This window comes from Rhinatrema bivittatum, chromosome 9, assembly GCF_901001135.1.
Source record: "Rhinatrema bivittatum chromosome 9, aRhiBiv1.1, whole genome shotgun sequence".
Lineage (NCBI taxonomy): Eukaryota > Metazoa > Chordata > Amphibia > Gymnophiona > Rhinatrematidae > Rhinatrema > Rhinatrema bivittatum.
The window spans coordinates 16,778,537-16,922,715 of NC_042623.1; the positions used below are offsets into that span (position 1 = coordinate 16,778,537).

The window sequence follows — 144,179 nt, forward strand, 5'->3', positions numbered from 1 at the left end:
AAAAAAGGCCTAGGCCCTATGAGTGTGTATGGATGACTGCTTGTGTGTGTGTGTGCGAGTGGGTGACTGCTTGTGTGTGTGTGTGTGTTGGAGGGGGATGAGAGCCTGTGTGGGAGACTTTGTGTGTGTGTCTGGGGAGGTGAGAGCCTGTGTGTGGGTGTGTATGTGGTAACTGCTTGGGGGTGGGTGGGTGAATGAATGGGTGCTTGCCTGGGGGTGTGAGAATGAATTGATGCCTGCCTGGGGTCTGTGTGTGTGTGTGAGAATTAATGTGTGCATGCCTAGGGGGTGGGGGGGGGGGGGGGGGGAGCGGTATGAGAATGAATGGGAGCTTGCCTGGGTGTGTGTGTGTGAGGGAGCCAGTGATAGTGAGAGCGTGTGTGTGTATGAGAGAATCCGGGGGAGTAAGACCTTGTGTGTGGGGGGGAGGGAGAGAGAGAGAGGGTCTTAGAGCCTGAGAGAGTGTCAGTATCTGAGAGAGGTTGTGGCTGTGTATAAGAGTATGTATGTGTGTGTGTATGTGGCAGTCTATGTGTGAGAGAGAATGGACATGCAAGTATGTGTGAGAGAGAGGATAAAGTTTGTGCACCCCTCCCCCAATCCACAACAATTTTAGGGTGACGAAATCAAAAGATATCAGCTATGGAGAGTGGGGAATTTTTTTTAATTCTTATTAGATTTAACTGATGAATGTTATTTGATGTGTCTTGTTTTAAAATATTTTGTTTTATTTTTGAGAACATTTTTAAAAAATTGATGTCCTATTCATCAGCCATTTTGAAACATTTATTCTATTAGTATAGTTTTACTGTTATGATTAATGTTATATTTCTTGATTTTATAATGGTTATATCAGGAATGATGGTGTTTCTATTTTTCCATTGTTGCACTGCATACAGATCTGGCTTCTTGCCGTTTCCAGTTCAAGTTTTATTTGCACATTTCTGTTATATTTTACAAGCCGTTAAGCCCGTTAAAACGGGCTACATCCCTCTGTCTCTCACCTCCCCCTCTTTCTCTCTCCCCTCACTCTTCACCACCCCCTCCCTCACCCACTCCACCTCCCTCACCCACTCCACTCACCCACTCCTCCCCACCCCTCACTCTCCTATCACTCAGTCCCTCCCTCCCACTCAGTCTCACTCACTCCCTCCCCCCTCTCTCCCTCCCTCTCACTCACTCAGTCCCACTCACTCTCACTCAGTCCCCACTCCCTCCGTCCTCTCCCTCAGTCCCACTCCCTCCCTCAGTCCCTCCCCCTCACTCAATCCCTCCCCCCTCCCTCTCACTCACTCAGTCCCACTCACTCTCCCTCAGTCCCACTCCCTCCCTCTCTCTCCCAGTCCCACTCCCTCCCTCAGTCCCCCCTCTCCCTCTCACTCAGTCCCACTCCCTCCCCCCTCACTCAATCCCTCCCCCTCACTCAATCCCTCCCTCTCACTCAGTCACTCCCTCCCACTCTCTCTCTCCGTCCCTCCCTCCCACTCAGTCCATCCCTCCCTCTCTCTCTCTTCTCCCTCCCTCGCTACCGCCCGCTACCGCCGTCGCCACCGCCGCCGCTCGCTACCGCCGTCGCCGCCCGCTGCCGGTACCGCCGCTGCTGCCACTGGACGCCGCCATTTTTTTTTCTTTCTGAAGCTGCCTCAGAGCGACGTGCTCGCCCGCACATGCGCGGTAGAGCTGGTCTCTACTGCGCATTTGCGGGCCGTCGGTCACAGGCCATTTATAAGGTAGATTCTATATTTGGTGTTGATCCATCTGTGTTCTACATGTGTGATCGAAGGGACGTATTCTGCTGGCACGCAGTTTCTGTGTAGGGATACAGCAGCCTGGCTTATTTTGTTTTCCTAACAGGGGGTGTATTGGTGTTTTAGAACCTGGTGTCATTTATTTATTTATTTTATTTAAAAACTTTTATATACCGGTATTAGTATGCATACATCATACCGGTTTACAATGTAACTTTAAAGGCAGAAATTACAATGAACAGGGAGGGCGAACAAGGAGGAGTATACAAAGAGCAGGAGGTGGAGGAATTAAAGCAATAAATAAAACTGCAACGGACTATTTACAGGAATATACAAGGCGTAGGCAAGATACTTGCGGAAGTCAGAGTACTTAATCAGGGTAGGCTTGTCGGAAGAGCCATGTTTTAAGTTTTTTTCTGAACTTGGCGTAACATGGCTCTAGCCTGAGAGTGGTAGGGAGGGCGTTCATATTTGTAGTTTTGTCTTTTCAGAGGTACGGTTGTTGCTGCTTGAGTGCTGGCATTTAGTGCTGTTTTGGTATGGGAGGACTATTTATTTAAAATATTTCTAGGCCGCTTATAACAAACATATTGTACTAAGCAGATTACAATGTAAACATAAAATACATCATAGCAGGTTTATTTTATTATCATTGCTGTTCAGTTTATTCAAGGCTTTCTGAGGGCCAAGCCCACATCAAATGTATTTTACAATTGGCCTAATACCAAATGTCTTATTTGCAGAGTTTTCTGGTTGGCACCAATGCAGTGCATGTAAAAATAAGATACCTCTTCCTGTGAAGACTATGAATATCTTTTTTCATGTCCAATCTGTTATTATAATTGTGTGTGGTGAGGATTAGTGTGTAAAGTTCACCTAATGTGCCTGATATCCTTGCACCGACCCCCGACCCCCCCCCCCCCCACACACACACTATTCACCCATTCCCACTTCTCCAGGGGGCAAATGCTGCGGAAATGTGGGAGGCAGGTTGTAGGGTTCCTGGGAGGGTAGCAGGTTTGCCGGCTAACAAGAAATATCATCAGGGATGCACTGTCTGCCATTTCTGACCCTTCCCTTCCCCCTTCCGTAGCATTTCCAATCACCGGAAGGGAAAGACTCCAAGGGGACTCTCCATGATTTGACCTGTGCTTTGCCTTTTGGGGCAGGGGCGGGCAGAGGGAGCGCCGTCTCATCCCTCACCTCAGGCAGCAGATTGCCTTGAGCCGCCCCATGCTTTCCAGCATCAAAGTTAACAATGGGATTATACAAGCATTACCAAGGCACATTCTTCTTTTGGCAGACTCTGTCATCCCCTACGGGATGAGAGAGAGGAGAGACTACTCACTAAGATAAAGTGTACACAGTCCACAGTGCTGTACGGAGAACATTCCTGGATGCTATACTGGCCGAAAGCTCAGGCAACTCAAACAGTTCCATCAAGGGTCCCGGAGACACATCTGTAAGACAAGAATCTCCTTGAAAGGTGCCAAATTTCTATCGCAGAAGGAATGGTGCTAAAAGCTCAACTTTGGCGGGCAGACCACGTCATAAGGATGGAGGGCAGCAGAATGCTCTATGGCCAGCTGAAAAGTGAACACAGATCACAGGGAAGGCCACAACTCAAAGTACAACCTGAAAATCCATAAGGTAGACCTCGCCAGTTGGGAGGACACGGCCTTGGACAGGGTCAGCTCAGTCACTTGGCCGTAAATAACTTGGAAACCAAGTGAACACAGGCACAAAAGAAGAGGAACGAGAGGAAAAAGGCCAGCTCCACAACTTCATCGGCTGCGGGTTTTACGCGAGTCACCCATGTGGTCTCATTTGCAGATGAAGGATTGGACTTGCATCGCATCACCGGACACATGAGTAAATGTAGTCAAAAGGAGGTACCAAAAACTTGCGTATCATCATTGACGGGAGACTCTTCTCACTTTTATTCTCAGCTGTGGGAGTTTTGCTCACCGTACAGAGTAAACACCAGCACCTTATCTGATCACGTACCGGTTGGTTTACAGCATCAACTGCACGGATGGAAGAGATTTTCTGATAGCCTGGGTGATGGTTTCCTAGTTGCCTTCTAATTTCAGCACTCCTAAGTTTGGGGTGGGGGGAAAGAACCATTTGAATATGCCATAGGACTGAAAATTTAGTATGTAAATGTTCCTGACTAATAGTCATTAGGGGTAAAATGTTTAGGGTTTGCTGCTTTGAACGGAAAGAGGGGGCATCTTGACACAGGCCAGTCGGAATCTGACTTGGTGCCCTATTTTACTGAACTTTTTCTTGTGTGTTAAAAGGATATTGGAGCTGGGGTAGACAAAAACAAAAACAACCCATATCCAACAATTCAGCATTTTATTTTTGCCGGGCTGCTAAATGGGCTTCTGTAGTTTCTGGTTATCTCACCGCACAGCAGTTCCTGTCGGGTATCTGAGGGACTTGTCTCCAGGACTCTGGCGCTTTTCTACTCTAAGAAACTGCAGTGATCAGGAATACTGTGCATTTTGTAATATACAAATAGGAGCCCGATGTACTAAGGGTTTTTCCCACATTGTATCTATAGGAAAAATGCATAATTAGTACATCTGGCCCATACAGTTGTCTGTTTTAGCTGAATGTCCTGGGGGGTTTTTTGTTTTTTTTTTTAAAGTCAGGCAAAATTTCAGTTTCTGTGTAAGCATTAACCTAGGTCCTGCAGTGCTCTGGTTTATTATTCTATATTTTTTTTTTCTGGAGCATAAACAGCCGCATGCAATATGTAAATCTGTAAAAGGACTGGATACATGGTTTGCAGATCATCTGGGGGCAGTTCATCATGTGAGACAGCAGGACTGAAAGGGGACGCGTCAAGTGAGATGTGAGCATGAGACCAGTTACAGGAACCGTGGGATGGTACTGGCGACCACAGAGAGGCAGGGGAGTGGAACAGACTAGATAATGTTTGGAAGTCCAGTTATTGCTGGGTGCTTTAAACGGGCCTAGAATCCCCTTCCAGCTCTGGAAGATTCACGGAGCGGGCTGCAGGTTGGTACTCCGAGGCACAGTGTTCAGAAGAGAGATGTTAATCTGGTTACTTTTTTTTTTTTTTCCCCCCTTTGCCTGCTCTCTTCTGACTTCTGCCGCTGTGACGTTTGATTTTATCTGAACAGGTGCTGTGTCAGTGATCTCGCTGCAGCCTTGCTTCCTGCAGGCACCCCTCACACACACACACACACCATCTCCCCTCTGCCGCTCGGTGACCTGCTATAATCGGGTGAGGCAGCCAGCGGAGAAGTCGCCGCCGGGAACCTCTTGGTGACGAACACCCGGGTGGTCTCGCGCCACGCTTCTGAGGGAGAAGCGAAAGCCCTGCTCTTCAGGCGCAGAACGCGCGGCTCTTCGCCGCCGGCTGCCGGCGATCGCAGGGCAGGGCTGCGCGAGCGGGAGTCATTTCGGACGGAGTTCGCTTTTGCTTCTCAGGAGCTTCCAGGCTTTCACCTTGTTTCTGTTCGGCAGAAGGAGGCACCGCCGCCATGTCACCCTTTCTCCGGATCAGCTTCTCAAACTTCGACGTGGGACCCTACCGGCAGTCCCAGGGAGAGACCATGCTGCACCCTTATTGTGCTGTAATGGTGAAGGAAACCGTTGAAACAGGTAAGGGCTTTAACCGCTCGTGTATCACGTTCCCTGTGTCTGTGTGTGTGTGCGCGCGTGTGTGCACGCACAGGTCGTGAAACAAGTGCACACAGGAAAAGCACAGCACACACAAGAAAAAGGAAAAACAGACTTGTCTTTCAAGCACTGCGCATTAAATTTGTACAGTACGCTGCACAAGAAAACTTTTTTGCACATGCAGCCCAAAAAATATTAGAGAGGACACTGGATGGAAGCGTACCTGCTCTGCTGTTGAGTGTTCACATTGCCTAAAATTTACATACAAATAAACAGTTGCAGTGTACAAATCTCATTGTGATAACAATATTCCTGGAATCAAAACAGATTGGTAAAGCACTAAAAAAATCTTTTCATGTATTATTTTGCATTACAAAAAAAAGAGAGCGCGGGCACAAAAAGTTTGGTAAGGCAATTTAAAAACTATCAAGTAGAGCACATTAGGTCCCAAGCAAGCTGGCTTTTTCTATTTTACGTCTGCTGTGCTTCACTCTGCTTTTCGTTCTTGGGCTGCATCTGTAGTCGGAAACCAGGAAACCACAATGCCCACGGAACATGGCAAAGGGTAGAGCACATTAATCACCGGCCCGGTATTTTAGTTTTCTGTCGTCCTTCCGGGGACTTGGCGCGAGAAGGATAAGCACCAGAAGTGACTCTGGCCTAACCGGGGACCCTGGCTGTGTCAGGGTAGCCGGCCAGTGCTTTCCTGGAGCCCATTACAGTGGGCCTTTTTTTTTTTTTCTTCTTTGGAAGAAGCTTAAGCCGAGAGAGGGAGACGGCCACCTGCCTGGAAATCCTTTGTGAGACGTAGGCTCATGCCTTTGGCGTCTATTCCTTCACGGCTGAGCGCATTTTCCCACGCCAGGCATAGTCTGTTATCAGACAGAATCGTGGAAACGTCAGCGCCGGCCCCTGAGCACTGTCGTCGCGGGCAATTACCTCACGATGTCGCCCACTGCGAGGGGCGCAATCATTGAAGCACGAAAGTCCGATACTGCTGGGGCCGCCACTGGTATCTTGTCATGTACTCAGTGCCAAGATCACTTAACAGGGTTAGACTGCCCCTTCCCCCATAAAAAGCGCACAGTCCAACTTTTGAGAGAGGTTAAGTAACTCGATGATGGTCATGGCAAATGGACAAGGAAGTCAAACTGCGTCTTCAGGGCTTGTGGTTCGAGTACTAAACTGCATCGCAGTATCATTGGCCCAATGATACTCCCTCTGGCTTGATAAATCAGATTGTGCATTACTTTCTGGGCTAACCAGCCGTCCTATTACTTAATCTTCTGAGCCTTTACCAAGGGTCATTCATTGTATTCAAGAACTCAGATACAGTAAAAACGCGTTCGCCCGCTCTCCCAATGCGCGCACAGGCCACTCTCCCTGTGCACGCGATTCAGTATTTTAATTTATTTTAATTAGGGCTGGCAGTAAAAAGAGGCGCTAGGAACACTAGTGCGTTCCTAGCGCCTCTTTTTTGACAGGAGCGGCGGCTGTCAGCGGGTTTGACAGCCGACGCTCAATTTTGCCGGCGTCGGTTCTCGAGCCCGCTGACAGCCACGGGCTCGGAAACCGGACGCTGGCAAAATTGAGCGTCCGGTTTTCGACCCGCGAGCCTATTTCAAATTGTATTTTTCTATTTTTTTTACTTTTTTTTAACTTTCGGAACCTACGACTTAATATCGCCATGATATTAAGTCGGAGGTGCACAGAAAAGCAGTTTTTACTGCTTTTCTGTGCACTTTCCTGGTGCCCGGAGAAATTAGCGCCTACCTTTGGGTAGGCGCTAATTTCTGAAAGTAAAATGTGCGTCTTGGTTGCACATTTTACTTTCTGTATCACGCGGGAATACTTAATAGGGCCATCAACATGCATCTGCATGTTGATGGCACTTTTAGGTTCGGGGGGGGGGGGGGGGGGGTTTGACTCGCGTTTTGGACGCGCTATTACCCCTTACTGAATAAGGGGTAAAGCTAGCGCGTTCAAAACGTGCGTCCAATCGCAGGGTAACAGTGCGCTCCACCGGAGTGCACTGTACTGTATCGGCCTGTGAATAAGGGGTAAAGCTAGCGTGTGCAAAACGCGCGTCCAATCGCGGGGTCTGTACTGTATCGGCCCGCAAATAGTGCAGCACTTAAAAGGAACGATTCCCCATCACCCCCTAGCCACTAACCACTCCCTCCCTCTGCAATGAAGATATTTCATTTCCTTTTGCCCAGCACAGATGTTGACTACATTTTAAATGCTAAAGGGTTGTGGTTGCCATGTTAGGCTGGGTGAATTGGTAGAAATAAAATTCAACAAATAGCCCGATGAAAAGACCTCACCCAGGGCCTACCTGCAACACCTTTGTGCCGAGCTTTGCCGGGCTCTGCTCCCTTCATCAGGTCAGCGCTGAATGAGCTGGGGGGATGTCTGAATACGGAAGTAAATGACAGGTTAGCAGGGTGCTGTTTGTTTTCCGGTCTGGAAAGGGTAGTAAAAGAAAGGTGCTGGGCGGGGAGCGATGAGTTTGCAGGAACAGCAGAATTTACAGCTACAGGAGGACTATGAAAGATAACGGGCGAGACCAGCAGTGTCCCTGTGTGCATCAACCCCCACCCCCCTCCCTCTTTTAACTGCACCATCCTTGTAAATGTAACCTGTGATCTACTCGTACATTCAGGCAACGATCCCAACGTACCCTGTGCGCCGACCCGATGAAGCGAGCAGAGCTGGGGAAAACTCGTCATTAATGTGTTAAGTGAGTCCAAGGAAAAGGCCTCTCTTACTGCTTGTTCGCTGACCTCTATACGGAGAGGCGGATTTACACTACAGGCACCCACCGGCAATGGGGAGGCTGGAAATCATTAAAGGGTACGGGTTGAGGGGGGGGGGAGGGGAGTAGCTCCCAGAAATCATCGGCGAGGGGGGCAGGGCCCTCCCCTCTGCAAACCTTTCCAGCTGTCGGCACTGCAACGCGTTCTTCCCGCGGAGAAAAAGCGGGGCCTGCGCTCACGCGCCCGCAGCTCCCAACCGCCCTCCGCAGGTGCACGCAGGCTTCCGGTTACCAGGGCAACCTGGCCTCGGGGCCCGCTGGGCGTGCGCGAGCCGGCGCGGAGGCCCCGCGTTTCCCCACGGGAAGACGCCGCTGCAGAAAGGGGGTGTAAGCCGGGGATGGCGGCAGCAGCGCCGGGGGCACTCGCCTAAATCCGGGCCTGCGGACTTCCATGTTTAAATGCTAAGGAAACTTACCGGCAGCCTTCTCTGACAGGTTCCACCTCACCGGGGAGGGCTGCACTTCTTTGCTCCTTTGTGTCCATGGCTTTGTCATTCCAATTTCTCTAAAGAATGAGACCCGAGGGCCATAGATTCACCGGGGGGGGGGAGATGAGGACTGACTTGTCCTGTCCTCGGTGTCATGGAGTCACCTGGTGGTCCAGCTCTTGCAGTGCTCCGTGATGGGGCCCATCATAGGTGAGGCACCCCGTACCCTTCAACCTGTGCTGTGTAGTGTGTCGTCCCCCCCCCCCGGGCTCACTGTTGTCCCTCGTCCTCTTACCAAAGTGATTAGACAGCATAACATCAGGTTTCACATCTGTACCAATGATAATGCAGTTATATCTGCATTTTCTGGGGGTTACTAGAAGTCTTGCAATTGTCAATATTAATGTCTGCCTCACTGAGATTTGGAACTGGTTAGTGAAAAATAAGCTTTGGCTGAATCCACTGAAAGTGGTGATCCACCCTATCTAATTTGGGGGAAATTACATTTTTGGTGGCAGGTGCTCTTCTCCCAGAATGGCTGGAGCTTAGAATCTAACTCTTGGATTATGGTTTGACTTTGGAGACCCTAAAACATCAGGAAATGCATTTTACTACTTAAGAAATATTTTTTAAAAATTAAATAATGATTTGATTCTCCAGCATTATCGTGTTTGCAGCAGGCATTAATGATTTCATGTCTGGACTAGGGAACTGCCCCCTGGGTTAGCATTTGTGGCGTTTACAAATGGCTCAGACTACAGTGGCCTGCCTTCTCACTGATCATAAACTTAGAGATCATTAACTGCAGCACTGAAAAAGCCGCATTGGCTTCAATTGATGTGGAAGGCAACATTTATGCTGCACTTAGTATTTTAGAGTTTGAATGGGCTCATGTTCCAAGAAAGGTGTTTCATTCGTAGGAGGAAGGTTTGGTAACTATCCCATCAGTTAAGGATGTTCACCTGGCGGGTACATGCAAATATATTTTTTTGTTTTATTATGAATTGTTTATTTGAATTGCTTTGTTGGCATTTGTATTATTTAGTTTGCATTTCTAATAATGTTAGATTTTTGAATTGTTCCTTGCTTCAAGTTCTTTTTGATTTTAGGTAAGAAATCTTTTAAAATAAATAAGTAACCTGCACCCTGTTTCCAACACCAGGGCATCCCAAACCCATTCTGGTGACCGCACAGCCAGTTGGTTTTTCTGGATATCTGCAAGGAATATGCATGAAAATAAATATGCATACATTGGAGACCCATTATATACTGTATATCTTCAGTATGTAAGTTATGTGTGATGTGGTAGTCTCTGATGAATTGGCCAAGGGGGGGGGGGGGGCGGCATGTAGATGTTTAATAGTGTGGGTGAGGATGAAACCTTGAGGTACGCCACAGGAAAGAGCTGGTCGTTCCCAGAATCCTGTTTCTATGGCCTACTGATTGGGTGCCGTCTGATAGAAAAGAAATGAATAGAGCCAGGCATGTCAATCCCTGGTTCCTTGGTCTGGAGATGAAGATGCTGTGGTCAATAGTATCTAAGGCTGCAGAGAGATCAAAGAGAATTAGCAGTGCTGATTTACCAGGGTCTAGGTAGAGATGAAGCCCATCAGCCAGGCTCATTAGCATAGTTTCAGTGCTATGGTGTGAATGGAAGCTAGATCAGTAGGGATCTAGGGTATTGATGGTGTGTAGATAATCAGAGAGTTGCCTGTTTTATGATCTAGACAGAAGCTAGAGATTTGTTGGTGATGATGATCTGGATGGGATGAAGTAATTTGGTTTTGGCTTGAAAGATTAACCAAGATGGGCAGGGGTCTTCAGAGCTGGTGGTAGGTTTGAGAGTGGCAACAGGGAATTCACCTTCTTTTTCTCATAGTGGATGGAAATGTGCCAGTGAGTGTTGTGGAGAAGGCCATTGTGTTTCTGGAAGGCTTCCTGTTGGATGCATACTGTCTTGTCCATGAAGAAAGCAGCTAGTTTGTCACAGTGTGCTTCTATTGAGAGGGAGGGAGAATGGGAGGAATGGATCCTATTAATGGTCCAGAATCGCTCTCTGGGTGAGTGCTCAGCTTGATTGTTTTCATGTAGTAGGCTCTCTTTGCTTTGTTGATAGCCTTGCCATGGACCACCTGGTATTTTCTGCATTTGGTCTTGGCTAGATCCGAATATGATTTGCACCATTTTTGTTCCAATTTTGTGCCCAGTCTTTTTAGAACTTTTAATTCTGCTGTGAACCAGAGAGTTGTTTTTTTTTTTAATGCCAATGATATTGCAGGGGTAATCTTATATATGGCCAGTTTAATGTCAGAGTTCCGGTTGTGTATTTAGGTGGATGTGGAGGGGGAAGAAGAGTGCGCTGCAAAGGATATTTATTTATTTAACATTTTGTATGAGGATAGGAGGATAGAAAGAAGAGTTGGACCAGCCTTGGGATAGTATCCAGCTTTCTAGGGAGGATACTGCCTAGAAATCTGGATACTATCACACTTTCTGTATTTCAGAGTGCACAAGGTGGTGTCCAGGAGAGTTTGGTTGTCTGTAAATTCTTGATTAGTTGTGCCTAATCCTGTATAAATTGGCATTAAGTATGTGTCCTGCAGTGTGGGTTGGCCTATTCACTCTCTGGCTAGGCCAAAGGTTTCTTTTTTTTCAATTTATTCTTTATTATTTTTTCAATGATACAATCATGGAAAGGATTATACATATTGTATATCACATATATCCAATATTATCAAACAATATTAAAATAAACATATCTTATTATGTGATACCAAACATAGTTGGGGGAGAACATCTTCCAAAAATATTTTCAAAGGAAATCTGAAGTCTAATTATCCCTCAACTCTAAGAGGGTATTTAAGACTACAGCCAACAATAATTGAGAAGGAGATTTTCTTCTTAATTTAAGGACCTTTTACCTCTAACACTCCCAGATTGGATTCCAATTTATCTAATAAGAAAGTCTCCAAATGAGATGGATCTGTAAACCCAAATTTTTTTCCTTTATAGTTCACATAACATATACAGGGAAATTTCAAAAAGAATGTTCCACCCATAGCCACAACATGATGTTTTAATGACAAAAAAGCCCTTCTTCTAGCTTGGGTGGATCTAGCTACATCAGGAAAAATCTGAATTTTTTGTCCACAAAAGGAGAGATCCTTATTAGAAAAAAATTTCTAAACACCTTATCTTTGTCTTGCTCAGATAAAAAGGAAATGAAGACAGTGGCTCTGCTCCCAATAGTATCAAGAGAATCCTCCAAGAAGGTAGAGATGCCTAAACTTGGAGGACTCTCCTGACCCTGACTCGGCACCGTTCCCTCCCTCTTCTTATTAAGATAATATATTTTAGATAGATTAGGAATTTCTTCATCTTTATACATCAAAAACTCTTTAAGAAATTTCTTAAACAAGGCCAAAGGTTTCTATTGGGGTTAAAGATTCTTGAGGGAGGGCCAGCTGCCCCAAATCTACATGAACATTGAAATCTCCTAGGATTAGCATCCTTGGGTGTTCCAGGATGATCTCAGTAATGAATTGTAGTAGATCATGTAGAGTCTCGGTGGGGATTGTTGGTGACTGGTGTATTAGGAGGATCCCCCATTTGGGATGTGTGTCAGCCTGGAGGAAGATTGTTTCTATGTGATAGAACATGTCAGCCCTAAGTCACTTCCGAACATGATGACTACCCCACTTCCTCTTTTGTTCCTGAAAGGCTGAGGGTGTAGGTATAATTAAGAACATAAGACATAAGAAATTGCCATGCTGGGTCAGACCAAGGGTCCATCAAGCCCAGCATCCTGTTTCCAACAGAGGCCAAACCAGGCCACAAGAACCTGGCAATTATCCAAACACTAAGAAGATCCCATGCTACTGATGCAATTTATAGCAGTGGCTATTTCCTAAGTAAACTTGATTAATAGCCGTTAATGGACTTCTCCTCCAAGAACTTATCCAAACCTTTTTTGAACCCAGCTACACTAACTGCACTAACCACATCCTCTGGCAACAAATTCCAGAGCTTTATTGTGCGTTGAGTGAAAAAGAATTTTCTCCAGTTAGTCTTAAATGTGCTACTTGCTAACTTCATGGAGTGCCCCCTAGTCCTTCTATTATTCAAAAGTGTAAATAACTGAGTCACATCTACTCATTCAAGACCTCTCATGATCTTAAAGACCTCTATCATATCCCCCCTCAGCCGTCTCTTCTCCAAGCTGAACAGCCCTAACCTCTTCAGCCTTTCCTCATAGGGGAGCTGTTCCATCCCCTTTATCATTTTGGTTGCCCTTCTCTGTACCTTCTCCATCGAAACTATATCTTTTTTGAGATGCAGCGACCAGAATTGTACACAGTATTCAAGGTGTGGTCTCACCATGGAGCGATATAGAGGCATTATGACATTTTCCGTTTTATTAACCATTCTCTTCCTAATAACTCCTAACATTCTGTTTGCTTTTTTGAGTGCTGCAGCACACTGAGCCAACGATTTTAAAGTATTATCCACTATGATGCCTAGATCTATTTCCTGGGTGGTAGCTCCTAATATGGAACCAAACATTGTGTAACTACAGCAAGGGTTATTTTTCCCTATATACTTATATATTTTTCCCTATATACTGTTCTATGTAAAGCCCCTTATCTCTGTTGGGCAGTTTATTGTTATATGTAAACCGGAGTGATTTGTAGTCTCTATAAGAACCTCGGTATATAAAAATAAATAAATATATGGAAGACCTTGCACTTGTCCACATTAAATTTCATCTGCCATTTTTATATTCCCTGAGGCACTCCACTGTTTACCCTTTTCCACTGAGAAAATTGACCATTTAATCCTACTCTCTGTTTCCTGTCTTTTAACCAGTCACCTTTATCAACCCTGAGAGAGAGAGAGAGAGAGAGAGAGAGAGAGAGAGAGAGAGAGAGAGAGAGAGAGAGAGAGAGAGAGAGAGAGAGAGAGAGAGAGAGAGAGAGAGAGAGACTGGCCATAATAGCATGTCCCATGCATAAGTATTTATATCCCTAGGATAGGCCCACCTAGTAACTCGAGGTGGGGATTAGATAAGAGTGTAGGGGGTTAGGGGCCACTTTCACATTCTACATGAGACATACGAACAGAACAGTGGTCTCTTGTGAACATTTGATGGCCTTCGGAGTGAGGAAACTCCCTCCAAGATGAGAATTGGGCAAGGGTCTCTCAGCCTAGCTTGATGTTACCCAGGTAGAGAGTCCATCAAGGTAGGTTGAGAGATCCTTGCCCAAATCTCATCTTGGAGGGAGTTTCCTCACTCCGAAGGCCAGCTAATCTTCACAATAGACCACTGTTCTGTTCGTATGTCTCATGTAGAATGTGAAAGTGGCCCCTAACCCCCTACACTCTTATCTAATCCCCACCTCGAGTTACTAGGTGTGAAAGTGGTCCCCAGTGGTTTCAGGTTGGTTTGGCACTTATCGCAGAATATGAAGTGGTATCGCAATGTGCAGTAACTTAGCTGTTCTCACAGGTAAGTTTCGCAAAATGCGATAAACACTACATTAGCATAAACCACGCCCCTTTTGCTAATGCATGCGGTATTTACCGCATTTTGATAAATGAACCCCATAGTGACCCTAGGTACATGCCTAGTCAAGTTTGTGTAGAAGTCTATGCAGGTTGCATAATAAATAATAATAATAAAAAAAAATAGCCCAGAATGTACCCAATAATTAAATATGGATGAAGGTGAGCATGTGACTGCCTGTACTTCTCCTGCACGCTGCTGCTGTAGATTATACTTTGTTATTTGGAGATCTGTGTGTAACTTGTACCTGTAGACTTTCGCCAGCATGGATGTGAAGTTGGTAGGAAGGTGGCAGGCTGCTGTGGATAACTAGAAAGCTTTCACATGTTCTGAGTAACTTTGAAGTGGAAGAAAGCTGCCCTTTGCAGTGTCTGGCTTGAACGGGCCTCCTGGGTCTGTCTCGCTTTGACTCCTGCTAGGATGACATTTGCGTCTGCAGAGATTTTGGTCTCTGGAAAGGTCAGAGTGAGGCTGAAGATCTGGGTGTCCTAGCCCTGTGGAACGATCCTGTGCTTTTTTGCTCACGATTGCCTGGAGTAAACGGGTGCAAGGAAAACCTTGAACTTTCAATTTTGCTTTGGTTTTGTGTCTTTTGTTTTCTTTTTTTTTTTAAGTCTGCACTAAATCTTTTCAGTACAAGCTACAATTATTTGGTGCATGCTAAAACAAAGAAGCAAAATAAAATGTCATTGAGATCCATGTTCAGACGTATTTAGCCAGATAACTCAGAATAAATTCGAGCTGCATAACTCATTATCCGACTAAAGTTAGAGGGAAACCGAAACAAAAAGGTTTGACCCCTGCACATCCCTACTAAGTGGTTTACCTTAGACTAAAAAAAATACATGAGGCAAACTGCGATATACAAATATACAAAACAGAATAAATATAGAGCTGAAAAGCAATTTGAGTACTAAACAATAAAATAATAATCCAGCAGCTTCCCACACAGTTGGGACCGGAACAGGAAAATACATCTTCTCAGTCTTGAATCCCTCCACTCTGTGCCAATGGACGGCAGCTATTAGCAAGAGGCGGTGTCATCTTGCCGTGCCGGTACAGCTCACAACCGAACACAAACAGAAGCCTGGAGCTTGAGGGCAGATGAGTACCACGAGGCCCGTCAAGGTCCAGCTTGTGCGCCCAAGTCAATTCCTATTGCTTTGCTTTAAACCCGTCTTTCCCTTCACTCCTTTATAATCAAGGATCCCCTGCTCTTATCCCAGGCTTTCCTTGACTTCTGTTACTGCTTTTGCCGCCACTGGTTGGCCGTTCCATGCACCCATCACCCTTTTCGTGAAGAAATATTTTCTAGTGTTTCTCTTGGGTCCTGCTAACCTTCTTGCTGTCTCTACAGTAAATTTCATTGGAAATAGAGAATCTATACAACATTTGTAGCCAAGGAACAGGACCTGCCCACGTTCGAAAGATGGCCGTCCCTTGCCCTTCTAATCCTCCTGCTTCTGCAGAGAGATCTGGGACCGGTCGTCCTGAATCTGAGATGACAGTATGAGGTATCACCACTGAAGGGCTGTGAGATTTTTGTATCCTCTGGGGAAAGATAAACAGTGCTTTCCCCCAGAGGGTGTAATTTTTATGCTGATGATGGTGTTATTGAATCAGCAAATCCATCTGGCAGTGACGCCAGGTTCCGCAGGGCTATAGAGAATGCCACCCCTCACCGACAGCAATGCCCAGCAAATGAGCCGACTGTTTCCTCTTCTCCGCTGAAGACCTCAACAGGAATGCCCTGACGCCACCGACCTGCGCGAGCATTTGCATAATTCCAGCTCCGCTTACTGCTGCAGTGGCTATGCTACCCCCGTTCCTTTGCCTGATGAGCAACTGCTAACTCTCTGCCAATCATTTGAAAGGGGCTCTGCCAGTACCAGAGCCTCTTTTAATGTGCATGGTGGAGGAGCCACAATAAGCCAGGGCCTAGTGATAGCTTTAGACCTTCTGTGCAGCTGCAGCAATGAGGTTGTCACAGGGTCCTGTGAGTGCCAAGTCTTCTGACACCAGATGTTGTCTCAAGTATTTTGCCAGGACTGGCACGACGGCCGAGCGGCAAGTGCCATGTGCTGCCATGCAGAAGTCCTCAGTTTGGTTCCTGGCTCGGAGATTTTGTGCACATCTCCTGTTTTACACACATTTAACTTTGCTATACCCTCATTTCTGGACCAAAAAACCCCCCCAACAAAACAGCAAGATTGTATAGCAAATGCTTGCTGTTACCTGTAAATCCTGTAGCCATTCTGAGGATAATTAAAACAGCAAAAGCTGAAGAAACAACATGACCTACCCTACCACAGTGTCTTCCAAAGCGGGAATTTGTGTTGGTCTGGAAATCCACCTTGAAAAAGCTGGAGAAGAGGTCTCAGGCAGCTAGCGGCCATGGTCAGTTGCACCTCAACCCAAGCCAACGTAGGTAGAGGAGCACTTCACCTCACACTCTTTTCACTAGGAACAGATTGTAACTGTTTAGGGGTTCATTTCTGATGGTTTTAGGGCTCCTGTGAGAGTGGTTTAGTGCTACGTGCATGACAGCACTCACTCAAGGGTACTGCTTTGAGTTGGTCAAGAGCTGAAATGACGTCGCACAACTCCAACAGTTGTGGTTCCATCTGCTCTCATTTTATTTACAGGCAAAGAGGTCCATATTCAAAAGCATTTTGCGACTAACTGAGAAGTTAGCTGGCTAAATGAATATTCAGGAGCGGAACTGGGAGGAGGTGAATTAGCTAGCTAAGTTAACTGCCTAACTCTGATATTCAGACTTAGCTAGATGATTTAGCCAGCTAAGTCTGGTTGGGCCAAATAGCTGCCCTAAAGTTAGCCGGCTATAGTTAGCCAGTTAACTTAATCGTGAGGATGCACGATCGAATATAAGAACATAAGAACATGCCATGCTGGGTCAGACCAAGGATCCATCAAGCCCAGCATCCTGTTTCCAACAGAGGCCAAACCATGCCACAAGAACCTGGCAATTACCAAAACACTAAGAAGATCCCATGCTACTGATGCTAGTAATAGCAGAGGCCATTCCCTAAGTCAACTTGATTAATAGCAGATAATTAACTTCTCCAAGAATTTATCCAAACCTTTTTTAAACCCAGCTACACTAATTGCACTAACCACATCCTCTGGCAACAAATTCCAGAGCTTTATTGTGCATTGAGAGAAAAAGAATTGTCTGTGATTAGTTTTAAATGTGCTACTTGATAACTTCATAGAGTGCCCCCTAATCCTTCTATTATCCAAAAGAGCAAATAATCAATTCACATTTACCCGTTCTAGACCTCTCATGATTTTAAACACCTCTATCCTATCCCCCCTCAGCCGTCTCTTCTCCAAGCTGAACAGCCCTAACCTCTTCAGCCTTTCCTCATAGGGGAGCTGTTCCATCCCCTTTATCATTTTGGTCGCCCTTCTCTGTACCTTCTCCATCGCAACTCTATCTTTTTTGAGATGCGGCGACCAGAATTGTACACAGTATTCAAGGTGCAGTCTCACTATGGGGCGATATAGAGGCATTATGACATTTTCCGTTTTATTCACCATTCCCTTCCTAATAATTCCTAACATTCTGTTTGCTTTTTTGTCTGCTGCAGCACACTAAGCCGATGATTTCAATGTATTATCTACCATGGCACCTAGACCTTTTTCTTAGGTGGTAGCTCCTAATATGAAACCTAACATCGTGTAACTACAGCATGTAACCTACAGTTAGTAGGTATTGTTTTTCTTGCTAACATTGCTATCCGGTCCGTGTCCGAATATGGACCTCAACGTATTTACAAGCTGATCCATAAGCATACGTTGAGTGCACACAAGTCTTAATTATCTGTGCTGAGCATGTTGGGTTCCATATCAGTATTCCAATTTGTAATTGACAGATTTTAACAAATCCCTCACCATTAAACCTTTTCTTCTAGTATGTGATTAATTTAAGAGCATTGGGATTACAGATCTCAATTCAATAGACAAATCATTGATACATCATACTCACTAACATTAATGTAGTAATGATGGCAGAAAAAGACCAAATGGTACATCTAGACTGCCCAGCAAGTTCCTTATGGTAGTAACTGCCACTCCATGCTGGCTCCCCTCATATCTCCACTGAGGGCAGAATCTACCGCTCTGCGCAGGTTACCCCAAAAGCCTTATGTTAAAGGTAGCAATATTTATATTCCAAAGCAAGCAACTTTCAAACCCATTACAAAATTATTGCTAGCAGTGTTGTACAGGGTGCGCAGCCTTCATGATAATTCAGACAATGCTGTTTGAATTTGCTTTGCTTTTGGACTTGGCTGTAGAAGCAGTCCTGTGCCTTGTCCCTAATGTATGCTTATCAGTACCCCGCATCATAAAAGTCGGGGCTCAGCATTGACTATTGTCTGAATCCAATTCCCCTTTTCCCCCTTGCTGTCGAAGCAGAGAGCGATGTTGCAGTTGCATAGAAACATAGAAATGATGGCAGAAGAAGACCAAACGGCTCATCCAGTCTGCCCAGCAAGCTTTCACACTTATTTTTTTCATACTTATCTGTTACTCTTGGCCCTTATAAGTAACATTTTGGTTCTATTTCCCTTCCATCTCCGCCATCGATATAGATAGCAGTGCTGGTGCTGCATCTAAGTGAAGTTTCTAGCTAATTGTTTAGGGGTAGTAACCACCGTAATAAGCAAGCTACTCCCACGCTTGTTTACCCAGCCTGTACAATTCAGTCGTTGTTGGTTGAATATAAATCCTCTTTTCTTCATTCCCCCTGCTGTTGAAGCAGTGAGCTGCGCTGGATATGTATTCCAAGTGAAGTGTCAGGCTTAATTGAGTCTGGGTAGTAACCGCCGTAACAAGCAATCTACACCCATGCTTATTTGTTTATCCAGACTATGTAATTCAGTCCTTGTTGGTTGTTGTCTGAATATAAATAATCTTTTCTTCATTCCCCCTGCCATTGAAGCAGAGAGCTATACTGGATATGCATTGAAAGTGAAGTATCAGGCTTATTTGGTTTGGGTAGTAACCACCGTAACAAGCAAATCCTTTTTTCCACATTTCCTTTTGCCATTGAAGCATAGAGCAATGTTGGTATTGCATTAACCATGTGTATGTTTATTGAATAAGGATATTAATCTCCAGGTAGTAGCCATCATTCCCACAAGCCACCCCCATGCCTCTTCTCTTCATTCACATTCTCTAGATTTTATGGATCCACAGTGTTTATCCCACGCCCCTTTGAAATCCTTCACAGTTTTGGTCTTCACCACTTCCTCCGGTAGGGCGTTCCAGGCATCCACCATCCTCTCCGTGAAGAAATACTTCCTGACATTGGTTCTGAGTCTTCCTCCCTGGAGCTTCAAATCGTGACCCCTGGTTCTGCTGATTATTTTCCAACGGAAAAGGTTTGTCTTTGTCTTTGGATCATTAAAACCTTTCAAGTATCTGAAAGTCTGCATCATATCACCTCTGCTCCTCCTTTCCTCCAGGGTGTACATATTTAGATTCTTCAATCTCTCCTCATAAGTCATTCGATGAAGACCATCCACCTTTTTGGTCGCCCTTCTCTGGACCGCCTCCATCTTGTCTCTGTCTCGGTCTCCAGAACTGAACACAATACTCCAGGTGAGGCCTCACCAAGGACCTGTACAAGGGGATAATCACTTCCCTTTTCTTACTCGATATTCCTCTCTCTATGCAGCCCAGCATTCTTCTGGCTTTAGCTATCGCCTTGTCACATTGTTTCGCCAACTTCAGATCATTAGACACTATCACCCCAAGGTCTCTCTCCTGCTCCATGCACATCAGCCCTTCTTCCCCCATCGAATACAGTTCATTCGGATTTCCACTCCCCATATGCATGACTCTGCACTTCTTGGCATTGAATCTCAGCTGCCATATCTTTGACCACTCTTCCAGCTTCCTTAAATCCCGTCTCATTCTCTCCACTCCTTCCGGCGTGCCACTCTGTTGCAGATCTTAGTGTCATCCGCAAAAAGACAAACCTTACCTTCTATCCCGTCCGCAGTGTCGCTCACAAAGATATTGATATGAAGATATGATATTGCATCATGGGCATTAAGGCTAATTGAGTGATGATTCAGATGAACTGACCCAAATCACAGTGAATCTGGAAGATGTGGTAGGCCAGATTAACAAACTGAAGAGTAGCAAATCATCTGGACCAGATGGTGTTGAAAAATGACATTTTAGACCTTTTACAATTAATTTCTAAGTTATCATTACAATCATTCATTGCACCTGAAGACTGGAAGGTGGCCAATGTAACCCTGATATTTAAAAAGGGCTCCAGGGTGATCTGGGAAACTATAGACCGGTGAGCCTGACTTCACTGCCAGGAAAAATCATGGAAACTGTTATAAAGATTACACGTACTGCAATAAGATTACACATACCGCAACGTGATTTGAGATCGTCAAATAAAGGATTACTCTCAATCCCGAGCATTAGATCGGCCCACTTATGCGAAGTAAGAGAGCGAGCTATATCAATTGCGGGTCTCAAACACTGGAACAAAATGCCACTGGATCTGAGATTACAGCAAGATAAGAAACAATTTCGGAAAGGTCTAAAAACATGGCTGTTCCGGCAAGCATATGCAGACGAGTAAAGTGCATATCCCTAGGCATCCCTAGGCATTTTTAGCATGTTTTAACCTTTTACTTATATTGCTTTTACTTTTTAGCCTGTGGTAATTTTATAGTTTTAAAAATGTAGTTTTTATTGATATTTATAATATAGTAATTGATTTTTTCTATTTTCCCCTTTTTACTGTGATAAATTGTGAACCGTCAAGATGGACCTTGTCCGCACAACGGTATATAAAACTGTTCAAATAAACAAATAAAAATAAAGAATAAAATCACAGAACATATAGATAGACATGGTTTGATGGGACACAGTCAGCATTGATTTACACAAGAGAAGTCTTACTCATAAATCTGCTACATTTTTTGAAGGGGTGAATAAACACGTGGATAAAGGTAAACCTTTAGATGTGGTGTATTTGGATTTTCAGAAGGCATTTGACAAAGTCCTGCATGAGAGGCTTCTAAGAAATATAAAATGTCATGGGATAGGAGGAGATGTTCTGTGGATTGCAAATTGGTTGTATATTTATAAACGATCTGGAAAGGAGTATAAACGGAGAGTGTGGTGGATGCCTGGAATGGCCTTCCGGAGGAGGTGGTGAAGACAAAAACGGTGAAAGATTTCAAAAGGGCATGGGATAAACACTGTGGATTCCTAAAAGCTAGAGGATGGAAATGAAGAAAAGAATGCATGGGGGTAACTTGCTGGTGTGGTGGTTAAAACTCTTAACCAATAAGTCTTTATACTGTTGATGCAACTCCATTATTCCTCTCTGCTTTTATGGCAGGAGGGAAAGAAGAAAAGGGGAATTAGATGCAGACTGCAAGCAACAAGAACATTGGATTTTACGGTCTGGGAAAACAAATAAGCATGGGGGTAAGTTGCTGGTGTGGTGATTACTACCCTTAACCAACATGCTTGATACTTTGGATGCAACTCCAACATTGCTCTCTGCTTCAACAGCAAGAGGTAACAGGGAATTGGACTCGGACAGCAACCAACAATGGCCCTGACTTTGACGATTTGGGAAACTAAGTATGGGGCTGAATCGTATGGTGCAGCAGATGCTACCATAAGCTTGCTGGGTAGGCTGGATGGATGGTTTGGTCCTTTTCTGCCATCATTTTCTATCTTTCTATGAATGAGGTGGTCAAATTTGCAAATGCTACAAAATTTATACAGAGTAGCTAAGTCACAAGCAGATTGTGATAAATTGCAGGAGGACCTTGCAAGACTGGAAGATTGGGTGTCAATAGGGCAGATGAAATATAATGTGGACAAGTACAAGATGATGGATATAGGGAAAAATAACCCTTGCTATAGTTACGCAATGTTAGGTTCCATATTAGGAGCTATCTCCTAGGAAAACGATCTAGGAGTCATAGTTATATTACATTGAAATCGTCGGCTCAGTGTGCTGCGGCAGTCAAAAAAGCAAACAGAATGTTAGGAATTATTAGGAAGGGAATGGTGAATAAAACGGAAAATGTCATAATGCCTCTGTATCGCTCCATGGTGAGACCGCACCTTGAATACTGTGTACAATTCTGGTCTCCGCATCTCAAAAAAGATATAATTGCGATGGAGAAGGTACAGAGAAGGGCAACCAAAATGATAAAGGGGATGGAACAGCTCCCTTATGAGGAAAGGCTGAAGAGGTTAGGGCTGTTCAGCTTGGAGAAGAGATGGCTGAGGGATTTTTTCCATTCTTAGATACCACCATCTGGTCCTAAAGCCAATCAAAGTGGTGTACATTTGATAGAGGTCTACAAAATCATGAAAGGGCTTGAATGGGTAAATGTGAAACGGTTATTTATTCCTTCGGATAATACAAGAACTAGGAGGCACTCCATTAAGTTAGCAAGTAACACTTAAAACAAATCGGAGAACATTATTTTTCATTCAACATACAATTAAACTCTGGAATTCATTGCCAGAGGATGTGCTTAAGGCAGTTAGTGTTGCCATTTTAAAAAAGATTTGGATAAGTTCCTGGGAGGAGCAGTTCATAAACTACTATTAATTAATAGAGAATAGCCATTGCCTATTGCCGGCATTAGTATCATGGGATCTATTTAATGTTTGGGTATTTGCCAGGTACTTGTGACTTAGATTGGCCACTTCTGGAGACAGGACACTGGGCTTGAGATCTGACTGAGTATGGCATATCTTATGTTCTTATGGTTACGGGTAATAATCCCTGTGCCTTCTGTTAAGGATAGTAACTGCTGCTCTCTGCAGGTTACCCCCATGCACCCTTTTCTTCATTTCCATGCTCTAGTGTTTAGGGATCCATAGTGTTTTTCCCATGCCCTTTCATTTGAATTCATTTACTGTTTTCGCCTTCACCACCTCTTCTGGAAGGGCATCCCAGGCATCTATCACCCTCTCCCTGAAAAATATTTCCTGATGTTCGTTCTGAGTCATCCCTCCTGGAGTTACATTTCATGACCCCCTAGTTCTACAGTTTGGTTTTTTTTTCAATGGAAAAGGTTCTATGGTCATGCATCCTTAACTTATCAGGTATCTGAAGATTGCACCATATCTCCCTTCTGCCTCCTCTCTTCCAGGGTATGCATGTTTAGATCCTTGGGTCTCTCCTCATAAGTCTTCCAAAACAGACCCCACACCATTTTGGTTGCCCTTCTCTGGCTGCCTCAGTCTTGTCCTTATCCTTTTTAAGATACTAACTCCAGAGCCAAACACAGTATTTTAGGGGAAGCCTCACCAAGGACCTGGTTATTCCTCTCTCAATGCAGCCCAGAAGAATGCTGGGCTGCATAGAGAGGAATAAGAAAAAGGAGGTGATAATCCCCTTGTTACAGATCCTTGGTGAGGGCTCACCTGGAGTGCTGAGACCGAATCTCAAACGGGACACAGACAGGATGGAAGTGGTCCAGAGAAGGGCAACCAAAAAGGTGGGGGGGTCTCCATCAAATGGAGCGGCAGTAGCCACAGAGGCATTCACGGAGTGGGACCAGTGGCCAGTGGTTGGTGTTCCACCTTCACGGAGCGGAAGGATGGAGGGCTGCCATCTCCAAAAAAACCCCAAAAAACAAAAACAAAACAGGGGTGGGTAAGAGTATGGGGCAGGGGTGTGGCCTGCTTGTTGCAGCAGTTGCTACCCCTAATTGAGCTGGATGTTCACTTGGACGCAGATCCGGCGCTGCTCTCTACATTGGTGGTGGGGTGGAGGGGAATTAGGGCTGGAGGGTACTGGAAGCCAATAGTAACAGGTGGGAGAGAGAAAAAGGAAAAAAAAAGAAAGGATAAAGTGCGTAGCTTGCTGGGCAGACTGGATGGGTCGTTTGGTCTTCTTCTGCCGTCATTTCTATGTTTCTATGTAAGGTTTTAATGATGCACAATTAACGATAAACCTTTTCTGTTGGAAAGAAATCAGTAGAACTAGGGGTCACGAAATGAATCTCCATAAAGGACAACTCAGAACCAACGTCGGGAAGTATTTCTTCATGGAGAGGGTGGTGAGTGCCTGGAATGCCCTTCCGGAGAAGGTGGTAAGGGCAAAAACAATTCAAAGGGGCATGAGATAAACACTGTGGATCCCTAAAGGCTAGAGGATGGGAATGAAGAAAAGGGTACATGGGGGTAACTTGCTGGTGTGGTGGTTACTACTCTTAACCAATAAACCTTTTTGCTGTTAATGCTGCTCCATCATTGCTCTCTGCTTCAATGGCAGGAGGAAAAGGGGAATTAGATTCAGACAGCAACCAAGGACTTTGAATTCTACAGTTTGGGAAAACAAGCATGGGGATACCTTTCTGATGCGGTGGTTACTATCCTTAACCAATAAGCCTGATGTTTTTGATGCAACTCCAACATTGCTCTCTGCTTCAGTGGCAAGAGGTAACAGGGAATTGGACTTAAACAGCAACCAACAAGGGCCCTGATTTTGATGGTCTAGGAAACTGATAATTATAAATGTGACTTGTATGGTGCAGTGCTTGCTACCATAAACTTACTGGGCAGACTGGTAAATGTTTCTTTACAAAAGCATTATCACCTCCTTTTTCCTGCTAGCTATTCCTCTCTCTGTGCAGCCCAGCATTCTTTTGGCCTTAGCTATTGCTTTGTCACATTGCCTTTCCGCATTCAGATTGCTAGAAATAATTACCTCAGGTCTCTCTCTCAGTCCGTGCACATTATCTGTGCACCTCCCATCACATACAGCTCTTTTGGATTGCCAGATGGATGACTCCCAGCTGTCAAGTCTTTGACCACTCTTCAGACTTTCTTTAATCGCTTTTCAGTCTCTCTATTCCTTCAGGAGTGTCCGCCTGTTGCAGATCTTATTAATATCCACAAAAAGACAAATTTAACTTCCATCCCTTCCACAATGTCGCTCACAAAGATATTGAACAGAACCAGTCTGTCTAATTTTTTCTGGACTTAAAGCTTAGGGCACAAGAACACTGCGATTCAGCAAAAGGTTTTAAAATTTAGTTTATTTGGCTTTTTAAAGAAGAGGCAAAGACAAGTGTTCTTGTGAGATGCAATATGCCCTCTATCTGTAATAAGTAGCATCTCATCCAACACAGGAAGAGAGCCTTCTTTTATAATTAAAACATACAGTATTGCCGAAACTTCCAGAAAGGTGTAACCGCCCACAAACACATGATACTGTTGTCATGACAATCTATCCTGTATAGGAAATGCTTGTGAGGACCTCCCTCATTCAATTGTAAAAATCATTCCATACTAGTCTTTCCTGAACCCTCCTCCCATGATAAAAGTTCCTGTATCATTCTGGCTTTGATGCAATGTATTCTTCTTTTCTTCTTTTGTTCTTCCTTGTTTGTGTAAACAATTCGCAGTCTGGGTCTTGAATAGAGCTAGGCTTGGATTCCATTTCTTGGCACCAGGGTTTAATTAAAAACTGTCACCTCACAGGATCTCCTTTTCAAATTGGTTTCTGTTCATTGAAATCATACATCTGCAAGATAAAAGCTTGCATCCTGGTTTTCCTGCAAAACAAGTATCCCTGCATTGTGAAGTAAATGTGGCCATTAAATAGGCCTCTCTCCTGTTGTTGCCAGCAAATCTGTCTCAGAGATTTTCTGCAAGTCATGCTTCAGAAAAGCACTCAAAGTTCATTCACCTTACAGCAGAGGTGTCTGGGTATTCTTGGTTATCTGCTCAGCCTATTCTTCAAGTCCCAAAACCAATCTCTGTGGCACTCCACTTAACACCATTTTCTCTCCAGAATAGGTTCCATTTACCATTACACGCTGCCTTCTATCCGTCAACCAGTTTGTAATCTACTCCACCACCTTGGCATCCATTTCCATGCTTCTCATTTCATTCACGAGCCTCCTATGCAGGACAGTATCAAAAACATTGCTGAAATCCAAGTCAATCACATACAGCACTCTTCCTTGATCCAATTCTCTAGTCACCTGATCAAAAAAATCAGTCAGCTTTGTCTGACAGGAACTTCCCGTCGTGAATCCATGCTGCCTCGGATCCAGCAACCTACCGGATTGTAGATAATTCACTATCCTTTCCTTGAGCAGAGTCTCCATTACTTTTCTCACCACCGAGGTGAAGTTAACCAGCCTGTAGTTTTCAGCCTCCTCTCTGCAACCACTCTTGTGAAGCAGGACCACCACCGCTGTTTTCCAGTCTCGTGGCACCACTCCACACCCATTTCATTGATTTGTCTCGTTTCAATGCTTGTTTAGCTAATTGGTTGACAGATCACAAATTGCAAATTAATCCTTTAAAATCTGAAGCAGTCTGGTTTAGTCTAAATTCATCTTCTCCTAATGAAACACCATTGATGTTAGGTACTCCAGTTACTTTAAAGTCTACTGCAGGGATTTTGGGGGAACAGAATCCTCTCTTTCCATGGTCAAATTTATCTCTTCTATGGTTCAGAAATCTTTTTTCTCTTTGAGATACATTAGGAAACTTCGTCCTTTTCTAGAGACAAAAGATGTGAAGTTATTAGTTCATGCTTTCGTGATCTCTAAGACCAATTATTGCAATTCTTTATTGCTGGGGATTCCTAACACTCAACTGAAGCGTTTGCAACTGGTGCAAAATACGGCTGCTAGGCTGCGCAAATTTGATCACATTTCTCCAGCTCTACAACTACTACATTGGCTGCCGGTTATTTATGTAGTTTAAAGTGCTTTGTATTGTCTCTCTTACGCTTTCATCTGGTTTTCCTTCTTATTTTTCAAAATTGTTAATTCCATGCACTCCTTCAAGGGTATTACGTTCTTCTCAAGCTGGGTTGCTTCATATTCCTTCCCCATCTGTTATTCGTTTAGAATCCACCAGGGAATCTTCCTTTAGCGTCCAAGCTCCATCACTATGGAATGCTCTACAGTTTGACATTTGTTGCATTGTAGATTATCTGAAATTCAGAGAGGCTGTGAAGTCCGGGTTATTTAATAAGGCTTTTGATAACATCTAAGCTGCCATCAGTAAAGAGACGCATATATTGAGTTCCTATTGAGGATGGATTTGTAAATTTGGTATATTTTTTATGTTATGTGAATTTGTTTTATTCTGTTATTGTGTTTTCTATTTGATAATTGATTGTATTTTTATGATTGTTTTTTATTTGTACTACTGCTTGGATAACATGTTTAATCAAGTGGGAAATTACGTTTCAATAAAATGAAAATGTATTGAACAGGTCTTTCAACAGACCTGCCAGCACATCTGTGTGCTCCCTCAGTCGGTTCAGTGTGCTGCGGCAGTCAAAAAAGCAAACAGAATGTTGGGAATTATTAGAAAGGGAATGGTGAATAAAACGGAAAATATCATAATGCCTCTGTATCGCTCCATGGTGAGACCGCACCTTGAATATTGTGTACAGTTCTGGTCGCTGCATCTCAAAAAAGATATAATTGCAATGGATAAGGTACAGAGAAGGGCTACCAAAATGATAAGGGGAATGGAACAGCTCCCCTATGAGGAAAGACTAAAGAGGTTAGGACTTTTCAGCTTGGAGAAGAGACGGCTGAGGGGGGATATGATAGAGGTGTTTAAAATCATGAGAGGTCTAGAACGGGTAGATGTGAATCGGTTATTTACTCTTTCAGATAATAGAAAGACTAGGGGGCACTCCATGAAGTTAGCGTGTGGCACATTTAAAACTAATCGGAGAAAGTTCTTTTTCACTCAGCGCACAATTAAACTCTGGAATTTGTTGCCAGGGGATGTGGTTAGTGCAGTTAACCACAGTGCAGTGCAGGGGATGTGGTTAGTGCAGTTAACCACAGTTAGTGCAGTGTTTAAAAAAGGATTGGATAAGTTCTTGGAGGAGAAGTCCATTACCTGCTATTAATTGAGTTGACTTAAAAATTAGCCACTGCTATTACTAGCAATGGTAACATGGAATAGACTTAGATTTTGGGTACTTGTCAGGTTCTTATGGCCTGGATTGGCCACTGTTGGAAACAGGATGCTGGACTTGATGGACCCTTGGTCTGACCCAGTATGGCATGCTGTTATGTTCTTATATACCTCATGGCCTTATCCACTTTCAGTTTTCCTAGCTCTTCCCATACATTCTCCATGGTTTTGTCAACCAGCAACAGTCCATCTCCAGGATGGACTTCTTTTTTTAGTGAACACTGAACTGAAGTATGTGTTTAATATTTCTGTTTAATATGCTAGTCAGAGTAAAGCTCCAGGATTTTTAAGTGTGTGGCTTCTCCCCAGATTATCCAAGAAAAGGATCTTCTCATTTAAATGAACACCATTTCCCTCTTAGTTAAGTACTATCCAACGAATCTATTCTAGCAGCACCATAGCAAAGAGCAGGGATAGGCAACGTCTGTCCTGAAAGTGCCACAACCGGGTCTCTTGACCATGAATATGCGTGAGGTATATTTGCACGTACTGCCTCCATTGTATGCAAATTTATCTCATGCATATTCAGTGTGGATATCCTGAAAACCAGATTTGGTTGTGGCCCTCCAGGACTGGAACTGCCTACCCCTGGGATAGAAGATAGCATTATCCTTAGATTGCGTGTGTTAGGAGGATCCCCTCTTTCTCACTGTTTATGTTGTTCTCACTGACCAGAAGCATCTCTCAAGTAGGATTCTTTGCGCCTCCCAGGAGCTAACCTGCTGCCATAGCTCCAGTAGATTCTCTGTCTTTCTACTTCACACAGAAGAATCCAACTTCCATTCCACTTTCTGAACTGAACATTCTCCCTCTAGAGCATGCTCATAACATCTCTTGGGAGATTACCACAAGGGCTCAAGACACAGGGTTTGCATGCCACATGATGCTAGTGACTCAGTATAGCCCTCAAACATGAGTAACAACATGGCAAGCAGAAGGAAAAGTTTTGTCACATTCTTGCAGGGATTTGTCTTTTTCATGGACTCTCCAGTACCTTAAGTCAGGACTTGAGGATCTCTACTGTGTTAAAATCAGAACATCATGTCTGGCCAATAATGCTGGACCTCAGATTTAAGGTGGTTGTGGGTTCCTCATCCTCCTTCCCTCTCATTTCAGGCCTAGTTTGTTCACTCTATCTCTTCAGAAATTGGGGTGTCCAGATACTCTGACACTTCTGCCTACTACCGGTAGTACTGTTGCTACTTCTCCTCTGTCCCTGACTGCTTCAACAACAAAGAATTCTAGAAATGTGCATTTTTATTTTTTTTTATAAACAAATGGGTAAAATGAAACAAATTAGACCATTTTTGTTTCATTTGTGAACTCCCAAAATGAATGGAGGGTGCCCATGGATGAAATGAAAATTTAGTTCCATTTCTTTGTTTCCCGTTCAAGTCTATGGACCATTGAAAAATGCTGCAGCGAGACTAGTAAGTATAGCAACCAAGAAATTCTTGAGCGAAGTAGTAGCAGGACAGAGCCGAGGTGGGAGGAGAACAAGTGGAGAGAAAGGAGGATAATCAAGGTGAAGCTGCCCTGCTCCTGACAATATACCCTGGGGGACTTGCTACCACTTAGGCTTGCTGCCATATCCCAGACTCTACACATAAAGGGTCTTCATGACAATCTGTCTTGCTGCTATACCACTTATGCTACACTTGGGCATCTTGCTGCCATATCCCAGACTCTACAGCTTGGAGTTTTCTTGCTACTGTGGGTGGCTGCTTTGCTCATCTCATAGTTGATATGTGTGCTTGAGTTTGAAACCAATATGGAGAATGTGGCTCACCCAGAATCCTTTGCTACCTTGGCCTGCTTGCAGTTCTGGCCATGGGAACCTTAAATGCCCTGTTTACCCTGATTTGGAGAAATTACAGGAGACATCTGGACTGCAGCAGGAGATGTCAAAAACTTATGATGGAAGGTCATGGGTCACAGAAAAGCAGAAGGAAAAGGTTAGAATCTCACAGGCTAATGTTTCCGCTAACTGGTACCAGCGAAACCAGAGTCTTGGATATCTTCCTGAGGGTGAAAACCTGACAGGATAAAGGACTAACAGAAGATTGACGTGAACATTAGGCAAGTGGGCCTCAATTTGGGAGGGGGATCAGGGTAACTTAGGTGTAATTCATCTTGTTTTAACATAAGAAACCTCATACATGATACTCAGATAAGAGTCAAAAGACTGTCTATGTTATCTATAAAAAGAAGACTTTACTAATGTACGGAGAGAAACAAAGGGTAGAGCTTCTCTTGAGTATATGGCTGGAGAGGTCCTGTCCCTCTGTTCCTCCCTAAGCTGCCTGCATTGCTTATTGATGTACAATAATCAAATTAAATTTGTTTCTACTAAATTTGGTATGGTACCTTTGTGTTTGTTAATAAAAGCCTTTAAGCTGATTTAGTGCTTAACATAGTGCTGTGGGCTCTTCATGCTACTCTTTGTGCTGCTTTGTCCCTCAGTCAGTGCTTGGGGTTTGTTCTGCACTTTTGCTGCTTTGTTCCCCGTTCATGGTGCCTTAGGATATTCATGCCATTCTTGGTGCCACTTTGCCCCTCTCGTGCTGCCTTTGGAGGTTCATGCCACTGTGATCGATGTCCTCTTTTGAAGCCCTGGGGTATTCTTGACACGCTTGCTGCTGCTTTGCTCCTCTGACGGTGCCTGGGAGAGCTCCTGCCACTGATGGTACCCCTATTCCTGCCACTTTCACATGGTCTTGGTGCCTTGGAATTCTCTTTCCCCTTCTGATGATGTCTACCCACAAGTTTCATTAGAGCTGATTAGAAAATCTCAATTTTTTAAAAAAAATGTTTATATATGCATTTTCAAAAATACAACAATTTTTGTTGTTGAATACAGATAACATAATTTCCATTAAAGAATTACAGTTAAATATAACATTCTATATTATCTGATTATATCAAGTAATAGTGGGAGAGTAGGTGCAATAAGCGGATATAGGAAAAAACACAAGGTTCTTTTTAAAAAGTTGTAATTAAAGAGATATTAACATCTGGTATACATTATCCATTCTCCGAGCCCATTGCTGTAGCCTCTTGGGTATGTGAGTCCAGGAATGCGCGAAGCTGTGAAACTTCAAAGAAAACATATTTATGATTTAGATACTGTAATTCACAATTACATGGAAATTTTAGGAGAAACTTGCCCCCAATGGCTACCACCTCAGATCTCATTCCAAGAAATGTTCTCCTCCTTTCTTGGGTAGTTCTACACAAAGCAGGGTACATCCATATCTTTTCACCATGAAAAAAGGCTAGACAATATTGCATAAACAAACGCAATACAGCATCTCAATCTGATGAGAATGCAAAGGAGACATGAAGTGTTGATCTTGTGGAAATTACAGTTTCCAATGTAGCCTCTATTATATGTGTCAGGTTTAGAGATGCCTCTGCTGGCTTATTTCCTGTAGTAATGTTATTTTTAGCTGGAAGGTAATAAACCTTTGAAATAGCAGGAAGTGCTTGCAGAGGCTTTTTCAAAATCTGAATAAGGTATTCTTTAAACATATCATATGCTGTTATCATCTTCACTTGTGGAAAGTTGAGAACCCTAAGATTTAAATATTTCAAAAAGAGTTTTCAATATTTTCAGTCTTTTTCTCGTTCACAATATCCGACCGAGCAGATTTTTGGCTGCCATGCCTCTAGAATCCCCATCCGTGATTCCATCATCTACAACTTAGTATTAGTTATAGACATAGAGTTTTCAATATTTGAAAAATGTTGATTAGAATCCAGGGTAATTTTAGTCAAATTTACTATTGCAGACCATAAGGAGTCTAGTGTAATCTCTGCAGGTTTCACCAAGGAGGATCTAGAACTCAAAGCAGACCTGGACTCCTCTTCACCCGCCACAGCTGTGGTTCCACCTCTCATCCCCTCTGAAATACAAATTAGCAGAGTCCTTGGATGTTAAAGGGAGAGTAGGCCTCACCTGAGAGAAAGTCTCAACTTTGTCCAATGCTTCCACGATAAAGGCTTCAGGCATTCCTTCTTCCTCTCTGGCATTTAAAGAAGTCAAATATTGAGGCAGAGAGGAAGTGCTTGGAGCGCCGGAACTCAAAGATATTACTTCGGTCAGTAGGGCAGACGCCCGCTCTGTGTCGGGGTCTGCAGCGGCCCTCTCTACCGGTGTCATCCCCAATGCTGGCATGAAGAAGGTCTGGATCTGTGGCTGTGATGTCTCTGGTAAGGGAGATGAAGTTGAAATCTCTCTTACCTTTGCCTTTTGTTTGGTATGCGGCATTGTTCCGCGGCACTATGGTAAGAAGAAATAAGTATCCGAAATCAAAGCGGAGAGAGCCTCCTTCACATCTATCTCAGATGGCGGCCATCTTGCTCTCCCTAAGAAAATCCCAATTTTGAAGCTCAGCTGACTTTAACTGGAAATTAATTAAATGAATACAAAAATATTTTTGTTTGAAATTAATGAAATGTGTGGAGGTGACTCATTAAACAAATGAATGAAATGAAATGAAAATTTTGCCTTTGCACATCCCTAATGAATATGCAAAGATCCATTATACAAAAAAAAATCATGCTTCTCTCTTAGTTGTGTTCCCTTTCCTGTGTCCTGGCCCTGCTGCTCGCTCTTCCCTGTGTTCCTCGCTCAGTCACGCTCCCCCCTCCCTATGAGGAGCTTCTCGTGATCTGCGATCACATAAATCCCACCTCCATTTATTTTTTGGGGAACGTGTCTAGCCAGAAAAATCACACAGTGTTCCAGAATAGCGGGGATTTACAAGTGAAGGAAACGTCCAAGTGGATATGACCCCCACCCTTCTCCTCAAACTCTATTGAGTTCAAGGTGCAGAAAATGTTGTGGTGACCCACAGTAAACAACAATCAAAAGCTGTCTAAAACAGGTTCACGTTGGGGCACTAGATTGTGAATTTTGATGGAGACAAGTTGCAAACACATTTGCAGGATCAATAGCTTTCTTAAAATCAATGAAGCAATTGTGGAAAGAACGATGAGATCTGGTCGTTGGCCTCTGGGGAACGTGTGCTTGCTTCATTGACTGACCTGCTTCTGTTGGGCTTTTTCATTTTCCTGTTTTAATGGAATCTTACGGCTAAAGGTTTCTGCCCTGCTGGTTCTTCAGGGCTTTTGGGGTTGCAAAGCATTCTGGGTCTTGTAGTCCTGTGTCTGTTCTATTGAGGAAGCCTGAGCAACAAGCCTTTAAAGGGGTCAAGTTTCAATAGTGTGAATAAGTCAGCAAATACACGCAGAGTGGGTGAGAGGTCTCTATGCCTTATTTTATAAACCGTGTGATGGGAGCCACATCTTCTATATAAATAAAAATGTTAAATAGTTTGGACAAAATCGCTAATCTCAGAAACTACTGAGCCGATTGCTTTCAAATTTGGACACAACCTTCATTTCGCATACAGGAAGGTTCTTCCTGTATGCGACAGGTAAAATAGGTTTAAAAATTTTTTCGAGAAAACAGTGACATCTGCTGGACGTAAGCGCCATCTGTTACACCTTACACTAACACACGCTACACTAATCATTTCGCCAGTCCAGGTCCATGTTTCACTTCCATTTTAACACATTCGTGCACTTTTTTCGCCGGAAGATAACTATTTCCTTTACAGATAAAATACACCCACCACCCACCACCCTCCTCACACCCCCCACACACATGCCAAATTGATTTACTTCCCACAGCCTCCCAACACACACAAAACCACCCTCCTCACACCCCCCACACACATGCCAAATGTATTTACTTCCCAGGCCCTCACAACACACACAAAACCTGACAGAAGTCCAGGAGGCTCCAGCGGGGGGCCAGGACTGGTCCGGGACACATCTCCTGCACTATGGCCGTCGGCTGCCAGCAATCAACATGGCGCCGACGGCCCTTTCCATTACTATGCCACTTGGGGACACCAATGGCGGCAGTAGCCCATGTGACATAGTAAGGGCGAGGGCCCCTCGGCGCCATTTTCAGGACTGTTAGCCGGCGGACCTGTGCCCTTACTATCTCAGAGGACCTACCGCTGCCATTGCTCCACCCCACTGACATAGTAAGGGCAAAGGGCCGTCGGAACCCGTTTCAGTGCTCGCAGCTGACGGACCAACGCCAATACATCGCTCCCGGCCCGCTCCTGAACGCCCGCTCCACCGACTGACATTTTTATCAGGTCTCGGGGGGTCTGGAGGGTGGGGGGTGGTAATGAATTTATTGCGAACATCTTGGGGAAGGGTCACGAGGGGGGGGCAGGTTTCATTCATTTAGCAACTCTGGGGGGGGCAGGGGGGTGGGCTACTGTTTTTCGCCGGGCTGGGGGGGGGGGGGCAGGAGAGTGTGGAGTGGTTAGTTTAAGAGAACGTTTCTCATAGGGTTGTTTTTTGGGGGAAGGGGGAGGTTCATACACAAATACATACACTAAACTTGCACGATCTCGGGAATGCACCAAAATAGCCCTCCCCAGACCACAAAACAAATTTGGAAGTGCAAATTTGGTTAGGAACTCCCCTATTTGGCTACATAATGCACACAGATGCCCAGGGACGGACCACATGTAGCACCAACAATTTTAATTTCCCAGGTCTTGGGAGGGGGCAGGAGGGTGGGGGGTTATTATTTGATTTAAAGGGTTGGGATTGGGGGGGTTGGGGGTGGGGGGTTCCCACAGAAATAGAAAGACAAAGGTTTTCTGATCTGAAGGGTAGGCAGTAGGCGGGGGGGGAGGTGACAGTGAGGGGAGGGAGAATGAGGGGGGAGGTGAGTGTCAGGGGAGGGAGAATGAGGGGAGAGAGTTGGAGAGGAGACAGGGGAGGGAAGGGGGGGTGAGTGACCAAGGGGAAGGAGGATGAGTGACACAGGTAAATGAGCAAGGGGAAGGGGGAGGGAGGGTAAAGAACCTGACTCTGCCACTGCAACGCGTGGCCGGGTACCGCTAGTAGTTTATAAAATACCGCGTATCTCTGCTCGAAAAGTACACGCCTGTGTTTCAGGACACCCACATTTTTGGAGTTCAGGGAGCCACATACTTCCTACAGCTATTTTAGAAAAGTGCATGTATGTATTTTTCATGCAAAACAATTGCAGCACGTGTGTGAGTTTACTGCAGTTTATACAAAAGAGGTTTAAGTGTTTTATAAAAGTAGGCACATGCGCCACTTAGGAAAATGCTTGCACTCATACTTGTGATTTCCAGTTTGCCAACACCTCCACCAGTTCACCCGGACCCTGCCACTCATGGACTCAGAGGAAAGAGAAATGCCATTTCAGTTCCGCGGCTCAAGCAGCCGGCGTAAAAGCGTGCGTACGGGTTCCGTGCTGGACGCGCGTACGCTGCTTGCAAAATACGAACGTGTGCATGAACCTCTGTACCCCGCCACAAGCCGCTTCTTTTCTCCCTTTCACATTCATGCACAACACTGCGCGTACTTCAATCTTTTGCAAAATGCTACTTGCACATGAGCATGCTGCTTACCCGCGTAACTTTCAATTTTACACGCTGAAAACGTTTGAAAATTTACCTCTAAAATGCTTGGCAATAAAACTTTCAACTACACTGGCAAATCAATAATATATCACAAAAATCCAAACGCAAAAAACATATAGGGGCAGATTTTAAATACTTGCGCGAGCGCGTACTTATGTTCGCGCAGCAGGCGCGAACAAAAGTACGCTGGATTTATAAGATACGCGCGTAGCCGCGCATATCTTATAAAATCCGGGGTCGGCGCGCGCAAGGGGGTGCACATTTGTGCAACCTGTGCGCGCCGAGCCCAGCGCGCGCTGCCTGTTCCCTCCGAGGCCGCTCCGATATCGGAGCGGCCTCGGAGGGAACTTTCCTTCGCCCTCCCCCCACCTTCCCCTCCTTTCCCCTATCTAAACCCCCCTTACCTTTGCACGTGTCGGCCGGCTGCCCCGCTCCGTGGTCCGGTCCTGGGGGGCTGTTCCGGAGGCCGCAGCCACGCCTCCGGAACGCCCCCGGGCCGAAACCACGCCCATGTCGCCGCCCCCAAAATGCCGCGCCATCCCGCCATGCCCCCCGCCACGCCCCCGACAGGAAGCCCCGGGGCTCTGTGCGTGTCGGCGGCCTATGCAAAATAGGCGCGCGAAAATCCGCGCAGGGGTTTTAAAATCCGCCCCCTAGTGACCTGTGCATTCAATTGTTTCTTGGACACACAGGTAAAATTTGTAAATGTCATTTAAGGAAGGATGTTTGTTTTTGGAAAAGGTTTGAGGTATTTTTTTCACTTAAAATTGTTAATTATTGTAGATGAAACCTGTATGGGAATACTATTAAAACGAATACGTTGGAGATTTATGATCAGCAGGAAAAACTTTTTATGCTCTCCTGAAGAAGCCTGTGAAAAGGCGAAACATGTTGAGAGGATGAAGAGGATGTAGAAGGATCGGGAGGAGGAAGAGATTATAAGAACAGTATAACTGTTGATATCAAGAGAAGAATGTGATTGTTTGGCAGTTATGAAAATTCGTTGGAATGAGATTCTTTTTCTGCTTTTTTAAAAATTCGTTTTGGAATGAGAAAAGATATTTGAAAAATTTTAATATAAGAAAAGATGTTGGGAAAACAAGGTTTTTAGAGTATGTGTGTGAAAGGAAGTATGAATGGAGTGTGAGTATAGGTTGGGATTTTTAGGAGGGTATTCCTTGGGTTTGTGTCTTGAAATTTTAAAAGAAAGGTCTGTTTTGGAAATACTTTCTTTGTGAAACAAATAAAGATTATGATATATTGTATATGTCACTATATGGTTTTTGCGTTTGGCAATAACACTTGACAAGGTAGGGTTAGAAACATGTCCCCGAGGAGCCAGGAGGTTGGAAACCTTTAGATGGTAAGAGACATCCTTCTGCAGTTGATTGTGAGTTACCCGTTGGCACATGAGGCCTGTCCAGCATCAATAAGAGACACCTTGGTGTGGTGTCAAGCTATTGTGCTGGTCAGCATTTCAGACTATGGAGCTGTTGTGCATTTTGGGAAAAGATTTCTTGTGGATGATGCACAAGGATCTCAATTGTTAGTAGGCTATGGGTATCTAGTATGCCCATCCCTTGAAAGAGTTCCAGGCTTCTGCAGTCATCCAAGGAAAATGCCATCGCAGTGCACGGTGCTGAATGCAGCTTTCCACAGGAGAATGGCACTTTGTAGCATTTTGTGCTGCAATAGAAGAGATTTTGTAACCCAATCTGTGTTTCTCGCAGCACATGCTGATGCAACAAATGGTTTTCTGATCACTGGGAAATTCTGATAACTGCATATCATTTCTAGGAAAAGGGGGATGTCATGTCATGCCAAGGGCTGGTTGTTTTCATGCTGACTGTTAAATAGATGAGACTTTAATCTGATATATTTTTACAAGATTGCAAATAATTTATAATTTAAAAATATAGGAAAGCGCCAGACAGCATCTTAAGATCAACGTGTAAGGTGGAGTGTGGTGCGTGTTGCACACGGCTGAGACGGAAGAATGTGTGACTTGAGTGTCTTTTTTATCGACAGAGAACGGGCAGTTGTATGTCCAGAAGAGGCCCACCATGTACCCGCCTTGGAACAGCTCTTTCGATGCCCACATCAACAAGGGCAGAGTCATGTACATTGTCGTGAAGGGCAAAAGCAGCGACTTGCTCTCCGAGACCAGCATTCAGCTGAACTTGCTGGCAGAGAGGTGCAGGAAGAACAATGGGAAAACAGAAACTTGGGTAAGGACTCGGGTCGTTTATGATCGTTTGCATGAAACATTAGCCATGCTGGGTTGTAATGTGTATAACACTATACTATAGTGCTACAAAATCTTAGTTAAAAGGAAAGTGAGTCTAATTGTCGCCAGTATGCATGTACAGTCACGCATTTATCTAACTCAGGAAAAGAACGACTGCAGGTTAATAAGGTTTTCTGACCTTCGAGAGCCCATTGGTTTGACTTAAGATGTACGTGGAGTTTGCTTTGGGTTTGTTTTGGACCGGGACTTGCACCACTGAATCATTTCAGATATCTGGAACGTGGAAGCACGACTCTGTACATCTCATGTGTATTAAAGCAGTGCCATTAAGGGCAGCTTGCGTTTGCGACTTTGGGAATGCAGCGGAGGATTTTGGGCCAGACCAAAGGATCAGGGAATACTAAGGTAAAGAATGAATGGGAAAAGCCCTGCCTGGTTCTGAAATCCTGCCTCTTCTGCCAAAGGCTTTGAGCTTCCTGAAGTCAGGCAAAGGGGAAAAAAAACGCACAGGGAAAATCATGCAAGCTAAATTTTCCCTCTCCCCGTCCTTAAATGTAGCAAATTTTAGGGGGAAAACATACCAGGGTGCTTTTTTTTTTTTTTCCTACAAGTTTTTCTTTGCCCTTTTTTTTTTTTTTTTGGTGCAAACCCCTCTCACCGCCCACGAATGTTGCAGAAAACAAAATCCTCGCACAAAAGAAGGACCTTTAAAATCCTGCAGCCCAAACCGACTTGCAAGCTTTTTTTAACATTTTTTTTATATATGCATTTTTTTGAAAGAATCCACTTGAAAATGAAATCAGAACAGACATGAGTAACACACATAGGAAACATTTAAATAAAGAAAACGTAGCATGCCATAATCCCAATCCAAGTCGTGAATTCAGAGAATCCAGACACTCTTCCAGGCAATTTTGAGTTCCAAAGTCTCAAAATAAGAAAAAAAAAAAAAAAGCCTTGAGTGGCCCTTATCTGTTATAATACAGAACGTACGGCGGCACAAACCGGGTTGTGGTAGTATCGCTTGTGGCTGCTTCAGAATATTATCTGAAAATATGCCGCCAAAACGGAAAGGGAAGATACGAGTTTACCCCTCTGACTCTGCCTTTCTCTCTGGGCAGCGCCTTATCACCACATACACCGGGAAAGCAACAGAACAGGGGGAGAACACCCCCCCTCCCCCCGCTGTGGTGGTCGATGAAGGAGCATCATCATTGCCCTGAGTCCCCCGGCTGCTCTTGCTCCAATGCTTGTGGTTTCCCCGGAATTCCCTCTGTCTCCTGTGAATCGAGACGCCGACGCGGCCTCAGCGACTCCGGAGGGAAGGGGGTGGGGGCAGAGAGGAGGAATGCGCTGGACCCTCTCGCTTTTCGCGGGATCATCGGAAACCCCAGGTGGTGAGGAACCGAAGGCATTGCCTGCTACATCGACCCCAGAGCGGGAGTTATGCGAGAGAGATACAGCTGCAACGGGGGAAACTTTGCTGGTGGAAAATGGATGAGTCTACCCAGCTTCAACTACCCCCTAAACCAGCAATAGTAACTTTGGATGCAATTTGGACCTGGTAGCAGCTTTGGGCAGTTCGTTGCAGGATCACAGTACAAAGCTGGACAAATCTCAATATTAAATTCAATTCTTGTGAAGCTCAATTAAAAGAGAGTAAACCTCCGATTGACTCTATGGAAATAGCAATGCAGAAAACTCAGGACTGTAACATTAAACTGATTCAGGATTTAACCAGTGTCTCGCATAGATTTGAGAATTTGGAGAATTACTCAAGGCATTTAAACTTACGTTTTTTGAATTCTCCTAAAATAATGGGCGAGATTCCCTATATAACTTTAAAAAAATATTTCCTTGAAATTCTCAAATTTCGAAGAAGCAAAGACTCCCTGCGTCAGCAAGATGTGTTTTCTACCTGTTTCCTCTAAAGAAAAGGTTTCTACGGCTAATCGCCCTGAGATACCGGAAAATCTAACTCAGTTTTTGGAGGATTCGACAGCTGAGTTTTATGAGCGTGCAACTCACCTGGTATCGTTTGTGTCAGAGAGAGAACTAAGCGAAGTCATGAGAAAATATTTTAAAGTTATAGCTGTTCCATTTTATGGATCTCAAGTATGAATATATCCAGACTTCGCTCGTGCAACACAAGGTAGAAAGAGAGATTTTCTTGCTTTAAGGGCGCAGATAGTTTCCTTAGGTTTCTCCTTTATATTGAGATACCCATGTAAATGCATTATTAGATCCCAAAATGAATGGTTTATATTCTTCTTGCCCAAACAGCTTACATCATTTATTAATTCAAGGAGTATTATAACCATCTCTCCTGGTATTAACAGGTCTGAGGAACCATAATATAAGAGGTTGCTTAAATACGTTAAGCCTGTTATGTTTCTTTACTTTATTTAGTAAAATCTCCTGGATGTCCGCCTTCCTTCGTATAACAATGTTTCTTGATAGAAAAATGTATATTTCCTGTAAACTAATTTATTTACCTGATTAGGTTTATTTGTGATGACTGCAGTTTTGTTTTCTAATAGTAAGAATTTATCTTGCTTGTATTTTGATGAAAATGATAAAATAAAATAGAGAACACAACTCTTGCCAAGCTATGAGGTCCAATGACAATCAGTGTCGAAGACATTTCATGAACAGGGGGTCTCATCACTAAGGAACCGAGTAAGCTGGGATGGATGAAAGAACATGTACAAAATTTCGCTATACGTTATATAGCATGGGCAAGGGTATTTCAAGAGGAATAAGGCCTCAATATACGAACCTGCTTCCTCCTCTTCCGGGTTTGCCTCACCACATCTGGAAATGAAGAAAGGTTTCGGACCGATGCCTAAAGAACAGTTTTAGGTATCCCGGCTCTATCCGGTTCCAGGACGAATGAAACAACCATAGTGGCTCAGCTGGCCAGCGCACACTGTCTGAAGTCTCTAAGGCTGCGGAAATATTCAAGTTAATGGCTTGCATAGGTAACAAAGGTTGTTTTCATTTTGACCATCATCGCTCTTAGCAGAAATAAGGGGATTTTGGGGAGAGCTGGTAAATTGTAAGTTTCTACTTCTGACAAGGCTCTCCAGATTTTCCACTCTTATTAGAGAGCATTTGGTTCTCTTTCATTAGGGTTTCTTGCAGGGGTTTAATACTATCCACACCGTGCTTAAGTGTATTCATTTGTAACCTCCAATTTTCGTTAGCCATTTCTAAAACTCGCAGTCGAGGATCCAAGTCATGAAATTTGAGAACCAGAGGGTTCAACTGTGCAGTAACGCTGGAATTTAAACTTTCAGTTGCTTCCCAAATAGCTTCTAAGGTAAAAGAAGGCCTTAGCACTGGAGAACCTTTGAGAACATGAGAAACTCCAGATCCTGGCACCTTCAGCGTCATCACAGCACGCCGCCGGTACCAGTCACAGGTCTGATCTAGAGTCTCTGCTGGATCAGTAGGGGGGGGCTGTTCTTACAGTTGGGGACAACGATGTTAGTGAAGTCAGGAGAGAGCATGAGCGCTGTACTTCCAGCAATATCTTTGAAGTCCCACGAAGCACAAGTGCGTCCATTGGGCCGACATGGGAACATTCCGGGAGGTCAGCAGTGACGACCCTCTCCTTGGCTCTCCTTTTGCGACCAGTATGAGGCATAATTTAGGTAATTGTAAGCACAAAGCAAGATAGGACTGCACTGTGCAGGAATGCTAGGTCTCCCTCTTGGATTGACATGCAAGCTTTTCACACTAATTGTTTAATGCCTTGCTTTAGTCCAAAACACCCAGTGCCAGCAGAACCCAGTGTGCAAGCTGTGCACTTGCACAGAGTGGTGGCTCAGAGGGGGCAGCAGCTTAAGGCCGCCATGGGCCACGGACAGAACTCAACCCGCCAGTCAAGTGCAATCCTTTGCTGGGGTGTTGGTGGGTCCCCTAGGGCCATAAAAGTTTTTAATTGTCAGGGCTGCTCTTGCCATCTTTCCCCTTCTTCCCGAACTTCCCAGGAAGTGAGCTCTTTCTGTGGGGGGAGAGGAAAGCCTCTGAGGCCCAGGTGATGGAGAGTCTCTTCTATGGTGTGTGAGGCTTTCTGGTGAACTATTCTCCTCAAGGACAGACAGACTGGACCCAGACTGGGTGTTCAAATCACATTTACTGATCATTTCCTAAAGGTCAATTACTGGCCCACAAACATATAACAATTGAAACACGGTATCTCTGCTGGGGTGCTGGTGTCCATCTCTCCGGCTCCTGGGAGGGAGCTTGTCACTGCCTACTCATCCTTGCAACACCCCAGTAGAGGGGGAAGCCTATGGGGAAGCCCCACGCCATGGAAGAGATCCTGAGTCCAAAGTTCAGTCTGAAGCCCAAAACCTGTGTCCCGATCCCTTTGGGGTGAAGATCTGATTGGGAGTCTCCTAAGGCTTGATGGTACAACCCTGAAGGACTTCTCAGGGAGAGAGGCCACATGTTCCGGTTCAGCTCACAGTGCTCTGTCTCCTTCACCAGATTGTGCAGAGGGGTGGGACAAAAACCTCCACACGAGCAAAAAGGGGAGAAATCCAAAAGTCTCTATCTAGAAGGTCTTAAACTGGGCAGTGCCATATCTGGTCTTGCTTCCTCTATGGAGTAGAGGGAGTTGCTCACAGGTCTCCAGCCTCTGCTCTCAGGATTAGAGGGGGTTGCTCCTTTCCCAAGGCACAGGGTATTCCCCAGAATGAGGAAAACTTATCAAAACTGGACCAAACTCTACAAAAACCTTAACTCTCTACAACAAGGGAGGCAGACCCTCTCAGACATGGAGTGTATTGAGAGAGGATCTCCCCTAAATGCAAGAAAACTATCAAGTTGGATTAGTAGGCCCAGCTCAGCAGGGAGAAAAGAAAATCAGCTCCTTACTCCTCAACCTCTAACTCAAAATGGCCACACTATATATACTTCTCGAACTCTGCCTTATGGGCCTGGGATAGCCAATCCAGTCAGCTCAGTGGAGAGACTGAAAGAAAATGGAAAATCCCATGATGTTACTAGTGTAGATGGTAAGGGAACTAGAGCCATCTAGTGACAAACCAAAGGGTTGGTCACACAAGGAAGAGGAAAGGCTTCAGGGCCGCCAGCAGAGCCAATCCCACTAGTAGCTAAAGAAGAAGAGAGGCTGTGGAGCTGCCAGCGAAGCTAATCCCACTGGTGGCCAAAGAAGAAGAAAGGCCACAGGCCATCGGCTGAGCCACAGACCACTGGCTGAGCAGCCAAAGAACAATGGAGGCCATGGAGCCATTGGCAGAGCTCAACCTGCAGAGGCTGAAGAGAGGTCATGATGCTGCTGGCAGAGCCCATCCCACTGGCAGCCAAAGAACAACAGAGTCTGTGGGGCTAGCAGCAGAGTCCATCCTGCCAGCAGATGAAGTGGAGAAGAGGCTGTGGCCTCCAAGCAGACTCCGATCCCACAGCAGTGAAGTGGTGGCCATCTCGTGGATCCCGATTCAGTGGAGGCTAAAGTTAAAAAGCGGGCCCAAGGCTGCCAAGGGAGCCAGTGGAAGAAGAGAGGGTGAGGCCTGTGTGTGTGTGTGTCTGAGAGCATGTGTAACAGAGGGAGTGTGCACATGTGGGTGTCTGTTTGAGAGCATTTGTGCGTGAGATAGAAGGACAATGTGAGAGAGAGGGCATATGTATGTGAGATGGGAGTATGTGAGAGTTGGAGCATGTGTGTGTCTGTGTAAGCATGTGTTTACGAATGTGAGAGAGGGAGCATGTGTATGTGGGAGAGTGAGAATGTGTGAGCATAAGTATAAATGAGAGAATGAAAGTGTGTGTATATCAGCGAGAGAGAGGAGAAAGTTTCTGTGCCCTCCCACACCGACACATCCACAACAATCTCTGGTTGACTGGAAATCAACGGTTCCCAAGTATGGAGAGTGGAGATTTTTTTTAACTTTAGTTTTAATTATTTTGTGTTATTTGAATTGTCTGCTCTTTTGAAATATTTTACTGGTGTTTGGGAAATTTAGAAAACAGTTTTTAAGAGTTTTTAATTCTTAGATGCTTTATTCATCAGCTATTTTGAAATATTTATTCTGTCAATTAGTATGATTTTACTATTATGATCAATGTTTTATATTTCTAGATTGTATTATTGTTTTATGAAGAATGATGGTGTTTTTGTTTTTCCATTGTTGCACTGCATACAGAGTCTGCACATTTACATTTATACTTTTATTGTCTCTTTATTCTGAATTTGGTGAGGGTCTGTCTGTGTTCTGCATATATAACAGGTGATGTGTTCTGCTAGCATGTAGTTTCTGTGTAGGGGTCTATAGCAGCCTGGCTTGGTCTGTTTTCTTAATAGGAGGTGTATTGGTGTTTTAGGGCCTGGTGTAACGTTTGCAGAGCTGTCTTTTTATAGGTAGGGTTGTTACTGTTTGAGTGCTGGCAGTTAATGCTGTTTTGGTGTGGGAGGTTTGCTATCTTGTAATTCAGTTTATTCCTGGCTTTCTAAGGGTCAAGCCCACACCCAGCACATGTTACAATAGGCCTAATACCATATGGGTATTTTTGCATGGCTTTCTGGCTGCCAGTGGCACCACAGCAGTGCATATAAACACAATAGAAATGTTGTAAAGGTGGGGCGGATCCAATATGGCAGCGTGGAGAGAAGCTTGATCCGGCTGTGCGGCACTTTTGTTTGAAATTGTTTCCTGGAATTTCAACTCTGCCACATAAGAGGAAAGGACAGGTAAGATTATACCCACCCGAACCCAGCCTTCCCTTACAATAGCGCCTAATTCTGGAATATGCGGTTCCCGCTTTGAATTTGGGGACGGCAACCCCCGCTGGTGGAACGGAGAGAGGAGCTCCGTTCTCACTGGGGGGAAATAACTGATTCCCCCCTGGATCCCCAGCAATTGCTCTTGGCTTCCTCCTTGAGACCTACTGTGGACGCTGGAGGTGCAGGAGGGATCCCTGCAAGTTACCTTCAGGCGGACGGAGCCTGTGGTGTGGAGCCTGAGAGAGCCAGAACCTCCACCCCAGACCAGAGTTTGAGCAGCCCCCGGAGAAGCAGGTGGTGTTGGCGGGAGAAGTCCTGCCGGAAGCGGTAGGTGGAGGTGATCGTGAACCTGGAGCTGGAGGGGTGAGCCGGACCCCCGCGGGGATTATAAAACCAGCAATTGTAACTCTAGAATCCCTTTGGGATTTAGTGGCAGGTCTTTCTGCTACCATCCAGGAACAATCTCAACGTTTACAAGGTGTTTCCTTAAAATTGGATACAGTGGCCCAGGACCACCAACGTATTTTGACGGAACAATTTTCGGCTATTCATTCATTGGAGGAAGAGGTAAAACATTTTAAAAAGCAAAACCGCGGTGATGACACGAGAGCGATTGGCCTCAGTTTGGAGAATGGCATTCTCGGACAACTCTATTCGTCACCTCGACCTAAGGATGTTAAATTTTCCTTAAAGTTAAAGATGAACATACTGTGGTTACTTTAAAAAATAATATCTGGGGGAAATTTTGAAAATCCCCCTGGGAAAAGATTCCAGTAGTCAAGAAGGTATTACATCTGTCTCGGAAGCAAAGTTCACCCAGAGTTAATCAGCCGGAAAATGTCTTAAATGTAACCCAATACCTGGATGAATCCCAGGTGGAAGTCACGGGCAGAGGAACACTGCTTGCGACTTTCTGCTCAGAGCAGGACTTGAATATTGTGAGGCCTTTCCATTGTAAAAGCATGAGTACATTATTTCTTGGGGGACCGGTTAGAACCTTTCCTGACCTAGCCAGGTCAACCCAGTTACGCCGGAGGACTTTTCTTGAGTTAAAACCCGAAGTAGTTTCTTTGGGGGCACATTTCCTGTTAACGTACCTATGCAAATGTGTTGTGAAGTTGCTGGGTAACATGTATATATCTTTTGATGTGGTACAGCTAAGAGATTTCTTGGCAGCTAGAATGCAAGGCCCCTGTCATTAATGTAATCAAATTGAGATATAAAGGCAGGAAACCTGTGATCCCCCCCTCCAGTATTACCTCTACAAGGTTGGAAAGTGTGGAATAACCATGTAAAAAGTTTCTAAAACTAGATTGTTTTATCTGTACTGCTTCTTTATTATTGTGGAATATTTTCTTGTGGGACACCCTTAATGTTTCTTATACAAGGTGTGATTACTTTGTTATTGTATTAAAAATGTAATAAAGAGAAAATTAAAAAAAAAAGAAATGTTGGAAAAGATATTTTTATCTCAGACGTCTGTACTCCAAATGTTTTTTTTTTTTTATCACGTAATCTATCATAAATGCATAATTTGTAATTGTGTGTGTAGAGGGCATGGGGAGAGAGAGGGAGGGTTGCAGAGCTTTAAAAATTCACCCAGGGCAGCTAATACCCTTGCATTGGCCGTGAGTTCTAGGGGAGTGTCAGATGTTAAAGTTTACATCACGGGAGGGAGCTGGACTTTTATTTTGGGGGGCCTGGGACAGAGACTGAATGAACGGGAGGAGGGTAATTGTTGGCAGAGAGCATGGGGACCCCCCCTGTGTTGCTGTGGGAAAACGCTGGGTGCATGGGGCCCACTGCAGCTCTCTCTGCCCTCCGATTTCGTTTGTGCAGGGCGCTCTGATCTCACTGCTCTGCTTTCCTTCTCTTACGCAGGTAGAGCTGAAACCGCACGGCAGAATGCTGATGAACGCGTGCTACTTCCTGGAACAGAGTGGCAAGTCCCGATTTTCTATTTTATTCTTCTGTCTGTCTGTGTGCGTGTGGGGGGGGGGGGGGGGGGGGGGGCACTTAGATTTACATACATGTCTTCCTTTCCCGGTCCTAGGGCTCAAAATAACCTTGTACATGTCCTTTTCTGGCGCCCTTTGGAAAATTGCTTCCTTCAGAATTGGAAAGAGAATGTAAATGAATTCATTAAACAGAAGTAGTTCATGCTTATGTAAGCAGGTGTGCTAAATCTGCTTAAACAGGACCTGCTACCAGTAAGTGGAGGCCAGACTTTCCACCCCAGGGAGGGGCTGCCTGTGTATTTTGACGTATTAAATTGCTCAGAGCAGTGGAAAGAGGCTTGAGAAGGGGAGTTCATAATGCAAAGTACTTTCCCCGCTGCTGTGACTCCTGCCAGTCATTGACTCTTAACTTGGCAGCGTGCAAAAGAGAGTACGGAAGACCAGCAGTGCTTGCTCTGACCCCCAACATTGCAAGTCAGGCGCTGGTTTCCACCTCCCAGCCCTGCTTTACGGTTTCCAGCAGGGGGCGAGCACTCCCAGGCATGACCCTCCTGCAGCGCCCCGGACTGAGAGTGGCAGGACCGTTACCTGCAGACCAGTTTCTGACTCTGTGTGGATGTGTGTTTGGTTTTGGTTTTTTTTTTCATGAAATGCATCTGACGAAGTAGTCTCTGCCCTCGCCAGCTCATGCCTCCATAAATTGGTCACCCCATAAGGTGCCACCCGACTCCTGTCATTTTTTGCTAACACGGCCATCCTCTGAAGATTCCCACCACACCTCAGAGAAATCTCTCTCCCCTCTTCCCTGTTCTAGACTTCCTCCGTGTCTTCGTGAGCCAGCCCTGGTCTTGTGCTATGGGTCCAGGGAAGCACTCTTGCAAGCTGCCACCAAAACCCCACGCTGGATTGCATTTGCCAGCGGGAAAGGTGCATGGGCAGGGCAGAATGTTTGAATATTTGTGCATTTGCGTCCCGATGGGCTGAGGGAGGTGTGTAACATCTCACGGACTTGATAACCAGCGAGCTCTAAGGAGAGGTTGCATGGATGAGTCCTTGTAGCTCACACTGCTCACAGACTGTGGAGGAGTCTGTTATCTCCTTTTGCATTGCCTTGCCATCTTTATTTTTAAACGGCATCAGGACTTTCCTAAAACAAGGATGTTCACGTCCACAATACGTGAGCCAGGCTCGCGCCTCGACTTTATTCGGGCTATTGCACACGTTCCACGCTCCGGTTCGCTTTTAGGTCACGGAATCATGAAAGGCAGGACACAACCTGCAGATTCAGTCCCCGTTCCCCCCACCCGAGGAAGGCCTGCTGGGACGTGCTGTGGCAGCACTCTTCCTGCCAGCAGCTGTACTTCCAAACTCCATGGCACGGCGGCACCAGAATCGTGGCATTACGTCTGCCACTAAAAAAAAAAAAAGTGTCCCTCACAATGGGCCTTGTGAAGAAGATGCAGCAGAGTTTGTCAGGATGGCTGAACCCAGGGGACCCATCTTTCACATTAGGATACACCGGAAACTGAGTGAACCTTCTATTAATAGACCTACCCACAAAATATTATTGAAGAGACTTTTCCCCGTATTAGTAATACTGGCAATAAATACATGCAGAATTGTAGAAACCTCGGTGCCAACAGGAAGTCATCATCAGTAGCGTGGGATCGTCTTAGTGTTTGGGTAATTGCCAGGTTCTTGTGGCCTGGTTTTGGCCTCTGTTGGAAACAGGATGCTGGGCTCGATGGACCCTTGCTCTGACCCAGCATGGCAATTTCTTATGTTCTTAAGTCAGTGTAATAAGAGAGAAAATGACCGGTTTACTGGCCTGGGCTTGCATAACAGAATAGACCTTCCTTGGAAGAAGCAGTGTATAAGCCTCACCTTTGCTCTGAACAGCACAGAACTGCGTAAGCAGAGAATCTTGAGTTTTAACGCACGAGATTTTTTTGTGCGGCCGTTCCCATGAAGGACGGTCCAGATCCGTGTTTTCCGAAACAGGCCTTCTCAGTTTTTCGTGAAAACTCAGCCTGGGCTTAAGACATATTCTGTGAAATACATCGCTGTCGGTTTCTTTCAGGCTGCTCCTTGCAGACAGAGTGCTTTGAAAGCCCCTCAACCCCCCTCTCCCGCCATGAATAAAGTGAGTGTAATCAAGGGGGAGAGAGAGACCACGGCCCGCCATCTCACCCCTAGGGCTGGCTTTGTCCCATCGCAAGTATGGGAAATGTAATCCGACTTTCCTTAGAGAAACCAGAGCTAGGTGCAGTGGGGCATCCTCAGGCCTGGGTGAGCTGCTTCTGGTTCACCTGAAAAGAGCGGTGTGGATATTGCAGAAAATGTGTCCAGAGTTCAGGGGACAGGTTGCAGAGGAAATATAACAGAAATAACTAGAGGCCTCATCTTACATCAGCAGCAACCTCGCAGCCTGCAGTGAACGAGTGCAAGATGCACCTTTCAGGGTATTTTTTTTTTTAGGGATCTTTGTTGCAGTCAGGACACTTCATGTGCGATGAACACTAATGGAAAGCAGTAAGTGGCAGTGCACTTCACTTCCAAACCGGTTAGCGTCCCATCTCTGACAACAGTACCACCCCCCACCCATCCACCACAGGTGAAAGAGAAATCGGTCAGCATATGGGGGGGAGGGGGGGGGCCTGGAAAATGCAGCAGCCCAGTGCAGCTAGCATAAGCACTGCTTCGGCCAGAAAAAAGCACGATAATTACTCTGAATCAATTAGTACTTCCGGGCCTGCAGTGTCAGATTGCTCACCAGACAGGTACCCACACAGGGGAAAGTATTTTCTGACCGTGGATCAGGGTGCAAGTCGTTCGTGACAGCTTGACTCGTGTGCCCTCGCTAACAAATGCGACTGAGCAGCACGTGAGTCCCAAATCTGTGGGGTTACCAAGCTAACGGCAGTTACGGTGCATTTAGAATTTAACAGCAAGAACCACATTTGCTATTGTAATGATCCATAAACAATTACATATCTCCGAGGGCACAAGCCGAAGTCAGTCTGTTTGCTAAGGCAGATTCCGCATTAACTGGGAAGGGTCCGAGACGGTGGGTGATGTACAGGTGCTGAAAAGCAGGCGCTTGTGAAATCCACGCGATGACGACTTTCCGTATTTGATATCATGTAAGATGAGAAGCCATTAATAATTGTAGTTTTGTGTTTTTATTGTTTGTTTAAATGTATTTGTATATCAACTGGAGCCATTGGTTAGGTGATTCATTTAATCTGAAGAAATAAATGTGCACAGAAAGCTTACAATGTTAAGGTTTGATTTCTGGGAGATTACCTGGCTGGGCGAAGGTAAACAAAAAGGGGTTGGAGGTGGAATTAGAACCTGGATTCTCACTGCCAGCCCTGTGAATTGTAGGTGTTCTTTTCTGCTCCTTGTGAGTGATTGTAATGCTCCTGGATGGCCTGACAGGTTATCAGAGCCTGATTCAAAATAAGAAGGGGGAATACTTCTTGTTTCTGTGTCCATGTGAGCACGGGTGATATCCAAGATGCCACATCCCCCTGGTTAACGCCCACTGCGCCTCAGTGTCCACTGAGTGGAGTGCAGGGAGGCCCTCGGGAATCACAGGTAATGCAGTGTCGTTTTTATACGCGTACAAGTGCACGCCTACTTTGATAGCCAAGCGTCATGCTGCAGGAGGCCTGTGCTAGAGCAAATCGATGAACTGGTCCCCCATATGTGCATTAGATTTAATTATGCTGGTTGCACATCTCTCACCCTCTTGGGATCCGTTATAGCCTGGCATGTTGTCATTTGCAGGGTGAAAAAAAAATCCCAAAATGTTTGCACCATTTTACTGCATAGGAGTGGGAGTGATTAATTGCAGCGATGCACGCCGTGGGTACCGAGGCCATCCTATTTCCAGCCTGCAGTGGGACGTTTCTCGTAGATGGAGGGCTCAATGCCCTGCCAGCCTGTCTCGTGGAAATGTAAAGGCGGAGTTAACAAACGTGGCCTCCAGATTAAGAGAGAACTCGGGCACTGTGATGAAATGGGATTGTAAAGTGGCTTTCTGCTAACACAACAAAATGACAAATTGGGATGTTCCTTTGTATGGACCATAATATCCATCCCCCCACCTACACACACATCCATCCGCTATAAAAGCTATTCAGAAGAATGTCTGACTAAAACATTGTTTTTTCAAAAGGCAATCATTCTAATCCTGGCTTTTACATTTATTAAGAAGAGGACTTTGTGCCAGTATTTTAGAAGAGGAATCAAAAGAGCAAAGGTCCGGCAGAGGAGGTTATCGACGGCTTCCGGTAATTCCTAACATTCTATTTTGCTTTTTTGACTGCAGCCGCAGACTGAACTAAGGACTTCAATCTATCGTACCTGAGCAGTTTAACTACTAATCTGGAGCGCAGCGTTGCGTACATATAAAGGCTGGTGTAGTAAGACCCACGCTGAAATCCGTGCTGATTTTTCTGCACAGATTTTTTTTTTTTTTTTGGCACACACGGCAAAAACCAGCGGCGCGGGATGTAATAACGACCGCATGTGCTAATTAGATACGTGCATGAAATCTGCGCACGCCAAAACAAATGCGCCATAGTGTGCACAGAAATGCACGATCATGGCTCTATGTAGTGAATTGCGCAGACATCCATGCGGAAAACCACGCAGTCACCTATCTGCATGTGAACACCCGTGATTGATTCTAAGGGCAAAGGCCTTTCTTTTTCAAAAAAATGAATAAATTAGTGGTCCGGAAATTGATGTGAAGGTGGGTAGAACAATATCGAGCCCCTTCATGATCGGACTCCGACTGCTGGTAAGAGCGTGAAATGCAGATCAGGGATTCTGCCTCGTTGAGAAGCTGCCTTCTCTCAACCCATTCTGTTCACCACTTGGCTGACCTGCAAAAGCATCAAAAAACCAATCTTCACACCCGCACTTTCACTTACCTCCTGCCCTGACCCAGGCGCTAAAAACCCGCACCAACCCGATCTCCCTGCGTTGCCTGTGAATAGATAATCGCCTCTTTTTTGCGCAGGAAAAAATGGAGGTCAGTAGGCTAGTTTGTATGCGCTTTTTTTTTCCCATGCACAAAACCTTTATTACATACTCGTATAGGGCTTTGCGCGAGAAAACGCAGGTACAAACCCGTGGCAGCTTCAGCGCACTTTATTACATCGGACCCATTGTTCCGAATAATTCCCTCCTTCCCCCCCACCATGCATCATTCTCCTCCAGAAAAGCCAATTGCCAAAAACAGATCAGCAGATTTCATACCTCGAAAAGTCCAAGGTCTTTGGTATCACTCACATCAACATCTTATTAATAGCAACCAAAAACCTGAAGGAAGACTCATGGATTGCAGGACTTTAAGGAATTCGTTTCTTGGTTATATTTTTGCAAATATCCCTAATATCTGTAAATCAGATTAGCCAATATGCACGTAGCTCAGCCCAGAAAATCCCTCCGCCGCTCTCTGGAAGCAGGGTAGCCTTGAAGTGACGCAAGACCGCAGCCCTCCGGGATGTCAGCTTATGAAGGCCGTTTGCCCGGGTGAATTTCCTGTCCGTAATTTATCCAGTCCAAGGACTTTGTATCAATGTGCCCAATTGTAAAAATGTCTCGCCACCTGATTGCTGCGGCAGAGGAGGACACAGCCCGCCCCGGAATTCCCCGAGAGGTTTTAGGATCGTGAATCGTTGCAGTATTATATGGACTTGGAGAGAGGGTTCCCCTTTTTTATCACGTGAGGCATCTATGCTAAGTATTGGTGGCTCCTCTGATAGTCTAATTACTGCCACAATCTTTACTCCAAGTCCCCCTTATCCACCTCCTTTTAGGTGATTCTGACTTGGTTAGCATATGTGAGTTCCAAAATTCGGTCCTCAAGATCCCAGACAGAGTTGCATTATGGGATATCCAGAGAAGTGAATATTAAAGTAGGCACAACTAAAGAAATGTCCATAGCAAGCTGGGCTTGGTAATTGATGGGTTAATTTTATGATAGGCAGGAGGGATGGCGACTAACTTGGGGGTTGTTGGGACTTCTGGTGTACTGGGTTTTTAAATATTTTTTTTTTGGTTATGCAGTAGACATTAGCTCCTTTACCGAGCTGGAGTGGTGTTATAGGGGGTGTCAGTGGACCGTGGTATGCTGTATGATTTTTGTTATCATTTGTATATTTTGTTGTTGTGGTTTTATTGGTATTTGATGTTTTTGGTTTGCCACTTGTGTGGTTGTGTACTGCTTTGGACGATTTATTATTAACCAACAAAGCAGTTTATAAGTATGTTTTAATTATCGTGAGGTGTATTTGCATGCATTTGATCTAAGGACCAGATTAATATGCTCATTTTGGGTATATCCTGACAAGCAGACCTGTTTGGGAGAGGGGGGCTTAAGGACCAGATTTGAGTACCTGTGGCCCAAAAGGGAAGTTTTAAACTAGTAACATGAGTTTACAAAGCTCTTGTGGAGGGATGGTCCCCGTTGCTTAAATGATCTTTTGAGATCATATTGTCCTACACATTCAACCAAGAAGAAGCTTATTGTACTCCTTCCATCCAAGAGGTTCCACTGTGTACTGTCCAGCAATGTTCATTTTCTCTGATCAGACCCTTACTCTGGAATTCAGATCCTTTTTAGAAATGCATGATATTTGAGAACACAGCTCAAATCATTTTACTTTGCTCTGTGCTTAAAGTTTAATGGCACACTGCTTTCATTTTATATGTAGTTATTATAGGAATCTAGCCATTATATCTTCAGGAATCCAGTTCACCCTTTCAAACTTGCATAGATTCCTGCAGATATAATAGCAGTGCTGGGTTTTAAATCTTGTTTTGTTTGTCATTAGTTTGACCCCTAATGAGCTGTGTTTTAAATTGTAATCTGCATGAAGCCATTTGTTTTGGATATGGCGGAATATAAAACAAAAAAAAAATAACTCCAGTGTTTGGCAAGAGTGCTTTTCTAACATGCTGTAACATTTCCATTCCTTAGACACCAAAGAGCAAAGTGAGCCCGAGACAGAAGGCTTCTTTACCCTGCACCAGCGCAGAGGTGCCATCAAACAAGCCAAAGTCCATGATGTCAAGTGCCACGAATTCATCGCCACCTTTTTCCCTCAGCCCACGTTTTGCTCTGTCTGTCATGAGTTTGTCTGGTACAGTAACTTGGCATTTTATCCAGCCTCTCCCTTGGCATTATTTCATTTCTGCTCATTTGGGAGGGGGAGGGGAACGGTACAGTGCATAACATTAAAAAAAATGGTAATAATCAAGACAGCTGTTCTCAACTGCTGGGTGCACTAGTAAACACTGACTACCAACAGACAGTAATAGAAAAATCTTTAGTCTTTTATTGTAAGATATCTTATGATAGGAGCAGTGCTTAGCAAACAATGCGGAGTAATTCTTCAGCTCAGCTCTTCTAACCCGTTACACTCAAATATGTCACCACCTCTAACTTACATACCAATGGGTTAGTTTGTTTGCATAACATTTTCCTAATTGGTTGGAATTATAATTTTATCCCATATATGATAATAAGACTGGACTCCTGTAAGCCATATGATTTATTGTAAATTGAGCCCAGAAGGCAGAAACAAAACTCATTGTTGACCTTTAATGTACTTTATAACCTTTTACATACTTTTTAACATTTCAGCAGCCTTGGCTATTCCTACATGTTTGATCAGTGCAATCTCATTTTGCTGTATTTACCACCCCCAAACTAGTCTGGCTTCATAGAAAATCTTCTCAATGCACCCTTATACAACTAGCCTTAATTATTCATTGACTCTGACATTTGAATATTCCTGGCCATGCAGAGAGAAGAGCATGGCTTACAGTGATACTCATCTGTCAGAACCCGGCGCGAACAAATCTACGCCCGATTTTATAACATGCGCACGCAGCCGCATGCATGTTATAAAATCCAGGGTCAGCGCGTGCAAGGGGTGCACAATTGTGCAACTTGCGCGCGCAGAGCCTTGCAGCTTGCCTCCATTTTCTCCGAGGCCGCTCCGAAATTGGAGCGGCCTCGGAGGGAACTTTCTTTCCGCCCCCCCCGCACCTTCCCTTCCCTTCCCCTACATAACCCACCCCCCAGCCCTACCTAAAACCCCACCCTTACCTTTGTTGAAGAAGTTACGCCTGCCGGCCAACAGCCAACCCGCAATCCCAGGCACAGCGGCAAATGGCCACTGTGCCTGGAGGCTCAGGCCATGTCCCGCCCCGCCCCTTTTTGCAAGTCCCGGGACATATGCGCATCCTGGGGCTTGCGCTTGCCGCTGAGCCTATGCAAAATAGGCCTGGCGCGCGTAGGGGTTTGTTTTGTTTTTTTTAAAGGGTTACGCGCATAACCCTTTTAAAATCCGCCCCTTAGTGTAGCTGCGTTTAAAAAGGTTTTGATAGATTCTTGGAGGAGAAGTCCATTACTTGCTATTAATCAAGTTGACTTAGAGAATAGCCACTGCTATTACTGGCATCAGTAGCATGGGATAGACTTAGTTTTTGGGTACTTGCCGCCTGGATTGGCCACTGTTGGAACCAGGATGCTGGGCTTGATAGACCCTTGGTCTGACCCAGTATGGCATATTCTTATGTTCCAATCTTGGGATTTCTGAAACTACAAAAAGAGGTTGATTTCAGGATTAGGTGAGACATAGTTCTTTCATAAGGATTTCCTAGCTCTAATTCTTATTGAACAGTAAGACGTGTGTAGGACTACAGAGCTACATAGTCTGGGTAAACAAATAAGCGTGGGTGTAGCTTGCTTATTGCGGCAGTTACTACCCCAAACCAATCAAGCCTGATACTTCACTTTGAGTACATATATAGCGCAGCTCACTTCTTCAATGGCAGGGGGGAATGAAGATAGAGAATTTACATTCAGGCAACAACCAACAAGGACTGAATTACATAGTCTGGGTAAACAAATAAGGGTGGGTGTAGCTTGCTTATTGCGGCAGTTACTACCCCAAACCAGTCAAGCCTGATAGTTCACTTTGAGTACATATATAGCGCAGCTCACTTCTTCAACGGCAGGGGGGATTGAAGATAGAGAATTTACATTCAGGCAACTACCAACAAGGACTGAATTGCATAGTCTGGGTAAACAAATAAGCGTGGGTGTATCTTGTTTGTTGTGGCAGTTACTACTCCAAACCAATCAAGCCTGATAGTTCACTTTGAGTACATATATAGCGCAGCTCACTTCTTCAACGGCAGGGAGGAATGAAGATAGAGAATTTGCATTCAGACAACCAACAATGACTAAATTGCACAGGCTGGGTAGACAAATAAGTGTGGGAGTAGCTTGCTTATTGCGGTGGTTACTACCCCTAACCAATTAAGCTTGATAATCCACTTTTATGCAGCTCCAGCACTGCTCTCCACATCAATGGCAGGGGTGGAAGGAAATTAGAACCAAAAAAGTTACCAATAAGGGCTCTGACCTCATCGGTCAGAGTAACAGATAAGTGTGAGAAAAAAAAGTGTGAAAGCTTGCTGGGCAGACTGTATGGGCCTTTTGGTCGTCTTCTGCCGTCATTTCTATGTTTCTATGTTTCACAGCAATAATTCTTCAGTTCAAAGCCCGGGAAAGAGAGCGTATGGTCACCCATCCCCAAAACTCTCTTTGTCCAGTTTTAGGAAGCCTAGCCTGTGGCAGGATGTCTCGTCATGCTGCTATAAAACAAAAGAATTGGCAGAAGGTGATGTGTTTGAAACGTTTCTCTTGAACAATGTCCTAGCAGGATGGTCTGGTCCTCCGGAGCAGGCGCTGGTCTGTCGGCGGTTCCCTGGCTCTCTGTGACCAGCGGCTCCAAACAGCCGCAGCCTTCCTGATGCTGGCAGTATAATTATTTGTGGGAAGGACAGAGCAGAACAGGAAGAATAGTTATGGAGGTAAAATTGAGTGGACCTTAGGCTCAGAAACTGAAATCGAATGCCAAGCCCTGGAGCAAAAGCAGACCTGCAACAAATAAGGCTCTCTGTAAAATGTCGGAAGTGTTTCTGATTTTCAGTGAACGTGCAGCACTAATATGAATGCATTCACTCAAATAGAAAGCACCCTAGTTTGTTCCCCCCATCCCCCCTCTCTCCCATAGCCTTTTGCCTGTTTCCCTCTTTGCAAGGCTTTTGTAATCAGTAGATGCTTCTTGCAGAAGACCTTTAAGCAGACTTGGGGTGCCCCATTGAGACTGTTCCCTCGAGGGTCCAAGCTCAGGACGGGAGCTTGAAATGACTGCTCGCACCATTCTCCCTCGTTAGCTGTACAACTCTCTTGTTGGGGTCCAGTATGTTTGCATGCTTTGCCGCCATGCTGGATGCTCTTAACTCTTTGCTAGCTGTGGTGTTCTTTTATTAGACGAACATAAGAACTGCCCACAGATGACGACCTATCTGCGAGCATTTGAATCCTTCTGATGAAGGGGACCTGTGTGGTTCTGAAGCTCGTTAGTCATCTTTAAAATGTGAGGTCCGGCCTGGAAAATTGCCCCTCCTCCCCCACCCCCACAGGAGTGTTATCCTGATCTTATCTGTGATGCATTATCTTCTGCATGCAAAGGTTCATTCTTGGTTTTATGTTTGACCTCATGTCGTCGACGAGGCATCCTTTTTTTACGTTTTGAGGGTAATTTTCAAATGTCTTCTCTGGGTAAGGGAGTACTCCTCCTGCAGAGAGGACCCTATAGAAAAGTGTGCAAGCCGGCACGTGCGTAAAATTATGTGCAGACGCGCTTTATGCCTGAACGTTTACGCACAGAGGACCGAGGCGTTCCAAGGGCTGGAGTTGGAGCTTGCACGCATTTTTTTTTTGGTTTTCAAAAAGTACGCGCGTAAGTTAATGCACATAAATTGTGCCCTCGATAGTGCAGACTGCAACTTTGCGCGGGTGAATTTGTGCATGTGCCAGGGCACTAACGTGCAAAAGTTCACTTTGAAAATGGAAGGTAAAGTCCGGGTGTAATAGTTACAGACTTTACCCCTAGCTGCCCAGTTCTAAAATTGTACTCTCTGCTTTGGCTCATGTATTCTATATCAGTCGTTCCCAAACCTGTCCTGGGGGATGGGGGGATTTCAGGATATCCACAATGAATATTCATGAGATAAATTTGCATATTATTTGCGGATATCCTGAAAACCTGACTGATTTGCAGTCCCCCAGGACAGGTTTGGGAACCTCTGTTCTATGTTAATAGAAAAGCATGACTACGATCCCTTTGGGGGGACGATGTTCAAAGGAATTCTGGAAGGATAAACTGGGGTCCGCAAGTGGGGAGAGCCCGTTTTGAAATTCTGCCCCAGTGTGAGGTAAAGGGGGGCGGAGTTAGGGGGCCGGGTCAGCAAGGCGCATGCAGGAAACGTGAGGAGTTTTGCACCTGCGTGCCACTGAGTACTACCACGACTTAGCACTTCTGTGGCGCTACACGACATACGCAGCGCGGTACAAACGCTCAAAAAATAAAACCAGTCCTTGCTCAATAGAGCTTACAGTCTAATAAGACAGACGTACAGGACACGTACTCTGTGGCCCCCCCTCCCCAGGGCAAGACGTTTTCAGAGGGAAGCTCCATGAGGAGTTTCCTTTGCAATTTTGACCCAGTCAAAGGTGCCATAACCTGTAAAGAGCCCAGCTTGCTCCCGTGGCTCCCGTGGTGCAGCCACTAGGGCTCCGCCCGGCACACCCAGTGCTCTTGCGGGTTCCTGGAGACAGAGGGAGTAATCAGCCAGAGCTCACAAGTGACCTTTAAGCCAACAACATTTTCTATCTTTCAGTTATTGAAATTGTTATCCCCCCCCCCGACGCAGCCTGTTCGGCGAAACACGGGCTCCGTGTCGGGGGACCCTAAGGAGAACTGTATATTGTGACAGATGAGCAATGGAGCTGCCGGTTTTGAAAAACTAAAATAAAATCATTGGATTGGACCTTACTCAAGTTTTTGCATCTCCCTGGATGTGTGGATATTGAATTGCTGGAGTGCAATTTTCTCTGCTCCAATTTTTTGGATTTATCGTTTCCAGTGACCATTTTTGTTTTCTTTTCTAGGGGTCTTAATAAGCAAGGATATCAGTGTAGACGTAAGAGCCTTTTTCTTTTTTCACATTGATTAATACCTATTTAAAATAAAATATTTGTTTTTGCTTATGCTGTGCTGGTTTTTTTTTAAACATTTTTTTCCCAGAATGCAATGCGGCCATTCACAAGAAGTGTATCGACAAAGTCATCGCCAAGTGCACGGGATCCGCCGTCAATAGCCGGGAGACAATGGTGAGTGCCGGGTGGAAGATGATTCTCGGCTGTTCATTGATAGGTTTCCAACACCACAATTCTCTGAAAATGTATACAACAAAGGATAAGAAAGCTGAAACTACCAGGGTAATTAGCGGATTGCTGTCTTGCTTGCTGAGTGATCTTTAATCAAAATTCCACTTAAGGCCTGGATTCTCACAAGCAAAAGCTGAACCATTGCATTGCAGGTGTATTGCACTGAACTCTGGGCAAATTTATTTTATTTAGTTAGTTAGTTAGTTCGTTTTTCTATACCGGTGTTGGTACATACCTTCACACCGGTTAACAAAGTTTCTTAAATTAATAATAATATAAAATACATAAAAAGAAAAGAAAATACAATAAATTTAATAAAAAACAGGAAAATCAGTCATAAAAATACTAATACATATATAAAATTAAATCATAAAATGCTCACATTTAAAACCAAAATTATAGAACAAATAAAATAAAATAATGATTACTATATTTAAAAGTGTATGAACTGTGCCCAGCGTAACGCAGCAGCCGGTAGGTGAAGAGGCAATAAAATCAATGAGCAAAAATAAGCCAGACAGAGAGCATTGTTTCTACCACGCGCCCGACTGCAAAGTCCATGGGAACTTTTCACTTAAAAAAAAAAAAAGCCCAAGGGAAAACAGCAACTTGGGAGGTTTGCACCCTCTTTTTCTGAGGATATTTGTCCGATCAGAACCAGTGTGTAGTTTTCTCCCCAGCGCTGGGAATGCCTTCACCAAAATGTGGATAAAAAGTAGAAGTGTTGCCAAACCACAAGCGGACTTTTATCCACGCGATTTCCAGACAGCCAATTTTGCGCGGCTAAAACACTTTTTACAGGCGGAAAACCCTTTCAAAATTGCTCTCTTAATGGCCGTGATGGTTGTTACCTCGGACCTGGTGCTTATGGTTAAGCTTCCCTCAGGTTTGGAGAGAGAGAGCTGCACCTTCCATTTCTGTCCTCCACATTCCCTGAATTTAATGCTCAGCAAAGGGTTTGGGAAGCCGATATCCTCGGTGCTCCCCCACCCCTACGGGAAGGGCAGCCTGTGACTGTGCCTGAGCCAATCCCTTTGGTTATCCAGTCACCTAGTGGGGATATGCATTTCTTTAAAATGAAACTGCAAAATACGACAAGGCTAATTAGTTTCATTTGGAGAATCAGGAGCCCTCCTGAATGAAACAAACCTTATTCATTCATTTTTTTTTTTTACAAAAAATGCATCTGGCCTAGGTTTAGGCCTGAAGCCGGGCCCTTGCCTAGGGCATAGGCCATAGCTGCTTTAGGCCTTGGCCTATGTCCTAGGCGAGGCCCCAGCTTTGGGCCTAGGCCAAGGCGCCGGCGTCCCATTCGGGCATAGACCTAAACTGAAAGTAGGGACCACGGCCTAGGCCCGACTGCAACATCGGGCTCTCGACCAAGGCCCCTGAAAATTAAAAAACAAATAAGCAAGAACTTAGCTGATCCGTCGGGTCCCCAGGCCCGGGCCCGATGCCATGATCTGACCCGCAAGCCAGGTCCCGACGCTAAGGCCTTGGCCCTTACCCAGCCCCAATGCCGCAACCCTGTCCGGGGGCTAGGTCCTGACGCCGGGGTCTCGGCCAGGAGGCTAGGTCCCAACGCATGGGCCTCAGCCCAGGGTCAGGCCCGGCCCTTGGGATCCAGGCCGGGGAGCTCCCCCTCAGACGTATTCTTTCTTCGTCTCTTTACTGCCAAATGACGGCGTCCATTGGGGGTCGTGCCGGAATGAATTAACTCCGGCATATTCACCCCAGCGGACAGCGCCATTTTGAAGTACGGGATGTGTACTTGTGTTCTTGGGGCTGTCTCTCACCGCACTCTTTATCCCCAGGGCCTGAGGCCTTTGTTGTTGGGGTGGGGGGAGAGTAGTCTCCTTCTGGGCCCGGAGTGACAGGGGTAACATAAGAACTTTCTCCCATGGGAGAGGTGCTCTTTCTTTCCCACTGTCAGTGCTGCAAACGCCAGTAAAGTAAGAGAGACCCAGATTTGATTGTCTAAAACAAACTCTACTGCGGGTGACTCAGATGAGTGAGTGGCGCAGTTAACACAGTCCTCAGCACCACAGATGACCTTTAATGTTCACAGTCCTTGCCTCTCTCTCTGCGCATGGGTCTCTTATTACCAGAGCATGGGAAACACTCACTCTGCTGAGCTTGGAAGAAATGAGGTTCCCAAGCAGGCAGGGTATCCTTATTTAGGCAGGAAAAATCCCTCCAGAGCTGGTAAAGAAAATTCCTCTCTCCCCAGGGGTGAAAACTCCAAGTGAGTGTCCTCAGTAGGTTTCCAGTTGGTCTTACTCATAGTTCTGCTCTCACTATGTCGCATCCCCACGATGGAAGGGATCCACCCTGGAGCACACAGCCCTCGATGTCCCGTTCTTCAGGACGGGAAGGGGGGGCATCAAAAACTCTTCCTCTGGGTTCTTCTAACCAACAGGTCTTTTCCCCAAAACTGATCCAAATGCCAGAAGGTCCTCTGTTGCGGGTCACCACCATTCCTCTCCTCTCCAGTAGGCTGCAGAGGGGCAGATCTTCCCTATCCCGGCCCCCCCCCCCCCCTCCCCGAGACAGGTTTCCCCGTGACCTCTCTCCAGGCCACTCCTAGGGCTGTCAAAAGCTTCTTACCAAGGAAATGGGAAAGAACCCGGTGAACCACCCCGCAGCCAAGGTGTTGGGCCGCAGAGGCAGCTTCCTTGATCTTGCACTGGGGGCTGCCAGCAGGTGGTACCTGAGCCCCAGGACAGGGTCCTAGAACTCAACAGAGGTGAAAACTCCAGCCACCACCTCCACATTTGAAACCAAAACACCTCACTGCCTCCAGTCTCTCAGGAGAAAGCTGCATGTATATCCTCTCGGGGGGGGTGGCCATCCCAGTCCCTGTCCCTGAAAGGGAAGGGCTGCACCGAATGATGCCCCCCCTCTGATCCTCCAACCTCTCTGTCTCCAGCTAAAAGCAGTTACCAGGGTAATATTAGTAAGGAACTAGTAGGTCATTACACAAGATTGCTTTTCAAGATAACCAAAAATATGCAAAGCGATCTGGTTCCCAGCCCCAGTGGGTGGATATTTATGGTGGATATTTGGAAAACCAGACCGGTTTGTGCTGTAAATGATGTCGTGTTAAGATGACAGTTGTTAAAATGTTGAACAACTATCAAAGCATTTCCCATGATACTTTCCTTGCAGTTTCACAAAGAGAGGTTTAAAATAGACATACCTCACAGGTTCAAAGTCTACAATTACAAGAGTCCCACTTTCTGTGAACACTGTGGCACGTTGCTCTGGGGTTTTGCAAGGCAAGGATTAAAATGTGAAGGTGAGTTTTTCATTTTTGTTTTAAGCAATATAAGGTTCTTCTTTATAAAAACCTCCATGCTCTACTATTTCTTTGCATTCTGGATCTCAAACCTTTCCTACTAGTGCGCTGGCCATCGGTTATTTACTCTCTCAGATAACAGAAGGACCAGAGGCCACTCCATGAAGTTAGCAAGTAGCACGTTTAAAACAAATTGAAGAAAAATCTTTTTCACTCAGTGCATAGTTAAGCTCTGCAGTTCATTGCCAGAGGATGTGGTTACAGCATTTAGTGTAGCTGGGTTTAAAAAAAGGTTTGGATAAGTTCCTAGAGAAGAAATCCATAAACTGCTATTAATCAATAAGGAATAGTAGCTTGGGATCTCTTCATTTAATGTTTGGGTACCTGCCAGGTACTTGTGATTTGGATTGGCCACTGTTGGACCCAGGATACCTGGCTTGACAGACCCTTGGTCTGACCCAGTATGGCACATCTTATGTTCTTTTGAGAGCCAGTTTGCCAGTAACAACCAAGGGAAGAGGTAGAGCAGTGCTAAAACCATAAGAGCATAGCCAGAAGTATATCAGACTAGAAGAAACATATACAGATTTAATTTAGGACTTACCAAAGAGATATCCAACTCATGACTTGACAGCCACTTGTGGTTCTTTAAACCACAAAGAGAACCTAAGACTTAAATTTGAAGTTGAAAACCAGGGTAAGCGATGGGGGTGGCTCCCTGAGTATACGATGACCCACCGAACGGCAACAGCTGAGTATCCCTCATGGAGTCTTTTATTGCCGTGGCAAGCTTACACCACCGAGCAGAAACCTTCTCTTCGTAAGTGCACAGGTGTGTGTGTCGGAGCTTATAAAACAGATAGGGGGAATGCAGTGATAGGTGACCTCAAAAGCGAGTCCAGCAGGGAACCCATTGACCTATCTGTATGTGCTTCAACCTTACAACTGACATTGCAAAACTGTTGTGTTTTGCTCAAACGGAAACAATAGCGGTTGGTGTGTACGTCACAATGTATTTGTTTTTATTTTTAGAAATATATATTGAGCTCCTCATCCCCAGAATGTGCCAAAAAAACCCCGACGGCATCACCGTTCTGCATCGTTTTCCCATCTGCCCGCGCTGCATGCATTTATCCAAAATTTTACTTGCTAGAAGTGAAGGGAATTTCTTGTGTTGCTGGCCTCACATAAAACACCTGAACTGGATATTTCTTTCTTTCTTTCCTAGAGTGCAGCATGAACATCCACCACAAGTGTCAGAAGAAAGTGGGCAACCTGTGCGGGGTCAACCAGAAGCTCATGGCGGAGGCGCTGGCACTGATAGGGAGCACTCAGCAGGTAGCTTGGTCGTGTGGTGTGAAATTACATTTCCAAATGAGTGCCCAGACCAGGAAGGCTCAAACTGTTAGCATTTCAGGTCCTGTTCCGTCATTTCCAACACATTCCGGTCCCACACGGACCCTTTGTCAAGCAAGCTGCACCCAAATTAGAAAAAAAGGCTAAGTAATTATTAATATTTAATGTGCATTTAAAGTACAGCAGCAGCTAGGGGCACGGACTGAACATCACTTAACAGTTTCAAGTTTTGCATGCTGATGGTTTTACGAAAAAAACAGCGGCAAGTCCTAGATCTTTATCCAGAAAAGTCGTTTTTCCTCAGCCCCAGAAGACACGTCCTGTCTTTCGTTCAGTCCATCCCTGTAAGGTCTGGGGCTCCCATGGCTCTTTCGTAGCCTCTGTCCAATGCGTTTGTAATACCCCTAAGATGCCTTCAAGCGTCCTTGCTGTTGATCCAGCAGGAACTTGTGTTTCTTAATGCAGTAGGAGAGGAGGATTAGAAACAGAATTAAATCAAAAAGGCAGAAGGCAGCCATGCTTAACCTGGAGCCTCAAAAATGATTCTGAGAAGTGTTTTTCTGCTAAATGTATAGGTGAAAGAAGATTAGTGTATCTCTCAATCAAATTTGGTAAAATCTGAGCTGGGCAACCTAATGGCTAATGGCTGTGGAAGAGAAACAATGAGTCAGCCAGCTTGAAATCTGCTCTCTTCTCCAACCTCTCCATCACTTGACCCCGCAACCCAGGCCGATTGGAGGAGGGCATACGTTCTTAAATGTACCAGCTCTTCTCTAACACATGGTTAAGGACCTTCATTTTTGGTTTTTATTGTTTATTTTTCCAGGGAATTTAGTACGGGTAGGTTAAGGGGTGAGGAGGTGGGACGTGAAACATGGTACGGGTAGGTTAAGGGGTGAGGAGGTGGGACGTGAAACATGGTACGGGTAGGTTAAGGGGTGAGGAGGTGGGACGTGAAACATGGTACGGGTAGGTTAAGGGGTGAGGAGGTGGGACGTGAAACATGGTACGGGTAGGTTAAGGGGTGAGGAGGGTGGGACGTGAAGCATGGTACGGGTAGGTTAAGGGGTGAGGAGGTGGGACGTGAAACATGGTACGGGTAGGTTAAGGGGTGAGGAGGTGGGACGTGAAGCATGGTACGGGTAGGTTAAGGGGTGAGGAGGTGGGGACGTGAAGCATGGTACGGGTAGGTTAAGGGGTGAGGAGGTGGACCTGAAACATGGTACGGGTAGGTTAAGGGGTGAGGAGGTGGGACGTGAAACATGGTACGGGTAGGTTAAGGGGTGAGGAGGTGGGACGTGAAACATGGTACGGGTAGGTTAAGGGGTGAGGAGGTGGGACGTGAAACATGGTACGGGTAGGTTAAGGGGTGAGGAGGTGGGACGTGAAACATGGTACGGGTAGGTTAAGGGGTGAGGAGGTGGGACGTGAAGCATGGTACGGGTAGGTTAAGGGGTGAGGAGGGTGGGACGTGAAACATGGTACGGGTAGGTTAAGGGGTGAGGAGGTGGGACGTGAAACATGGTACGGGTAGGTTAAGGGGTGAGGAGGTGGGACGTGAAGCATGGTACGGGTAGGTTAAGGGGTGAGGAGGTGGGACGTGAAACATGGTACGGGTAGGTTAAGGGGTGAGGAGGTGGGACGTGAAGCATGGTACGGGTAGGTTAAGGGGTGAGGAGGTGGGACGTGAAGCATGGTACGGGTAGGTTAAGGGGTGAGGAGGTGGGACCTGAAACATGGTACGGGTAGGTTAAGGGGTGAGGAGGTGGGACCTGAAACATGGTACGGGTAGGTTAAGGGGTGAGGAGGTGGGACGTGAAGCATGGTACGGGTAGGTTAAGGGGTGAGGAGGTGGGACGTGAAGCATGGTACGGGTAGGTTAAGGGGTGAGGAGGTGGGACCTGAAACATGGTACGGGTAGGTTAAGGGGTGAGGAGGTGGGACGTGAAACATGGTACGGGTAGGTTAAGGGGTGAGGAGGTGGGACGTGAAACATGGTACGGGTAGGTTAAGGGGTGAGGAGGTGGGACGTGAAACATGGTACGGGTAGGTTAAGGGGTGAGGAGGTGGGACGTGAAACATGGTACGGGTAGGTTAAGGGGTGAGGAGGTGGGACGTGAAGCATGGTACGGGTAGGTTAAGGGGTGAGGAGGTGGGACGTGAAACATGGTACGGGTAGGTTAAGGGGTGAGGAGGTGGGACGTGAAACATGGTACGGGTAGGTTAAGGGGTGAGGAGGTGGGACGTGAAACATGGTACGGGTAGGTTAAGGGGTGAGGAGGTGGGACGTGAAACATGGTACGGGTAGGTTAAGGGGTGAGGAGGTGGGACCTGAAACATGGTACGGGTAGGTTAAGGGGTGAGGAGGTGGGACCTGAAACATGGTACGGGTAGGTTAAGGGGTGAGGAGGTGGGACCTGAAACATGGAACGGGTAGGTTAAGGGGTGAGGAGGTGGGACGTGAAACGTGGTATGGGTAGGTTAAGGGGTGAGGAGGTGGGACGTGAAACGTGGTACGGGTAGGTTAAGGGGTGAGGAGGTGGGACGTGAAACGTGGTACGGGTAGGTTAAGGGGTGAGGAGGTGGGACGTGAAACGTGGTACGGGTAGGTTAAGGGGTGAGGAGGTGGGACGTGAAACGTGGTATGGGTAGGTTAAGGGGTGAGGAGGTGGGACCTGAAACGTGGTATGGGTAGGTTAAGGGGTGAGGAGGTGGGACCTGAAACGTGGTATGGGTAGGTTAAGGGGTGAGGAGGTGGGACGTGAAACATGGTACGGGTAGGTTAAGGGGTGAGGAGGTGGGGCGTGAAACATGGTACGGGTAGGTTAAGGGGTGAGGAGGTGGGATGTGAAACATGGTATGGGCAGCAGTTGAAGCTCAGCCTGTTCTTTGCACCACACTGGCTTCCTGCAGTATCTGGAGGCCTTGAAATGCTGCTTCTGCAGCTCTGGAGCTCCTCTTTAATCAGCCTAAGATTAGGGTGAATATTGGGTTAAACTGATTGTCACCTTTAGAAAATTTGTTTCAACTGAAAACGAAGGACCCTGCACATTATTCCACTGCTATAGCTTAAACCAGGGCTTTCCGAAACCTAAACTGGTGCCTCTTCAACCAGTCGACTTTCCAGGATATCCACAGTGACTATGTATGAAATAAATGTTCCTATGTTAGAGAGCCTGCATATGTAAATTACAGGTTCTGGGCCATTGTGGGACTGATATGGAGGGATTGAAAGTACAGGTATAAGACATGGGGGTGGGGAGCTGGCATTGGGTTGAGTATGGGAATTTTGTGTGCTCATTTAATCCAAGCCAAAGAATTGCAAAACAGCAGACTACGTCGGCCAGTTTAGTCTTTTTCTGCCCTTATTTACTATGCTATTGGGGCGGATTTTCAAAGGGTTACACGCGTAACCCCGAAAACCCGCTCCTGCGCCCGCTGAGCCTATTTTGCATAGGCCCAGCGACGCGCGTATGTCCTGGGGCTCGAAAAAAGGGGCGGGGAGTGGGTGGGGCGGTCCGGGGGCAGGGGCGGGACCGAGGCTTCCGGTACAGCGGCCGTGCTGGGGGATCGCGCGCAGGCACTTGGCCGGCATGCGCAACCTACGCCTGCCCAGAGGCAGGTGCAACTTATTTAACAAAGGTAAGGGGGGGTTTAGATAGGGCTGGGGGGCGGGTTAGGTGGGGGAAGGTGGAGGGAACGGGGAAAGCCATCGGGGCTCCCCTAGGGTTCGGCGCGTGCAAGGTGCACAAGTGTGCACCCCCTTGTGCGCGCCGACCCTGGATTTTATAACATGCGTGCGCCAGGTTGCGCGCACAAATCTACGCCCACGCGTAGGTCTTAAAATTCGGCCCATTATGTCCATTAACTATGTTTATTTATCCCATGCATACGTAACTACCTAGTGTTGGCAGGTCTTTATCTCAGCAGTGACCCTGTGGGTTTCTCTATATTTTCCCCCCTCCTTAAACTTTTTAAGCCCTCATAAAAGTAACTCAATATATAATTTTCATATTAATCAGATTTGCCACTTTATCAGCTGAGATCTCAGCACAGGCTTCTGAATTCACAGAAAAAGGTTTGCACACGCTCAGCATTTTGTCGTGATAGAGAGGAGAGTTTAAGGATTGTAAATATCGTTAAGAAGTTAACAGTTTAAACAACTGAAATTTAAAACCCTTAACTGTTAAGGCTGAGGGCAGCTCCATCAAGCCCTGCTCCCCTCTGATCGCACCGACATGCGCATAGCATACTCCCTGAGGTGGCCAGTAGCAGCAGGGCAGGCACGGGAGCCATGCCGGAGTGATCTGTCCCAGCAGCCAATATTAAATGATTACATGGACTAATCAGTAGGACTTTACTTACCTGCTAACCGAAACCATTTAATATTTTTGATCCCTAATAGTATAACTCAATCATGCTACTGCAAGCTACAGAAGTGAATGAATCTTACCTAATTCTGGACTCCTTGACGCTGGTTTAGCTCGCCTAGCAAATTATTTGGCTTGCCCATCTCTAAATTTGAGCAAGTTAGAGGCACCACAACTTTTCATAACGCACGTACACCACAGGTTTTGTGTATTAATGACTGAGATTTGGAAACCAATTTAATGTATTTACTTTTGCTGTTTTCTGTAACATGGAAGTTGTCGGCAGATAAGAAACCTTGCCTCACCAAGTCTGCCCTATTGTCCTCTGTCTGTGGTGTTACTGCAGACCCTACTCAATCTCCCTTCTTCTCCCTTCCACACCCATACATCCGCTCTCTGTATTTTTTCTTGATAGTCCTTAAATATTACAGATAAGATGCGGTGCATTTGTGAAATCTTTCACTGTCCTAACGAAAATATTGTTATCTCATGCAGCACTTTATCTGAACGGCTGTAGAATCACTCGACCCCTTTCCATGCTGTCTCGGCCCATTTTCTTAATTAATTATTAGTTTAAATGGCACAGTGGCAGGTGAATGTCCTTATTGTGCTTCTATCTTAGGCTCGCAGCCTGCGTGATACTGAACAGATCCACAGGGAAGGGCCCCTGGAAATCGGGCCACACCTTGCTATGAAGGAGGTGACTACGCTTCAACCTGCCCCTCTGCCTTCATCTGTGAAAAAAGGTACACCCAGCTCCTTAAATCCGATGGCTTCTGTAGTCTTCCTTCCACCCATCTATGGTGACGAATCCTTGGTTAAATCTGAAACTTCTGCGTGGGAGGGGAATTCTGCAGGGAATTCTTCACTGCGCAGAAATCCCCCAGGAGTAAACGTTTTGGTAATTGTGCTTGTAAGGAGGTGGACAGTACGGTTGCGCTACCCTGCCACATTGACCTTTGCTCTGGACTCCGTTTTACTTTTGTTTCCCCCTAATACCATATGTACCATTCAGACAAAGGGCCAGCTGCCACCGCCCAAGGGCCAATTTAGCATTTGACTGGTTGGGTTCTTCAAGAACTCAAGACCAATTCCTCTCAAAGAAAGCAGGAAGCTAAGGGATAGGGACACTTAAAAGTGCCGGATGGTCACCCTAAATAATATCCCTACCGTTCTTCTAACCTTCCAACACACACAGCCTTTGAAAATGGCCGCCAGCCCTTCATGACTGAGATAACAAGATAAAGCCATGACGTTAAGTGAAGCTGGAAGACCCATGATGACATTTTAATGCAAATATAATAGCTATAGATCGGAAAGGACCCTGCAAAGTTAGCATTACGATTTTCTAATTTTTTTCTTGATTTAAATTCTAGAGCCCCAGGGTATTTCTTGGGAGTCTCCCAAAGAAGTTTCAAGACCAGAGTCTGTAACAGAACCCGAAGGAAGGACAGAGCAGCAGTGTGACCGCACTAAACTGACAATTGATGATTTTATCTTACACAAAATGTTGGGAAAGGGAAGTTTTGGCAAGGTGAGTGGGAGAGAGTGAGCGAGCTGTTTAGACAAAACCCATCGGATTCGTTGGTAAGAGTCCCCAAAGTGCTCATCCTTGCATGAATGGATAACACGATTCTGGAACCAAATGCAAGCAGATAAGCAGGCCAACAGCCACCCCTCAGTGCCGGGGTACACTAGAAGGGGTTAAGATTGTAACGTTATTAAAGACATGATGGCTGGTCTCATCAATTGGACCATTGTGGTATGTGTTGTTACCTCTGTATTAGAGAATTTCTATAACCAGGGCAAAAAAATGAGAGCAGTTAATATTTCTTTTGTAAAAATAACTCTGTGCTCTCCCAAGCCAATGCTCCCAATAACCAAATTAACGTGCTACTAAGAAGAGTTTTAAGGTAATCAAAAAATGCATTCTTAATTTACAAGGAAGGTGCAGTAGTGATCACCCTTACTGTCTGCCAAATAGTCTCATTGCACCAGAAAGGGGAAAGTTCAGTGTCGTGTGTCACAGGAAGTGCTGGGTGGCAGTGTGTGGGATTGGGGTCAGTATGTGGGGTAGATCACAGGGAGTGCAATTTCAGTCCTGGTATATTGCTGTAAACCCTGGCTGATCTCTGGCTTTTCCTTCATTCCTTTGCCACTAAGGATCTTTTGAGCTTATCCTAGGCTTGTCCCTCACCTCCCCATCACAGGATCCCAATGCCAGGAGAAATCGGAAAATTCCCATGCCTAGGATTGACCGGGGAAGCAGCCCTAGATTGACCCCTCTCCTCCTCCCACCTACCAGTTCCTGTCTCTATCTCCACTGAACATGCTCAGTTCGACGCAGAGGCGTTCCTCGATTCAGGAGCAGGCAGGAACTTTATTGATCAAGCCCTGGTCCAACAACACCAGATCCCTATTGCCATCCTGAAACATCCAGTAACCATTTCATCAGTCTATGGGACCCTCTTCCAGGCCAACTCACTGAGATGACAGTTCCACTCTCTCTTTGCAGTGGTCTTCTCCATAAGGAAACCATTTCTTTTCATGTAATCCCTCAAACTGTGAATCCGGTTACAGTGGGCCTACCCTGGCTTCAACGGCATCAGCCAGTGATGGTTTGTAATGCTTTGGAATTGGCACAATGGGGTCCCACCTGCTTCATTACTTGTCTCACCATAGTTCCTTCTCTGCCCCATCTTATACTGGCTGCAACCATACCAGGGTTACCACCGCAATATGCTGACTTCTCCGATGTGTTCTCTAAGCAGCAGACTGAAACTTTGCCCCCACATCACTCCTACGACTGTGGTATAAACCTTCTCCCAGTCTTCCCATTATCTGTCCCAGAGACCAAGGCCATGAGTCACTAGATTAAAGCAAACTTGGCAAGAGGCTTTATTCAACCATATTCTTCCCCAGCTGGAGTGGGTTTTTTTCTTCGTCGGCAAGAAGTATGGTACCCTCAGGCCCTGCATTAATTACAGGGACCTTAATGCCATCACACGAAAGAATCAGTTTTCATTACCCCTCATTTCAGAACTTTTTGATCACCTGAAAGGAGCCAAGATCTTCACCAAGTTGGATCTATGAAGAGCATACAATCTCATTCGCATCAGGGCGGGAGACGAGTAGAAAACCACATTCAATACCTGAGACGGACACTATGAGTACTTCGTCGTGGCCTTTGGACTGTGCAAAGCCCCAGCTGTATTTCAGAATATGGTAAATGATATTTCCTGAGATCTCTTGTACTCCCACGTAGTGATCTACTTTGATGACATATTCATTTATTCTCAATCCCTGACTCTGCACCAAGAACATGTTAAACAGATGTTACACCGGTTATGAGACCATCACCTCTACACTAAACTTGAGAAATATCTCTCCAGTCCAGCCCTGCCTCGCCTCTCCAGTCCAGCCCTGCCTCGCCTCTCCAGTCCAGCTTTGCCTCGCCTCTCCAGTCCAGCTTTGCCTCGCCTCTCCAGCCAGCCTTGCCTCGCTTCTCCAGTCCAGCCCTGCCTCGCCTCTCCAGTCCAGCTTTGCCTCGCCTCTCCAGTCCAGCTTTGCCTCGCCTCTCCAGCCAGCCTTGCCTCGCCTTGTCTCTCCAGTCCAGCCTTGCCTCGTCTTGTCTCTCCAGTCCAGCCTTGCCTCGTCTTGTCTCTCCAGCTTGTCCAGCCTCGTCTTGTCCAGCCCTTTGCTTTCCTGCCTGCCCTGCTGCTTCAGTCCTTTTCTTTGTTTTCCAAGACTGCCCTTGGACTGACTTCTGGATCTGACCCTTGCCTGGACATTTGACCATTCTCACTTGCTGCCTGCCACTGACCTTTGCTTGGACATTGACTACTCTTGCTTGCTGCCTGTCCTGGATCAATGCCTATGCCACTTCCATAGAGACTCCCTCCTAAGACCTGCTGGCCCCCGGAACCCGAGGGCTCAATCCAAGGTTAAAGGGGTTGATATTGATGAAGCTGCTGTCCAGTCTCCAGCTGTCGGTGAGGACCTTTGGGGCTTACCCCATAGGCTGAGCCAACCTCACCACAGCAGCAAGGGTCCACGAATCTTACAGTAACAATGGAGAGCAATGCCAGTGAGCCATCAGGCCAGCCCGAAACTCTCTTTTAATGCAATTCTTTGTCTTTCCTTTTTTTTGTGGATGGCATTTCTTCTCCATCTTCTGCATCTGCATCTTACCATTAATGGTAGCAGAGAACAATGCCAGGGCTTTGCTGAATTGCTTATACCCACAAGAGTCCTCCAAAAGTTTCTCCTCCCATTGGCAGATAAACTATCATTTATCTAGGTCTTTGTTCAGTGGGTTTTTATCCTCATTTCCCAAAAACTAAACCTCCAGGTGGTATCTCTGGCAGGGCACCAGGAAGTAAGTGGGGGAGGCTAGTGGCACCTTTTGGTCCTTTATCTGCCATAAGATTCTCTGTTTCTTTGTTTGAGACGTCTCAAAGAAATAAAGTTGGGTCTTCATGTGTCTAGACCAGTCCGTCTGTCATTTGACTCTCTGTATTTTTGGCTGCGGCCTTTGGCCAAAATTGTGACTTTTTTCCCAGAGAGTATAAATGACATGAGGTCACCGGGCTTTATTTTTCCAGTGAGGTACATTTGTTAAAGAGCTCTTGGGAAGTGTCTTTAGGGGGTTGCTGCCTTCATCACGTGGAAAGTCAGCCTTGTACTGCAGATGGCTTTTTAAAGAGGGAGGAGAAATTTCCAAGCCATTTGCCTGGGTAAACGGCCTGGCTAAAGGTTCTGTAGTGCACCCAACGTTAGCTAAATTGACGGGAAGTGTTCTTGGGGCATGTGTACCCGATTAGGTACGAGGTCCTCGGGTGCCAGGAGCCTACAGTCTTTGTACCTGGCTAGTGTCAGGAACGATTGGGCTTGCGGGTGACCAATAAGATCAGGTAGCATTAGTACCCGAGAGGATCTAGGGAAAGCTGATCCAGAGGTCCTGAGGCTTCGGAGTCAGCGGATTTCTTCCAGGAAGCAGGCTGGGTCGGAGTTCACGAGGCAAGAGTACAATAGAGAGGGCTGCTGCCGAGTGGAGAGGAAGGTAGGCCTGGGACCCAGGTGGCCAATCACAGGAGCAGGCATCAGGAAGGAAGTCACAGGATTCTGGTTGCACTAGCAAGGATGCTAGAGAAGCCTAGGCTTTAAATACGCTAGCCAATCAGGGGTGGCTCCGTTGTTGGACCAATGGAAGCCTTTCCTTTCCATTTGCATCTGTGGGCTAAGTTACTGATTCTCCTTCCCCTATGTCTGGGCCTTTGGTGGCCTCCTGGTCAAGCGCCCTGATTCTATGCCTCTTGGACCACAAATTCAAGGCCAGCTGAGGCTGAGAGGTGGGCTGTTTGAAACCTGTCCCCTTTTTTTCATTTTCTGTTTAAGCATTTCCAGATAATATCAAGTCATAAATCTTGAAAGAAAAATAGGTAACTTGAAATAAGAAAACCAAAATTACAAAAATAATAATTCTCTCAATACATAGATTTTTCAATTTCCAATCAGTCCTCTAAGTGAGGAGATCCAGTACACCACCCAAAGTATAATAGTGACATTATCCTAAAAAGATCAATATTTAAGGAAAACTAACCTATATCGGAGACCTAGTCAAAGCAATTCAAGAACTGAAGACACGTCCAAAGCAGCTCCATCAGAAGGAACCAAAGACACTTGCATGTCCCGATGATCTTCAGTGGACTCCTTTTAAAAGATGGAAGATAGAATATCTTGGAAACAGGAGAAATAGCGTTCTCAGGAACCTGTCAGATATCTCCTAAGCATCTCTTCTAGAGATATTCAGGGTAGTTTGGGAAAATTTATAAACCTGAGATTCTTATTCCTAACAATGTTCTCAAAATTTTCCATTTTTGAGCAAGATTTGAATTTTATTTAATAATAGCTTCTTGAGTTACTTTAATATTGTTCATATCTGAACTAACCGACCCAAGTTGCTGGACCAAATCTGTTGTGGAATTGGTCAAAGCCTGAACTCGCTTCTCTAAACCAATACGGTTCTGGACTAAGGGAGATAATTGCTGAGATGTAAAATTTCCTAAGCCCACTATGGCATCCCATATGGCCTCCAATGAAAAGGAAGAGGGTCTCTTTACTAAAAAAAAAAAAAGATGGCTGAAGTTGCGACTCACTTGATTCACTGCCGTCAGGTCCTCCAGCTCCAGCCGCTACTTCGCCCGGCAGTCCTGAAACGCTCGCAGGATTGAATGCTACAGGGCCTTCCGCACCACTCCTCGCAGAGATTGCCGGACCAGTTTCTTCTTCTGTCGGCCATCCCAGCAGCACTCGGGAGGCTCCTACCGCAGCAAGATTACCGGGCGGTGTCCTCTGCGCCGGGCTTAACGGTGACAATGAGCTGGAATTCCCCTCCTTCTCTCTCCAATGGCTGACTGCTCGGCTTCTGTTTGCTATCGACAACATGGGCATCCATCGGGCCCGTCAGAGGAAGCGTCAGGTGAGCTACAGGGGGGGAGATCCCAGCTTTGGCTTCCTCTTTCTGCTCATTAGAAGGAGTAAAAAACCTGCATGCAAGAAACTTAGGCAACTGCCCGAGAGAGATCCCACGCTGTCAATAACTGATCGGCCATCTTGGATCAGTACAAGACATGGTTTACTCTTCCCAACTCTAATGTGCAGAGGACTCTTCAGCAGAAGGAACCCATTTGGTACCGATAAGCTTGTAATTTGTGATCCCGCTAGCAGTTTTCACTGTAATTTATTATTAATTAATGTCTACTTACTCTAAAATGTTCTTGGAAGGTGTAAATACATCAGTTTTCTTACCAAGTGCCTTCTGGTGGATTTACATACAGATTTATTTATTTATTTTAATATATTGTACTTTCTATGTTTTAAATTCACAATCAATTACTTCTTTCCCCTATTATCTAAATGCAGTTTATTGTGGGGGTCATTTACTAAAATGCAATGTTTTATCATGGGAGAGGATAAATACCATGGGGGGGGGGGAGGGAAGCATTCTCCCAGTATTTTTCCCCTCCCACAAAATATATCACAGTGGCTCCCTGTGGTATTTTTTTCTCAAGGAACAACTTATCAGGAAAACAAATCATGGGCACAATGGCAGCTCCCTTCCCTCAGGGCCGCCATCATCTTAAAGGGCCACTACGGACCAAACAATACCCACCCCCCAAGGTAAAATCCACCCCCCCTCCCCCCATCCATTCTCCCTGCCTCTAGAAGTAGTCCAGCCAGGGGCAAAAGTGCAAAAATATATTTAAAAAAATTATTTATTTATTTATTTATTTATTTATTTATTTAACACTTTTTATACCGACCTTCATAGTAATAACCATATCGGATCGGTTTACATAGAACAAGGGTATAACTGAAGCAATAAATAAAATAGTAATTAACAAGAGAGGAGAATAAGGCAAAGGGTGGTGGATGCCTGGAATGCCCTTCCGGAGGAAGTGGTGAAGACCAGAACTGTGAAGGACTTCAAAGGGGCGTGGGATAAACACTGTGGATCCATAAAGTCAAGAGGCCGCCAATGAAGAGTGGGTGACTCGCCAGAATGATGGCTACTGCCTGGAGACAATACCCTTATTCAATAAACATACACATGGTTACTGTGACTCCAACATCACTCTAAGCTTCAACAGCAAGAGGAAATGTGGAAAAAAGGATTTGCACTCACAAAGACGGGAGTAGCTGGCTTGTTACGGCGGTTACTACCCCAAACCAAATATCCAAATTACTACCTCCACCTTCCTCTATTCCTGATGCCTTTCAACTAGCTTGATCACTCCATTCTTATACTTCACTTTCAATGCATATCCAGCATAGTTCTCTGCTTCAACAGCAGGGGAAAAGAAAAACTGTTACTTCACACATCCAGCAGAGCTCTCTGCTTAAACGGCAGGGGAGAAGAAAAAAGGGTTCGCACTCACAAAGCGGGGAGAAGCTGGCTTGTTACGGCGGTTACTACCCCAAACCAAATGTACCTGATACTTCACTCTCGAAGCATATCCAGCATGGCTCTCTGCTTCAACGGCATGGGAGAAAGACTGATACATCACGAATTTCCAGCATAGCTCTCTGCTTCAACGGCAGGGGAAAAGAAAAACTGATACTTCACGCATATCCAGCATAACTTCAACGGCAGGGGAGAAGAAAAAAGGATACACACTCACAAAGCGGGGAGTAGCTGGCTTGTTACGGCGGTTACTACCCCAAACCAAATGTGCCTGATACTTCACTTTCGATGCATATCCAGCATAGCTCTCTGCTTCAACGGCAGGGGAGAAGATAAACAACCAATAAGGGCTGAATAACACAGTCTGGGTAAAACAAATAAGCATGGGTGTAGCTTGCTTATTGCGGCGGTTACTACCCCTACTACCCCTAACTAATCAAGCTTGATATTTCACTTGGATGCAGCTCCATCACCGCTCTCTACATTAATGGCGGGGGTGGAAGGGAATTAGAACCAAGAGCTAAGAGAAACAGATAAGTATGAGAGAAGAAATGAGGGAAGCTTGCTGGGCAGACTGGATGGGCCATTTGGTCTTCTTCTGCCGTCATTTCTATGTTTCTATATATGTTTCTAAGTTACATTTAACAAGGAGTAAAAACTTGGGAAGCTTAAAGCTGGAAGAAAGAAAGGCAGAAGGAATTATAACATAATACAATAGGAATTTAGGTTAGAGCATCATTTTTATTTTTATTTGTGTTTTTCTATACCGGCATTCACGGCAGTTCGTATCATGTCGGTTTACATAAAACAAGGGGGTGAGCAATACATTATAACGTACATAGCTAAAACGTAAGAGTATACATTACAAAAGTATAACAAGTGCGTAGAAGAAAAAGTTACAATAAAACAGGGGTTATTCTAACTGGGATTAGAGTTAGAGGAGAGATAAAAAGTTTAACAAGAAGTAAAACATTGTAGTGATTGGTTGGTATTGTCTGTTTCAGTTTAATAGAAGATGCTCAGTGTTGCTGCATTTGATGGAAGTGAATCATTAAGGGTCCGGAAATGCTTTCATGAACAGCCATGTTTTAAGTCTCTTCCTGAAGGTTGGAAGACATGGTTCCTGTCGTAATTCTAAGGGGATTGAGTTCCATAGTGGGGGACCTGCTGTGGAGAAGGCCCGATCTCTCAATGTTATATGTTGGGTGGTATTGTTGTGAGGTACTTGTAGATATTCTCTATATGCTTCTCTGATGGGTCTGTTGGAGGAATGTTTTTTGAGAGCTATTTGTAGATGGAGTGGAGCCAGTCCATGGATATTTTTGTAGATTGTGGTGAGGGACTTATGAATTATTCTGTAGTGGATTGGTAACCAGTGAAGGTCTTTGAGGACTGGTGTAATGTGATCTCTTCTCCTTTTGTTTGTTAGAATTCTTGCTGCCGTGTTCTGTATCATTTGGAGAGGTTTAGTGTGGGATGATGGGAGGCCTAGAAGGATAGAGTTGCAGTAATCAATTTTCGCAAATATTATTGCTTGGAGCACTGTTCTATAATCATGGAAATGAAATAGGGGTTTTATTCTTTTTAATACGGCACATGATGCTCTAACCTAAATTCTAACCTAAAAATTCTAACCTAAAAAAATTCTAACCTAAAAATTCTAACCTAAAAAAATCACATGGTTTGATGTCCCGCTCCCACCCAAAGCCCTCCTCTTTCATAAAACTCACCCCACCCTCCCTCAATTCAACCAAGCCTCCCAAAGGGTTTCCTGTCTCCTTGCCGATGCCCAGTGGCGTAGCTACGGCTGGGCCATGGCCTCCCCACTTTCCTCTCGGGGCCAGCCCAATTTATTTGGAAGGCCAGTAGGAAGCTGCCAGCAGCTATTCACTATTTTGAAGGAGTCCAGGGAGACGGGAAGAATAAACGCAGAAACCGGGCTGGTTGCATGAAGAGATGGGCTTGTACTGGTAGCCGCCGCCTGCAGGAACCGGGGAGATCTCGGCACCGATGCAGCAGTCTAGGCCAGGCAGGGTCGAGTGGCAGCTGGAAGATCAGTGGCAGGAAGGGGCAGGTTCTTGCAGCATAGTGCCCGGGGCATTTCAGCGGCAGCGCCCGGCAGGCCCTAGAAGGAAGAAGGATGAGAGTCTAGCCCGGCGTGGCATGGCGCCCTTGCAATGCTGCATCACCCAAGGAGCTGCAGAGATACTTTCAGTGGGAGGTACTGCAGCAGGATCCGTGTTGGCACCGCTCAGCAAGCGGAGGTCCGAGGACGAGCACAGATTCAGACTGACACAGAGGTCGAGGCACAAATAAGGCAGCAGGAGGCTGTTTATTTCAGTTCTGTGCACTGCTGTCTCTTAGCCTCCTCTGCTGTAGTCTTTAGTTTGAGGCTGAGCTGGAGGGAGATGAGATCCAGGGTGTGGCTTGGAGGGGGAGGATGAGTTTGAGGGAGCTGGGGACCAGAGGAGGAAATGAGTGTGAGGGGGCCGGGTGGTGTTTGCCTAGTGCCCACCCATGATAACCTTGAGCCCAGCCACAAAATCAGTTCTGGCTTCGCCACTGCCCAGCCCACCCACCTTAGATTATGTCTCTGGTGATCTAGTGGCCCCCTAACCCCCTGGTCCCTCCCCGTTTCTTAGAGACCATCCCCGGTGTCTAGTGGGGCCTGGAGTGCTCCCTAGGCTCTGGGCTGGTCAAGGCCATTTTCCAAAATGGTGCAGGTCGGCTTTTGCCCCTTTCACGTGCGTTACACCCATTATCACAGCTTAGGAAACGGCCTCCCATGTTTGGTAAGAAAAATATCAGGAGAGAAGGAAAAAACGCATTAAGATATGTAAGGGGAAAACGGAGGCTCGTGTCAGTATCACAGGGTTGTGAGGGAAAACTATTATTAAAGAATAAATACAAAGTTATCAGGTTGCCTGTCTGTTTATGCTAATACTCTGAAATTTCTTTTTAGAGTATTTTTTTTTTGGGGGGGGGGGCTGGGGTTACAGTTATTTTCTACTATTATTACTACCTAACATTTCTGTAGCACTACTAGAGCTGTACAAACACAAAACACAAAAAGCTAGTCCCTGCTCAATAGAGCTTACAATCTAATAAGACACATACAGGACAAGAGACTTGATGAAAAGAAAAGTGCAGTTAGTGAAGACTAAAAGCAGACAATCGGGCATAAGATTTAAAAGCGGTTTCAAAAAGATGGGTCTTATTTGGGGATTTAAACAAGGCGAGAGAGGAAGTATGATGCACCAGCTCAGGAAGATTATTCCAAGCACACGGTGCAGCCAGGGGAAAAGCACAGAGTCTGAAATTGACAGTAGAGGAGAAGGGCACAGATAGGAGTGACTTGTCTGATAAGCGGAGTTCACGAGGAGGGGTGTAGAGAGAGATTAGAGAGAAGAGGTAGTGAGATGCAGTGAAGGTATTTGTAGGTGAGAAAGAGGAGCTTGAACTGTATGCGGGAGCGGGTAGGGAGCCAATGCAGTGACTTCAGAAGAGGGGTTATGTGAGCACAGTGACTGACAAAAGATAAGTCGTGCAGCTGAATTTAGGACAGATTGCAGTGGAGAGAGATGGCTTGATAGGAGACCTGTGAGGAGCAGCTTGCAATAGTCTAAGCGGGAGGAGATGAGAGAATGGATAAGGGTTCTGGTAGTGTGTTCAGAAAGGATAGGACGGATTTGGGCAATGTTATAAAGAAAACGACAAGTTTTAGCAGTGTTTTGGATATGTGTAGAGAAGGAGAGAGAGGAGTCAAAGAGGACTCAAGGGTTACAAGCTGATGGGACCAGGATGATGACCGTGTTATCCACAGAAACAGAGAAAGAAGAAAGAGGGGAGGTGGTTTGGGGGGAAGATAAGGAGCTCTGTCTTGGCCATGTTGAGTTTAAGGTGGCAGTGGGACATCCAGGCAGCAATGTCAGACAGGCAGGCCGAGATCCGGGATTGGATTTCTGGTGAAGTTTCTGGTTGTACAAAGGTAGATCTGGGAGTCATCAGCATAAAAATGGTATTGAAAGCCATGAGAGGATATCAGAGCACCAAGGGAGTTAGTGTATAGTGAGAAGAGAAGAGGGCCCAGGACGAAGCCCTGAGGAGCACCAATTGATAGTGGAATGGCAGTAGAGGAGGAGCCACCAGAGGAAACGCTAAAAGTGCGATGGGAGAAGTAAGAAGAGAACCAAGACAGGACAGAGTCTCGAAATCCAAGCGAGGACAGAGCATCAAAGAGCGGGTAGTGACCAACAGTGTCAAAAGCAGCAGACAGGTCAAGGAGGATAAGGACCGAATAAAGACCTTTGGCTTTAACCATTAGCAGGTCATTGGAAACTTTGACAAGGGCTGTTTCAGTTGAATGTAGAGGGTGAAAACCAAACTGGAATTGATCAAGAACAGCTTGGGATGTAAGAAAGTGAAGACAGCGGCAGTGAACAAGCACGTTCAACTAGTTTGAAGGCAAAAAGGAGAAGGGATATGGGATGATAGTTAGCAGGACAGGTAGGAACCAGTCAGGGATTTTTAAGGAGTGGTAGGATTATAGCACGTTTGAAGTTAGCAGGAACAGTGGCAGTGGGGAATGATAGATTGAGGGTGTGATAGATAGAAGGAATGACTGCAGTGGAGATGGAGTTGAGGAATCGGGTGGGGGGGACAGGGTCAGAGGAACAAGTAGTGAATTTGGAGGAAGAGAGAAGACGAGCAGTTTCCTCCAGTGTGACTTCAGGAAAGGAGGAGAGAGTGGCGGAGGCTGGGGGGAGAGGCAGGTAAAGGTGAAATAGTTAGAACTCAAGACTAATTTTGATGAATTTTGTCATGGAAGTAGTCAGTCATAGACCTGAACAGTCAAGCTGCATTCCCATGACAGAGCAGTGTAAGAAGGAATAATATGTTTAGCTTTGTGAAACTGCTGCTTTGACTTGGTGTTTAGTCACATTAGCAGTAATGTATTCATCTCACATTTTGAGGCCAGCAGTCACCATTTAATAGAACAAAATTCACCGGCACACCTTTCACACCTTATGCTGCATGGTCCGTTGACTTTCACTTCCTTGCCAGTGATGAAAACTCCCCAAGAGAGTGCTAATCCTCTTCTTCTAGGTGTTTCTTGCAGAGCTTAGGAAGGCAAATCAGTTCTTTGCCGTGAAAGCCCTGAAGAAAGATGTAGTCCTGATGGATGACGACGTGGAATGTACCATGGTAGAGAAGAGAGTCCTGTCCCTGGCCTGGGAGCATCCTTTCCTGACGCACCTGTACTGCACCTTCCAAACCAAGGTAAAAGATTACGCTATTCGCTTAGCTTTTAATAAAATAAGACATATGACATGAAATCACGTATTTGGAAATAGCAGCAGTTCAGTTGACGGATGACTTTTTTGAGTGCTCGTGTTTAATCGCTTTCTTCTCCGTCACCAGGCTCCATGTAGCCCTCTGTGCTCCCCGTGTGTGTGTGAAATGAAAGAGAAATCTTCTTTCAAGTGCCTTTGTACATATTTTGATTGCTGAATTTGGGGTGGGTGAATCACACATGGGTGTCTGCACGTTCTGAGTGTCACTAGGAGTTCACTGCGCATGAATTGAAAAGATGGTATACAGTGCTTTCAGATGATATACAGACTTGTTCCTATCAGGCAGACAGATGGGTCTCCTAGACCAGACACCATCCCGTCCGGCTGCCATGAGAAACCCCTCCAGAATGCTGTGAGGTTGACCTTCGTTCCCAAATTGTTCTCCCTGTGGAACCCGTAGTGTACAAAGAGAATTAATGTAGCCAGCTTTTTAATTTGCCCCTTCTAGGTGCTCCCTAAACCCCTCATTGGTCTTTTTAGTGCTTTTCAACACATCTGAAGGCGCGCAAGTGGTGATTCAATCCATCTATCTGTCTCTTCGTCCATGGGAACAGTAACTTTCTTTATAGTAGACAAATCTAGTTCGAAGTTCCTATGAAGGTCAACCATGTTCCTGAAATGTTATACTGTCCAAATTCACCAGAACCTGTTCGCTGGCCATCATAAATTAAGCAAAAGTGTGTCACTGATGCTTTTCCTTCCCTGTGGTGTGTTAAAGACAAAAGTAAAAGTTGAAAATTGCTCCAAAATCCCAGGCATAGGCTTATTTCTTTTAAGTAGCAAGTGCCTCTGCACTAAAGCTAGATACTAGGCATGCCAAAGCAGTTTTCAACACGTATTCCTTATGTGTGGCCTTTCTCTTGTCCATAAATCTGTACAGCATGTCAAGGAGATTTTTAGATAATTCTTATCTTGATCTAACAGTGGGTCTCACAACCTGCAAATAATCCAGTTTTCTCCAGGGCAGATACTGCAATCACATTTTTATGAAGGCAACTGATCAGAGAGCCGCATTAGCTGCTGTAACAGCCAGATTGCAGGACACAACACAAAGAGTGAAGTATAAAAGGCTTTTTATGTATGATTATCTGTCTGAGTACATATATATATACAATAACAGCAGAGGTATATACAAAGCAAGTAAATCACATAAGTAAGAAAATAGAATGGTTATTTGTTCTGTAATTAGACTCTGTAATGAATTTGGTTATTAAGCTTACTTCCCTTATCCCTTACAGTCCCTTTCTATCTCCGCTGGGAGCTAGCAAAATATTGATGTTTTCTCCCCCAGATTATGATGATTTACAGTGCTGGTGCACAGATCTGCTCTCTTAGGCCTGGATTTATCAAAATGCACTAAATATCGCATGTGATAGGAAAAGAGGTGTATTTTATGGTAATAGCGCACTTTGCGATAAACAGCCTATCTTAGCGCTTCGCCTAGGTATTCCCGCAGACTGCGGTAAGTGCCACAATTGTTGCAATTCCTACCTACAACCACTGGGGTGGGGAGAGAGAGAGAGCACGCCTAGCTATAAGGCCCTCATACTAGGTAGGTATTTATACCTCTATAGGAGGCCCACCTAGCTACTCGAGGTGAGATTTAGGTATTAGTGTAGGGGTTAGGGCCCACTTTGACATGCAGAGTGCAACATACGAACAGAACAGTGCACGCTTGCCCACTTGGCCAGAAATCCCTCCCCAAACATTAAAGGTGCTTTTCGCATGCAAAAACGCCATATAAATGACCCCCTTAGTTTGCTTTCATCTGTACCAACTGACTGGGGCTGGGGTCCGGGATTTTATATTGTGTAGTTCACAGACATGCGCAGCTCAAGTTTCTTTGTTTGAAGCAGTCCTAAGCTATAAATCATAGTTCCTGCTCTCAGTGTTTCACATTTTGGTGGGGGCTATTTTGTCCCTGCACGTACATCTAAATTCTTCTGGTCCACTTTCCCTAATCCTAATACAGCCGCATGTCACCCATTACCTCTGGAGATGTCATGATTCATATCTTGAGGACATCACTGAAGCGAACTGTGGCCAGCAGCAGCCAAGAATGAGTGGGCCCACCTCAAACCAAAAGTTTTCTTGGAAGGCAGCCGATCTCTGGTCCCCATTCCCCTGATGGCCTTTCAGGGCAGAGGTGCGACCTATCCCACACATGGAGCACCATTCGGTGGAAGGGCGTGCTGGGAGCGTCAAAGAGCTCTCACTGTGCTTGATGTGGGAGCACGCCTACAGTCAGAAAGTCTGGGCATCAGCCACTTTAAAAGGAGGAAAGGGAATGGGTGACACATCTGCTACTGAGAGTTACTATGGGATATTTTTAGAAGGCTCTGCTGGAGTGCCTTTGATAAGCTCCTGCAAACAAAAAAATCAAACAGCAAGACTGTAACAGAAATATTGATGCTGAAGCTTCAAGGCTTCGTAATATGCTTTGTGCATTCTCCATAGGTAAAAAAGAGAGATTTTAACATATGTGTTTCATATGGATTAACCAGTTTTCTTTTACCCCAAACCTTTGTTTTGTGCTTTTTTGACACAGGATAAGCCAACACTTTGAGTGCTAAGTACTTTTTCACTCTTAAGAATAATTACGGTATTACTGTTATTACTATGAATTGTGTATCAGAGGTGTATGTGCATCAGACAATCTTTTATCAGAAGTAACAACTGATGCACGTCTCGTTTTGTGTCCATGGGAAAAATGCCTGGTATATCTGATCCCTAGGAGCAGCCACAGCCTCTGGATGGCAGGGCACGGCAAATCATTAATTTTATTATTTAATAGCTTTGCTTATGGTGTGTAAATTATCAGAGCAGTTTACAATAAAACATCCATAAAATTAAAGAACAAACATGCTCATCCTCTTCACTGTTAAACCATGTACCCCTGCAACCTCACCCATTCAATCACCAGGGAACAGAAAAGCCTTGACGCTTTTCTGAAATCTGTGATAATTCAGCTCCCACCGCACTGCTGTTGGTATCATATACCATAGTTGTGGGGTAATGGCTCTTTGTTGAAATTGCTGCAATCTGAATCCATATTTTGCTGAAGTTAACAATAAAAAGCCTTGTGAAGGCTACAAGGCCCTGAAAATTTAAAATGAATGTTGACCGAGCAGCCCTGGGAGCTTGTCCTAAAGGGAACTGCAGGCCTGTGACCTCCTGCCACCTACACAGGCCTTGGTCCGTGGCTCCATATCCAAGCCCTACTGCTGGAGAGAGGATCCTGGGAGAAACACAAAGCAATGGATGTGACAAAAAGATGAGCAGATGAATTTCTGCGTTGCACTTTGTCTGTGGCGTTTTGATTGCTTTTCTGTTTTAATTTTACATAAGAACATAAGAACATGCCATGCTGGGTCAGACCAAGGGTCCATCAAGCCCAGCATCCTGTTTCCAACAGAGGCCAAACCAGGCCACAAGAACCTGGCAAGTACCCAAACACTAAGAAGAACCCATGCTACTGATGCAATTCTTTTATTTGAAAAGAAAGGGAGATCAAATATTCGGAGCCTGCAGGAAGCTTGAGGGATCTTGGCCCTTCAGGCTCTGTCTTCTTTACAGGGGCCCGCGATTTGCTGGAAAAAAGAATCCAGCACGGGCCTGGCCCTCAGCCCCTATAGCAGAAGAAGCCCTGGAAACACCCCATGCTGCTGAAATGATCCCTACTCTCTTGTGCGAGGACAGCACAGTCACTGAGGCAAAATGTGGGACTGAGTAAATCCTTTCCAAAACATTGGCAGAATGTCTTGATAGGTCATTTAGCTTTTTTTTTTTTTCTTCAGACCTTGAAATTAAGCCTGCTGAACCGTAGTACGCATTTTTCATCTAAAAAGTATATCATGGACTTCTTTGCTTGGGTAGCTGTCGTGCAGTCCTCTGCAAGGAAAACGTTTGTGTTCCTTCAACCCCAGAGGTGGCTGCATGTGTGCTTCAGATGCTTTAAAACTGGGAACCTGTTTGGATGGAAGCAGTGGTATAAAGTAGGATCACGGTGCCATTCTTCTGCAGACGAGCTTTTCCAAGGGTTTTCAGCACTTCTGACTTAGCATGCCAGGATTTGTCTGTATATCAGGCTTGGTAAATAGCCATGTTTTTATTTTTCTAGGCAGTGCATCATGGTCATTAAAGAATAAATAAGTACATGTTTTATCAAGACAAGTAACCATCTGGGTATTTTACTTTTGAAACTGTGCTTTTTATCTAAGTATAAATATATGCACACAAAGGCATGCATGAACTTCAACAGAGAGAGAGAGAGAGAGAGAGAAAGAAAGTGTGGATCAAGAAACAGTCCTGATGTTCTCAGTCATTCTGGAAGTGGCAGCCTTTGGCCAAGATCAGAAATCGAGTTCTACCCCAGGAGAGCGAGTGAGCTACAACTCGTGTTGTCCTTAAGCCTGTTTTGCAGCTCTGTTCTGTTCACATGGGAGATTTCTCTCTGAGGCTCTATCGCATTTTGACAACAGTAAGCTGGTCATTTGGAGGAAGCTGATCCTCTGCTCCCGCGCATCCGTTAAAACCAAGACGTTTGGGCCTGAAGCCCCTTAATGTGGTTTTTCGGCTGCGCTTGCCGGTGGATTTCCGAGGTTCCTGGAGCAGGCGGATTAGCATGGGGGTCGGCATCGTGCTGCTGCCTTGGCAGGACCTGCTGGCCCTTTAGGAGAAAATGTTTCACTATGCCTGAGGCGGGGGAGGTTGCGGGAACAAGCGAAAGATAACTTTTGTTATCATAAAGTAGCACAATTTGCTAAATTCAGCTCAGTGTATTCAAAATGCCCTGAGCGTAAGAGTGCCTGATGGGGGTGGGGGAGGTTAAATTAATCCAGGCTGAAGCGTATCAGATCGTACTGTTTATTAATGAACACAGCAGGGATGAGAAATTTGTATCATATTTCGTGGATCAGCTATTGTTAAACCATAAAATCTACAAGTCGTGGTTTTGGGGATGGCAGGGTCTTCTTTTTGGTCTGACTGTGATGTGCTGCGCAACGTCCACAGTGGAAAAGCCATGTGAACCGCTGTGGGGAGAGGGGGGGGGGGCCAAGACAACAGTGAGAAGTCTGCTGCAATTGTCAAGGACCCCCCCATCCCCTACAAATGTCTTCCTGCATCGTCAAACTTTGGGTCAGGCATACTTATGGGATTTTCCTATTTTCTGTCTATGGAGGGGGGTGGGTGGGAGGATCTTAGTAGATCTGGCCCTTTGAGGTGTTATATATTTGTAAATATATATATATTTGTATAAAGTTGAGCGCAGTGCCTTCCCCGGAAAGCACAGTTTACCACGTTATATTGTAACTCTCTCGGTGGCTCCCTTTCAGTCACTGGTCCTTTTCCTTCCCTGCCTACGTTTCCTCCTTTTCCTCGTCTCTCCTTTTCCAACTGCTAACTCTTCCCTCCCCCCTGGTTCTATGTATTTTCCTCCTTCCTGTTACATTGTAAACTGACATGATGTACCCACGAATATCGGCATATTAAAAGCCAATAAATAAATAAATAAATATTCCGTTTGACATTTTGAAACAAGCTTCCAAAGCATGCCTGCCCTCCTCTCTCACACTAGAGCAGACAGTGTGCACATTGCGCAAATTTAAGTAGCCCGGGCACACTTTCACCCACTCCTTCCTTTCAGGGCCAATGGTCCACTCGGCTTTCAGACAAAGCTTTCCAGCATGTCTCATATCTGTTACTTGTGGGCTGGGGATTTTGTGGGAAAGGGAAAAATAAAAGTCAACAAGTTATATTAATTCAGTCCAAAGTAAAAAAATATATATCACATTTGGGAGAGGGAGAACACCAGATTGTCATATAATCTGAGGACCTGTGTGATCTGGAAGGCTCATGAGCAACACAGAAACAGAGAAGATGTTGGCAGAAAAGGTCCCCTTGCTCCTCCCAGTCTCCCCATTTGCACCTGCCTACTGTGCTGTCCGAGACCTTAGTTGTTCTGTGGTCTTCTCCATCCCTGCACATAAGGTCCCATGTATGCTTCAGTTCTGCCACTGTTTTGGCTCCCACCATCTCCGCTGGAAGTCTGTTCCAGGTGTCCGCCACCCTCTCAGTGAACAAGTATTGCTCCACCTTCTGGTTGAGCTTTCTTCCCTTCATCTTCCCATGATGACTTTCTTCTACTTCCTTCTGGTACTTTAGTGAAGCCTGCTAGATATCTGAATGTTTTTATCCTTTCTACTCATTGCCTTCACTCTTGTAGAGAGTCATCCATCATTCTCTTTAGAATGGTGGATAGCGCAGGCCGTACCACTTTCTTGTGGCTCTCATTTGAATTGCCTCCACCTTCTCAATGTCCTTTTGTAGACGTGGTCTCCAGAAATGAGCACAGTTCTCAAGGTGGTATAAACCCCATTATACTATTAGCTTTGTCACACTGACTGGGCTACCTTGAGGTCTTCAGAGATGATGAACCGCAGGTCTCTGTCTTGTTTGATGATGGCTGGTTCTTTACCTCCAAAAGGAAACACATTCCTCTCTTGTCGCTGGATGCAGAAGGCCTGTTTACAAAAAAGGAACAAAAATAGTAACTACAGAGGGCATTAATCAAATCCCTTTTCCAAGAATAAAACACTGTTTTACCTGCATAAATGGACTTTTTTTTTTTTTATTATGGCCCATTCTATACACATGGACATCAACGCGGGCACTTTTGCCCGTGTAAGTATGGAGGTGCTTCCTGGTCAGAGGAAGCATTTACACAGGTGGTTTTGCATAATCCAAACCACCCACAGAAGTTTGCCTTGAAAATGTACCTGCACGAAAAATAACTGCAGCTTTGTATGGACACTTTTTTCCGTAGGCAATAATCAAAGCAAACAACCCACATAGGAAGTCCCATGGATTAAAAACTACCGCCAGGGTGTGTGCCACAGTGTGGGCAGTTTCATTATCTGCTATTCCACAGTCACAGAGCAGCCTGCCCACACTGCTCTGGATGTAGCCCAGCTGCCAGCCACAGAACAAGATATCAAGGCCTTCTCTCTTCAGTAGAAGAACATACAGGAACCCCACTTTAGTTTCCTCTCCTGCACCCCACCTTTTTCATGCCTAACCACGAAGCTCTGAAATAATCTAGACAGCCAGCGGTCCTAGAGTGACCATTGCCTGAACATCTGGGGTTATCTAAGTTATCTGGATATAACTTATCCAGCTAACGTAGAAGGGATATTCAGTGGCACGGCTTTGCTGCTGAATATAACTGGATAAGTTCTAGTTAGCCCCTTTAATTTATATCCGGATAACTTTAGACCTGCTATTGAGCAGGTGTAACTTGTGTCAGTTTGTAACATAAAGTAAAACCTCTGAGCTTAATTGTTGTTACTTCTGTCTATAATTATGTCAAATGTTGTTACTATAATTATCTTGTTTTATTGTTTGTTTGTTTTTTCATACTGTGTATGTTTAACTGCTCCAATTGTGTTTTGGAAGGACAGTATATAAATACTTGTAAATAAATACATTTGGTTAACTTAACTGGATACGGCTGATATAGGCACTTATCCGGTTAAGATCACTGGATAAATTGCCCCGCCTCAATCCATCCATTGCTTGCCCCAAGATATCCAGCTAAATGATGAATGCTGAACATAGCTGGATATTCAGTGGCTGCTATTTAGCCGGATAAGTCCCATTTTATCTGGCTAAGTAGCACTAAATATCATCCTCCTGGCCTCTTAGGTCCTAGTAGGAAGAGATGGCATTCCCCAAGCCTACTTGGCTGATAATTGTTAACAAGATAGCCACACCTTATTTACTGGAAAGTCTGCAAGCATGATAAACATCCTTGTGCCAGGCAGAATTACAGAGAATGATTAGGTCATGATCACATTGGCTCTGTCGCTGGCTGGCACCGTCCTATGGAACTCCATGCCACTCGAAATAAGGCTGCAGAGAAATTTGAAACTATTTAAAACTAATCTGAACACCTGGCTTTTTAAACAAGCTTTTTATAAAGACAAAGAGAAGGAGGAAAACAGTTGAAAGATAAGGATGCACCAAGTAATCAGTTTTTTTTCCCTCTAATATCTCCAATTGCATATTAACGCTAGATTTGAACCGCTTGACAGTTTTTCAACCGACATATAAGCCTTAATTAACACACAGTCCTTTCTTATTAAAATATGTTACCGTTCTTTGTTGGCACATGTATAATTTGTAATCTATACCAATTATAGTTTTTCCTTATTGTGCCTTTCTGTAAACCGTTGTGATGGTGAATGAATGACGGTGTAGAAGAATTTTAAATAAATAAATAAAATAAACAAAATGGCTGAAGCCAGAAAACCAAATGCAGATGTAACACAAACCAAATAAGCATATGGATTATAAAAAAAAAAAAAAGTACTACATGCTTAAAACACAAAAGTAACAAAGCACGATACATATATTAAAAACAATGAATATCAACAGAAATTGCATACATTATACAAATGTAGTAGAGTAAATACCAAATAACCTACAATAACCAAAACAATTACATAATAGTTACTCATTTATCAAAATAAAGCCCAATATATACATTCCCAGCAATCCTAACTGAAATACGATAATACATCTCATAATGCTTAAGAGCCCATCTCTTGCAGAACTGCTGCATGTTATAGTAAAACATGAGAGATGAAATGTCTGTCTAAAAAGGCGCATCTTCGGTAGCCTTTTAAAGACCCTAGATCTCTGGTTGGATGGATGTCAGTTGGCATGGAGATCCACAAACTTGGTAAAGAACAAGGAAAAGCCCTCTGAGAAGCTGTTTTCAAAGGTGGAACTGCTGAGAAAAGCCGCTAGAGGTGATCTGAGTTTACACAACGAAAAGTATTGTTTCAACAGGTTATGGATATACGATGGATCTTTCAAATACAGCACAATGCTTTTAAAGCTAGCAAAAGCTTTTTATACCAGACTCTATAATACTCCTTACATGTAGACCCATCAGCCCCAAATGACTATTCTGTACAACGCTAGCGTGTTCGGGGGTGCATTTTGGGACAAGGAAAATGTAGCAGAACGAAACAGAAAGAATCCCAAATTGTCTCAGGTGTGAGATGGCGGATTGAAAAGAGCCATCCTAGCCCAACTTGACCCGCTGCTCATAACCGTGCTACTGGGCAAGCTCACGAAGGAAACCACCTTGCATGAGTCAGAGGTCTCAGCCCAGGCATCCAGATCTCAGAAAGCACCAGCACAATTTGGCAGTAATTGGCACCCCCGCTGGCAGTCTCAGAAGAGAGACCAAACATTTTGCAGCGCAGGGGACCGGGTTACTCTCTCCCTCCCGGATCTGGATGGAAATGTGTTAGAACTAAAAAAAAAAAAAATGCCCCACTAGGTCAGGCCAGGGGTCCCCTGAGCCCAGCATCCTGTTTCTGATAGCTGCTAGTCTGGCTCAGTTGAAAGACGGGCCAACTAATCACAGTGGCGGAAATCCATTCCCTGCTCTTTGCTCCCAGCTGTTAACGGAGCTGCCCCCAGAAACTTATGCAAAGCTTTTTTTTTTTTTTAATCCCGCCTATACTGCTGGCCTTAACCACACTGGCAGCGCAGTGTGGGAGGGAAATAAGCTTGCAGTGCCGCTGATCATTGCCTTGCCTGTTCTGAGAATAGATGAAGGGACTTTGGTTTCTTGTGCTGTCGTTCTGACACCTTTCAAATGCACTAGATTCGCTAGTAAAGTAAAAAAAAAAAAAGAGAGCGAGAGATTCATTTCCTGTAATGGTCTGTGCAGAAACAAACCCATCTGGAGACATCTAACCAGGCAAAAGTAGACTTTACCTTCATTCATGACACTTCTGAATTTTGCCTCTGCCCTGCCATGACAGAAAGCGTTTTATCTGGTGTAATCCAGGTTGCTTTACATTGGCTTTCTGTCGCTGCCTCTCCCCGTGAACAGGTGAGAGGGCTCTGTGCCAGGCTTTTAATTAAATACAAACCTTGTAATTAAAGCAATCTGCCTATTCAAATGACTCGGATTGACAGCGAGCAGCTGTTACTCGAGAGGGATCCTAGTTAATTGTGGGTACCTTTTGGGTTACTGCCAAGCCTGCACGAATTCAAGTGCACATGTAGGGTAGATTGAACAGTGGCACCGGTATATCATAGTCCCTGGCAGACCTACGTGATAGAACGAGGCCAGGGAGCTTGATGCCTCTCGTTTCAGCATCCAACAAGAAATAGTACGGATGTGTGTGAGGATCCTGGATAATTTAGGTGCTAGAAGTGGATGACAAAACATGATAATCCTGCACAGTTTAATGCAATTCTTTCCTATGCCATTTTACCAAGGCGAATGTGAAGTTTATAATTAAAATTATATCTGCATAGCATTCTAACATATAATATAGGTAGCAATCACCTATCTAGGTTATGCATACATAATATTAAACTACATAAAATCACCATTTAAGTATTTAAAAGAGACAACAGCATTAATAATAACCTATAATTTAAGTAATTCACAGTACATTCATAGAAGTAATCATTAATGCGTAGAATTACTCATCATAACAAAAGACTCTACCTTGCTCTTGCTGTGATCCATTGGCCTGGTCTCTATATGTATTTGGTGGGTGGAATATTCTGGATCTTCCTCTTTGTTTTCTGTCAGACATTGCCATATATGGAATTAGAGCCCGTGCATGACAACCTTAGCATGATAAACAGTGAGTACAGGATGGGCCTAGGGCGATATGACCGTTTGGAACAGACAGTGCAGTCTTACATTCTTGAGTGCACCTCTTCTTTTTTTTCCACTGAGACTGAAACGAATGGAGCCTCTTCTACAGGCGTCACAAAGAGCAGGAGTGTGCATGAAACGAAAATCTCTTTTTGTTTGTCTTTTCCATTTATGTTAATTCATTTTGCTTTGTCGATTGTTTGGTTTATTTTGCTTTCAGCGTGCAGTATTTTTTTTTTTTTTTTTATAGCACCTGCTATTTTGCAAATAGTGAACAGCAAACTGACAGAAACAACAAAAATGATACTTTGTTATTTTTTTGTGTCGTTTCAGATGGGAAACGAGACAAAATGCAATAACAAATATCACTGATGTTTTCCTGTCGTTTTAACATGATAGCGCATCCCTCCCGAAAAGGAACTTCTGATTAACCTCAAACTGCTAAAACTGCATTGTAAGTGAATACTCTGTTTTTTTTTAGAGGTTTCAAAAAGTATCAGGTTGGAGAAAGTGGAACTTATTCCAAAATGGGCTTTCTCTTATTCTGTGCCTATTTGTATTGCGTAAGGTCCATCGGGGTCTATGTATTAAAGGTTTTCTCCTATTTTGTGTGGATGGGAAAAATGCTCAGAGGTTGCTCTTCAAACGGGTAACTTTTAAGCTGGTCAGATGAAACCTCCCAAAATTTGAATTTCCCAGCCCCATCAATGGCAAAATCTTACCCAAGAAAGTCATCATCTGACTAAAATTTAGTCGAATAAAAAGAGACAGGGGGGAGGGACATGGCTAAAATGTATCCAGGTAGCACCAACGTTCAGCAAGAACTGGACACACTTAGCTGAGTGAGTCCGGACAGAAACGCCATTGTCTTAAACTTACCAGGATATGTTCCTCTGAATATCTGGGTAAAATTACCCGGGCAGCATTCCCGCTCCCCTGAGTCGTATCAATGGACCTATCATAATGTAGGGGGTCATTGTGTTGGCATAGAGCCATTTCTGCTAAAACTGCTACTTATTTCTAAAGTGCTACCAAGACCTATGCAGCACTGCACTGGTACATGCAAGAATCAGTCCCTGCCCCAAGGAGCTTACAATCTCGTGAAGAAAAACATACAAGACAAACAAGAGTCTACAGGCAATGTATTTACTTTATTTATAGAAATTTCTATTCCACCACTTACCAGAAATTCTGTTCTGGGTGGAATGCACAGTATTTATCAGAGAGAAGGAATGAAGATTTAAAAGCAGCCTCAAAAAAAAACCAAAAAGAGGAGTTTTTAGACAGGGTGTGAATAAGGCCAGAGAAGGAGCATGACGCACCAACTCAGGAAGTCCATTCCCAAGCAAAGCAGGCCGGAAAGCACAGAATTGGGAACTGGAAGTGGAGGAGAAGGGCACAGATCAGAGTGTTCACGGGGAAGGATGAAGGGAGAGAGCAGGGAAGATAGCTCATGAGGAGCTGCAGAGTGAATAAATTTGTAGATGAATAAGAGAAGCTTGAACTGTATACAGAAGTGGATGAGGAGCCAATGCAGGGACTTGAGAAAAGGGGGTTATGTTTCTGCTGAGTAATTACGAAACATTCTGCATTCCCCTAACAAATGTCTATATTTTTATCTTGAAAAGCGTAGTTAAATTACAAGCGGATTGTGATACATTGCAGGAGGACCTTGCGAGACTGGAAGATTGGGCATCCAAATGGCAGATGAAATTTAATGTGGATAAGTGCAAGGTGATGCATATAGGGAAAAATAACCCTTGCTGTAGTTACACGATGTTAGGTTCCATATTAGGAGCTACCACCCAGGAAAGAGATCTAGGTATCATAGTGGATAATTCTTTAAAATCGTCAGCTCAGTGTGCTGCAGCAGTCAAAAAAGCAAACAATGTTAGGAATTATTAGGAAGGGAATGGCTAATAAAATGGAAAATGTCATAATGCCTCTGTATCGCTCCATGGTGAGACCGCACCTTGAATTCTGTGTACAATTCTGGTCGCTGCATCTCAAAAAAGATATAGTTGCGATGGAGAAGGTACAGAGAAGGGCAACCAAAATGATAAAGGGGATAGAACAGGTTAATGGAGAACAGGTTAACGGAGCGCACTGTTAACCTGCCATTGGACGCGTGTTTTCCCTTACCCCTTATTCAGTAAGGGGCGGAAAACGCGCATCCAACCTGCCGAACCTAATAGCGCCCTCAACATGCAAATGCATGTTGAGGGCGCTATTAGGTATTCGCACGCGATTCAGTAAGTAAAATGTGCAGCCAAGCCGCACATTTTACTTTCAGAAATTAGCGCCTACCCAAAGGTAGGCGCTAATTTCTTCAGGCACTGGGAAAGTGCTCAGAAAAGCAGTAAAAACTGCTTTTCTGTACACCCTCTGACTTAATATCATGGCGATATTAAGTCGGAGGTCCCGAAGGGTAAAAAAAGAAAAAAAAATGTTTTAAGTCGTCCGGCGGCTGTCGGGTCGAAAACCGGACGCTCAATTTTGCCGGCGTCCGGTTTCCGAGCCCATGGCTGTCAGCGGGCTTGAGAACCGATGCCGGCAAATTGAGCGTCGGCTGTCAAACCCGCTGACAGCTGCCGCTCCAGGCCAAAAGGAGGCGCTAGGGACGTGCTAGTGTCCCTAGTGCCTCCTTTTGCCCGTTTCTACTGCTGGGCCTAATTTAATTACTGAATCGCGTGCACAGGCGGACTTTACTGAATCGGCCTGTTGGTTATTTACACTTTCAGATAATAGAAGTACTAGGGGGCACTCCATGAAGTTAGCAAGTAGCACATTTAAGATTAATCAGAGAAAATTCTTTTTCACTCAATGCACAATTAAGCTGTGGAATCTGTTGCCAGAGGATGTGGTTAGTGCAGTTAGTGTAGCTGGGTTTAAAAAAGGTTTGGATAAGTTCTTGGAGGAGAAGTCCATTAACGGCTATTAATCAAGTTTACTTAGGGAATAGCCACTGCTATTACTGGCATCAGTAGCATGGGATCTTCTTAGTGTCTGGATAATTGCCAGGTTCTTGTGGCCTGTTTTGGCCACTGTTGGACTCTTGGTCTGACCCCGCATGGCAATTTCTTATGTTCTTAAAGGGTTAACTATACCCAGCAGGGTTCGGGAATGGGAAATTGCAGTCCAGGTTTCCTGGTCTCTAGGCTCTGCCATAGGACGGATGCCCCAGGCTTCCTGATTCTCACCTATTTCGATCATGTGGTAAAAGTCTAGGGACAGATGAGCGGGAAGATATGAGGTCTGCCGAGGAAGGGAAAAGGCATTACAGGAATAAGTGTAAACTGTCAGCTGTGGCTGTTTTGGTACTAGACCCAAAGGGAGGGAAAATGTAACAGTTTTTGGAAAAGCTTCAGCAGTGCATTAATGACTGTGATACGCTGTCCTCACATTCTGTCGTTATTAGACTGAAAACGCACACGGTGGGTTTCACACACAGGTCTTGTGACAGCTCATAGCTTTTTCCCTTCTGGTATCTCACATTCTGTCGTGGTTATTTAGTTATTCGCTTTTATATACTGACATTTGTGTTTGACTTCATATCGGTTTACAAGGCAAGTCCAAGTATAACACTCCATTAAGAAAAATAAAACAAAATTACAACAATTTAAAATGATAAAGGGGATAGAACAGGTTAATTTAGGTTAACAGGTTAAAAAACTTAACTTAGGTAATGCTAATGTTAAAAATAAAAACTCTAAATTCCGGAAAAGACTGCCCTTAAAATTAAACTAAAATCAATAAATACAATACATATATTTTAGATAATAACAGAGTGGCATAATTAAAAAACAATAAACAACATAAAAGGGAAAATAAAATAAGAGAAATATGTAGTGTTATGAAAAGTCTGTTTAGTGAACCCTTGGCCCGGCTGTCTGGATAGTGGAAACCAGACGATGGAAAAGGAGCCGGGAGGCGGTACGGATCTGGCGGGTAGGAGCAAGTGTTCGCCCTGGAAACCCGAGACCCCCCCAGGAGGAGCCCGTAGGGGTCCGGGTCGCTGGGACTTAGGAGGTCCGGTAGTCAGGGCTGGCTGAAGACGAGAAAGGTCAAGCAGAAGTCCGACGGTCAAGGCCGGCTGAAGACGAGAAGGGTCAAGCAGAAGTCCGAAGGTCAGGGCTGGCTGAAGACGAGAAGGGTCAAGCAGAAGTCCGAAGATCAGGGCTGGCTGAAGACAAGATGGGTCAAGCAGAAGTCCGAAGGTCAAGGCTGGCTGAAGACGAAAAGCTGGAAAACCTGGAGCGGAACCACGGGAACAAGGATAGGAGCAAACAGGAACGGATTCTCAGGAACAAGGACTGGAACAAGCAGGAACGGAGCCCGGCAGGAACCACAGGAACAAGGACTGGAACAAGCAGGAACGGAGCACGGCAGGATCCAGGGAAGCAACTAAGTACTCACAGGAGCGACTTCGTTGCAAGGCAAGGTAAGAGAGACTGAAGCTGGTTTATATAGCCAGCCAGCCTCTGACGTCAGGAAAGGGGCGGTTCAGCACTTCCGGGTGCTGGACCTACAAATGCTGTCCCCTCGCGCGCGCGTACCTCGGCAGGGGGGAGGAGTTAGAATCGGCCTCGACGGCGTCTCCACGAGGGAGACGCCGCTGCCATGCGGCTGCACAGGCCTGAAACCCCGGCGGAGCGCGACACGAGCGGGGGCCTCGGCACGGAGGTAAGCGCCCGGTCGCTAGTCTGGCGACCGGGATAGCAACAGTACCCCCTCTCTTACGCCCCCTCTTCAAAGGACCAGGCTTTTCAGGGTGATCCAAGTGGAACTGTCGCAGGAGAGACTTGTCTAGGATGTTGCGAGCTGGTTCCCATGTATTGTCTGCATCTCCACAACCCTCCCATGCTAGCAAATACTCCCAATGTCTGTTGACAAAGCGAGTGTCCAGTACTTCACGCACTTGAAAGGTGGGATCTTCCACTGTAGGTGCCGGGGTAGCATCAGGGGGTCTAGGATGGAATCTTGAGAGTATGACTGGCTTCAGAAGAGAAACGTGAAAAACGTTGTGAATGCGCAGGGAAGTGGGTAGTCGTAAGCGGTAAGAAACCATGCCCACTCTCTCTGCTACGCGGAAAGGACCGCAGAATTTGGGTGCCAACTTCTTAGATGGTTGTCTGAGATGGAGGTGTTTGGTACTGAGCCATACCTTGTCCCCTGGGAGAAACAGTGGTGCGGCCTTTCGATGCCGGTCGGCAAATCGTTTAGAAGCAAGTGCCACCTTTTGTAGTCGGTGCTGCGTAGAAACCCAAAGTCTATCCAGTTGGTTAGCGGTTGACTGAGCGGCAGGAGAGGAGACTGGTATGGGTAGCGGCAAGGGAGGTTTAAGCTGTTTCCCGTATACAATCTGGAAAGGAGATCTTCCGGTTGCGGCGTGCACTTGATTGTTGTAGGCAAATTCTGCCCAAGGTAACAAATCTACCCAATTGTCCTGTTTGTGATTGATAAAAGCCCTCACGAACAACTTCAATGAACGATTCATGCGTTCCGTTTGGCCATTGCTCTGTGGATGGAACGCAGTGGAGAAACTTAACTGTATCTTGAATTTTTTGCATAGTGCTCTCCAGTACCTGGCGGTGAACTGGGGCCCACGGTCAGAGACAATATCATGAGGTAGCCCATGGATGCGAAAAATATGGTGGACGAACAAGAAAGCCAGTTCCGTAGCGGAGGGAAGTTTGGGTAAAGGCACAAAATGGGCCATTTTAGAAAATCGGTCCACGGTGACCCAAACCACCGTCTTGCCTTGAGAAGGCGGAAGTTCTACTACAAAGTCTGTAGCAATATGTGTCCAAGGTTCCGCTGGGATCGGTAATGGCTGTAAGAGACCCCTTTTGGAACCAGTTAGGGGTTTTTGTAGAGCGCAGGTAGGACAGGAGTTAACAAAAAGGGAAACATCCCTCCGAAGTCCAGGCCACCAATAGAAGCGACCTATAAGATCCAGTGTTCTTTGTACTCCCGCGTGCCCTCCGGTCAAGGAATCATGCCCCCAGATTAAGACCTTTCTGCGAAGTCTTTTGGGTACAGGAGTTTTAATAGTGCTGTCCAGCGGAGTGAGGTTCAGTTGTATGCTTGCTGGGTCCAAAATGTGCTGCAAAGCCTCCTCCTCTTCAGGTTGAGTGGTCCGAGATAGAGCGTCTGCCCGAACATTCTTTTCCGCAGGTCGGTATTTAAGAATAAAATTGAAGCGACTAAAAAACAGTGACCACCTTGCTTGACGAGGGTTCAACTGTTGGGCTTGAGCCAAGTACTGCAAATTCTTATGATCTGTATATACGGTCACTGGATGATTGGCTCCCTCAAGCCACTGTCTCCATTCTTCGAGGGCGAGTTTGATAGCCAGGAGCTCTTTGTCTCCGATACCGTAATTACATTCGGCCGATGAAAATTTCTTTGAGAAGTAAGAGCAAGGCATTAACTTGCCGGAGGCATCGTGCTGACTGAGGACGGCCCCAACCGCCAAACTGGAAGCATCCACTTCCACAATGAAGGGGCGCTGCGGATCTGGGTGGCGCAAGCAAGAGTCTTGTAAAAAGGCTTTTTTTAGTTCCTCAAAGGCGAGACAAGCAGAAGTGGACCAGTCATGAGTGTTGGAACCCTTGCGGGTGAGTGCAGTAAGCGGGGCCACTTTTTGAGAGTAGTGTGGTATAAAGTGTCTGTAAAAGTTGGCAAAACCAAGAAAACGTTGAAGAGCCTTCAACCCCACCGGTCGGGGCCAATTAGAGATAGCAGCGACCTTCTCCGGGTCCATTTGGAAGCCACTGGACGAAACGATGTAACCCAAGAAAGGAAGTGTCTCGCACTCAAACTGGCATTTTTCCAGCTTGGCATACAGTTGATTGTCTCTTAAGGCGTGTAACACCCGTCGGACGTGATGACGATGAGAAACAAGGTTCGGAGAGTAGATCAAGACATCGTCAAGATACACGATAACGAATGAGTGGAGCATCTCACGGAGTACCTCATTCATTAAATTCTGGAAAACAGCTGGGGCGTTACATAATCTGAAAGGCATTACAAGATATTCGTAATGACCGTCCCGGGTGTTGAAGGCCGTCTTCCACTCGTCCCCGGGACGGATACGGACTAGATTGTAAGCCCCACGCAAGTCAAGTTTCGTAAAAACCTTGGCTCCTTGGAGTCTGTTCAATAGCTCAGGTATTAATGGAAGCGGGTACCGATCCTTCTTGGTGATAGTATTTAATCCACGATAATCAATACATGGCCTGAGGGTACCATCCTTCTTGGCCACAAAAAAGAAACCTGCCCCAGCTGGCGAGTGCGAAGGACGGATAAAGCCCTTGGCAAGGTTTTCAGTAATATAGTCCAACATCGCCCGAGTCTCAGGTATAGACAAGGGATAGACCCTGCCTCGCGGAGGAGTGGTGCCGGGAAGCAGGTCGATGGCACAATCAAATGGTCGATGAACAGGGAGGAGTTCCGCCTTCTGTTTAGAGAATACATCCGCGAAATCCTGATAGGGGACTGGAAGTTCCAAGGCGGCCTGACAGAGCGGAACAGCTGGTCTCTGAGGCAAGTTCAAACAGTTCTGGAAACAATAGGCGCTCCACTGGGCGATTTGAAGAGAATCCCAATGAATGATCGGAGCATGCTGTTGCAGCCATGGAAGACCTAGGACTATAGGATGCACTGATTTTTCCAATAGCATGAAAGAAAGTCTCTCAGTATGGAGGGTCCCGGTCCGAAGAGTGAGGGGTCCAGTGACCTCCGAGATGTCTCCCGGTAACGGAGTTCCTTGAATCGAGGTGACTCGGAGCGGAGGCTCCCGGGGTAATGTGGGAAGCCCCAGTTGATTGACCAGTTCTTTCAAGATAAAATTCCCTCCAGCTCCAGAATCGATAAATGCTAGAGTCTGGAAGGAGCCTCCTGGGTAATCCAGGGTGACAGGTACCGTACATTGAGGAGCAGGATTAAGACAACCTAGAGAGATCTCCTCCTTCTTCTCTAGGTTCAAGCGTTTTCCGGCCTCACGGGGCACTGGGCCAACAAATGACCCTTGGTACCACAGTACAGACACAGTCCTAGGGTGCGGCGTCGCCTCCTCTCCTCGTCGGTTAGCGGCGTTCGCCCAATTTGCATGGGCTCCTCGGAGGAGATATGACTGGGAGTGGATTGTGTCTTATGGGCCGAGGTCAGAGGCCGTGAAAAGGTGGGAGCCAGAGCGACCGGTCGCCTAATAGTTCGGCCCTCCTTGGCTCGCTGCTGAAGGCGTCGGTCGATCCTCCCCGCCAAATCTATCACTTCGTTCAAGGTAGTGGGAATGTCCCGAGTCATCAGTTCGTCTTTTATACGTCCTGCGAGACCTTCCAAGAAAATGCCTCGCAAGCAATTATCTTGCCACCCAAGCTCCATAGCCAGGGTGCGAAATTCAATGGCGTAGTCCGCTAACGAGCGGCTCCCTTGTTTCAATTGAAGAATTTCTGTAGTGGCGGTAGTCTGGCGAGCTGGTTCGTCAAAAGTCTGTTTGAAGTGATCCACAAATCTTTGCAGGTCCTGTAGTAAAGAATCTTGATGTTCCCAGAGGGGCGAAGCCCATATCATGGCCTTCCCATCAAGCAGGGACAAGATGTAGGCGACCTTGACAGCATCAGAAGGAAATTGCCCCGGCAGCAAGGAGAAGCGGATGAAGCACTGATTCAGGAAGGCCCTACAAGTCTTGGCATCCCCTGAGTAACGCGTAGGAGCCGGAAGTTGGGTCTGCACGGACGGCTGAAGTACTAGTGCTGGGAGTGATGGCTGTACCACCACGTCACGCGGCTGAGCGTCCAGGCGATTCGCCAGGCGGTCTACCGTGGCAGCCAATACTTCTAAACATTGTTGCTGTTGCTGGATTCTTTGAGCCATTCCCGGAATGGCCTGCAGGCCGGAAGTGTCCGCCGGGTCCATGGCCTTGCAAACTGTTATGAAAAGTCTGTTTAGTGAACCCTTGGCCCGGCTGTCTGGATAGTGGAAACCAGACGATGGAAAAGGAGCCGGGAGGCGGTACGGATCTGGCGGGTAGGAGCAAGTGTTCGCCCTGGAAACCCGAGACCCCTCCAGGAGGAGCCCGTAGGGGTCCGGGTCGCTGGGACTTAGGAGGTCGGGTAGTCAGGGCTGGCTGAAGACGAGAAAGGTCAAGCAGAAGTCCGACGGTCAAGGCCAGCTGAAGACGAGAAGGGTCAAGCAGAAGTCCGAAGGTCAGGGCTGGCTGAAGACGAGAAGGGTCAAGCAGAAGTCCGAAGATCAGGGCTGGCTGAAGACAAGATGGGTCAAGCAGAAGTCCGAAGGTCAAGGCTGGCTGAAGACGAAAAGCTGGAAAACCTGGAGCGGAACCACGGGAACAAGGATAGGAGCAAACAGGAACGGATTCTCAGGAACAAGGACTGGAACAAGCAGGAACGGAGCCCGGCAGGAACCACAGGAACAAGGACTGGAACAAGCAGGAACGGAGCACGGCAGGATCCAGGGAAGCAACTAAGTACTCACAGGAGCGACCTCGTTGCAAGGCAAGGTAAGAGAGACTGAAGCTGGTTTATATAGCCAGCCAGCCTCTGACGTCAGGAAAGGGGCGGTTCAGCACTTCCGGGTGCTGGACCTACAAATGCTGTCCCCTCGCGCGCGTACCTCGGCAGGGGGGAGGAGTTAGAATCGGCCTCGACGGCGTCTCCACGAGGGAGACACCGCTGCCATGCGGCTGCACAGGCCTGAAACCCCGGCGGAGCGCGACACGAGCGGGGGCCTCGGCACGGAGGTAAGCGCCCGGTCGCTAGTCTGGCGACCGGGATAGCAACATGTAGGGGATCATCCCGTCTGCATGAAGGCTTGTTCGAATAGCCATGTTTTCAACTTTTTTTTGAATGAGTGAAGGTTTGACTCTAGCCTAATGTCTAGCGGTAGGGAATTCCATGCTTTGGGGCCTACCAGAGATAGTGCCCTCTCTCAAACTGTATTTATGTGAGCTGTTTTTGGCGATGGAATAGATAACAAAGCTTTGCCTAAGGACCTTAAGTTTCTCTGTGGGGGTGTGGATATGCAGAGCCACATTCAGCCATTCAATTTTTTCTCCGTAGATGGTTTTGCGTATTAGAGTCAGACGTTTGAATTGAATTCTTTGGTGGATTGGCAGCCAGTGGAGATCTTTCAGGACGGGGGTGATACGGTCATATTTATTACTGCTGGTTAGAAGCCGCGCGGCAGCAATTTGCAAAAGTTGCAAAGGACGGATGGAGGAGGTAGGGAGGCCTAGAAGAAGGGCGCTGCAGTAGTCTAGTTTAGATAAAAGATGCGCTTGCAGGACCGTTCGAAAGTCATTGTTGTGTAGCAGGGGTTTTAGACTTTTTAAAATCTGTAGTTGATAAAAGCCCTCTTTTACTATGGCTTTTATTGATTTCTTTAGATCATGTTCGCTATCTAATATACAGCCTAAGTCTCTTACTTCGTGCCGATGTTAGATTAATATCTGAAATTATCTTTTCAGTGACTTTGTTGCAAATCAGGAGGATTTCTGGTTTTGAATGATTTAAAGCCCGGTACATCTGAGTAAGTGGTGGTTGTATGCATTTAAATATATATATTCCAGAGTTTCAGGGTCTTCTCTAAGGATCCTTCGATCGGGAGTAGAATTTGAACGTCGTCGGCGTATAGGAAGTGCACTGTTCCTAGACCGGCCAAAAATTTGCAGAGCGGGGCCATATAGATATTAAATAGTGCAGGGGACAAGGACGAGCCCTGGGGAGCCCCGGAGCTTGAATGAATCTGAAAACGCACCCGGTGGGTTTCATAGCTCATAGCCTTTTTCCCTTCTGGTATAAGCCTTAACCAAGAAGCCTTCATACTGTTCATGCAACTCCATTATTGCTCTCTGCTTTTACGGCAGGGGGGAAAAGGGGAATTAGATTCAGACAGCAACCAACAAGAGCATTGGATCTTACAGTCTGGGAAAACAAATAAGCATGGGGGGGTAACTTGCTGGTGTGGCGGTTACTACCCTTAACCAATAAGCCTGATACTTTGGATGCAAGTCCAACGTTGCTCTGTGTTTCAACGGCAAGAGGTAACGGGGCATTGGACTCAGACAGCAACCAACAAGTGCCCTGAGTTTGGGAAACTGATAAGTATGGGGGAGACCTGTATGGTGCAGCAGATGCTACCATAAGCTTGCTGGGCAGACTGGATGGACCGTTTGTTCCTTTTTTCCGCCGTCATTTTCTATGTTTTCTCTGATATCTCACATTCTAAACCATTTTTTTCCTCTTTTTTTTCCCCCATCAGGAAAACCTCTTTTTTGTGATGGAGTATCTTAACGGAGGAGACCTGATGTTTCACATACAAAACTGTCATAAATTCGACACCGCCCGAGCAACGTGAGTGAAGGGGGGGGGGGGGGGACGACAGGACAGCTCGCTTCCCGTTCCAGTTCTGTTTCTCGTGCGGGGAAATGTCTGCATATTTTGGGAAGGGAAGAAGGGTTCATGTTAAAAACCAGCCTCAGAAGTAGACTGCTAGGAAGGTATCCTCCTGCAGTCAGCATACATGTCCCACATAGACAGGACGCGCACCCTGTTCTGTTGCCATGATAGGAATTTTTCCTTGTTTGGCCTTGTGGAGGTGGGGTGGCTGTGTATTACTTGATTTACCGGTATTATCCTTATCCAGTTTACATACTGCTTCAGTCACCCTCAAATGGCCCTGGTAGACATAGCATAGGCTGCTTAGTATTTTTTTTTATAGTGCATAATATATTATTATTGTAATTCTGATTCTTCGTTACTGTGTATTGTTGACTGCCTACTTTGTGCTGTATGAAGTAAACCTGAAGCAGGACAGAGATATTAAAAATAATTCCCTTCGGCCATGGTGGCACAATCCACATCCTGAGGAGCTGATGTTCTAAAGACACTGTTTTTGTTCTGGGGTTTTACTGTAGTTGTTGGCTATTAATGAGTGATAGGATAGGGCTGACCGGTGGCTCGGTGGCATCGTTAGGAGCTGCCACGCACAGGGGCAGGGGTTTGATTCCCAAGGCTGCTTTCTGTTCCTGGCTTGGGGGTACTGTGGCAGCAGTATTTACAGCGCCCCTCGCGCTCCCAGGGGAGGTCCAGTCATGGAGTGAGCATGGCATCTAGTGGCTGAGTCTGGGGAACACGTGCGCCTGGTCCCAGAGGGAGCCACCATGCATGTCTATCAGCAGGAGGACTGTCCCCCCGAGGGCGGGGCTAGACAGGGAGGAGGGGCTTAAAATGGCGACAAGCCCTGGGTAAGCAGCGTGTGCAGGCTCATGGCACCTTTAGTCGCAGAGGAAGCTGGCTCCAGTTCTGCTGGGAACCCAAGATGAGTGAAAGGAAACTTACAGGCCAAAAAAAAGAGAGTAGCCATTCGCCACATTCAGCTGAAGTGCTCGTGCATCTTTCACTAGCCCTGTTTCCTGAGAATTTACATGTCCAGGGGTGTCGAATGTGCTCATGAAAATGTTAGAAATTGAGATGCTAGTGGTGGTGATTTGTTTGCTTGTGATTATTATGAATCTTTATATTGTAACTCATTCTGGAAGGGCAGATAAATAAAACAGATAGTGCTTGCCCCCTTTTCTCCTGTCCATTGCCGAAGGTCAGCATAACATGCACTCTGCCTGCAGCGTTTCAGTATTTTCAGTACATTTGTAGCAGGAAGAGTCCTGGTCAGGTCACCTCTTCATTTTAACTCTGATGATGTGCGTTCGAGTTTCCTCTTCTAACTGTGGCTGGGTCTAGCCCAGGTGTGGGGTGGGCGGGGCCTTGCGCCCTGACGTGCAGCCCGCGCCTCCCGTGATGAAGATAATGCTGCTTCTTTCCAGGCGTGGGATGCTGGCTGCTCCTGATCTGGACCAGTTTCTCTCTTAAATGTTCCTGTTTTTTGTTCTAATCGAGGTTTGGTTTTGTTTCTCTTAGTTTTGTGTTTAATGTCAAGTGGTTGTTTTTTTTGTTTTGTTTTGTTTTTTTGTACAAGTCCTTTCTTGTGCATAATCCATACTATCCTGCTTGGATTCTTTTCCAGGTTTTATGCTGCTGAAATTGTGTGTGGCCTTCAGTTCCTTCATTGCAAGGGAGTCGTGTACAGGTAAGAGGATCCCCAGGGGAACGCTGCTTCTAGCGGCTGCATCCCCACTCACCTGCCGGCTTTTAACTCCTACCTCGCTTCTTCTGCTACCTTCTTTGAAGTATTTGGCCTGGGAGTGGAAGACCTGAGCCAGCCCGCAGGGAGAAGTTTAGAAATCGCCTACCCTATCCATTGCAGACAGAAAGAAGCCCTCCGTTAAATGCCGGGGTGGGTAGGATGAGGCCGGAGATGGTCCTTGCACTGAGAGCCCCTGTAAAGAGAGATTGCCCTCCAGCGCTGAAGAGTAAGGGAGAAAAGAGGCTGAGCACTCACTTCTGCTTTTAATTGTCATCCTTGATGAGGAGAGACTGTGAATTTGTTGGCTATTGGTGGATTTATCTACCTCCGAATAAGACAGCCTTTGGGAATGCCAAACACCTGGCTGGAAAGTACATTTTCCAGTACTTCAAGAGTTAATGTGAAAGGTTTCCTCACCAGAGTGCTAAATCCAAGACTGAAGTTAAACTTTATATTAACCTGGTAGGGAAATCGGGTTCCCTAAACTCACAGCGTTAAACCTTACGCCACCCGTTTCAGGTACCCACTGCAACGCTGCAAACCCCATCCTGACTCTGGCTTCGCCCTGTTCCTCTCCTCTGCCAGGAATCCTGTAGGCTTGGCCCCAGGCTTTCGCTCCGCTGCCGGCCTTGGGAGGCTCTTACTAGAAACATGAATTTTATCATACGCGCAACTGCGACAGGCTCAATACCCATACGAGCGCCCCCTTCACGTGTCGCCGAGGACCCCGGCACAGGGTTTCCACGGGGGAAAAGCAAGAGCTGTGCGGAGACTCATACACAGGCAAAAAAAAGAAAAAAACCAGCTGTCCACACCCAGGTTGTGTTCCAAAACAGCAAATCGAATTTATTCAGAGTTCAAAGTAATCACAGTCCAGAAAAAAAGGCAGAAACGTCCGCATCACAGTCCAGAAAAAACACCAAACCACAGGGGAAAAAAAATACCACTTCTTAGTTTCCCAGAATTCAGAGTTGTTACTCGCAAGGCCTTTCCTTCCAGTTCAAGCCCCAGTGAAGAGCGGGAAATCTCAGGCCGTGGCGGGGGGTCCCTTTCATCTGGGGGTCCTCATCCTCCGGGTTGGCTCTCCAGTCTGAGCTGATGGCAGCTCCCTCGGCTCCTCCAGCAAAAGCCCAACTTCCACGCTTCGGGCCTTAACTCCTTGAGCTGAATGCAGACCCCGCCGTCTCCAGGCTCCTCCGTCGCGTCTCGCGGTCTGTGCCTTATCCCTCCTGGAAAGCACCTTTTATACCACCACCACCACCACCACCACCACCCTTCCCCTTCTGGGGGGGGCAGTGCACCCACCATCCATCCCATTTCCCTATGCCTGCCATGTCGAGAAGGTTTCACTGTTTTAGCAATAGCTCCTTTCTAGCACAGCTGAGAGAGGTTTATAAATACGTTTGCTAGGAGAGGGGGGCAGCACCGAGGTGTGAGTCCATCTGCTCCCCGCAGTCAGCTCAGTCGGTGCTCCTGGCCTATAATTTGTGCCGGTTTTGATAGCAGAACTCCTCAGGTGGCTGAAATTTGTGCCTTTTGGACAAACAATACAGATAAAAGAGGTGGGCTGTCTGGGTCCGTTGGGGGTCGCTGAGGTGATATTCTCAGGCGGGAGGGAAGAGCTCGCGTTCCACGGCAAAGCATGGACCTGATCCCCGCCTCTCAAAATGCGATCCGCAGGCAGGGAATGAGTTTATTGACAGCGGATATAGGAAAGTCATCTCGGTTCAGTCGTCCTGGGCATGGAGGGTGTCCCGTGTGGGCGCTGGAGTTTGCCCTGTGCACTGCGTTAAGGGGCAGTGTGAGGGTTAGAACACAAGCCCAGCAGCATCCTGAGATGTGAGTTCAAATTCAGCTTTCACTGCCTCTCGTGGATAAGTCGCTTAATGCGCCCGTTGCTTCCTGGCATCTGACTTGTCACTCATTTGCAAGTTTGCAAGGGGGTGAAAAACCCCCCCAGAAATCTACTGCCAGCCGCCCCTCCCCCGACGTATCCACCCTAGAAGTGGCTCCCTAGGTGCTGCTGAGGTGCTATGATGTGGTTGCGAAGCATTTTGAGACCTTGTTTGGGATGGAAAGGGGCCGCATTAACCCCCCTGTTACTTGGCGTGGGGATTACCCGTCAAGCACCGGGAGCTGAGGGCGACCAGAAATCCCCAGCGTTCTGCCTAGGAGTTTCCACCTGCAACCAGCGATTGCCTTCATTGGGCATTTGGCAAAAAATGCAGCCTGCCAGAGGTTTTCAGGGGCTGAATTATCTTTTCTGTACTGAATTATTTCCTTCTGAGAGCAAAGTCTGCCCACGTGTGTCTGCACTGGTACTTCTGTGGTGTGAAAAACCAGGTAAATCCGAATTATTATTGCTGCTAGTTTGGGAGGTAGGTCCACCCCGGTAAGTTTTGGCCTCCAGGATGTGAATACCGTGTTTTCCTGAAAAGGGGATGTTGGACCGCTGTGAAACACTCCAAAGGTTACTCGTATTCACAAGGGCCCGAATAAAGGTATCCGGAGTGGGCCTCTGCTGCCACCCGCAACGGGCAATCCACCTGCCTCGATACACAGCTCTTATTCCACCTCCCCGAGGCTTCTAGCCTAAATACTGTCCATTTACTCCAGCGCACACAGCACGCGTCCCCTGTTAGTCTATCAGATTCCACCAGAACGGGATCGTAAAAATGTCTCCGAAAAGAACTGAGTCAAGTCTCTGAGAGAGTTCTGCCATTGCAGCAGCTTCAATACTGAGTTTTTCATTCCTTTCTTCTTCTTTTTTTTTTTTTTCGATGTTCGCCAGCCTTTCCAAATAACTGTTCACTTCTTTTCTGGCCTCAGAATGGGTGACTTGACCTCTTAGCGGCTACCCTCCTTGCTTCTATCCTCTCCTCCTCCCTCCCTGCCGTGTCACACAAGTGTCTGGCTATAGAAGATGATGTTGGATTGATGAAGGACACTTGGACTCGGGGGGGGGGGGGGGTCAGCTCACCTCTTGCCTGGTCTCCATCCTTCCCTCCTGAGATTCGTATCTAGCTGGGTCTGAGCTAAGTCAAACACGGGCCAGCTTTCGCAGCAGCATTGGTGGTATCTCTTGGGGGAGCTGCAGCCAGTTCTCAGTCACAGGTGCATGTGGACATGCTCGGCTTCTGTGTGACAGGCCCTTGCTTTCTCTTTCTCTCTGCAGAGACCTGAAGCTGGATAACGTGCTGTTAGACCAAGAGGGACATATCAAGATCGCAGACTTTGGGATGTGCAAGGAGAATATGTACGGCGATGCCAAGACCTGCACGTTCTGTGGGACGCCCGATTACATCGCTCCGGAGGTGGGTACCAGGTGTCCAGCTAGCGTTCACATCCTCTTCTCAGAGGGGGAGGGGAGGGGGCGGGATTTGTAATATTTTGGGGGGCAGTTGTCCCAGATTTATACCATGTCATGACTGCTCCCTGGTACTTTAATGCAACATTTCCGCACAGTCACCCAAAAAGTGCTGCACAGCCTGTAGAGGAAACGTTAGCCTGAAGTTAAGAAGGTTCTCCTGTGATACCTCACTCACTGAAATGTGGCAGGCAGCCACAGAATCCCGATGACGTTCATGAGCAGGCGTGGGCAACTCCCTTTGTTTTCAGTTCAGCTCCTGTGACCCAGCCTTGTCTCCTCAACCCCAGGTCCCAGGTGCCTTCCATGTTTTGGATTTCTTTGCCTCCCCTGGCCTCTGACCTGTTCTCGGGAAGGTTACAAAACTCAAGCTGTCAGGTGGGGGCTGGGACAGAGAATCAGCAAAGAGAGGAGACAATGTCTGTCCTGTGCTACCCCCAAAAGTACAGTAAACATTTTTTTATTAAGAAATGAATATATTTATTTAGAGCATACATAAGAACATAAGAAGTTGCCATGCTGGGTCAGACCAAGGGTCCATCAAGCCCAACATCCTGTTTCCAACAGAGGCCAAACCAAGCCACAAGAACCTGGCAATTAATTACCCAAACACCAAGAAGATCCCCTGCTACTGATGCAATTAATAGCAGTGGCTATTCCCTAAGGGGTAAATTTTTTTAAAAAGCGCGATCGCGTACGTTTGTTTGCGCAGCAGGCGCAAACAAACGTACGCTGGATTTTAGAGGATACGCGCATAACCGCGCATATCCTCTAAAATCCTGGATCGGCGCGCACAGGCTGCCGGTTTTGGGCAGCCTGCGCGCGCCGAGCCGCGCAGCCTGCCTCCGCTCCGAAATCGGAGTGGCCTCGGAGGGAACTCTCTTTCGCCCTCCCCTCACCTTCCTCTCCCTTCCTCTACCTAACCCACCCCCCCCGGCCCTATCTAAACCCCCCCCCTTACCTTAGTCCCTAGATTTACGCCTGCGAGAAGCAGACGTAAATCTACGTGCGCCAGTGGACTGCTGGCGCGCCGTCTTCCGACCCGGGGGCTGGACCAGAGGCCTGGACCACGTCCCCGGACCGGCGCCACGCCCCCGGTCCCGCCCCCGAAACACCGCGCCCTGCCCCCGAAACGCCGCGTCATCCGGTCCCGTCCCCGACATGCCCCCTTCAAAAAACCCCGGGACCTACGCGCGTCCCGGGGCTCTGCGCACGCCGGCAGCCTATGGAAAATAGGCCGCCGGCGCGCAAGGCCTTGCTCGCGTAAATCCGGGCGGATTTACGTGAGCAGGGCTTTTAAAATCCGCCCCTATGTAAACTTGATTAATAGCTGTTAATGGACTTCTTCTCCAAGAACTTATCTAAACCTTTTTTGAACCCAGCTACACTAACTGCACTAACCACATCCTCTGGCAACAAATTCCAGAGCTTTATTGTGCGTTGAGTGAAAAAGAATTTTCTCCGATTAGTCTTAAATGTGCTACTTGCTAACTTCATGGAATGCCCCCTAGTCCTTCTATTTTTCGAAAGTGTAAATAACCGAGTCACGTCTACTCGTTCAAGACCTCTCATGATCTTAAACACCTCTATCATATCCCCCCTCAGCCATCTCTTCTCCAAGCTGAACAGCCCTAACCTCTTCAGCCTTTCCTCATAGGGGATCTGTTCCATCCCCTTTATCATTTTGGTTGCCCTTCTCTGTACCTTCTCCATCACAATTATATCTTTTTTGAGATGCGGCGACCAGAATTGTACACAGTATTCAAGGTGTGGTCTCACCATGGAGCGATACAGAGGCATTATGACATTTTCTGTTTTATTAACCATTCCCTTCCTAATAATTCCCAACATTCTGTTTGCTTTTTTGACTGCTGCAGCACACTGCTTCCAGTAACATCGTCCAGCGCATTTTGTTTATTTTGCACCCCGAGGGTGTGCAGGTCTAGGTTGTGTGAGTGAAGGTGTAGCCAAGTGGTTAAAGCAGCAGGCTGGAAGCCAGGGTTCAAATCCCAGCCCTTCCGACCTTGGGAAATCACTTCACCCTCCACTGCTAAGCCATGTTAGGCATGGAAAGCACCTAATGCAGCAGTCACGTGGTGTATAACGCAGGAGTGTCATTTTATGCCAGTGGCACACTATATACCTCAGAAAACAGGGAAGTTAGCTACAACTCAGGAGTTGTTTGCTAAACAAAAATGCACAGTGAAACTCTGGCCCTCCACCCAATCCCCTTTTCAAGAATTCCCTCCCCCCCCCCCCCCCAGAACCACCCCCACCCCCGGGCGTACCTGGAGCTCTAGTGGGGTCCGGCTCTCGCTCTCTTCACAAAAGCGCAATACAAGAGGTGCGCCTAGCGTGTGATTTAAAAAAAAAAACCTCAAACTTATATTCAGACTTTCTGTCATTTCTGGCACCGAGAGGAATATGAAGTGCTCGTAAGAAGTAATGGACAGAGGTGTCTCTTGTATTGCGGGCACCATTTGGAAGAAAGAGCAGAGGAGGGTTCGGGCCCAGAGCAGAGGAGGGTTCACCCTGTGGCCCCCTAGACCACCAGGTATTCCCAGCGGGAGTGGACTGGGGAGGGGGGGGGGTCAAGGAGTCAGAGGGAGGAAGTTTGAAGCCTGGGGGTTGGGTAAGGGGAGGGGGTGGAGCTACGCTGTGTATTTTAAACTTTTTTTTTTTGGTTTACCACGAGAGAACTGCATCTAGAGGTGGCGAGAGGGGGCTGGGGGTGGGCGGGGGCGGGGGTTACACATATTGAGGGGGTGGTCTTTCGGGCTGTGATGGCCCTTTAAGAAGATGGCGGTCCTGGACAAAAGGGCTGCCATCGTGCAGCGTGTTTTATTGCATTTATCCACCGTATTTTGCCACGTGGGAGTTTTACCACTGAGGAAAACAGCGCAGCTTAGTAAATGTTCCCCTCTGGGGACAGGGATGCAGCCTGCAGTACCTGAATGTAATCTGCTTTTGAAGTGCCTGAAAGGCAGAATGTAAATGGAATGCATGAATGAGCCATCTTTAATGAGCCTTTATTCCCAGCAGTCAGGAAAGTGGAAATTCTCAGAGACAAGTGAACTATTGCTCACAAAAAGCTGAAGAGGTTTTCAAGCATTATCAGACACTTAAAAGCCCCATCTGAATATAAGTTTGGACGTCTAGACAGGTGCCCGGTTAGGCTTTTAAATAGCTGCTGCACCTGACCCAGGCCAGCCCTGAGAATCAGATCTAGTTGTATTTATGTCATACAGCGCTGTAATCCCGTCCATCCTGCAGCAAGGTCCTAAATTCACTGGGCCAACTCCAGAACGGGACCAGCCTGTCAGGAGGCAACCCCAGCACTCACTCGTGTGAGTTACGGAAAATGGGCTCACAAGGCCACGCCCGTTAGTTAGCCGTCTCTGGATAGCCTCACGGCTCCTTAAGACACTTGTTTTATTTATTTATTTATTTAGGGTTTTTATATACCGGCATTCATGATACAATCACATCATGCCGGTTTACAGTTCAACAGGGGGTGCAGAAAGCAAAAAAACTGGAACTAGTGCAGAGGAAATTGCAGTTACAAAAAACAAGGAGGATCAAACTGGGAGAGAAGCGAAATACAGAGTAGATACAGAAGTGATTTAACATCATGTAGAGTTATTTACAGATGGCTGGAGTGGCTGCATTCTTGAAGTGGAGAGGAAGCCATTAGGATGCAGCCACTTATACTTGTATCTCTGGACAGTCCTTGGGGGTTCTGCCCGGTTCATTTGGACAGCCGTGTTCCTGCTTCACTCATCTTAATTAATGCACAAGCGTTCGGAAGTGTGATCTATTCATCTCCAGCTCCCCACAAGTGCTGGCGGTGATCTCCAGCACACCGTCTATTTTTTTTTTTTTGGCAGCATTTTGTATGGTGGCCGGGCTGAAGGCCGCCACCGGCAGCCACGTCCTGGCTGGCTTAGGGTGTCAGAGGATCACGAATTTGCCTGCCCGCGTGCCAAAAGGGCTTTTGCAGATTTTAGAATCGGAGCGCCCGAGCATTTTTGGGCTCGGTTCTCCCGGCCCGGGGACTGCTCGGTTGGGTTTACTGTGCCCTGGAGCCCCCAGCGCCCGCGCGCAGGGCAGCATTAACGTGACCATAAGTCACCACGCTTTAAGCTGTCGGCTGCGGAGGCAGCGACGTGGAGAAGTTTCACGAGTGTTTTAACAACGTGTGAATTCTCTTGGGGGCTTTTACACTAGTTTCTAGGATGAAATTGCAGAAATTCAAACCTCCACCTATTTCATGTCTCATCTTTTTTTTTTTTCTTTTCTTTAAACCCTTGCATTGTTGGGATTACAACATGAAGAAGGTACAGGGGAAGCATGACTGAGGGAGAGATGTATGCAGCTTTTTCCCCAAAGGCATAAAACGAGGGCAATCCTTTAGTACATCTGGCCCTAAGTGACTGCTACTTAATTTAATAATAATAATAATAATAATCTGAATGCATGAATATCCGTCATCCAAATAGGATCCCAAGCACTTTATAGTCATGGAATTACCTGTGGGGTGGAACACAGGATATATCTGCATTTCCCTTCTCTAGGCCTGCAAGGCACCTCCTGAGTGTGAATTCCAGCTTTACTCCCACTGATCTCTCAGGCAGATCACAGGAAGAGCAGATTTCCTCAAAGGTTTGCGTGGACCTTACCCCCCCCTATAACTGATAAAAACATATTTTGTTCTTTTGGCCTGCTGTTGCAAATATCACGTGAGGTGGAGGATGCAGCCTCAGTCCGGGTCATCTGTATTTCCATCTAACAACAATGAGCAGATACATCAAAAACCGTAGACGTTTTAGCAAACGTTACCTCTGGGTAAATGGGTGAATTCATGCTCATAGGATGCAGATCCGTGAGCAGGGGTAATCAGGAGCAGGCTCATCGTTCCCCGAGAGGCCGCGTCACACTCACCTCAGAGCTCTGGATGTGCAGGGAAAAGCATTCAACAAGTCAAGGTTCCAGGTGCCATTCTGGGACTCCGCACCCCCATGAATGACTTTACCTGGTTTCGAAGAATGACCTCCCCCCCCCCCCCCCAACCCATCCCACCTTCATTCGTGTGATCAGTTGTAGGGACCGAGCCCATGAAGGGTGTGTGAGATAGGGCATCGGCTCAAGGCGACTGAGGGTGCAGTGATCATGCCCTGGCAGCGTCTTTGTTTGGTGCATTGTTGCCATGAACCTGGAATGAATTCGTAGAACAAAGTTTCTAACTCCAGAACCTAAAATGAATTCCAGCAAAACCCCATGAATAGTACTCCATCGTTCACGTCAATACAGTGGGTACTTTTCTGACGTGTCGACTCCAGACACCTTCCTGAGATAAGAAAGAACCATAAACCCTCAATGCTGTCCACCTTGCATCCATCTGTAATTGATTTCCAACACTTCATGGATCCAATTACCTGACATAGAAACATAGAAAAGGACCAAACGGTCCATCCAGTCTGCCCAGCAAGCTTATGGTAGCATCTGCTGCACCATACAAGTCACCCCCTTACTTACTTTCCCAGACCGTCAAAGTCAGGGCCCTTGTTGCTTGCTGCCTGAATCCAATTCCCCGTTACCTCTTGCTGTCGAAGCAGAGAGCACTGTTGGGAGTTGGATCCAAAGTATCAGGCATGTTGGTTAAGGGTAGTAATTGCCACATCAGCAAGGTACCGCCATGCTCAGTGGTTACGAATGGGCTCATCGGGGCTATCGTTTCTTGTACTTTCGTCCAAACTCTTACACTGTGTCTGCCCTGTGCTCCTGATTCAGATTTTGCTGGGCCAGAAGTACAACGTTTCCGTTGACTGGTGGTCCTTCGGTGTCCTCCTCTATGAAATGCTGATTGGCCAGTCACCCTTCCACGGCCAGGATGAAGAGGAGCTCTTCCAGTCAATCCGCATGGACGACCCTTTCTATCCCCGCTGGCTCAACCAAGATGCGAAGGACATCTTAGTCCAGGTAAGAAAAGCAGGGGACCCGGGTGGCAGCCGCTTTCCTTAGCTTCTGCCCCCTTTGCCTCCCAGAAAAAGAGCCGCGCCTCGTCCCCTCGACACTCTGAAAGGCTTTACTGTCTCTTCGGCACAACCAGCGCACAAGACGGGAAACGTTTCAGGCTTCAACAGGGATCAAAAGAGCAAAGGCTGCAGGCCTTGGGGGGGGGGGGGGGCAGGTCAATCCCGACCAATGAGAGGAAGGGTTCTAAACCCAAGCTGCCACTGACCGGCTGGCAAGAATCAGAAATGCCCAGTCCCCGACCGCAGTGCCAAGCCAAGGCTGCTTTGTAAGCGGATGGTGCAGTTGTTCTGCGCAATAGGTAGGTTTTGGTAACCCGACCATCAAACCCCAGTACTAATCAAGGGAGCTCCCAGGGCAAAGCTTGCTCTCACGCTGACTCTGTGTGACATGGAAAACATTTATTTACTCACTCACTTCCAATTTATCAAGCACTGCTACACCAAATGCTCGAAACGGCTTAACATCAAACCGTACACTTATAGACATTCAATACTTGCAAACCAGACAGCAATCCGCTATGCTGTAAGATTTACACAAAAGAATAGAATATTAATTTAAAACACAATGAACAACGCTAAAACCCCCTTTCCTTAAATACCCTGCCCTCCCATTTCTATGTTACTTTAACTTCCTCACTCCAGCTTAGCACATTGTTGTATTAGGTAAAACAGCGTTGCTCCTTTTCTCCTCGTCACGGTGGCGGTCAGCTCAGACCACAGAATTGGTAGCCAGACTGGCCACCCCAGAGGTGACCGTACACAGTCTGAATGCTCCTGGAGGGTCACGGTGAAGTGCATTGGGATTAAGGAAGTACAAATGGTTGCAAGTTTTAGAGGGACAAGTCGGTGTGAGCTAGGACTTCATCTTTACACACACCCAGATAACTTTAGGACTGATCCAAGGCAGCTCCAGACTTATCTGGATAACTTAACCAGATAACGCTGGATATCGGTGTTATCCTGCTAACTCTGCTTCAGCCAGGTACACCCCCCATCTTAACCCGCTAACGACTTAGCTGGACAACGGGTTGGGGGGTGGCCATCAAACAGGCAGGAGATTTAAAAAAAAAAAAACAAACAAACAAAAAAAACCAACCCAGTTTAGCCAGACAAACTCTTCAAGCATGGACCTCACAGCGACCTGCCTAAGGTCACGAGGAATGTCAGTGGGGGAAGCAGGATTTGAATCCTGCTTCTGCTGGGTCACAGCCCATTACTCCAACCACCAGGCCACGCCTTCTCCGTCTCAAAGTTCCTTGCAGAACTGGAGTGCATGTCTCTCTACTTTATTTAATGCACTCAGCTCTGTTATTTTAAATGTGAACATGCTAGCCCTATTGCAGAGGCGCTGCTGAGGGTAAAGAGATGCTGGATTCAGGCCTGTCACTGTTTGATAGGCCGTGATCCTCTGAGGCAGCCGCTGGGGCCTCACGCTGCTCCCCAGGACAACTCCTTTAAAGACATGAAGGCCTGCCCAGTCACGTACAGAAGGGATTCCCTCACAGGGCCTTGGCATTCAGAGGCAGAAAGTCTTGCATTAAACTGTGGGGTTATTTCTAAAGCAGCTTTCTTGGGAGAAGCAGGGGAAGCTTCCTGCTAAATGCACCACACGGTCCTAGATGAAATTTTGTCATGGGTTTACTGCAGGGCACATAAGTTATAGCAGCACTTGGGATCAGACCTGCAGTGCAAATCTCAGAGCGCGTAATCCGTCTGGGACCTCTAAAAAGCATTGGTGTTTGGAAACGCTCCCCACCCCACGTAACGGCGGGGCATGCTTTCTGCGAGACCCCATGGGCATCTGAATAAGGTTAGGGCCCGCGCCTACACGAAGGTCTTCCTGTTGGCAGAGCACCCAGGTATCAAATGCCTTCTTATTTACCATAAAAAAAAAAATACCTCAGGGACAAAATACACACAAGAAAAAGATAACCCAAGGTGAAATAGGAACAGAGCAGGTATCACTGCTTCATAGCAAAGGAGCGACAAAGTATTCACTGCACAGCTGATCCCGTATGTGGGGATATGGATGCTTAGTAAAACAGTCGCAGGCCTCTGGTGCCTCAAAACTTCTTAAATTTTACTATTTTCTTAATACTTCTAAAAACATGTCCATGGGAAGCAAATCTTGGTGCAGTGCATTAGTATTGGGAAATGTCCACTTATCTTGATGACGTGGTGAAAACCGTTCAAACTTTTAATCCCGATGAGGTGCCATAGCCTCCCCCACGTGTCGGCCCTTGGTTTGCTGTGTTCCCTTTGGACTTCTTTTTTCCCCAACGTGAAGGTTTATTAAATATTCCAGTAAAGACCTGACGCCCCTGAGGAAGATTCGAAAGGCGCTTTCAGCGGGCTTACATCTGGAGTAGGCTGTGCAGTCTTGTCGGCATTGAAAGTTGAACGGCTTTCACCTTATTTTCAAGATAAGTGGACCTTTCCCAGTATTGATGCACCGCACTAAGATTTGCTTCACATGCCCCATTCAAAGTTAACCCAGACCGAGATTCATTCCAGTCTTAACCAGGCCCTGTCCCTCCCCCCCCCCCCGGTCCATCGCCCCAGCTGCCATTTTGTGGGTCTGGGTGGGCTGCAGTGTCGCAGGTGGCTCCCCGGGCACGGGGTAGCTTGCCACCCTCGGCCAACAGAGCTGCTTGTCCAGCGCGCCCAGGATTTGCAGAGGATCTGCTTAGGCCATCAGAGTGCATTCCCCTCCCTCTCTCCTCTTGCCTGGGTTTAGCCTGCCCGCCCGCGTGTCGGCGCCGGTTTTAGAGGAAGGATAACGTTTCCACGTCCCGGAATCCTCCTTGCCTCCGTCGCTGAAGCCCCGGCCAGGGATTTTATCCGAACGCTGCGGCGAGGCCGCGGGGTCCTGAGAGTCCTCAGCAGGGGGGGGGGGGGGGCGCAGGTCGAATTAAAAGCCCTGGGGGTTTTCTCTATCTGCTGACGTTTTTTGCAGCTTTTCATCAGAGAGCCCGACGGAAGGCTGGGCGCCAAGGGAGACATCCGGCAGCACGCCTTCTTCCGGGAGATTAACTGGGAGGCCTTGGAGCGCCGGGAGATGCAGCCGCCCTTCAAACCCCGAGTGGTAAGAGCCGGTCCTGGCCGTTTGGTGACGGTGGTTGGTCTGCGACTTGTTTCAGAAGGTTCCAAAGTCTCCATTCAAAAAAAAAAAAAAGAGAGAGGCAATAGTTTTAAAAGAGTGGGACGAGCTGTCTCCTTAAACTCTGTCTCTCAGTAACCCCCCCCCCCCCAGGCCCTAGCTCTAGGCATAAATTCTGTGTGGCAGGTGGAAAGATTTCTTGAACGATGGTAATGAGCCCCCTCTGCTGGTGAGAGATAAGAACTGCAGCTGAAGAGGGAGGAGGAAGCGCCTCCTTTTGGTGGGTCAGTAGAGCTGTCGCGGGACCACAAAAGCCCGGCTCCCATGAACCCCCCCCCCCCCCCCCCCCGTGACCTCCACTCCTTACTCTTCTGTTCAGGGCCCGTTAAATCCTCCTCCTGCTCCTTTGGCTTTTCGGCTCGCTCGGAACCGGCCTCTCTTTGGTAACCGCGGCCCCGCGCCTTCATTCACAGCCAGCCGGGGATCCTTTCCCCGACTCAGCCCGGCCATCGGCCAGGAACCTCTGGAACCGGGCTACCGTGGCTCCTGAATCCAGCAACTCCCCCCCCCCCCCCCCCAAGTCCTGGGAAGCACAGCAAGTGTGCCACCGGGCCGGCCCATAATCTCCCCCCCCCCTTTTTTTTAACCTTGTGCTTTATCGTTATGCATTAAGTCTCTCTCTGACCCACAGTAGAGAGGCTCCTCCTCCTCCCCCCCCCCCCCCCGTGTGAAATCTTTCTGCTCTGCGCCCCTTTACAGACCCAGGACACTTCTTGGCGTTGCACTGCACTGCAGCCGCGGGCGGTAGACTTGGACTTGATCTGATCGGGTCCTTATTTTTTTCTTTTCAAGACATCGCCGAGCGACTGCACCAACTTTGACAAGGAGTTCCTGAACGAGAGGCCGCGGCTTTCCTGCGCGGACAGGGCCCTCCTCAACAGCATGGACCAAAATATGTTCCGGAACTTTTCCTTCGTGAACCCCAAGATGGAGGGAATCTTGTCCTGAGATTCACTCCCCCCCCCCCCCCCGTACTCGGGTGCGTGCCCCTCCCCCTCCACCTCTGGGAGTAAGAGAAGCACCCTCTCCTGGAAAGGATGCATGAACCAAACGCTCACGTGGCGTGAAACCCACTCCCCACCCTTCCACCATCACCAGAGAGAAGCCATGAGCCGAGCCTGAAAATCAAAAGGGAGGTCTTTATAGTGAGACCTACGGCAGGAAAAGACTTCTCCACGAACCAGGCAGAATGGCACTCAGCGTGGAAACGTTTCCCCACCTTCCTCTGAGATGCACCCGGAATAAGGCACAGGACTCCCTGGCTATCGGCCCTTACCCCGCCTCGCCATTGGCGCCCAGCGCACTGGTTACACTAGTCAGGAGGTCTTCTCTTAACAAGCCACTGTGCCACTGCGCCATACAATGCACTGAATTCTAATTCTGTGATTATCACTTAATTATATGTACAAAAAGGAATGCAAATGTCATCCAGACCAGCAACCAGGTACTGAATAAAAGAACATGGTTTGTGCCCTTAAGCGGAAAGCCGAGAGGGGACGCAGCCAGCGTCACGGCTCAGTAGTAAACTAAATTTCACCAGAGTGCTTTTGGGGTTTTTTTGAGGAGGATTATTCACCATAACACTTGAGAGCTCTCTTTGTTGGTGATTGAACAGTAGTAAAGCTGCCGTGTGGGAGACCCACCTTCAAGGCCCGGACTGGACTCATCCGGCTGGAAGGGGCTGGGCAGGCACCGCTGCCAGGGAGCCCCCTCCCCCGTCATCAACTATCTGGCATCTAAAAGCAACGGAAAGAGTAAGAAAGCAGCATCACACAAAACCAGCAAGTGCTGTTCCTGGAAACCAGGTGTCCAGGTGCTCTTCCCTGCTAAATCCGGCCCGGCCCTGCTGTGTTAGTATTTGTTGAAGGCACAGTCCATCTCCTATCCACATGCGAACCTCCCTTTTTTGTATTCCACATCTCCTGATCAGTCACAGTCTACCCTCCTGGGCTATGTTAACAAGCTTTATTTCCAAAAGTAGCCTGCCAAACTTCAAATTTGGTTTAACAGAGCTGGTACTGGTACAAGGCTGAATGTTGATGTTTATTGATTTTCTTGAATAAACGCATTGTATTGCATTTGTAAAACAGAACAATGTACAATAAAAATATATAAATAATACTAACACAGACAACTAAAATATACTATGATTTAAATAAAAAAAAAAACCCTAAACTAAATAATGGCTAAAAATGCAATAATAATAACAGGCAATAGTCCAACCATCAAACATGAATAACCAATGACAGGAAAAAGGACTTCAAAGACTCTACAATGTCCATAAAGTTATATAAGCAGGCAGAAAGGTTCAAAATGTCAGCATTGCGCCAAATGGTTTATATCAACGGTCCCATGACATGGGCCGTGTTTCAAAAAGACTGCATCAGGAAGGAGCCTAACAAAACAACAGAAATGAGGCAGAGAGTGCAATTTCAAAAATGGACATATGCAGCTGCGAATATGTAAAGGTCAATGTGGCGGTGTCGCCGAAGGAGGGCGAACGGCCTACCTGGCAGGCCCGACGGGACCCATCCACCGCAACCGGGAGCAGCGCTAAGAACGAGCTGAGGTCGCTCCCCCCCCCCCCCTCGGAAGAGGAGGGAGAAGGGAGAGTCACCGGTGCCGCATTGGCTGGCCCGCCCACCCCCACTGACTCATTCAGTGCGGAGGCAATGCCGAAGGAGGGTGAACGGCCTACCCGGCATGCCTGAACTGACCCATCCACTGGCACCGGGGGCAGCAATAAGAATGCACTAAGGTCGCTGCTCCCCGGAAAGAAGAGAGAGAAGAGAGATGCCGGCGCCGCGTCGGCTGGCCCTCCCACAGCCCACCCACCTCCACAGACTAATTCAATGTGGTGGCAACACCGAAGGCGCTTGCGCCCTTGGCCCAACCCGAAGTGCTCTATACCACTGCATTCTGGACGTAGTTACTACAATCATGGATCAGATATGCTTCATTGAGCCTGTACTAGGACGGGGTCTATGTGGTGAGCTAAGGATTGGCTCTAGAAAGAAACAAAGAAGGATCACAAACTTGGGTCTTCCCAACAATAAGTACTAACTCTTCCTCTAGCTCTTCCTGCTTAATCTTTACTCTGCACCTATTAAATGTTTAGACTCTGTAAAAAATAAATAAATAAATAAATAAAAATCCCTTTAATTAATGACTTGCTCTAGAGGATTTACATCCCACTGTTCTTTGCATCTCTGAATCCTGGCTAACTGACAAAGAATGTACTCTTAAACCAAATGTCCCACCCAAACGGAAAGGGGAAGGTTTATTAATAATTAGTAAAAAAAAAAAAAAAAAAAAAAAAAAAGAACTTAAGCTAATACCTTACAAAGTAGAGATAAACCCTCTCTATGAGGTGACAGTTCTAAAATCTCCTCAACTAAACATAGGAGTCTATTGTCCTCCAGGTATTCTACTAAAAGATTGCTCACAACTGATTGAATTATTCGCTAAGATGTTCCCATCTCCAGATTCTACCTTAATTGTAGGAGACTTTAACCTGCATGTAGATAAAATCTGAGAACTGCAGCCTGTGAAATGTTTTTAGAGACAATGGAAGCTTTGGGTTGGTCCAATTTGTTTCCAAAGCTACTCATAAAGCGGGACATATTCTACACCTAATATTTGCCAATACCAGGAACTGTCTAACTTCTCACACCAGATTGCCATGGTCTGATCACCAGTTAATGAAGGCAGAAATAACTTTCCTCAACCTAATTCATCAAAGCATAGATAATAATCGTACTTTTACCTTCAGGAAAAAGACACAGAGGTACTTGCAGAATCAATAGAAAATAAGCTCCTTGAACTACAGCAATCCAATACCTCCTCAGCATTTGATTCCTGGGATCAAATTGTCAGTGACATAGCTGAAAACCTCAGTTCTGTCCAGACAAAAACAATTAACAAAGAAAGAAATACCTCTAAACACAAGCCCTGGTACAATAATGAGTTAAGACGCACTAAACAGAACCTTAGAAAATTAGAGAAACAATGGCGGAAATGTCAATCTTCTGAATCGCTAGGAAAATATAGATCTCTCCTATCAAAATACCACACACTAACCAACAAAGCAAAAAATGATTACTATGCTAAACAGATTCATGAGGTAATATTTAATTCTAAATTGCTCTTTGATGTTCTTAAACATCTAATTAAGGACCCGTCATCTTCCATCTTGAGGAACTATAACTTCTCAAAGGCCGATTGCAAATATGTCACATCCTTTTTAGATAAAATCAATAGGTTGAAAACTCAATTCCCTATCTGTTCTCCCACAATAGTACCTGAAGATTCACATGATCTGGTTACGTGGTCCACATTCGACAGAGTAACTAATCTTGAAATCAGTCAAATCATTGCTAAAATTAAGCCTGCTACTCACCCACGTGACCCAATTCCAGCCAGTTCCTTGAAACAAGTACACTATGTTATCACTCTGACAATCACAACCTTAATTAATCATTCTCTATCAAAAGAAATTGTACCATATGGATTAAAACAAGCTGTGATAAAGCCGATTCCTAAAAATAAAACTAGTAGAATCAACAATTGTGACAACTATCATCCAATATCCAATCTGTATTTTTTATCAGAAGTATTGAAAAAGCAGTATTAACCCAACTTGTAAATCACTTGGAAGACCAAGATATTCTCTTCCCAAATCAATTCGGATTCAGAAAACATCGTTCAACTGAGACACTACCCCTCTCATTAACGGACTCTGTTTTACGAGGATTTGATGTAGATGAATCTTATTTTCTCGTGCCAATTGACTTAACAGCCACCTTTAACACTGAGGAACATACCCTGTTATGCCATCAGTTGAGCAACATTGGGATCGAAGATGGTATTCGCAAATGGTTCTCTTCCTTTCTATCTAATAGAACAGTGATGGCGAACTCTAGTCCTCGAGTGCCACAAACAGGCCAGGTTTTAAGGATATCCAAACTGAATATGCATTAGATAGATTTGCATACCTTGGAGGCATTGCATGGAAATCTCTCTTATGCATATTCATTGTGGGTATCCTGAAAACCTGGCCTGTTTGTGGCACTCAAGGACTGGAGTTTGCCATCACTGTAATAGAATATGCCAAGTCAAACTGGGCAATCACATATCTGATACGTTCCATATTGATACAGGGGTCCCTCAAGGCTCAGCACTCTCAGCAACACTATTCAATATCTATGTGCTCCCACTATGCAAATTACTGGTGGATTTAGGAATTACATTCTTCCTATATGCTGATGACATTCAGTTTTACATTCCATTCTCCAAATTATTTGAAAACACAGTATCGACATTTTCAACCTATATGAAAGCAATACAGCAGGAATTATCGCAAATTAAACTAATATTAAACCCTAAAAAGACGAATTATTTGGTTAAGTAGAAACTCTTCAATAGCTAAACTACCAGCTCTAGACCTGGGTAATTTTCAAATTACTCTCTCAAAATCAAGTACAGGATTTAGGTATCCAGCTAGATGAGAATCTTACAATGAACACGCACATCAATAAATTAATTAAGACAGGCTATGCCAAGTTGCGTATATTACATCGGCTGAAACCTCTATTAACCTTCAACAACTTCTGAACTATATTGCAAACTAATTTTCTCAAACCTAGACTACTGTAACTCCTTATTTCTCGGTCTTCCCGCAATCCCTTAAAACCATTACAAGTACTACAAAATGTCTCAGCAAGACTTTTGTTAGGAACCAGGAAATGTGATCACATTGTACAGTCCCAAATCTATTTTAAAGTATTAATATTAATATTCAAAATCATCATTCAAGTAACACCAGTATGATAGGCGTGTCATTACAACCACACACACTGCAGCAAAAACTTAGATCTCAAAATAAAGGACTACTGACTGTTCCCACAATACGGAGCGCACACTTGAAGCATGTAAGAGATCATGTGTTTTCCATAGCAGGTCCAAAACTTTGGAATTCCCTACCTGAGATGTTACGTTTGATACCAGATAGAAGGAGATTTAAATGCGAGCATAAAACATGGCTATTAAAAAATGCATATAACCCAACTTAAGAACATCAGATCTACAGTAACAAGAAGGACAAGAGATACTATTTGATGCATAAGGAACAAACTTAACGAGAGATTGTAAAAAGCTCAGCGTACTGACTAATATGTGAAATTTATTTTAATTTATTTTCTGTACTTAACATCTTATGTCCTAGATCTTTAGTTAATATGTACTGAAACATTTAATTTGATAGCTGTTAATGCCTGTTTATGAATACTACCTCTGTAACCCGTCATATTTGCTGATTTATAGTTATGAATGTTATTTTTGTAAACCGTTGTGATCTTTACATGGAACGACGATATATAAAATGTCTAAATAAATAAATAAGTATAAACATGATACAGAATAGTGTGTATATGGTATATTATTACAAAGAAAATCTTTCCAAAAAATATTTTTTTTTTAGACAAAGGAAGTCTTTTTTAACTTATTCATAAATTATAAGGAGCTCAGGTCAAAATTAAAAGTTGTAGTCAGAAAGCATTAAATCTGAAAAATCATACAAGGTCTTGTAAGTATCTTAAAACTTGCATCCATATAAAAGAAACAGTTAAATAAAATCAGAAAAATATTAGGACAACTTACTCCCAAAAAGCCAAGAAGGGTAGAAATAATTAACAAATTTATAGATAACTACTCAGTTCTAGGAAAGAGAGAGAGGGGAACATCAGCAAACTAAAACAAATCCAAAAGACTCGGAAAGGAAACGTATTGAGGTGTGTCATAGAACATTCAGGGTTATCCAAAATATGGGCAGATAGCATTAGAAAAGTTTGTATGAGAAAAGCAAGGAGAGAAACAGACAAACCAAAACAGAAAAAAAACTAAAATAGGGCAAACCAAAGATAAAAATAAGAATAAAGAAAAAATAATATAACATGGGTTGTTAGCGTGAAAACGCCGGTTAAAAGAGAAAGTGAGGATCCTGTTACGATCCTGTCCATGGACCCCATCTCGCGGACAGGCCCTCAACTCTCTCTTCAGGCCGACCTGATGCTGCAGTCCCTCGTCGCGGATGGAGGCTGCTGCTGGTGTTCCCCTGAGGAGCTGCGCCGCCGACTCCTTTCATCTTCACGGCCTGGAGCTGCTGCTGCTGTCCTCCTTCCTGCGCGGCTGGAGCCGCACTGCCGACTCCTCCTATGGGGGAATCCCCTTGCGGGGATTCCTTCCTTCTCTGCGGCCCAAGTGCCGCCACCGAAGTCCTTCAGCAGCAGAGAGCCGCCGCCGCAGTCCGGCCCAGCACAGCTCTCCGGTCTTCTCCTTGCTTCCAGGATGTCGCTGCAAGGCCTAGCTCTACCCATCTTCTTCCAGGGCTCCCTCTAGGGGCTGACTGCGTGGCTTTCTTCTTCTTTTAAAGGGCCAGAGACGGGAAGTACTCCTGTGCCCTCCAAGATGACGTCTTCAGGTCTCTTCCTGGTCATGCCCTATAAAAAGGCACTGCTTCAGTCCTGCAGTGCCTTCGGATGGAGTTACACCATCTTCGGAGTTACGTCTGTTCCATAATCCATCCTCGAAGTTTCACCCTTCATGGAGTTCCACCGCATCCATCGTGGTCCATCTTGCTGCTCCTGTCCGGAAGACTTTGTGTTCCATGTCTTCTTATTCCTGATCTCTTCGTCCGACGCTCCAGGTTTCTTTCCTCGTCGGACTGTCTTCGTGGTATTTTCCAGCCCTTGGCTTCCCTTCCCGTAAGCCTTGGGGTTCCTCATCCATACTTAGATGTCCCAGATGTCCAGATGTCCTATAGTTCCAGAGATCTAGATGTCCAGGTGTCCAGACATCCTTCATCCTGATGTCCGTCTGTCCAGATGTCCAGAGACCCTGATGTCCAGTTGTCTTCTCGTTCCAAGATCTATATGTCCAGGTGACCTGTGCTTGAGGCTTCCCCTCTTGCGTATCTTCTTCTATCTCTCCTTCTCTCGTTCCTGAAGTATCCGCCAGCAGCCTTGCTATTCCCCAGACTTCTCCAGTAATCCTTCACTGAAGTGTCCAGCGACCCCGGTGTCAGTCTTCAGGTGACTGGAATAGTCTCCGGTTGGACTTCTCTCAAGTGCTGCCCGGACCTTCTTCTCCGTCCTGTGCATGTCCTGCTCTCCGTGTGGTCCATGACCAGCCTTACAGGTTGTGTAGGGTGCGCAACGGGACAGGGTGGTCCGTGACCCGTCCACATTGGGCTGTGTAGGGCGCCCTGAAGGACAGCACTCTCCCAAGTCTCCTAGAGTCTCATCTTGTCCTAGTCTTCGAGTGTCTCCCCTCGTTCAAGTCTTCAAGAGTATTGTCTTGTCCAAGTCTCCACCTTTTCGAGAGTCTCGTCCAGTCCAGGAGTCCTCTTCTCATCCAAGTCCCAGGAGTCCTCGTTTCCCTATGCACTCTGATTCTTTTGACTCTCACGAGTCCACAATCTTCTACTCAGGTATCTTGCCTCAGAGTTTCCAGCCCTATGTCATCTCTAGTACGTGTTGGTTCAACAGAGACCCACTTCGTCCTCTTCCTCCTGTGTTCTTGCTCCACCCATGCTTGTACTTGCTCACCTGCCTCGGGGTGTGTCTTGGTGCTCCTCCCTGAGTCACCTCGGGGCCCAAGAGCTCACTCTCTCTCAGGAGCAAGCGATCGTGCCTTCACGCCCTTCCCCGGGCTCCCGGAGCACGTTCGTAACAGCTCCCTCCTGATGCAGTTTTTTCGAAACACGGCCCATGTCAGGGGACCGTTGATTTGTTGATATAAACTGTTTGACTCGATGCTGACATTTTGAACCTTTCTGCTTGCTTATATACAATAAAACTGTGTTTTGAAACTTTATGGACATTGTAGAGTCTTTGATGTCCTTCCCCCTCTTTGATTAAAAATGAAATAATATATTGTACTAATTACCTCTATAACAGGGACTATAATTTTTTTTTACTTACTTAAATGTCCGGTATTTCTTAAGTGCCAACAAACACTAGGGTTTAGCCTTCTGTTTCTATAAGTAGTGTATAGATATATTAGATAAATTAAAAACTTTTCAAGTATTTTGAATGCAATAAAAAGTCTTAAGTCATTGTGCAAGTGCCAAAGTACAATATTCTCTCCCAGATAAACTAAGCATATAAATTAACACTTATCTTTATAAGTCAGAAAGCTTCTCAATAATACTTCTTTAAAATTTGTAGTGACTGCGTCCTGCTTAGTACAGTGTGCCCAACACTGACAGTGGTTCGACATTACTGACTGCCTCAGGGGCTTGGGAGAGCACTGCTAATAAATATAAAAAGAGTCAATATTAAATTTTAGTACCGGGATTAAATAAGACACCACCAGTGTAAAAACTTACTGGGGCAGATTTTCAAAGGTTACGTGCGTAACCTGAAAAAATCTGCCCCTGCGTGCGCCGAGGCTATTTTGCATAGGCTCGGTGGCGCGCGCAAGCCCCGGGACGCGCGTATGGCCCGGGGCTTCGAAAAAGGGGCGGGAAGGGGGCGGGGCCGAATCCTCCGGCACAGCGGCCTGTGCTGGGGGATGGCAAGCCGGCAGGCGTAACTTTTGAAATAAAGGTAGGGGGGACGATTTATTTAGGGCTGGGGGGTGGCTTAGATAAGGAAAGGGAGGGGAAAGTGGGGGGGGGGCCGAAAAAAGTTCCATCCAAGGCTGCTCCGAAATCGGGGAAAGCCATCAGGGCTCCCCTCGGGCTTGGCGCGTGCAAGGTGCACATGTGTGCACCCCCTTGCGCGCACCGAGCCTGGATTTTATAACATGCGCGTGGCAGCGCGCACATGTTATAAAATCGGGTGTAGATTTTAAGATCTGGCCCACTGTGTGCGAGGTTCCTATGTCCTTGAAATAGTCACCATTGTGAGTGGATCCATAGCATTCAGTTTCTCTTTTAACCGATATGTGACCAATCAGACTCTTAACATAAGATGACATCATTGATGCTAATGACTCCTCGATATTTGATAGTGACAGTCTAAAAAAACAATGTCCAATCTATCTTAATACTTGGGGTATTACTGTATCCCAGTTGTAAATAAATAGTTGTTCCAGTTGCTGGATGCATGTATCAAAATATCCCCCTCTGGATGAACCTTGGCGTTGTGTGTATTAGGCACGCCACTTTCAAGTCTTCTAATGAATGAGACACTGCTAGCCAATGTTTTACCATCGGAGCTTCTAATAATCTACTTCACCATATGCAGCTCAAATGTTCCTGTATCCTCGTACAGAACATTCTGATGATTTTCCCTATGTAGATTAGACCACAGGGACATCAAAGGGCATAAACAACTCCTTCTGAAGAACAAGAGAGGTGTTGGTGGAATTTAAAAGGCTTTTGACCAGGCATTGTTAATACTGCACCTTGAACCTCTCTCTCACAAATGTTGCAATTCCTAAATCAATAATTACCCACTGGAAAGAGGGCATCAGAGTTTGAGGTTTGTGAGTTGTAGGTTGAGTGAACGATAATATCCCATAGATTTTTAGCTCGAGTCACTGCAAAAATGTCTGCCTGTTGAAAGACAGAGTGCATACTCGAAACCTGCCAATACTGTCTAATATTGTGTTTTAAAACCTGTGTATATGGGGTAAAGGGTAAAACACAAACTATCTTCTGGTTTGCAGTCTTTGGGGTCACTTTTAATAATAATTATCTGCTCTTTACACACTTTCTTAATGACTCGGTGTGGATATCCTTTCTGAATGAACTGGTCTGTCATGACGACTGATTGAGCTTTAAATTCTCCATCTGTTGAACACAACCGTCTCAAACAAAAAAAATTGTCCCACAGGTAAATTGTCACATAGAGGAGCGGACATTTGAGCAAGTCAAAAAAAAATTATTAGTCCCCGCTTTTTCTGTTCTAAAAATGAAATAAAACAAGAGTTGTGAAATCAGAAAACATAATAAAGAAGACAAAAAAGACAAAGCAACTGAGCACATGGCAGTGAAAGGTAAGATAAAATAACTTACATAATTAACAAGATGGACACATTTTTTATAGAATTGCTAAAATGACGGGGTGGAAAAGTTTTGAGAAAGAGATCTGTTTCGAGGGCCTTTCGATATTGTAACTCTTTCTCAAGCTGTATGGAAGGCGGCAGCGCATTCCAGAAACCAGGGGCTGAAAAAAGAAAAGCAGAATCTCCCTGGTCCTCTCAAATGGCATCTCCCTAGCTGAAGGCAGCAGTAACGGCACTTGCTGGGACGATCGCAGACAGCTTGCTAGTAGGGAAGGGGAAATGAGCGAGCATGGAGAGTGATGAAGGTACTCCCCAGTGCAGCGCTTAGAACTGAATACGCAGGGGTATACAGCACCTCCCCCCTGGGGAGTGTCAGAAAACACTACACACTCCTATACTCTCTGACCTTACAAATCCAGCATCCATGGAGACTCTAATGACTTTAGTAAGGGATCCTTTGGAGACCCTGCCCTTACATAAATATTGCTTTCATCGGACATGTAACATGATCTTCTGTTATCTCAGCAGGCCTACACTAAAATGTAGGCTAACACAGGGATGGGCAGTTCTGGTCCACAAAAACTATAAACTGGTCTGGTTTTAGGATAGCCACTCTGAATATTCATCAGATATAGTTGCGGACATTTGATCATTTGATATGGTGATTATACTCACGAATGGACTCTGACTCTCCCAGGTTACAGCACCATTAAGCTTTAACCCGTACGCCCTATGGTATCACTTCATATTTATTTCCTGCCTTATCTTCTTTCCAGCTTGTTGCAAGCTTCCAAGTTCTCTTCCCTGTTGATTGTAACTTTGACTCATTCCTACCTACTGTTTATCTTTCGTTTACTTGAATAGTTATCCCAGTTTTATTCTTGTTAATTGTAAACCGATCCGATATGGTTATTTACTATGAAGGTCGGTATATAAAACTGTTAAATAAATAAATAAATAAATAAATAAATAAATAAATAAATAAATCTATGAACTCAGTTTTGTGTATTGGTCATCCTGAAAATCAAACTTGCCCTGGCTCTTGAGAGCCTAAGCGTGCTTATGCCTGATTAAAAGAACTGCCCAACCTGCTGACAAAGGAGATTTCAGGAGTATAATGCAGGAAATGCCAGCACTTTAAGAAGGATCTTCAGAGGGTCAGCCATGTTAGTCTGGTGTAGCAAAAATTACAGGAGCTTTCGAAGACAGAGTCCCGTTCGTCAGATGCATGACGAAGGGGACTCTGTCTTCGAAAGCTCATGCTTCAATAAACTGATTAATCTATAAGGTGCCACCTGGCTCCTGTCATTTTTAAGAAGGAGAAGTTGTCCGTGTATATAGAGGTGGTTGATGGGGTGACTGCCTGCCCATTAGCATGTCACCCCAGCAGTGACTGGGGAGGGGGTGGAAATGAACTTTGGCACTGATCTCATCGCTACTTAAAAAATTATTCTTCCCATCTGGCTTGGATTGAATTAAAAAAATTAAAGGCATGGAAATATACAAAAACCAAATAATGAAATAGAAAATGAATGGTATCTGTTGAACAGTCACGCTGACGTTCTTCGATCAGAATAGTTTCCTCTAAGCATTCACGTACCACTCACTCTTGCTCTACGATAGGAGAAGGCCTTTGGTGTTGAGTGATGTCTGAGGGGATTTTTGAGTCATCCTTTCTCCAGCCTTTTCTCATTTAAAACAGGACACTGTACTATACTGTGAATCATATGTACATGTTTGGTAGAGATAGAAATAATTGCTAACACTGAGTCTTGTTGAGGTCAGTGCTCTCTGTACAATTTAATAAAATGTTACCATGAGTTTGTTAGGGGTGTGTATGTACAGGGCATGGTCTAACGTAATCATGGAAAGATAAGGTGAACTCCTTAAAATGGTGTGTAGTGAAACAGATGCCCATTGCGTGTTCTCTGCCTGGTTGCATGGAGGCGTGCAAGACACTGTATGGGATAAAGCCCAGGGTTATTCAGGGTCAGAGACCTGAAGGCTGCTGTCTGGATTCTAGCACAAGAAAGTTAGGTGCCCTCCTCAGCGGTAGCGGTGCTGGCTTTGACTTTCCTCAACGTTGTCCCCTGCAGAACTGGGAGATGGGGGCTTTGTCAGGCTGCTGCCACGGGTATTAGATACCTTAGGCAAACTTTGCAGCTTGTGTCCATGGCCCCTGCCCTCACCACACACAATTCAAAATTTTGCGTTTATTATAACAAATGTTATATGAAAAAGGACATTGAAAGTACAGTCTTCTAACATAAAAATATCACAACACTGCAAAAGTTGCAAAAAACACACTTGGTATGCATGTGGTATTAGGCCTATTGTAATACATATTAGGTGTGGGCTTTGGCCTCAGAAAGCCCAGAGAAAACTGAATTCCAATTACAGTATTTGTAAACCTCCCATACTAAAAGAGCACTAACTGCCAGCCCCCAAACAGTAAACTTCCCAAATAGGAAAACCAACACTGCAAATAGTACACCAGGCCCTAAACCCCAGTACACCTATTAGGAAACCAGATCAAGTCAGCCTGCTACAGATCCCTACTCAAAAACTGCAAAGTAGCAGAATCCCTCACCTCTGTCACATATGCAAAGCACAGACACACCCTCACCAAATACAGAATAAAGTGACCATAAACAGTATAAACAGAAATGAACAGGAAACCTCAACAAGGCAGGCTGTATGCAGAGCAAGAATGGAAACCTAGAAATGCCATTCCTCAAAACAATAAAATCAAGGAATATAAAACATCAATCATAATAGTAAAACCATACTAATAAAAAGAATACATATTTCAAAACAGCAGCCAATAATTAAAAACTCACACAACAATTATAATACATTTCCCCAAACATCAATAAAGTATTTAAAAATAGCAAACACATCAAACACCCAATAATTAAAACTAATAAAGATTTGTAAAAATGTATTTATTTATTATATTTATTTAATAGCATTTCTTACCCGTCTCTCCCAGGAAGTCCGGGGTGGGGTACAAAAAAACATATATACAAATAAAATTGACAATAAAATGGCTTAAAAACAACAGAGCAGTCAAAATTCCTGCTTTCCTTACCTGGGAGCTTTTGATTTCCAGTCACCCTGAGATTGCCATGGACTAGTGCGGGGGACAGGGATGGAGGATCTTTATCCTCTCATACACAAACACACACACACACACACACGTACATTCATTCTCTCTCACACATGCTCCTTCACACACACACACATTCTTTTTCATACATATTGCATATGCTTTGTCTCATGCACATCCATACACATTCTCTCTCATACATGCACCTATATATATACACATGCTGTCTCACACCCACACACATACTCTCCCTCACACACATTCTTTTTCATACATATTGCGTATGCTTTGTCTCATGCACATCCATACACATTCTCTCTCATACATACACCTATATATACACATGCTGTCTCACACCCACACACATACTCTCCCTCACACACATTCTTTCATACATATTGCATATGCTTTGTCTCATGCACATCCATACACATTCTCTCTCATACATACACCTATATATACACGTGCTGTCTCACACCCACACACATACTCTCCCTCACACACATTCTTTCATACATATTGCATATGCTTTGTCTCATGCACATCCATACACATTCTCTCTCATACATACACCTATATATACACGTGCTGTCTCACACCCACACACATACTCTCCCTCACACACATTCTTTTTCATACATATTGCATATGCTTTGTCTCATGCACATCCATACACATTCTCTCTCATACATACACCTATATATACACATGCTGTCTCACACCCACACACATACTCTCCCTCACACACATTCTTTCATACATATTGCATATGCTTTGTCTCATGCACATCCATACACATTCTCTCTCATACATACACCTATATATACACGTGCTGTCTCACACCCACACACATACTCTCCCTCACACACATTCTTTTTCATACATATTGCATATGCTTTGTCTCATGCACATCCATGCACATTCTCTCTCATACATACACCTATATATACACGTGCTGTCTCACACCCACACACATACTCTCCCTCACACACATTCTTTTTCATACATATTGCATATGCTTTGTCTCATGCACATCCATACACATTCTCTCTCATACATACACCTATATATACACGTGCTGTCTCACACCCACACACATACTCTCCCTCACACACATTCTTTTTCATACATATTGCATATGCTTTGTCTCATGCACATCCATACACATTCTCTCTCATACATGCACCTATATATATACACATGCTGTCTCACACCCACACACATACTCTCCCTCACACACATTCTTTTTCATACATATTGCATATGCTTTGTCTCATGCACATCCATGCACATTCTCTCTCATACATGCACCTATATATACACATGCTGTCTCACACCCACACACACTCTCTCTCTCTACCTCATTCACATGTGTCTTTCCCTTTCGGCCGAGGGCACGGTGAGCTCAGCAGGCACCCAGTGGCCTCATTTTCTTCTGCTGCTGGCAGCCGCTGGGCCTCCTCCCTTCTTCAGATGCCGACAGGTTGGGCTGTGACAGTGGCTCGCTGGACCTTCTCTTTTATTCGTTTGCTGGCAGCTTGGGTTCTACAGGTGAACCAGAGGACTTCCTTTTTTTCTTCAGCTGACAGTGGGTTGAGCTCTGCCAGCAGCCTGCGTGGCCTCTTTTCTCTTTCGGCCACCTGCAGCTTGGGTTCCACCAGTGGCCATTGCCTTTTGTTCTTTTTTTTATCCTCATGGGCACGTCATTTTCCTGCCTTGCAGTGAGGCTCTTCCTCTGGCCCTCGGGGGACCCCATGGGCATGTCAGTAAATTTGTCTGGTGGCAAGGTAATGCAGCCGCAGGAGTGTTTTGGGAGACACTTTTAGCTGCTCCAAAAATGTTGCCACCTCACCTTACCGCTGGTCTCCCGGATCAACCTGGACCCCTTTTTAAAAGTTGGCATCACATTGGCCACCTTCCAGTCTTCCACGGCTGTTTTAAATGATCGGTTGCAAATCACCAGAAACAGGTCTGTCATTTCATATTTGAGTTCCTTCAGAACTCTGCGGTGAATGCCATCCGGTCCCAAGATTTGTTATTCATTAGTCTGTCAATCTGACTTTATTACATTCTCCAATTTCACAGGGATTTTGTTTAGTCGCTCAAATCACCATCAAAAAATGTTTCTGATGTGGGTGTGAGCCCCGACATCCTCTTCTTACAAACCCACTCCACTAAGGACTGAAAGAAGATTACTGTGTTTGGGCAGGGGCACAGCTTAGAGAGGTCCGGCGGTCCACAGCCAATATTTTCTGCCTGAAGCAGCCGCAGGTTGGACCCTTACGTGCAGGCAGCACCAGGACTTACCAGCTGTAGTGGAAACCGGAAACGGGGCAGAACACAGGAATGAAGCTAAAGACCAGGTTTGAAGCCAAGGACTGGGAACGAAGCAAGCACGAGGATTCAGCTGGCAACAGGAAACTCACAGGAAAAAGGCCAAGCAGTAGAATATCACAGAGCAAACTCTAGGAGGTCTATTGGACCAGCAAAAGAGTGTCAGGCTAGGGCTCCTTACATACAGCTCTCTTCTATTTGGAACATACCTAATGTTGGGCCAATAGGGAGCTACCCTAATGTGCTTTGGGCTTCATGATTTCTATAGGATGCCTTCTGAGCCAATGTCCTTGTAGATCTACTGCAAGAATCCCTGGTCTTGAATATGTGGGGCCACAGGTTCAAATCCTGTTGCCCGTGATACCTCCTCAGTAAAGACAGAAGCAAAACATTAATTTAGATTTTCAGTTATTTCCTTATTTTCCCTGAGTATCTCTTTCAACACAGCTGCTTTCCTCACAGGCATTTTGCTTTAAATGTACTTGAAATCAAGTTTTTGTTGCTTGTTTTTACCTCCATGGCAGGTTTATTATCACATTCTCTCTAGGCCTGCTTAATTGCTTTTTTGCACCTAACTTGCCAGTGCTTATGCTCTTCCTTACTTTCCTCATTTGGGTCTGCTTTCCATTTCCACCCAAGAAAGAGATCTAGGTGTCACAGTGGATAACACATTGAAATCGTCGGTTCAGTGTGCTGCGGCAGTCAACAAAGCAAACAGAATGTTGGGAATTATTAGAAAAGGAATGATGAATAAAACGGAAAATGTCATAATGCCTCTGTATCGCTCCATGGTGAGACCACACCTTGAATACTGTGTACAATTCTGGTCGCCGCATCTCAAAAAAGATATAATTGCGATGGAGAAGGTACAGAGAAGGGTGACCAAAATGATAAGGGGAATGGATCAGCTTCCCTATGAGGAAAGACTAAAGAGTTAAGACTTTTCAGCTTGGAGAAGAAACGGCTGAGGGGGGATATGATAGAGGTGTTTAAAATCATGAGAGGTCTAGAACGGGTAGATGTGAATCGGTTATTTACTCTTTCAGATAATAGAAGGACTAGGGGGCACTCCATGAAGATAGCGTGTGGCACATTTAAAACTAATTAGAGAAAGTTCTTTTTCACTCAACGCACAATTAAACTCTGGAATTTGTTGCCAGAGGATGTGGTTAGTGCAGTTAGTATAGCTGGGTTTAAAAAAGATTTGGATAAGTTCTTGGAGGAGAAGTCCATTACCTGCTACTAATTAAGTTGACTTAGAAAATAGCCACTGCCATTAGCAATGGTAACATGGAATAAACTTGGGGGCAGATTTTCAAAGGCTATGCCCGTAACCTGAGGAAATCTGCCCCTGCGCGCGCCGAGCCTATTTTGCATAGGCTCAGCGGCGCGCGCAAGCCCCGGGAAGCGCGTATGTCCCGGGGCTTGCAAAAAGGGGCTGTTTGGGGGCGTGGCCAGGGGGAGTGCTGTCGGCTCGGGAGCGTGTTCGGGGGTGTGACGGCAGTCCGGGATGGTCCAGGGGCGTGGCCGATTGGCACATATTATAAAATCGGGCGTAGATATTAAAATCCAGCCCATTGTGTTTAAGCCAAGAATTGATAATAGAAAAGCAAATATTGAGATGTTGTAAAGTTTTGTTCCAGGTGGAGCAAACTCGATTGACAAATTAGATGTCAGCATATATTTTGGAGAATTCTGTCAAACTGGACAAAATTTTAGCGATAGGAGCTAGATAAATATTAAAAAGAACAGAAGAGAGAGAAGAGCCCTGTGGAACTCCATTCTTGATAGGGGACAGTGAGGAAATGTCATTATTGACTTTAACATGTTGTGAACGATAAGACAGATAGGAATAGAACCATTCGAGAACCTTTCCTGATAGGTCGCATTCTTGAAGTTGGAAGATAAGAATGTTGTGGTCAACGGTATCAAAGGCAGAAGAAATATCAAGCGAAACCAAAAGAAACTGATAACCATTATCTATTTTTCTTCTTTTTTTATTATTTATTTATGCAAGTTTTGAATAAAGCATCATATACAACTTTGTTGCGTAAATAAGAGGATAACATAGGAAAAGAAAAAAGAGCAAAAAGCAACATAATAAGTTCAACAAAGCTTTACGCTTATGCATTCAGCCACAATTACAAATCTTAGGAAAGCTAATATAATATTATCCTCATAATAAGACTGATGAAAAACAATGGAGCAAGGGAGTGAAAATATAAGGGAGTAAAAAGAAACAATAAAGAAAAAGCTATAGCAAGTATAGGACCCCAAACACACTCTATGCAGATCCCATTATAACACTATTGGTCTGTCAGAACTGGTGAGGATGTAATTATCTTCCTAGCATTGAGAGAGGATTGTAATTGCTCAGGAGCAAAAAAGACAAAAGTCTCAGAACGAAACTTCACCAAACATTTACAAGCTTAGCGTAGTAGAAAAGTTGCCCCCAACTCCAAAGTATCTTTCCTAAGAGCTAAAAAGCCTAGAAATATCTGGAAAGATTCTAAGATTCTGTCCATAAAAAGGATAATTTTATTTTTTAAGTATAAAGACATAACTTTAGATAAATATGCGTCAAGAACAAAAGAAATTAACAAAGTGGCCCTTCCTATGATTTCTGATCCTGATGACTCTTAGCGGTCAGTGAGATTCAAAGGAGGAACTTGAGGTCCAGCAGTAGCACCAGCAGAAGCTTAAGAAGGTGAAGACAAAAAAGTAATTTTACTAATCAAAGGAAATTCACCAGGAGGTATACCTAGAACGTGCAAGAAATAATTTTTAAAGTAATCTTGGGGAGTTCACCCAGAATCTTAGGAAAATTTAAAATCCAAAGATTCAAGTGACGAGAAGAATTCTCCAATAATTCAAGCCTCCGAGAGAGCGCTCCGCTATCTCGTATAATCAGTTATGTCATCATGAGAGATCTTAGGTATTGACAAAGATATTGAAGTGGAAAATAAGTTTTCATTGATGGTGCCATGCCGAGGAGGTTTGGCTGAAACTTGATCACTATTTCAATTAAACTGGGAAAAAGTGCGCGATACATAATTCAACAATGATCAGACCATGGAACTTGTAAGATGTGTAAATTGAGTGCACATTTGTTGGAGGGATTTGTTGACAAAAACTAGGTTAAGCGTGTGGCCTAATCTGTGGGTAGGGTCTGAGATAATTTGCTGCCAACTAAGTGAAGCCATAATATCTAAAAATAAAGAACAGTGTGCAAGAGGGAGCTTAACATCACTGTGTAGGCTGAAATCGCCTAGGATGATCAGATTCTTTAGATTGGCCGTGGTGAGCATCAGTTGCTCTAAGAATGGAGATAAATCATTTTCTAACGATTTTGGTGGACAATAAACTAAACAAATAGAGAAAAATCCTGAAGAGACAACTAGCATTTCAAAAACAGGATCTCGAGACAAGTTTTCAGATTTAATACTCCAAATGTTATGAGAAACCCACCACCCCTCTTCTTCCTGCTCAGCTGAGAAATATAGGAATATCCAGCAGGACAAATTTGGTTGAATGTAATGAAACAAGTAACTAGGATTCTGTGGTACAGAAGAAATCAAGTTGTTCAGAAGAAATAACATCATGAATAAGCTGAAACTTGTTTCTTATCGACTGAGCATTAATTAAACTAAAAAATACCTCAGAAGTTAAAGGAAGAGTGTCTGGTGTTTAAGGGTACTTGCTTGAGGCAAGATGGCCGACCAAGACTTTTATAGATGTAGTAAGAGGAAAGATCACCGTAATGTCCTTGACTAGTTATCGTTTTGATGGTGAAAAAAAGTAGAAGCAATGCAATCATGGACAGCTCCTTTGTGCGTGCAACGGAGCAAGCACACCACCGGCGCACGGTGCCTCCATGGTGTCACACACTGGTTCTTTACTCCCCATTTGATAACATCATCTGGGGCAGGATCTGATGCCATCATTGGAGAAGGAGCCAACGGGGGGGAACAGAGGCTCGGAAACATCTCTCCTGGAAGAGCCAAGGATGGCAACGTAACTCAATGAACCGGGGAGAGTGACACCAGAAGAAACAGTCCTTGTGCAACCGGCATCCCACACCGGCTCTTCACCCCCTCCCCCCCCAGTTTGATGACATAATCGGGGTGGAGCTTGATGTCATCATTGGAGAAGGAGCCAGTGAGGGGAACAGAAGCTCAGAAACAGCTCTCCTGGAAAAGCCAAAGATGACAATATGGCTCGATGCTTGCCAAGGATGGCAAGCACCCTTTTCTTCATTTGCACCTCTAGCCTTTAGGGATCTGCAGTGTTTACCTGTTTTCATCCTCACCACCTCTTCTGGAAGGGCATTCCAGGCATCCACCACCCTCTCTGTGAAGAAATATTTCCTGATGTTGGTTCTGAGTCATCCCCCCTGGAGTTTCATATTGTGAAACCTAGTTCGAATGTTTGCTTTCCAACAGAAAAGGTTTGAGGATCATACATCATTAAAATCTTTCAGGTATCTGAAGATCTGTATCTCTCCCGCACCTCCTCTCTTCCAGGGTGTACATATTCAGATCCTTCACAGCAGTAGCAGTAAAGCAGCCTTGCCTGTGCTGTAGTGTGCCTGCTGCCAATGCGAGGCCAGGCCTCTTCCTTCCTCCCCCATGAACTGAGGACACCTGACAGCTCACACTGGCTTATGTCAGTGCAAATGTTTCTCCCCCAAGGTGGAAAATCCCTGCGATGAGCTAGTGACGTAGTGCACTCTCGCTTTTACTGGGTCGCCAGAATTTGTGCCAGGCAGAATTCTGATGGTGGGAAAGATGTAAGGCAGCTTAAGCCCTTCTCATACAATAACGGCCGTTTATGTATCTCAGAATTGTGGTCATTCGGGGGATTTCTTCTGAGTCTGGCTTGTGTTCTAGTAACCGTTCATTGCTGCACTAAGAATAATGAAACATAAACAGCTTTTAAAAGGGGGCCCCTTACCAAATCTCTTGCTGATAAGGACAGATCTATTTTAATGCCTTAGAAACATTTGCTCTTGATTAATATGCTAATTAGACTGGAAGCTGGAGAACCATGCTGGTTGAACTGGTAGCGCCAACCTACTAGGAAGAGAGGGGCGCTAGCATCAATGCTCACTGAAGGGCCTGGGGAAGGAGTGAGCCGTATCATTAGCAAAGAGGGAAGAGGGTTTAACCCCTCTGCTTGCTGCAGACCCGAGGTGTCAAACTCTGCTCCTCGGAGGTCACAAATGGGTCTGCTTTTCAGGGTAACCAAAATGTCAGGCCAATACAGAAAAACGCACAGCGAGCGCACAAGCTACTCTTCCGGGCACGCGATTCAGGGAGGCCGGGTATGTAAATTAGGGCCCACGGTAAAAGGAGGTGGCAGCTGTCAGCGGGTTTGACAGCCGACACTCAATTTTACCAGCATCGGTTCTCGAACCTGCTGACAGCTATGGGTTCGGAAAACAGTCGCTGGCTAAATTCAGCGTCCGTCTTCCAACCCGCGGGCAGATTTAAAAACTTTTTTTAATTTTTGATTTTTTTTTAATTTTTGGGGCCTCCGACTTAATATCGCTGTAATAGATCTAATGAACATTCAATGACAATACCTGGTGAAAAAAGACAGAGCCTCGAGGACAGGAGTTAAACACTAGAATTATTTACTCATTAAAGATCTGTTTTTAAATCTTTAGGGCAGAAGGGCACATAAAGCAATAATGTGATAATGGAAGCTCAGACACTGGTGTACTGTCCCTTCAACTGTAATATCATCTTCTGGTGAAAATGCTTGAGACATAAAGAAATGGCGCCATCCAGAGGTCACCGTGTAAATCACGCCTGCACGCACTATTTCTGCAGCATTCCGGGGATTTTTTCCCCTGTCATTTGCCTTTTGAGAACAGCTGTAAACTCAGGGTTCCCTTTCTTTCAGCCTATTTTTCAGCCTGGCGTGACACTGAAAGGGGTCACAGGCCTTCTAAAGGTAAGATTTTATCTGAATTGCAGGCTCCTGCTCTAAGCATGAGTTGTTAGCGGTGCACACAGTGCAATGTCACAGGCAGAGGGAGGGGCATTCTCGAATCACCCGCTGAGACCAAATGTTGTGCTTGGAAAACCGAAGCTTGAAAAAAACGCAGGCAATTCCCATAGGGGCAGATCTTAAAACCTGCGCGCGGGCATAGATTTGTTCGTGCAACCCGGCGCAAACAAATATATGCCCGATTTTATAACATGCGCGCGCAGCCGCGCACATGTTATAAAATCCAGGGTCGGCGTGCGCAAAGGGTGCGCAATTGTGCAACTTGCGGACGCCGAGCCGCGCAGCCTTCCTCCGCCTCCCCCCACCTTCTCCCTTCCCCTACCTAACCCACCCCCCAGCCCTACCTAAATCCCCCACCTTTGTTCCAAAGGTTACGCCTGCCTGATGCAGGCGTAAATTGCGCGCGCCGGCCAGCTGTCGGCGTGCCATCCCCCGGCACAGGCCGCTGTGCTGGAGGACTAGGCTCTGCCCCCGGACTGCTGCCATGCCCCTGAACCCGCCCCCTTTTCAAAGCCCCAGGACATACACGCGTCCCAGGGCTTGTATGCGCCGCCGCGCCTATGCAAGATAGGCTCGGCGCTCGCAGGGGCAGCTTGGGGCAGCTTTTCGGGGGTTACATGTGTATGTTACGTGCGTAACCCTTTGAAAATCTGCCCCATATTGTTTTACAAAAATTGAAACACCACAGTGTTCACTTTTACATTTTTATGTTTTAACCTTTTCATGTGTTGTCAGAAATCTGAGATTTAAACAATGAAAAAATGTCTCTTAGGCCAGCTGATTTTGAGTCTCATTTATCGATTAATTCATTTATCAATTAATTTGAGTAACGAAATAGCTAAGAGCATATGCAAACAAAATCACACTTCAAACTTTTCTGGGATAATTTGGGGAATTTATTGCGTTCCAGCCAAAATTCAGTGAGACTCAAGATGTTGTATTATTGTGAGGACATGAAAAATCATAATCTGCTCATTAATTGTAATTATTTAAATACTTCATCAATGTTCTTCTGAACTTTACACATACATCTTATCATAAATCATTATATATCATGAAAATTATTACATTAAGATATTACACATGATTTATTATTTTTTAATTATTTTTTATTTGTCTGCTATTTTTTAACATAGTGTAGATACCCATAACAATACCCAAGAAAACATTTATCATAAATATTTATTTATTTATTTATTATTTATTTAAAGATTTTTTATATACCGGGGCACGTTAGAAACATCACCTCGGTTCACAATTTAACGTAACATAGCAACAAGCTTTACAATAATTTAAAGTATAGTAACGAGACAGATAACTAAATCAACTTGAGAAGAATGGTTAAATAAATAATTCGAGAGTAGAAATGGATAAATAAATAACTCTAAAGGAGAGCATAGGAAGAGGGAAAATTTTAACTATTAACAGGGTGGCAGGATGTAGACGGTGTAGAGGGAAGAGGGGAGGGTGGTAGGAGTGGGAGCCGGGATGTATGAGGAGGCGGGGATGAGAAGAGGGGGGGTCGGGGAATTATTAAGAAGTGGAGAGGCGTGTCAGTCTAAAAGGGCGTGTCTTTGGAGTATCATAAGACACTATCCCATAAAATGCACTACTCATTCACTCACATCAACCATACAATATATGGGACAGTGATCACTGTCCCAATATATTGTAATTGTTTTACATGTATATTTATTTATTTATTTTATTTATTTAATGTCTTTTTTATACCGATAGCCGTTCACACATCGTATCGGTTTACAGTTAAACAGGAACCATTGGGCAGAACCCTTACATATAACATTGCAAACAGGTTAACTTTTGGGCAGGGCCCTTACATAAAATTGAGAACAGCAAAATCACTATATACATATCATCAAAACTATATACAATAGATAAGTACATAAATAGCCGAGTCAAAGTACAAAATCGATAGGCATACAACGTAATCCGAGAAATAAATCATAATATATATATATTATATATATATATATATATAATAGATATTAGGGAAATATAATAGAAATATAAAGATATTAGGGAAATGTGCAATATGGTGGGGATTTTAATAATAGTATGGTTGATGTGAGTGAATGAGTAGTGCATTTTATGGGATAGTGTCTTATGATATTTATGATAAATGTTTTCTTGGGTATTGTTATGGGTATCCACACTATGTTAAAAAATAGCAGACAAATAAAAAATAATTAAAAAATAATAAATCATGTGTAATATCTTAATGTAATAATTTTCATGATATATAATGATTTATGATAAGATGTATATGTAAAGTTCAGAAGAACATTGATGAAGTATTTAAATAATTACAATTAATGAGCAGATTATGCTTTTTCATGTCCTTATGTGATGTTTGATATTTATTAAGTTAAGGACTGCAATATCACCCTTGTTGTTGTTACCATCTTTATTGTGAGGAACAGCCGCCTGCTGGTGCACCCCTCTACCGATATTTCTGTTCCCGGGGTGGTGGCAATTTGGTCCGCTGCATTTACTACAACAATGCACGCTCACAGTTTCTTGCACAGTAGGGGGGGGGGGGGGTCATTCATCAAATCGCGTTAGGGCCTTATCATGGGTGTTAGGGCCCTATGCAAACTAAAAAACTGGGAGGAAAATAAAGGTGCTTTTTCGGGTGGGCAGAGACAAAGAGAGAGCCTTTAGGGAGGCAAAGATATTAGTCAACTATTTATACCACAGTAAGATGGGGCAATGTCTCATAGAAGCCCAGGAGCTGGAATGTATAGGCCCTCGAGGAGCGAGTACCTGGTTCCAGGGAAAGCTCTGAGAGAGCCATGGTAACTCACTGATGTAGTTGGCAGTGATGACTTCCAGGCAGAAGAGAGTACCGAGTAAGTCTGGGAACGAGGGCCCTCAAGGAGCGAGTACCGGTTCCAGACTGTCACCTGAAAAACAAAGGAGCGAGCGAGGCCCCCGAGGAGCGGGTACCCCTAGTAAGTCCGAGGAGGCAGAGTAGCTTAGGTAGAGTAACCCTTGCTAACTCAATCTGTTAGCAAATTCTAAGACCTTATATATCCATCGCGGGTGACGTCATCTTCGGGGGACACCCCTGAGGTTCGCGCCATCGCCGATACTTCAGTCGGGGCCGCGCGCGCACCCCTAGGCCTCCAGGAAACATGGCAGTTTGCAGCGTCTAGCCGGTCCGGGGATGCCGGAGGACTTCAGCAGAAGAACGCCGCGACAGCCAATCTTCCCGCGGGCAAAGAAGGAGGTGCCAAAGAGGTAAGGAGGGCAGAGAGAGGGCGTCGGGAACCAACAGACACAACAATTTGTTTACCCAGACTGTGCAATTCAGTCCTTGTTGGTTGTTGTCTGAATGTAAATCCTCTTTTCTTCATCCCCCCTGCCGTTGAAGCAGAGATTTACACTGGATATGCATTGAAAGGGAAGTATCAGGCTTAATTGGTTTGGGGTAGTAACCACCGCAACAAGCAAGCTACTCCCACGCTTATTTGTTTATCCAGACTGTGCTACCTTGTTGGTTGTTGCCTGAATGAAATCCTCTTTTCCACATTTCCTCTTGCCGTTGAAACATAGAGCAATGTTGGAGTCTCATTAACCGTGTGAATGTTTATTGAATAAGGGTATTAATCACCAGGTAGTAGCAGTCATTTCTGCAAGCCACCCCCATACCTCTTCTATTCATTACCATCCTCCAGACTTTATGGATCCACAGTGTTGATTCCTACAAGGCACCCCCATACCTCTTCTCTTCATTCCCATCCTCCAGGCTTTATGGATCCACATGTTTTATCCCACGCTCCTTTGAAATCCTTCACAGTTTTGGTCTTCACCACTTCCTCCGGAAGGGCAATCCAGGCATCCACCACCCTCTCCATGAAGAAATACTTCCTGACATTGGTTCTGAGTCTTCCTCTCTGGAGTTTTAAATCGTGACCCCTGGTTCTGC

The 144,179-nt window shown here is 45.6% G+C and overlaps 1 protein-coding gene across 3 annotated transcripts; it reads left to right on the top strand.

The window, feature by feature from the left end:
- Positions 1-4,674: 4,674 nt before the first annotated feature.
- Positions 4,675-121,108, top strand: PRKCQ (protein kinase C theta). Of its 3 annotated transcripts, none has more exons than XM_029616701.1 (17): positions 4,675-4,778; positions 37,731-37,930; positions 46,586-46,646; positions 53,660-53,822; positions 58,715-58,746; positions 58,851-58,936; positions 62,162-62,291; positions 63,520-63,629; positions 68,640-68,763; positions 69,394-69,551; positions 81,090-81,263; positions 103,320-103,411; positions 105,081-105,143; positions 108,376-108,514; positions 114,358-114,546; positions 117,559-117,687; positions 118,555-121,108. In XM_029616701.1, the coding sequence occupies exons 2-17, from the start codon at positions 37,766-37,768 to the stop codon at positions 118,708-118,710; spliced, it is 1,971 nt and encodes a 656-aa protein (XP_029472561.1). In that variant the 5' UTR covers positions 4,675-4,778; positions 37,731-37,765; the 3' UTR covers positions 118,711-121,108. The 3 variants fall into 3 exon arrangements, with proteins under 3 accessions (XP_029472561.1, XP_029472559.1, XP_029472560.1); XM_029616699.1 differs by lacking the exon at positions 4,675-4,778 and adding an exon at positions 4,893-5,387; XM_029616700.1 differs by lacking the exon at positions 4,675-4,778 and adding an exon at positions 8,516-8,861.
- Positions 121,109-144,179: the final 23,071 nt, after the last annotated feature.

What these genes read in the sequence shown, in the direction of transcription:
- PRKCQ (XM_029616699.1), top strand. Translation starts at nt 5,267, where the DNA reads ATGTCACCCTTTCTCCGGATCAGCTTCTCAAACTTCGACGTGGGACCC. An exon ending in GAAGGAAACCGTTGAAACAG is followed by an intron (nt 5,388 to 37,730) that starts GTAAGGGCTTTA and finishes TTTTATCGACAG; the next exon opens with AGAACGGGCAGTTGTATGTC. An exon ending in CGCCCTTCAAACCCCGAGTG is followed by an intron (nt 117,688 to 118,554) that starts GTAAGAGCCGGT and finishes TTTCTTTTCAAG; the next exon opens with ACATCGCCGAGCGACTGCAC.